This window comes from Polyodon spathula, chromosome 18 (assembly GCF_017654505.1).
Source record: "Polyodon spathula isolate WHYD16114869_AA chromosome 18, ASM1765450v1, whole genome shotgun sequence".
NCBI classification, from domain to species: Eukaryota; Metazoa; Chordata; class Actinopteri; order Acipenseriformes; family Polyodontidae; genus Polyodon; species Polyodon spathula.
Window position 1 is genome coordinate 2,394,912 of NC_054551.1, and position 142,755 is coordinate 2,537,666.

Genomic DNA, 142,755 nt, shown 5'->3' on the forward strand with positions numbered 1-142,755 from the left:
CAGTTTTTTTCTTCTTCTAATTTTACAGTGTGCCCCCCTTTTATGAATATGCAAGCTGTGGGTTAAACTCATTTCAAAGACACACCTGAATATTTCACAATCAGCAATGCTATTCAATCTCATTTCTGTTCCAAATGCAGGTTCAGTTTATTGCCATGGAAACCAGACACATCACTTGCAGCCCCTTCCACTGATCTTATGGTTTACTGCAGCAGAACCACCTGCGATCTGGTTACAAGGGGACACAGAATATTTTCATTTCATACAGGGTTTAATTGCTTCATTATATTGATTGTGAAACATAAGACTCCAAATGCTTCCATTTTTTATTGATCTATGTTTATAGAGCTCATGTATTCCCAAAAGCAGTACATCAGACAATACCATAGGAAGACAATGGTCCCATCACAGCTAGCAAATAAAAGCTTCTTGGTGACAAATGTTGCTCTAATTTATAAAGGTAGGTGTCCCTTGTTGTTTTGCCCTGAAGTACAGTGATAAGCAGATGTTTTCTAAATGGTAACAGTTTAAAAAAAATGGCTAGAGCCGGTTTACCGTTAGTGTTCAAACTTATCTTATTAAGCCTTTTTTTTTTAAATCAGCATTTTAGAATTCTTCCTAGGATGATTTGCAGCCATTTCTCTCCAGTAGCCCTGCTCTCTGAAGGCCTGCATAACTGCTGTCAGCAGGACGCTGTACCAAGCCCTTTGTTCAGAAGCTGAGGAGTCTCTGTTCCCCTGTCTGAAGAAAGGCCTTTAAGAGTAGATATTTGATAGAATGCCAGTACAAGCAGAGCGTTCAATTTGAATTCTCAAGAGGGCAGCATGAGTGATATAAAAAACTAAAGAATCCAAAGAAAATTTGATTAAACCAGGCTTGTTAGCAACCAATATGGGATAAAGCACTTAACCATGGCTGGCTATCTTACATTTTTTTGGTAAACGGATTTTAATCGTACATATGGGGCTGGAACCTAGAAGAATCTTTAGAGGAGGTTTGAGTGGTGGTTGTAACCTTGGTCCTGGAGCCATTTCACAGCAGGTTCAATTCATATAACACTAATGATACCCAAACTGATATTCTTTACGACCTTTTATAATCAATGCATTAACAACCGAGGGCTCAGTTGTACAGTGGTTTCTTTAACTATTGCCAAATATGCGTGCTTAACATGTTATGCCCAAATCTTTAAAATGCATCACGCTCAACAAGGAGTTTGTTTTCTTATTATTCTGCAGCACCCCCTGCTGGGAGACGGAGGCTGGTGCTGCAGTGTGCCAATGAGTAGAGTGTCACAAAGGGCTCTAAAAATGCAGGTTTTCTTGCACTCAATTCTGCTTAAAAGGACTAAATTACCAATTCACTGACCCCATGCAACTAACATTAAGTGATAATACAATCTCAGGAACGCTTGCTACAAAGGAGGAAGGCTCCAGGATACCAAGCCTCTTCCAAACCCAGGTCCACTTTGTAAAGCTTTCTTGGCATGTTAAAAGTTTTCATTTGTAATACATTGCAGATTTATTTAGAAGCTGTTCTAATAAAATGGGAATTGTTAGTAAATGTAAAACCATCTACTATTAAGTATTTCCATCATCCAATGAACAGATATTTCTCTTTACTTATCCAGAATACTTTAATGGTTACATCTGAAGCCGAGAGTAACGACAGGTAAGCAGGTTCATGACTGCTTGAATGTAGGAACATCCTGAGCAGTTAAGAGCAGCTGCATATCTCTCAGTGATGTCATGCAGCTAACGGATTTCTCCCGAGGGACTGAAATTAATAACTGGAATAGTTTTGGAAAGCATTTTTTTGTTTAACACAGCATTGTTTTATATGGTACATTGTTGTATTTATTTATTTATCCTAAACCATGCATTATTCCAACAATATAAAGAGCTCCAGTGTTCATAGTAAACGGCGCACAGAGCCAATGAATCAATCTTTAACTGTAAAACACGTAGTGTAAGGATATCGCAGAAATGTGTTTTCAATGTCTGCAGGTAATAAACGCTAAATGCAAAATCATTAAACTCCACTGAAGAACAGCCCAAGAGCGAGCAATGTTTTATGTCACCCAGACTCCATTAAAATACCTTTTCAAGATCACAGATCGAGGTATGATTTTGCTAAAGCAACACTCACACAGTCAGTCCCTGCGATCAGATAAGGTATGATTTACTGAAGCAACACTCAGTCAGTCCCTGCTATCTTCTAAGAAGCCCCCAGTGCTCATGAATACATTTATACTGGAGTAATGATCGATTACCAGGTATGGAGTACTTCGAATGCATTATTGTGTATTTTCAAACCAATTTGTAATCTCTGCTTGCTCTTCTGAAGCTTAAGCAGAGTAAACATTAGCCAAGGTAGCAGGTGTGAGGAAGGTACAGAAGTGTGGACATGCCTCCACCTCATGTATCCACTCTGCTGGGACAATCACACACAGTCAGTGACACACAATTAACAAAGTGACACACTATTTTATTATACACAACACATTTTTATCTAAACAGTATAACAGTAATCAGCCAGCACATGACATATTTCTGTCTCTATCCTGCAAAGATGTTATTGAAAGTCTACTATGTAGTTTCATTTTTAGTGTGCAAACAGTATTCTGTATTCTAGAAGGCAAATCTTGAAGAATTCCTTGCCAAGTGTTGTCTGTCCCTTAAAGTACAATGAACATAAACATAAATCCCCTTCACACATTTTTTTCTTAATACTTCAAAACTTACATTGCAATACAATTATCTTTCTGGAGCAAAGGCTGAGAAAAACAAACAACAAAAAAACCCAACAACTATTGACTGTCTTCTAATGCAATTAAAAGAGAACCATTTTTGTGTGGGTTTTCTTTTCAGTCAGGCAGGTCAAATCTTTAGTTGATCCTGGTCCTGTAGAAATTGACCGTCAAATCCAGTTCAAGTTTAATTAGGTATGTTCCTTGTAATCATCAAAACAGGCAGGTTTCAGTTGCTGAAAGTGTCCAATTATAAATATAATGTGTGTATATCAAATGTACCTTATATGGCAAGTATGTTAAGGGTTAAGCCTACCATCTCGTTGATCATCATATTGTTATGGTTTGATTGTTATATATATATTTTTATGGGGCAGTGGGGGTTGGCTCGATAGGTAAATTGGTTTTTCTGATTATTTCCCCCAAGATCAGCACCATTGCAAGATAAAAAAACGACCCCGGGGACAGCCGACAGCTACCGTACGTACACTATATATATATATATATATATATATATATATATATATATATATATATATATATATATATATATATATATATATATATATATAGCCAATGTAAACTCCATCAAAAGAGCAAATGCATTGAAAAAAAAAAAAGTTTGACAAATTTCGCAACTGTGATTCACCTAAAATAGTTTCCATTTGTTAATTCGTTTAAATTTTTTATAATTTAAACTTTTTTCAGCTCCTTTATACCTCAAACAGACACAAGGTAAACTCAAGCAACCACTCTTCTGTACAAACTGGACTTTCAACTCAAACACCAGTTATTCTTATTTTTATATGTTGGGATACATCTGCAAAATGAGAACGTCATTGAACGTTGAACTAAAAAAGTAAATACAGCCACTCAGGAAGGAGAGGCAAACCGAACTCGCTTCAGGTTTACAATATTGCAGTCTGGCAACGTTAAATGTAGTATGGAGAGGCTTGGGTGATCTCCACACAATAAAAGTCCAGAACATGACATTTCAATCCCCTTTCTCCATAAATGCCTTTGCGAGAACATCTTCGAAGGAGGCTTAATAACCCTGCATCAAATCCCTTGACTCTGGGGGAGGGGGCAAAGGGAATGTCGATTTCTACTTCTCTCTGCTTCTGATCGGAACGATGTCACTTAAAACCTTTACATTGGCCTGAAAAAAGGGGGATGGGGTCCGTAGTGCATCGGTAAATGAATGTCCAGATTCATGTTGGGGAGTTCATAGTTTACCTGCAGGTTTGGCAGGGGGGGAACGTAAGGTGCAGGCTGGATGTGAAGGGGCACGTTTAGGTGCGGATGGGGGATGTGCGGCAACATGATCTGTGGGTGTAGGAGGTGTGGAGGCGGTGGGTGCTGCTGGACGAGTCTCTGGACATTAAACCCAGGGACCGGATCCTGCCTCCGGGGGATTTTGGCAGGGGTCGTATCTGGAGGAGGGCCAACTCTTTTGACAGCATGATCTAGGAAAAAGAAAAACCATACAAAAAAAAAAAAAAAAAACAAAAAAAAAGACAAAATATTATTATTACTATTATTATTTTAATTTATTATTTTTCATAAATTGTATGACTTTATAAAATGCCCCTTTCGCCTCAAGGAAATCCCAAGCAATTTTCATCGTTCAGATCAGTGAAACACACCAAAAAAAAAAAAAAAAAAAAAAAAAAAAAAAAAATCAGTCCGAGCACGCTCTACTAGTCGCGTTCGGAAGACGTACCTGCATCTTTCTTTCTTAGTTCATTTTCTCCTTCCGTCTGAAGATCTTTAATTATTTGCTCGTCATCTTGCTGAATTAAAAAATAAACAACAAATAAATACAAAAACACAAGTTTCACATGAAGAACTCGCATTATCTGCAGTTTATCAATAAAAAGTAAAACAAGTAAAATCAGTAAAACTGAGGAAGCAAATTCTTTTTGCTGTGCAATTTGTATCAACCTGCTTTTAATTAATTATCAGCTAAACCCAGTAGGCAGGTGATTCACTGTGAAATTATTCACACCATAATGACACATATGTGACTAAGAGGTCCAGTACTGGCAGCAGTTCCTTGAGGCATATGAAGTGGGCATAGAACATTTAAAAAGCACAAAATGCCATGCCTTACTACAGCCTCCGATTACTAGTTTAGTTTGCCTTGATTCTTTACTTTAGTGCATCAAGAGGCACATGTACTTATTGTTACTAAAAGTAATTTTGACCTGTACTCTGACTACACTATACAAACACAGCTGAGATGCCCATTAAACGAAGGGAAACTTTAGATGGAGGAAACTATAGAAATATCACTAATGGAAATTAATAATGTTATTTGTTTGCTTAATAATGGCATACGGATGCACTGTAGTATAAACCCAACATGCTTTTATGGTTATGCAACAGTTTAAAGTCACACTGATACATTTAAAATCCTTCACAAGTGCATTGACCTTGTACAGGTAAATGTTACAGGAATCAATGTGTCTGGCATTGCAGCGGCTTGAACAAGCATTTGTATCTACAATCTACAATTGACGTCATGCCTAAATCACTGGTAACAAGAACATGAATCCACTGGTATCTCCATCCACTGGTACAGCCATGTCAGGACTTCATGGAAATTTCTCTAATCTACAGCGGTTTCACTGCGTACCCTGCAGCCTGTACAAATACACACACCTACATTCACATTACCCCTTTCAGTCCTCAACAGCACCATTTAGAGTTCAAGTACTGACAGGACTTTAAAGTCATGTTTACCAAAACTTATGTACAAAATGTTTTTGTCCCATTCTTTTGTATACTCAGTATACTTTTGTATATAACTTAAATTTAGCATTCTTCAGCTTGACAAAAATAAATTCAGGACTGACAGGGTTAAAGCAATAGTATTGCGCAATTGACGAGACTAAACAAAACACAGTGCAAGAGGCAGCACATATTGATTTGAGGTAGCCAGCAAACACTTCAAAATGCTTCTTTACATAGAATCTGTTGTGCGAGACCTACACTCAGTGAAATGATGTGTGGCAGCTGCTCATATGTATAATGAAATCTACGAAAGTGTAACAGACTCATGTTAAACAGCTCAGCACCTTCCCATAATAAGAGCAGGGGTGGAGGGCCAGACACGTGACTTACCGTGGGGTCTGTCCAAAGCGAACACTTCTGGCACTGTCGGCAGGCGGAGCCGGGCGTGCGGGCGTGCTGGCAGAAGTGGTTGTATCCGTTAATGGGGGCTCGACAGAGGTAGCACATGTGGGCTCCACAGCGACAAGACATTCGGTTGCAGCCTTCGGACTTGACCAGGCCTGTCCCACACTGGTGACACTTCCGCACGCGGGCCGCCGTCATTTTCTCCTCGCTGTTAAAACACGTAATAGGGTTATTCATATGAAGGCTTTCCTTTACAGGAACATTTGGGATTACTAATGCTACTGGCACAACCCTGAAAAAAACATGCAGTCCTGCAGCATACACAGGGTTAGGAAAAAAAAATAAAAATAAACCACCATTCAGAACTGCAGACCACTCTAGACATATAGTAAAGATAACTCAAAAACAGCAGACCAGTAAATCAATACACAATATTTATAAAGAGATGCCCATTTCTGTTTCTTTTACAGGTCTAGGGCAGTCTTTCTGCATTGCTCTGTGTTTAAGATGTCAACAAAACAGGTTAGAGAAGAGACACTGGGGTAGCAGACAAGCCAGTGACTAGTACAGGTGATGTTGGCTTTCAGAGCTGTGGCAAGCTTTCTTCCCATCAAGCAGACTTCCTGCTTGATTATTAAAGGATGCAGTGGATGTTCCCAGGATACAGGAAACTGTGTCTAAAACCCAGCTGCATCCGCCTATCCAGAACTTTATTATAGCTGCAGGAAAGTGCAGCAACTATACCAGCTTCCTAGCTACACAATCACATCTGTGCAAATCCCGATTATACCAAGAGAAGAAGTTTGATGCAGTTCAGTCACAATTCACACCCACAGCTTGGGGTTACATTATTTTAGACTTTGGCTGGAACACATTACCAATATGTCAAAGTATAAATGCTCACACACACACACACACACACACACACACACACAGAATAACCACTGTAGCTACACACTTAAGCCTCAGTCTGAGTTCTATTATCGGTACAATATATATTGAGAAATACTGTTTTAAAAAGCTAAAAACAACAAACAAAAATGTTTGTTAACATGGATGTTATTGCAATATGCAGCATGCAGTTACATTTAATAGCAAAGAAGGTGGTTCCATCATCTTCAGAACCAAAGGACTAATGGGACGCACAGCTTGTGTTTGTTATGCTGTGTTTGAATAGCAGATTGACGAAAACAATCATTTAACCCTTTTCTGTAATTGATATGTTGACCATATGGCATTTCCCAATAGACAATGCTTACAATATTAAAAAGAGTTTAAACAAATACTTACAAAGACACCCTTATGCGGATTTCATCTTTCTCGGCCACCTGGTCACAAGTCAGGTCAATGTGGTCCTTCCAAAGAATATGGCATTTCCTACAGCTTTCCTGAAAAAAAAAAAAAAAAGGAGGAATAAGTTTGGAGGGCGCTATAAATAAAACAGACATAAAAAATATATTGAGAACCTTATGGATTCTAGCAGACACTTTTCCAAAGACTTTTAAAATGAATTGTCCTTTTTCACTCTTCCAATAGTTGTTGTTCACATGCAGCAGTGAAAAGGCAGGAGTCTGCAGTGCACCTGCTGTTAGCCCACTTGACTGCAGTAGTCAGCCCACTGGCCACCCATAAATACTCCACTAAACCCTCAGGTAAAGAGCCAGAAACAAAGCCATTAGCTGCACTCTGGCTGCATCTGCTGCTGCCTTCTGGACTGTTGTTTGGTGGAGCCAATCACAAGCACGCTTCGATCCCAACCAGCTGCTATTTTGTGACTGCCAAGCACAAAACAAACAAAAAAAAGTAACACATGTGCTTCAGTACAAGAGGAGATGATGAATGGATGGATAGATGCATTCTCGGGACAGATTTGATTGATGGGGTGGGAGATGATAATGTTAATAAAAAGCCAGCGGGTGTCACTGCTATACATTCCAGTAAATCTGCTCAAGATTGCTACCGTGTACAATGCAACCAGTGTCGGTGAACTCCTTTTAAATTATACACTCTTTCGTTTTGTTTTTGTTTGCTTTTCTAATAGAAGGTTAGAAATGACTCCTAGAAACAGTATGTAAAGCTATGGTGTATTTCCAGCAAAAACATTTGTGAAACCTGTTGGCATGCAGTTCAGCTTGTAAATACATGTACCAGACTGAACACCTATAAGCAGTGAGACAGCAAACCCTAGTGGTGACAAGAGTCATGACAACATGTGCTTGGATCACAAGCACTGTACAAATACTTTCCAAAAGATAGTACTATCACCTGTTTGCCACATTACAATTACAAACATACAAAAACAAGGTAGGCTTTTTACCCAGGTTCTGATACCATATTGACTGGCTGCCTTGTGATATCTTCTACTTTTCTGTTTTCACAAATACAACCCCCACCACCACATATCCTTTTAAAGATGTGCCATTTAAAAAGGAGAAAACAAAAGGAGGCATAGCTTATAAACTTTTAAATAACTCAGAATAAGCAGTTTAATCCTGAGCTTTAAAGGTTTAGCAGTTCCAGAGCAACAGGAAACACAGCGTTTGCACACAGCCAAAGAGAGATGCAGGCTGTGTGACTGCACTGGCATTCTGGGCTCATAAGGCACACACACCTCTCCACTTATATACCTGATCTATAAATAACTTGTGACTTCACTGTGATGTAACCCAATGAAATCCACATGACTGAATTTTAATTTGGAACACATGGTCCCGCCCCCTGGGCAGGAAAACAAAGCTTCCTGGAACCGGCAGTGCTTCCTGGTTCTGTAAGCAAGCAGAACAGCAAGGCACCGATTGTGCAGAAAGCAGCAGGCAGTTTGCTCATACAGTACACATGCTGCTCGGCAAACCATTTCACAAGATCTGAAGGCAGTGGCTAGCACAAACCAATTTAAAATACTGATTTAAAAAAAAAGGTATGTTTTACTGTGCTCAGAACATATTAGAAAGGAAACCATGTAATTCTGAAACTCAGAGCAAGCGTTGAGGGGAAAATGACTCACATGTTGACTGACTAGCTGAACGACTTTACGAAACGCAACAAAAAAAGTCACTCATCAGACCTAAGTGTTAACCACAACCTACCTTGTGCACCTGTGCTTGTTGCAAAGTATGGTATACTTTTTTACACAGTTAGTTCACTGTTTTTTTTTTTGTTTGTTTTTTCACAGCCCAGTGGTTGAAGGTATTAAATGTTTGGTTTAAATGGAAATCTAACCACAACCCCATTTCCTGTGATATGCCTGCTCTGTGGACCAAGAGCATGAAAGGAAAGTCACAGCAGCTGCCTATGATTAACCAGGTAATCTCCTGGCTCCAGTCCCCTGCTCCAACCACTAGGCCACTCCGTCACTCTTGTCAATGAAAATAATGGATTCCCCCCTTCCACCTCCTTACAAACTGCTTGAGACATTCTTAATTCGTTTCAAATTGATACACAATGCAAAGATTATTAAAATAAACAGTAAAGAGATAACTACTGTAGGAACCACTTAGTGAAACAGCCGTTTCCTCCATATTTTCAGTTGCTACCTTCCTTTCCTTCTGCGATGACAAAAAAACACATTTAAAAAAAAAAAAAAAAAAAAAAAAAAAAAAAAAACACAAAGCATCAACTGTTGTATTGCCTAATTACCATAAATTTAAGTTAGCAATCAAATTAAAAAAAGGAAACAAACTCAAGTTGTTGGCTCAAAAATAAGGTGGTTTACCCTAAGCAAGGCTCAAATACAGTCAATGAGATATTGATATTATATATATATATATATATATATATATATATATATATATATATATATATATATATATATATATATATATATATATATATATATATATATAGACACACACACACACACACAATTATTTCCTGCTGAAAGCGAAGTCGTGGATGAATTCGCTCTCTTTTCATGAAGCCAGAACCACAGACTGCTTTGCTTACAGTAACTGTACCAGCGACAGCTGGTCTCCTCTCATTGGCTAGGCACTCAGGAGTCATGTGACTGAGGATGGACAAAGGGACCTAGCTTTGTGTGGTTTGAACTCCAACATTCAATACACGCAGAGTTAGAGACGCACCATACTTAAAAATACTTTGCGATTGCCTCCAGCACAGCAAGCCAATGTATCAAACTGAAAACAACCAGTACACTTTATTTCAACATTAGACATTGAACCACTTCGATATTTTGAGCGCTGTCTTTTTTTTTTTTTTTTTTTTTTTTTTTTTTTTTTAAAGCAAGCTAGACTGCACAAGAGCCCTGAAGATGACTGATATTGCTCTGTGAAATCCAGGAAATCCTCTTCCCTTCCCCAGCCTATGTCTCCGAGCTCCAGCACAACCCTACACCTGGCCATATATGGCAAAAGAAGCCTTTTTGCAGCGGCTCTGTAAAAGGGAGGAGACCAGCGCTGTGCATTCGCAGAGGCCTCCTTACTACACTCTCAGCAACTTCCTCCCGATAAAAGAATGCAAGCCCATGATTAACAGCAGCTGTGTCGATCTAAAAACTGCTGCATACCTGCCAAGCTTCATTCACTGTGAAGGAGGACTGTTCAGTTTTGCATCAATACAGTTAGCAGCTCTTACTGATGTAATTTTGATTTACGCATCTACTTCACATGTTACCGTTTAAATGTGCTAATTAATGTCTTGTAATACAGATTCCCATGCTGGGCTTATCTTGATTCACTCTTGGAGCTGAATTCTTAGTTTTTTTTTTTTCTTGTGCAGCTTCGCAAAGGTTAAGCAAGTTTTATATTGCATGCGGGCTACGTTTTCTTTATGGGTCTACAGCCACTCAGTGCCACATTAACAAGGTCACACCACTGTAAGAATCAAGAGGACTTCAGCTGATTCAATTTCAGTTGAATCCAGGGTTACTCGCTGCTATAGGGGCAAAAGACCACATAATAGAATCTACATAACAGCCTGTCAATGGAAGCCTTATATTGGTGCAGTTTGTGTAATGTGCCATCTTTAATAGAGTCCCATGACACACAGAACCCAGCTGGGGTCTGCTTACTGGAGGCACATCCAGCTCTGAAAGAAACTACGCCTATCGTAACAGCTAAAGGAAGAGTCACATCCATTGTTAAACTGGAAGGCACATCTGAAACCAAAAAACAGATGTGTGAGGTTATTAGACTCATTCCTGCTTGCGAGGACGAGTGAACCCTGCCAAGAGACTGGAAACATGATTAGAAGCTTACAAAAAACAAACAAATGCTAAATACAAACGGCTACAAATTGCATTGAATGGCCTGTACAGCAGATGAAAGACAACCGGTCGAGCCCTTCCAATATTTCTTCCTGCCAATAAACACCCTTTCGCAGCCAACTGGAACAGTACATGAGCTACCCAAACGCCTCCTGCCCTGCTTCCTGCAGTGATCACAAAGCCCCGGAGCGCACAACAAAGATGAAGCCGAGATGTATGCATTGCTGCAACACAAAGAAAAGAAAGGCCGACAGTCCCTGGCATTCAACCCCTAACCCTGATGTGCTCCAGGGCCACAAGGAATGTATTTTACTCAGCTTTCAAAGATTCATTCATCCCTCGCGAATCCCGAGATGCGGAGCTGAGCGCTGCAACAGAAGCCCAGTAGTTGCAATTGTGCTTACAGGCAGAGTTAGAGGCTGTGCACAGAATATTTTACAGAAACACAAGCAGCTCGCCGCACTGTTATTCCAAACACAGTCAGAGACATTCTGCATTTGTTCTGCAGGAGCTGTGTGCAGGCAATAAAAACAAATACATTTCATAACCACTTTCATATATTATTATAAAAAAAGCATGATAGAAGTACTATTTAAAAATACATCTTTTTTGTATTTTTATGCAAAAGATTACTAACCCAATTAGGTCCTACTCAGACTGGTTTAATGATAAACTTGAAAAGGTTATTCATTTTACTATCACTTCAAAGTACCAGAGAGACAGGCACATTTTAAACACACAATGGTAAGGAATAGGTATTAGGTTTCCTTTTGAAAAAGATACAGATTTAATCTTGCAGATTTCTGCATCCATGACATCCGATTAATCCAAATACAGACAAGACCGGAAAAATCAACAGGAGCTGCTGTGGTTCTCTCATGCGTATTACTAGCACCGCAAAGATCATTTCATTGTGCTGAATCGGGTTTCACATCGCAGCAGATTCCTAGGAAGCCCTGAAACCCAGTCCTTCACCGATTCAACCTGACAATGAGCATGCACTGGATTGCAAAGCCCTCACAGAAGGACATGGGGACAGTTTACCATATTTAAGTACTTTGCACTTCAGGGGAAAGGTGGTTACTAAGCAAGACTTTTTAACTAAAAGGATAGAGACATCTCGATTAAGTAACCAAAATTATACCTCCCTCCCTATATTCCTACCTATCAGGAGCTGCAACATACTGCAATATCCCCAGGTACACAGCACGGCAACTCTGTATTTCACAGTCTGGAGCTAGCCCAATACAGCACTCCATCACTGTTACTTATCATAATGCATAACATATGGGTAAAACACACACACTTTGCATCGGCCCCACCCATTAATGTAATCCAAGACAATGATATCCAAATTACTATTCCCCTCACAGCCAGATGTGAACAGTCTGTGTTGTTGCTGCAAGATGAAATCGACTTTGAGCATTAACAGCCCCATTTGAGTGGCTTGAAATGCACTGTATCACATGCAAAGTGTCAAACTAGCAGCATGACATGTGCTGTGCTGATGTCCTGTTGCAATTTACAGAGCTGGTGTTTGTGCATCACACAAAGAACACTGACTGAGCTCTGGGCTTTGATCTGTATTGAAAGTATTGCAGCCTCCCTAACAATGCATCCCCAAGTGCAGACTTTCAGTATTATCCATCACACACACATACACACTCACAGGAGGTGGGTGTGGTACCTTTCTGAATGTGAATTCTCTAAAAACACAGCACAGGCACCAGCATGTGGGATTTCAATTTAGGTCAAAGCACACACAAGTGCAAAGAAAGGTGCATTTAAGTTTTTATATTTTCCCTGATTTCACTGCAAATGCATGTATGGTTTTATATATTCTTTTCCTATTCCCCAGATGAGCATAGAGAAATGGAATCTATGAAATCCACGGCAGCTGCTTGAAATGGGATTCAGGCCAAGCTACTATGCTCAGATCTGCAAGGCAGCTCTCTACTGCCACTGTGTGGAGCTGAGCACACAGTGCAAGGAGATGGAGGACTTTAAAAAGGGGCTGCTCATACAATTGAGAGGGTTTTCTCTTGTGGTGTTTATAGAAGAGTTTTTTATCCCTGATTTCTGATAAAGCGATAGCACACACTACATGTACATTCAAGAATTCAACACTTTAATATAACAATTGCACTTATTGGAGTTTCAGTTGCAGAACTCTTACCAAGAGTCTAAGTGCTGCCATTTACCTTGGTCTTTAATTAGCCTTGAAAGAGGTACAAGAAACAAAATCATAATTTTACAAAACTAAGCACTCATTAACATGATGTTCTCCTTTAAAAAAAAAAAAAAAGAGTTAAAGAATGAAGTAAAAGCTTCTACCCATGTCAAGTTCAAACAGCTGAGAAACTGAACCTCCCCCACCCTCCGCCGCCAGGAACATCTAAAAACGCTCCAGTTTCCCTGAAAGGATCCTGATGTCCAGCTTCAGCTGAAATGAATGACTGGTGTAGGAAGTCTCCCACTGTGCCAGAGAGAATAAAAGGATCCAGGACACTCGCTCCACCCACACGACCCTGCTGTACCTGGAGGGGCAGGCAGAAAGGCACTGGCACCGAAATCGATCGAGATTAAGGTTAATGTATGAACTGCATGCCCACTGAATACTGGCATGTTATGTTACTATTCATAGATAGCAAACTATCCTTTTTATATATTAACTGACTAAACTTGCATATCTAATATTTTGTATTTGTGGATTAAATGCTTCAGAACTCATTTTGTCAAATAATCAAAACCAAATACAATAGCATAATATTGTAGGTAATGCAGATAACTACTGACAGCCAACAGAGCCTCGCTTATTTCCTCTCTAGCCTTGAGCAAAATGCAAACTGTATCACGCTTCTAAAAAAACGATCATTGTACATTGTACTAGCACACTGGAAACCGGAATGGAACTAGTTACGCCATTCGGAGAAGTGCGACCTCTCTCCCATGAGAAGAGGTCCCAATGAGAAGTGTCTCACACCTCTTAATCAGCCACTCCCAGCCATTTCAAACACAAATCCAGCTGGAATAAACTCCTTCACTTCCTGCTCGCACCACACTGTGCCCAAGTTCCTGTCTGTAGAGGCCCTCCAAAAATGTATTTGACAACTCTGCCGTAACAAGTGTTTTTAATTAAAACCCCGACGAGCATAATCTAGTTTTAAAACTGCGCAGAATACCCATCCTGCCTCTCTGCTTGTTGAGTAATGTTAAGGGAGCATAACCAATCTCCTTTGCTAAAACCATTACTGCACAGTGCTCCGTCCATAAAACTCTCTGAAAAGCAAATGCCATTCTTGACAGCTGCAGAAGGTCTCTCTTTCATTAAGAACCAGGGCCACCATTTGAATACACCGTAGAAAACAGTCAACCCTTCTAACTGGAACCAAAAAAAAAAACACTGAACAGGATGGCTTGAAAATGGAAATAGTCAAGATGCCAATCAAGGCACTAAAAGAAAAAAAAAAAAGGCTGACACTTTGTCAGGTATTGACTTCTCTGGAAATGTACACAGACCAAGCACCAGCCTAGCCTCATTTCCTTCACCACGGCACTACAGTGCAGAAATCACAGGAGAGAAACAGCTTATAGCCGACAGCTCCAACATAAACAAAAAACTGAAACCTCACCACAGCACTACCCTTTTGTAGCACCATCAAAATGTGCAGGTGGCTTAACAGGATTAATAGAGATGGGAAAATACAGCTATTAAAGTACATCAGCGGTTGACAGACAAGGGAAAAGTACAGACCCATTCCACTCAAAACGCATAGAAAGAGATACATCACTGCAGAAATATACAAAGGCAAACATCAACTACAAGACCAACAGAGACCTACAAACCGCTATGCGGACCTTGCATTGCAGTAGCAATGCCATCATTTTGATTTAATTTAGGAGCTTTAGATTCAATGCGGAGTGGTTATGGGGGTAAAATGTGGGGTTATAAAGAAATTTCTACAAAATTACTGTTTCTAAGTTTAGCCTGACAAACAGTGATTTCTCTGGAGCTATCATATAAAAAAAAAAAAAAAGTCACATTTGGATCATATGCCAGCCAGGATAAATAGCTTCCAGCTACAATCTGTCTCTACGGAAAGGGTCTAAGGCTCTTAATGGAACTGAGGAATGTTCTGTACATAAATTCAATTACAGCAGTGCGCTTCATTTAGACGTTTGCCTGCTTGCCTTTTACCCGAGATTCTACTTGCTGTTCACCAAAGGGGTTCCTAAAAAGAAGAAAAGTTTAGGATCTGAACAGAACAGAGTAAGGAAGCCTGGTAAAAGACTTCAACCTTTTTCAGGTTGAAAAGCATTAAAATACTGGATTGAAGAGCTGGATAAAGAAACTGCCACAGAATCTCTCATTCCTGACATTATATTTATGGAATAAATAAGTGTGCATCTACATTATATAGGAACACTTTGAACTTAGACTTGATTACACACACACGATAACACATTATGTGATAAGGATTAGCACCACTGCAGATGAGAATAGGGCTTATCAAGTATAACGTACAGCACACATGATAAACACAAACACTTTAAAAAAGGAGAAGTGTGTCTTTTAAAAGGTTTGCTCAAACAACTGCATTTCTTTTAAACCACTCTCAATGCAACAGCCTTTATGTGTCTGGTAATAAATAGGCACCAGCAGCCTACAATCTTTCAACACTATTTTTGTACTGACCACACATATTCGCGGTTTCCATTCAAGTAGAAAAGTATGCTACACATTCGGAGGCTGTAAATATCTAGCTAGCGGTTTGTATCAAACCAAACGGGTTTCTTGGTTCTCATGTGCTCATTTAAAAGTCGAAATGCACTTTTTATCTTTTGAATCAAAAAACAATTAAAGATTAAAATTAAGACTACAGTTAAAATAAAATAGTGTTAGTTTTGCAGCTTGAGATTGGCTACCTTGAAGTGACTGTATCCCATTAGAAAGGCAGGAGTACGATCGAGTACAGGGGGAGCACACTGTATCCCTCAGTGATTCACAGCCAAGGCACTGACAAGCTCTGCTATGAGGGAGCCTGCAGCCATTCACACCCGTCACACTGGGCCCTCACAGTAAATGAAAAACTAAATGGAATTACTGGGCACAGTCCACAAAAGTTAATTCAGTCAGTCAGTCAGTTATAAGGCTAACGACAGCTATAACTGCCATAGTGGGAAATATGTGGTCCCCCAGTTTTTTTTTTTGTATTTACACAGAATTGGTTTCTTTGCAAAGCAGTAGGCAGAATATCAATTCAAACCAGACTTTTCAGAACAATGTCTTTTGGAACATTACAGTGGTTAAAGAAAATGTGAAACAGGCATAACTTTTTGCTAAACAACACCGACACTTGCATGAAAACAAAAAGTACCATGACCGATTGTCAAAGATGGTGGGAGTGGAGGACGTCAGACCAGAAACAGGAACCAGGAAATAAACAACAGAGAGGTGGAGTTGGGTGGAGCTGGGCGCTTGCTTGCGCTCAGCATTTAATGAATAAACAGAACAGTAAATAAAAAGGTTGTAACAAACAAACACAGGACACAGCACATTCGCCAAAGCAAAAGAGACAAACAAAACAGACTACACAGACAAACACGGCGAGCTTCTATTTTACTTTAAGTTACTTGTATTATTACCTCCGTCTCCACTCACCGAACACACAACCCCGAGTGAATGAAAACATGCAGCTTTTATGCAGCTGTACCGAGACTCTATTGCTAATCAATCATTCAACTCGAGTCGCGGTACAACTGCACTTGAATTAATAAAGCGCAATTCCCAGAGCTCATATAAATGTTTACTTGCACGTGAAGTGATGTGAAATCCTCGTGCCTAAATACAAATATACACTTTAAACACTTGTGTTAGACCCGTTTATATCCCGTGTACCAATGACTATACACCAAAATTAACACACAACATACAACACAAAATACACACAGGGGCGGGCACTTTGCCACACCGATGTGTCACGCTTTCTCTTGAAACAGGAAGTGAGAGAAAAAACTGCAATGCCTTGGATAACCAAGAGCCATCACTTCCTCTTGCAGACACCATGAACACTGCATAGATCTGCCGATCTGTCACATCAGATCAAACTAGGAAACCATTTCGGGTCCAGAAAACAAAGACTACCCTTTCTGTTTAAGTTACTACCTTTGCCGTCAGTAGTTCTTGTTTTATTCCTTCAATACAATACAGGAACAAACCTTTCCAACAATAGTCTTTCTATTCCAGTTCACTAAGCTGTATGCACTAGTATGAAAACTGCAATAGCATGGAAGTGATCTAGTCACCCACACACCTAATAAGATAAGGCTCCTGCTGTGCTTCACTAAACTGCTTTCCAGTGTGCAGGGATGGAAATAAGACTCCCATTGCATAGTAGTTTGATCCATTCCTGCTTTTACTAAGAGTTTAATAAGACACACCCAAGCTTGTTACCTATACACTGTGGCCAATCAAGCACATATTAAAATCTGGAATGGATGAAACTGCAATGCAATAGTCTTACTTCATCCCAAATGGGACAAATGACCTGGAAGGGCTGGTTACAAAATGAAATCCGAGAATACTACCAATACACATTTTAGAAAACACTATCAATTGTGCAGGATGGATGTAGCACACCTCTTCAAACGTATAGTAATAGACACATGGGATTAGGCCAAGACTGATGTAACATCAACAAATCTGCCAAATCACTAGATCACAAATCTTTCAGCGGCTTTTACTACAGAAGGACAGCTCCTCCAGACAGCCTGGAGGGATGAATCGCCAAGCTCTCATCTGCATGCATAGCTATACCATTGGCGCTCATTATTCTGAAAGAAGAGCAAATCAAGTTTTTACCAGCACTTCATTCGAAACATTTGCATATGCATAAAAACACACACATGGAACCAAAAGACAAGTACATTAAAATGGGATCAGTAATAATGTTAAGAGGCAAGAATGTGGATATTAAACATCGGTTAGCTCCTTTGAAGCAACAAAATGCACAAGAGGTTTTTCTGAGATAGCCAAACAGACTGCCTTATTGCTACTACAAATAATTTTAGATTGAGATAAAAGTTTTGAGCTGCTGTCTTAAGGGTCATTGAAATCTCAAGTGCTAAGACCAAATCTGCAGTTTAAGCTGAAAGTCAGTTTTACAGACTATGCTGCAGTGAAAGGAAATAATCAAATAAAAAGACAGCCCTTAGCCCAGCTACCATTCTCAGCACGAACTCCAAAACCACAGAAATGTAAACGACTGTTGATAACATCTTGAAGTCTGGCTGCGGATATGAGGGCGCAGGGTTTTCAGCTACTGATCTGTCATAGTTTTACTTTCCTGCCATAAAAGGACAACAAAACACAAGGCAGTGGGTTGGAGTAGAATACAAAAAACAACCCTGCGCATTCAAATAGTCTTCAAGACAGGATGTTACAATAAAAACATATTTGTGAAATAGTCTCTCACTAAAGCGAGGAAGGACAAGAACCAACGATTTCCAATTCTATCAAAGCAGTATCTTCCCGTTTTACGGTCTTCAACTTTACAGTGTTTTTTGCTCGGCCAAATGACAATTTTACCACTATTTCAAAACAGTAAATACTGCCCTAATCATCATCATCTCATCTATAGGTGTTGATGCCACTTTAGCTGTTTCTAGTTTATTTAAAAAGTAGGGAAAGAAAAAAGTGCACAAATAGGAGGACTAAAGCAACAAAGGCACTAGATTGCACATTTGTACAACTTCCCCTTCTCATCTGGTTTCCTTCATTCTTGAGGTTTAGAAAAAAGAGAATTGAAGAATGCAACCCAGTTTTTTTTTGTTGAATTATTAATGTACTTTCACTTGCGCTCACAAGTCATGAAGCACTTAAGTCCATTTCAGACTCATATAGCCCTGCTTTGATTTATTGATGCATAGAGGGGGAAATATGCAATACAAACATGTGGGAAAAATCCTATGAGATGTTCACATTCCTAAATTTACAACCCGACAAAAGCGATAAACATCACAAATCGCAACTGTTGCCAAATGCATTAAAAATCACTGAAACCGTTTTCCAAGAAACTGCAAAAAAAACTAAACACTTGAAAGCTTCCTCCTCAAGTTCTTTACATTCCACAGACTGGACACCGTCCTGCTCCTGTTACTATGGTAACACTGTCCCTATGAGTTAGCGCTATTAAAAGGCACCGAGACAGCAGAGCGATGGCATATTGTACCGGCCAGCTAGCAAAACGATGTTGCTGTGACCATTTTATTGTTTTTCAAATTCAACATGAGTCAGAAGGAAATGAAACAATACAGCTCAAACCACTTGCATTCCAGTGTGACAACATGTAGCCACAAAGCATTGGAAGGTGATCGTACTGTTATAGCTGGGCTCTAGAATGAGTACAGCTGTAAAGGCAGATAGTCAATCTCAAGTCCCCTGGGAGGGAGCAGCATGGAAGGTATTTTAACCCTTTCTGTCCTGAAGGGACTTCAATGTCCCAACTTACCTTAGCGCCGTATGTTAACACATGCTATCACAACTGAACCTCACGTGACTCCTGGGTCCTAGTCTGAGGTAGTGTGTATAATTTATATTATATATCCATCCTGTTCTCATGTATACTTCATAAAATAGTTTGTTCTTCAGCCTGACAAAAATAATTTAGGACTGAAAGGGTTGAGTCATTCTACTGTATTAATGGAATCAATAGCTGTTCAAGAATCAGAAGCTTTGGGTCGCAAAAGGATGTTGAAGCACATGCTTGAAAGGCATTTCCTAAAAAACGTAACGTCACATTTCTTTAAAACATTGTACAGTATATAGTTTGTAAGCAGAACTTCCATTTAAAAGAAGCTGTCAGAACTAAAGAATTTTTGGATTCTGAATTTAATGGTACTTTTCCAGGCTTTGCTTATAACCTCTTACCGCTGCAAGCATAGCAGTATTCGCAGTAGCAGTGTACTAATTAGATGCTGTGCATACCTTTTTATAAGCAGATAAAGCATTTACTATTTTAAAATTAAAAGGGAAAGATATATATTTCTTCCTTACCACCCATCCAAAGCCAAAACCAGTTTAACCTCTCCTCCCCACCCAAGAAAAACTAAATTTATTTTTGCAATGTAATAAAAGTCATTGTCCAACTGCAGTCTCTGAGCACCATCTAGTGGCCAAGCAGAAAGTAAGCTAAATTCTCTACTCAGTGTAGTCCTGCATTCTGGGAGCAAGGATGCATCTGTACTTGGGTGTATATGTGATCATAGGGAGGTGGCCAAAACAGTTCTTGATTGCTCAACTTCACAAGTGCGGTTTAAAGAGGAACGCTGAACAAGTCAAATAATGACCTCATGCTTAAACAAGTTGAATTCCAGCCTATTGTAACAGCAACAGGACACACAGTACATTTAAAAGTGGTTGAAATACAAAAGGGTTATTGGGGACTGTACTTACCTTTCTGCAGCGTGCGTTCGGACAGCTGAAAAGAAACACTTCTTTATCCAAGAGAGCTGGGAAATTACAGAAGGGGCATCTGCAACAGAGGAAGCGACAACAAAAACTTTATTGCTCAGTGTTTACATTTCTCAATATGTCCATGTGTGAGTATAATTTACCTGGTGCAACGTGTCCGTTACATTTTAGTAATTTCCCATCCTATATGGACAGTGCACAGACAGTTTAGAAGTGAGAGGAAATAGGCAAAGCTGCATATAGTAACTGCTGCAGTAAAAATGGCACAGGTGCAGAAAGACGGGCCATGCTCTTCACCTGGTGCAGAACAGGCCAGCGTAAAACTGCACTACATTCTTTCGATCACACTTGAGGTTAGGCTGATTTAACTATTAAGCTCAGTATTCAAATTCTCTCAGCTCGTATGACGCTGAAAAGCCTGGCCCGTCTTTCTGCATCTACGTCGTAAAAATGTATATAATCCAAGTAGGATAGACAAATGTTACTTTCCTGCCAAACTGACAAATAAAAAAGCACTTGCTTGAACAAAAGAGCTGCCTAATCTCAGAAAGCACACTGATTTCAGACAACGGGCTTTGAAAAGCGGTTCACACCCAGCTGTTGAAATGAGGAGGTAGGACGAGAAATCTGACCTAACAAGTTCGTCTGCGCAGGTGGCAGCCACAGCCTCTTCTGCGAGTCGCTCGTAGTATTTACACAGAATGTTCTCTGGTAACACCTTCTCCAGCTCGCTCGTTGGGAAGGAGCACTGGCAGGTCCCATCCATGCAGCTCAGCTCCGACTACAAAGGAAGGAAGATCTCGATTGATGCTTCTCCAGATTTAGACAAACACTTCCCTTCTAAACACTTGTCTAATTTTTTTCTCAGTAACTCACGCAAATAGGCAGGACCTGAACTATGGACTGCCTTTTAAGTGAGGCGCAATGTTTTAAAACCAATATTATTCTTTACTGGTAGTCAATGCAGTGACTTCAAAGCTGGAGAAATGTGACAAGAAGTTAGGTGTGTCTAAATCTAGATGAAAATCAGGGGAGTTAATAAGGAGTATTGTTTGGGTTCAATAAATGAAATACTAATAAATGCTACCATAAGGGCCGCTTATAGACTACTGCTCCAATATTAGGGGCAAACGCAAATGAAAGAGCATTTAAAAGAAATTGCATTTGTTGCCAGCTTACCCTTCCTGCACCAAAGACAGCCTCTTGCGCGTACTTCACCAGGCACTCCTTGCAGAAGAGATGCCCGTCTGCACACTGCGTGAGCTCTTCAAAGGCAAACTCGCCATAACAGCAGAGGCACTCAATCAGCTGTCCGTCCTGCGAACACAGCGGGTACAACCCAGCGAGACAGGCAGCACGCCCCCAATTATATCGCAAGGTGATGCTCTACAGTTAGAAATTATTCAGCAACTATAAAAAAAATGTAATTTTTTTTTTTGGACATGCCATTTCCTCAAAGAACCACTAACCCCTGAAAATGTATCTTTCCACTAACCGATTATCTACTGCAAACTTTAATAGCAACAGCAGTGCGCTCTATCCCTGCATCCCTCCAATAGCTTACCATCTGATACTGCTCCTCATTCATCTGCAGAGCCAACAAGAAGTCTTCATGCTGAGAACAGGAAAGATTTATCAAATGTAAAACAGATCCACTGTGGATTTCAACTGACCTCTATATTTGATATGCAGTTCAGTTCTAATAACTGGTTTCACAGACCCAGACCTGCGCTAGTGTTGCACTACCTTACCTAAGATAACATTAGGTAGGCCAATATTAGTAATAATCAGGGGTTGTGAAAACAGACCATAATGTTTAACGTTTGGAAAAACTCAGCTTGGTTTCTCTTGATCTGTTGCAAATGGAAACAGGCCTGGTTTCAAATCACTTTTAACTCAGTCCCGAGGGAGACAGAAAGGTGGTATAAAACTCAGGGGCTTCCTAGCAAACCTGATGTTACAGTTCAGCACCAAAATGCAAACTAGCACTGCACTAAAGCGATTACTCAATCGCTCGAGCTCTCCACAGAAATCAGATGCTGAAAATCAGGCAAGGGGCATTGGTATCGACTGGGCTAATGTATTAATCATCAATTTACCTCAGCCATTTCCTTCGCTTTCTGTTCATAGAAGTTTATTTCTTTAAGCAATGGTGGAACGATGCTTTTTCTGTCATACATTCTCCAGTGCCGCCTCTTGTTTTCCAGAAAATGCAAGCGCCTCTCTAACTTAAGATCACCTACAATAGGGAAAACGCATCTGCAACATTAGCGCTCAAGGGAAACTCCAAATTAAAAAACAGTTACACCAGGGGCCAGCCACTTCAGGGTTAATTCTACTGCCTGGATCTCCATTAGTCTATGAAGCTTGGGCTGTGCCACCTGGAGTCAAGAATAAGTCTCTAGACGTACACATATATCAAAAGCATGGTGCGTGTATATAACAGATCTCAACACAAGGTAATTAATAATTAATTCTTCTAGTGTTTTCAAAGGCTCATAATACAGAATTATGTCATCCTAATAGCTAGTCAAACACTTTTGTTTTTCTGAAATCTTTCAATAGCGTCATTTGGCCCCAAGAATTAAGCCTAAACAGAAGGCATACAAAATAATGTTTGTCCACTTTCTCCGTACCATGTTCAAACTTGAAATCTATATATATCTGGCTTGTTTCTTTTTGCCTTTTCTGCTTTTTTGTAGCTTCAGGGAATGTCTCTCGCCACTTCTTAACAGCATCCGTTAAGGCCTGCGATACAACGAAAACAGTGCAAGAGACAAAATAAACACACTCCGATCACGTTAATCAGTGCATCATTCAGATTCTAGCTGCTCTTCACTTTGAACTAATAGCTTGTATACTTTGAAATCTAGGAAATGATATTGATATCTAAGAATGAATGTCCACATGCAAACAGCAGACAGAACAATTCAACCTGGGTCTATCCTTTGTTTCTTCATCTCCAGCTACGATCACTATAAACCAAAAGTAGAACTTTACCAAAATAGAACTAGAAAAAATAAGCTCTTAAGTTTTATTTGGGTGGATTTGCTTTGTTCTTCCACCCAAGTGGTAATATAGTTTAACAGAACCAAGCTCCTGTTCCAAAGGGGGTCTTTCAATCGCTTAACGTAATCTTGGATAACACATTTAATAAGTGAGGACCAGGTTGAAACAATGTCCTGGATCTAGACAGCTTTACTTTTCAATGTCCCCCCCACAAGGCATGCAGTGGGGTGCGCTGACCTTGCGTGTGATTGCATAGTGTCCTTTGAGGGAATGGAGAGCCCATTTGATGTCTTGACTGCTTAACATTTTAAAATCAGCCATGAGGAGATCAGCAGCTTGCATGACAGTGCGGTGGTGTGCAGGCTGCAGCTTGGCGAAGTCAAAATAATCTTCTTTATTCTAGCAAAAAACGAGTTTGAGATATGAAGGTTAGGCCCCCCCTACTAACTCGCCACACCACACAATCACTGTTACATCACCTGAAGGACTGGTAACCGTTACTTCAACATCCACATCTAAATCAATCAAGATTTAAATAAATGTACACTTCTATACATAAATTTCTGCTGCCTTCCTTTGCTGTAGGTCACACTGTTTTGGATTGCAGCCAGATCACTTGAGTAATGTTGAACTACAGCACAAGTACCCGCAACTTTTCAGCAATAGCATTGTCTCCAGGGTTAGAGTAAATTCCAATTCCTACAAAGAAATTGGGAGTTTATATTTTAGAGACATAATTGCTGTGATTGTTCAACTGCTTTCATTTGAAGCCAGTTTAATTGACTAACAGTGACTTCAATTAATGTGTTGCAACTGTGAGACGCTCACTTTAGCACAGCACTAATTGATTGTTGGAACCGATTAAAATGGAATGAGAAACTGAACTGGAATTGAAAAACAGGAACTGATCCCAACCCTGTATATCTCAGCATATTACATATGAAGATCAGTGCTAACACTGTGAGTGTCTATGAACAGATAATCCGTCCTTACAGGCGTGTCTTCACTGGCTTCAAGAAGAATGCTTGCTCTGTGGGCAGGTGGCTCCTTCGTCTTTGGATAGTCAGGGTTTTCTAACAAGTAGTTACCAATTCTGCAAAATAAATAAAAAAAATACAACACACAGAAAGCAATGCAATATAAATAAAAACAAACACAGACAACTTTTTTTTTTTTTTTTGCTAAGGACAGGTTAACCAAGAGGTAAACATCCTGGATATCATATTGTGGTTATGAAACCCCCTTTCATTGTAAAGACATACTTACGCATTTAAATCAGCCAAATTGTGGGTCCTAATAAGGCTTTCCACAAACGCTTTCTCTATATCAGGAAAGAGATTGGCCTGCAGAAAAAGGCGATTATAGGGGGTTAACACTTACTGATGGATGGCACACTCACTCCCAGAGCACAGCGACAGACAGAAATAAAAAATAACACACAAGTTTCACTTTCTACATTACTTCCCTAAATAAACACCTTGTGTAATTGTGAAGTGTAAACTGTAGTAAAATTCCCAGTTGAATCTAACAGAAAATGGGCATTGAATTTTGGGAGGTCCCTTCCCACATTTCACATTACCGTTTCATTCGCCAATGAGGTGATCAGATCTTTGTCGTACCCCACGGCATAACCTGCATCTGGATCCAGAGGTTCCTGTACTGGGAAAGCAGGCCCAGGTCTCTCGTTGTCGAGCTCCACTGCCTGGCCATATCCACTTCCCATCTGCCGGGCCTCTGGGCCTGGGTTAACCTCTAGGACAGGTTCAAACCTTGGTTGCTGCAATACGGGACCAGGAGCGCCCACATGACCCACTTCTCCAGCTGCCACAGCCCCGTTTGGCACCGCAGCAGCCAATGTCAATATTTGCCGATCTTTTTTCCCTCTGTTATTGTTACTGTCCTCTGAGAGTCGGCGGCGTGCCACGACGATTCTCCTTTCGTAAGGACCTAAAGGGCCTCCTTTGTGAGCTTCCTGTGGCACGCCCCGGGTTCTGTGTGGAACGGGAGTCCCCCACTGTGCTGGTGGAGGTACAACATTTGGAAGCAACAATTCCTGCTGTCTTTGCTAAGAGAACGAAAACAGCAAAAAGGATAAAAAAGCCACGCTCCAAGGGTCAGTATCGTGAAGTAGTGACAATGTCAGGCACATCGACTTCAGCATTCAATAGATTTACAGCGATGGATACATTGCTTTCAAGATACCATTTTTTGGCTTAGTAAGAAAATACTGTCGTACATATATTTACCTGTCTCTCCGCATACGTTTCACAGAGATTATTTAACTGATTCAGCACAGGAGGTCTCCCGTTCTTTGGATAATCAGGATTTTCTAACAAGTAATAAGTGATTCTGAAAAAAATAAATAAATAAAAAATTATAATTACACATTTGTTTTTTCTGAATTCAATCCATAACCATTTTTATATATAAAAAAATATAATACAACAGCAGTCTAGAATATTATATATTTTTATTAAAATGTTTTGAAGCTTCTCCCTTAAGACATGAAGGCATACTTACGCATTTAAATCTGTCAAATGCCGTCTCTGTATAAGGTTTTCCACAAATACCTTATCTATACCTGGGAAGAGATCAGCCTGCAGAATAAAATAAATAAAAAGGAGATGAAGCAGTTTCGTATCTGTGCATTTACACAACGGAACAAATATATTCATTCAATTAACAGTAGAAATAAAAGTAACGTGGGAAGCTTTCTTAAATATCCCCTCTGTATTTACTATTATTCCTTTGTTTACCAGACCTGTGTTCTTCAATTTTCTAGGAGGAGTGAACAGCAGTCTTGTGTTTTCAAGTTAAGCCAGACTTCGACAGGGATCCATCAGGCGTCTTACCGTTTCATCTGCCAGTGACTTCACGAGATCCTTGTCGTACTCCACGGCATAAGCTGCATTCAGAGGGTTCTGAATGGGGAATGCTGGCCCGGGTCTCTCATCGTCCACCTCCTCTGCCTGTCCGTTTCTATTGGCTGGCTGGCGGATTGCTGGGACTGGTTGAAACCTAAGCTGCGGCCGGTGATGCTGGAGCAAAATTGGACCAAAGGCACCTGCATCTTTATCCACTTTGGGCACTGCACCCCCCTGTCCAGCACCTCTTAAAGGTGGAACCAATGGCTCAGGTGCTGCAGCAACCAACACTTCTGCATTATACGCAGCTGGAGGTCCAGCGGGTCCTGGGCCTTCTAGTTTAACTGCTCCCCAGCGAGCCGCTGGACGGATCACATTTGGACGCAGCAGCTGATGCTTCTGTGGCTACAAGAGAACAAAGACAGACATAAGCAGAATAGTGTCTATACAGTTTCAGCGGCTTACCCGAATCACCATGAACCTAACTGACAATGAATGGTGGAACTTCTCGTAACAAGCTCATTCTCAGACTATAGCCAACTCAAGTGTAATGTATTTAGTGAAATTGTACACTTATTAGAATAATAATAATAATAATAATAATAATAATAATAAATAATAATAATAATAATAATAATAATCTGTATAAATGCATAACAGACTCCAAGTACAAAAGGTTAATTGGTTTGCACCGATAGAGAATCGTTTGGAAATTTTACCTCCAAAATAACCACGTCATCGTCATCATCTTCCTCCTCTTGCTCCTCCTCTTTCACGTACGACAGCTCAACATCAGAGTCATCTGATGTGGCATTAATAAAGTCCCGAGCGTTCCCATCTGCCAAGAGGAAAAAAATCATTTTCAGAACAAACTGTCATTTACAGTCTCCACTGCTTTAGCTGAAGGTGTTATGCATGTCCACAGCAAGGAATAAACAGTTATGCATAGGGGGATACTTAATCAGTGCCCTTTGCTGGTAGTTTTACTTGGTTGGTGGTACCTAAAGTTCTCTCAAACTTTTACTCGCCTTCTCCCCGATGACGATGGAAAGTGCCCAAGTGAATCACTTCTTCATCAGCTTCTCCATCTGCCATTTTCAGTCTTTCACACCCCAATCCTGCACTCACACTGCACCCCCACTCAGTTACTGGATAGGATCATGCCTCCATACCACCTGGGAAAGAGATGCATTTACCTGGGCATAAGCACATGGAAATCTCCACCTTTAAAATGACAGAATCCCTGGAGGACACATGCCATACAAGACAGTACACACTAAACACCAAATCAAACAAAGAAAGATCAGTTCAATGTATTAATTTATTACTGAAACTGCATTTTTGTGGTATACGGTCTTAATTTCAATTTCAGAGTTTTTTTATTTTCCTAAATGTTATCTGTTCTACTGCAATTTCAACTGATTAATGAGCAGTTCAGAAGCTCTGATGAACTAATTTAAAAGCTCTATTGCAACACTTCTGGGAGGAGAGAACGTTTGGGAAGTCCCTTCATTCTATAGCGGTAAGCCTGTAGTGCTGTGAGATACATAACAATATGACTACTTAGCTTAGTCACAGTTCCTAGTACACATGGACACCCCTTTTCCATTTACTGCAAAATAAATCTAGAGGAGGGTGCGACATCCCCATGAAAATTTGGAAGAGGTCCATTAAGCATTCTGCTTGGACGTCGCGTTTAATTAGGTAGTTACACACCGAGAATTCAGAGGATGTGAATTGAATTCTGATTTAATTGTAGACGCTAAATACATGTTATATATCCTGCAGTGTGGCCAGGTAAAGTAACTGGCAGTCGAGCAGAGTATAGCACTGTCCGGCTCAATGGATGCAGGTCTGCAAGCTAGCTATATATATATATATATATAAACGCTCCTGCAGAATTATAAAGCTTTGTCGTACTACAAGATTAAATAGCGCCGTAAACTATCATCGTCATCATCTTGTGAGTTAAACATTTCGATAAAAACAACCACAAATAAATCTCCAGTGTGACAACAAAGCTCTCGTTTCAGCTGTCGTCAAAAGCACAGACCTAGTGGAACGGGGCAAATATACCGTATACATTTCAAAATAAAAAATAAAGAGACATTTACAAAGTAGTCTCTAGTGTGAAGGCAGTGCGTCACGCGTGCTTTAAACTGCTGCCAAAAAATGAATCTTAAATAAATAGCACGGTCCAATTCTATCCCCCGATTAACCTCTTTAAAAATGAATGGAATCGATTATCTGTGAAACTGTGTTAGTGCCATAATCCTGTTTTGAGTTTCACTTTTTTTTTTGTTTTGTTGCTCGCACTGACCTACTATATTCGTCCCTCCAGCTAAAAATAAGCAAACACCGATCAAGGTAGGTTAGGTTATGTATTACACTACAACGCAGGCTTTCACTTGAGAACTGTTAACAAAACGATCTGCGATAATGTAATTCAGCGAGAAATATTCACATACCCTCGTCTCCCTGCTCTCTTCCTGTATGTTCGCAATAACACACGGCCAGCAAATTGCCAGTTACATACCGGAAACTGGAGCGCAGAATACAGGCATCGTCACACGCACACTGACATGTAGGAATTCTGGGAGTTGTAGTTCTTTGTGAGCTTAAACAGGTAACGTATACCTCACAGTAGTTACTTCAGTTTTGGGGTACATCGTGGAAAGTTGTCGATTCTGATGTAGCCAGAGTTGATTATGATGTATTTCAATGATGTCATATTGCTTTTGATTACCTGGCAGCCAGGAGTGTCCAATCACGGTCCTGGAAGGCAATTGCCTAACTCATGTAATTAACTACTTATGTCCAGATTAACCCGTCACGGGGCCCTAGACAAACATACACTAAGGGTCCCCTACCTTCTTATATTAATAACAACAAATAGACGACATGCATAGCTTCTATAACTCCACTGTTACCTTTACGCCAGGTTAACACTAAGAAATGCACCTCTAGAGTGTAGTAAACACATTTAAAGGAAAAAAAATAACAAATACTGAAATCGTTTTATTTTGATGCAGTCAGCCACTGTGTTTAAACTCTGTCTCTCCATACGGATCATTCCTATAGATATATCATGCATTAGGGCCCACAAGTGGTAAGTCATACACCAATAGGCAAACACAGGCAAACCTTAGAAGGAATTGTAGTTGGAATTGGTATTTTAAAGACATAATATCTGGTGTGGTTGTTCAACTGCCTTTATTTGAAGCCAGTTTAACTGAGTAACGATGACTTCAATTGAATTAGTTTGTTGCCACCGTGAGAAGCTTATTTTAACACAATGCTGCTAATTACAATGTTGATCAATGCCCTGTTGAAACTGATTAAAAAGGAATTGTAATTGAAAATCAGGAATTGACCCCCCCCCCCCCCCCCTCCACCCTGCAAGTGAATGAAAGGAGAAGTCCATGAAAGATGGGCCAGGGTGAATGAGAGTGGTTCGCTGCACCTTGACCGGATTTGTGAACCTTTGGTTTAGGTGGGAAAGCAATCAGCCAAGGGTATAGGCAATGCAATGCCAACAAGAGCATGAGAAAGGTTACAAACGAGAGGAGGCTGTTCGGCCCATTTGCTTGTTTGGTTGTTAGTAGCATATTGATTCCAGAATCTCATCAAGCAGCTTCTTGAAGGATCCCAGGGAGTCAGCTTCAACAACATTACAGGAGAGTTGGTTCCAGACCTTCACAATTCTCTGTGTAAAAAAGTGCCACCTATTTTCTGTTCTGAACGCCCCTTTATCTAATCTCCATTTGTGATCCGTGGTCCTTGTTTCTTTTTTCAGGTCAAAAAAGTCCTTTGGGTCGACATTGTCAATACCTTTTAGGATTCTGAATGCTTGAATCAGGGAGCTGCGTAGTCTTCTTTGTTCAAGACTGAATAGATTCAATTATTTAAGCCTGTCTGTATATGACATACCTTTTAAACCCAGAATAATTCTGGTCGCTCTTCTTTGCACTCTTTCTAGAGCAGCAATATCGTTTTTGTAGCGAGATGATCAGAGCTGAACACAGTATTCTAGATGAGGTCTTACTAATGCATTGTACAGTTTTAACATTACTTCCTTTGATTTAAATTCAACACTTTTCATTATATATCTGACCATCTTGTTGGCCTTTTAGATAGCTTCCCCACATTGTCTGGAATGAAGACATTTCTGAGTCAATGTAGACTCCTAGGTCTTTTTCATCGATTTCTTCAATTTGAGTATCTCCCATATGGTATTTATAATGCACATTTTTATTGCCTGCGTGCAGTACCTTACACTTTTCTCTATTAAATGTCATTTGCCATGTGTCTGCCCAGTTCTGAATGCTGTCCAGATCATATTGAATGACCTTTGCTGCTGCAACACTGTTTGCCACTCCTCCTATTTTTGTGTTGTCATTTTTTCAGTTTTGGATCCAGTGACATTCACTATGATATATTTGAAAAACAACATTTCATACAGCCTGCATAGAATAAATAAGCAGGCTTCCTCACGTAATATTAACATAATTCATAGGAACAAAAGTCACAGCGCCAGGGAAATGGTTCAAGTTGCTGTTTCAATTCAATCATCAGTTTTCTAGGGTCTTCCATTCGAAATCTGTGTCAGATTGCAGGGACCCTAAACATATGAACACATGCAACATTTAGGATTAATGTTGCCTGGCAACACTGTTATACCCAGTACAGCCTTCCCTTTTCTCCTGCTGGAGCCACACAGTGTACGAAAGGTCCACAAAAGGTCACTGTTGGACATCCCTCTTCATATTTCTGAGCATCCTGGCAAAAGAGAAGCCCCAAACTAACTATATTACGAAACCAATATCCTGAAAGCATGATCATCACCCAGTGTTGACAAGCAAATATTTATGTCAAAAGCATTTTCTAATAACACATTTAAAAAAAAAAATGGGCTCGGGAGCAACGAGTTCCCCCTACAGGTGTAGTCAGGTGGAACTCCTGCCATCAGGGTTCAGTAGTTTAGTGTCATCTGCTGCTTAAGAAAAGTCAATCAGCTGCTGTCCATAGCAGGACTAGCCACGGAGCCTGGGGATTTTCTGTAAAAAAAAAAAAAAAGAACAATTGAACAAGACCTTATGTTTGTAAAGTGTACAATCCACAGGAGTGTTTTATTATGACCTCTTCGTGCTTTTGTTTGCAAGCACCTGGGAGGCTGTTTCCTGTGTACCTGTGATTAGCATTATGTGAGCTAGGCCCGAGGCAAGGCAGGAAATGACAGAAGCATTCCCCCCCACAGCCAATAACACTGAAATAGCACCATGAGGCTCTCTCACAGACTAGACCCCTGCAGCAAATAAATACCATCTTGTGCAATTTTACTATTTATTACAAAAATATATATTGCATTTGCGGTCAGTAAATTGCTTGATATATTGTCTCCTTCCTGAATCCCACAGAAAATAATTACTGGTCCTGGAGTATAAATGGACTAAGCTTTTTAATTACAGGTAATTCACACGTTTTACAATGAAATACTCTGAAACAATGCATGGTAATAACACAAGGGGGAGGAAGAGTTGCTGTCAACAGTGAACAAAGACAAAAAAGAGGTCATATTAGACTGAATGCTACGCTTCAACACCTAGAGCTATTCTGTGTTTTAATGTATTATGCAAAACAGTTCAGTTGCTTTATTTAAGCATTTACTAAAAGTATTACAGAGCTGGTTCCCCAACAGAGGATCCCCAGTGGACTCAATGCAACATGAAGTGCAGCTGGAGCGAAGAGAAGAGGTAAATTAACCAGAGATTACATTACAGTTGAATGAAATGTGCTCAATAGTTACGTTAAACTATTGAATTACATACCACTGTAGTTTTCCACATGCTTAATGAAAAACTGACACATTTCAAAATCTAACATGAAATATGGTACTACTATTATGGCTTCCAGTATATTTTTGCGATATCATTTTTATGGTTTCTTTGAGAAAGATCTAAAATATATATATTTTTTTTAATTCATTATTATGTCTCAAAAGTGGCACAGTCGCGTGTTGGTTAGAGCTGCTGCCTCACAGCACCAGGGTCCTGGGTTTGATTCCGGTCTAGGGGTCTGTCTGTGTAGAGTTTGCATGTTCTCCCCGTGTCTGCATGGGTTTCCTCCCACAGTCCAAAGACATACTGTTCAGGTTGATTGGCCATTCTAAATTGCCCTCTGTGTGCGTGTGGTGCCCTGTGATGGACTGGCATCCTGTCCAGGGTGTAGTCCTGCCTTGCGCCCTGTGTCTGCCAGGTTAAGCTCCAGCTTACCACAACCCTGTAAAGAATTAAGCAGTTAATGATAAGCGATGGAAGGATTATGTCTCAATCCTAAAATTCTAGGTGATGCAAACTTTTGGCCATAGCTGTAGAAAACAGAAGTGCATTAACACAAAGGCAAATTGTGTTTCTAAATAGGAAATGGGAACTGTTTAGATATTTTAATATAGCCGAGTGTTTGCAATGTTTCTTTAGATCGGACGACTTTCATTGTCAAAGGAAAATTGTTGCTTTGGCAACAGAAAGGGAGCGAGACCCGTTGTCTTCGTGCATCTGTTTGGGCTTATTTTACACGTCAACCCTTTTAGGCTAAACAAGCAAGAATGCGGTCGATGCTCAGTGTTCTTGTGCTAAAAGCATCCTCTTACTCCCGCCTAACAGCAGAAAAGCTATCAGAACCACACAAGCACTGTTGATGCGTGAAAACAGCATTACACATCTTATTACACAGGTGCACAGGTGTAAAGATCTGCCAGGATAAATCCACTGCATGACCATACTGTATCAGAACACATGTAACTTGATCATGTCGTCTCTCCACATTACCCAAACTACACTAAAGAACTCCCTGATCACATTCCCCTCTTTACCTCCTTTACAACATTCAAGTATCAGCATGCTACCTTGCCCAAAATGGCAAGATTCCACCAACAACGGGACGCCTTCATAAAGTCCTCAATGACGGCATGAACCACTTTGCTGACCGCATTAAAAAAACAAAAAAAAAGCATTACTTAGCAGTGGCAAAGGGATACGCTGTGGGAAGTGATTATGAGCAGTATACCCTGTTTTTAGAAAACATTTCAAAACTTGCTAAAAAGCGTTTTCCTGACTTTTAGTTTGAGTGAATTTGAAATAGAGTGGCATATTTTCAGTTTTTCCAGTTGTCCAATCGCATTAAATCACTTCATTGACCATGCTATATGTGTATACCTCATTCCCAGAACCACAATCCTGCTCTACTACCTAGAAACGGAGTCTCTCACTCTTCAAACAAATCACGTTCCCCAATTCACACACTGTCATTCACTACAAAACAGGAGCTCGCTGCCTCCTCCCGGCTGACAGTGAGAATGCTCCTATCAAGGGTAGTGGATGTGTATAATACATACTTGACAGCTCCTCAGCATGCTGGTACTGCAGTGGATTGAGACTGAGATATGCTGGGCAGGAGGAGAGGAGAGGAGACAGGCACTCACTCACATGATCTGCTGCAGATGCTTTCTGAATAATACTGCAAATGAGGTTTAACTGAATCAGATAGCATTAACATTTGCATTCTTCTAGATCCATTTTCTGGCATGGGACAATATTGCGAATGTCTTTTTTGACCCTGTTGAACTCTCAGTACCTCTAACCTATTGGTGCCACCAGAATTACATGAATCAGAGGTTGAGCGCCACTATTGGCCAGAAACATGCTAATCTGCTCTTTGCTACTTACTGTATGGGACACTGAGGATGCGACAGTGACTGTGAGCTGTCTTGCCACATAAGAGTAATAGGGTGCCAGGCAACATGACCCTGGTGAACACGCCTAGTGCATTGTAGATTTTTGTCTACCATAGCGTATAGTATACCACAATAAACTTGCATAACCTAACTATGTAAGTATATCTTACTTCTAGTATAATTTCACTGAATTTGGTGCACTAAAAAAGACCATCTGTACAATTACATTTTCACTGCAGTCTAATGGGGTTCATTTACAAACCTGGGCTCCATTCCAAACGTACTTGAGAAATGAATTACTAGAATTTTCTATGTTTACCGAGGAGAGACAAAAAGGTAATAATATTTTATTGCTTTAACTTTGACTCGTAATTTGTTTGTGTGTAATTAAAATAGAGAACAACAGAAGACCCCGTGTCCTCTGTGCGGGGTGTCCAAAAAACCCGGCTTCAAGAACGCTATGGATCTAGAGCAGCCAGGAAGCTACTGAAACTGGAATGTAATTTAGTTAAGATTTGTAAGTGGGAGATTTAGTCACGTATTGCCATTAACTATACATACTGTTTGTTTAAAGTACAAAGATTTGTGTTTGCTTCTCATTTGGACCCGGCTAAAAGATCTGTAGCAAGTGACACACTTCAGTGGGAGCTTTTAAAGCAGAAGCATGCTCTGTTTGGTGGGATGTGTGGATTAGTATGGTTTGTTAATCTTACACAGTCAGTTTTTTTTTTTTTTTAGCAAGGTATGTGTTTTGTAACAGCAAACATTTTGTTCCTGTACAAATGCATGTGTAATCTTTAAAGACACAGCTCCCTGAAGACAAAAACCTAACTGAGAAGTAACTGTATTAACCCTTTAGCATCCAGGTACCACTCTTCTGCTCCAGTTATTCTATAAAGAAACTTTAAGACCCATGTTTCCTCCAAATAGGTTTGAATATCATTCTTTTTAAATAAACTAAGCAAGCAAAGGATATTTGTTGACTGGTGTTTAAGGACTTCGTTATAAAACAGTGTTTGTAACAGGGTAAAATACAACAATTTTTTCAGTCTTTTTGGAAACATTATAGCTCATCTTTATTGGTAAAAAGAAATGAGAGTCAGCAACAGGCAATGCTAAAACTGTTCTTTTACTCTTGATTTTGTTACATTATTATGTAATCAGACTCTCTGAATTTCAAACCAGAATCCCTGCTTAGTGCTGGAGTGGTTATATACACAATATATTAGCATGAAGTCACAGTGACCTTCAATCAATAGCCTGTATGCTGCCATTCCCTTGATGAGATGATTAGAAATGTGTTTGCTTTGCTTAAAAAAAGCACTCAATACGATGGGCACATACAGTTTAGTGAGTTTCCATCACAAATATAAACCATTACCCAGAACTTGCTCTGCCTCACCTCAAACAGTAAAGCAGCATAGAATTCATGTCACCTTCAATTTGGGACCAGAGATCAAATCCTGTTACAGAACCTTATTGATATCAGGCAATATTCTTTAAAATCCTGTTTCTTTTGACAATGACCTTTCGGATTATATTTTAAAAAGTAACATTGTAAAGTTTGGTTTTTGTTTCTGAATGTGGTTGGTCAAAGACTCATTTCTTCTCATGCTCTGGACAGCTTAGAGCTGGGTGATAAAGACTTTTTAACATCGCATCTCATGTGCTGGTTCCTGTAAATGAACATGGGCGTGTCTGAATTGTCTCTGAACGCACATTACCAAATTAGAATTACTCCAATTTGTTTGGTTTAATTATTTTTGATTCTCTTCCTCGAATTTACATTGCTCAATTGTAATTATCTTCAGAAAATGTAAATGTGTTCATTATAAGAATGACAAGCTCCAGTTCTTTTAATACCCCCTGCGGGAAAAATTGCATTGTAAATTTGCAGTTTTCACATGCTTTTCCCATGGTTATACTACACGTTTACTTTGTACCATGTTTCAGCATGCTTTTTTAACGTGCTTTACCATATAATATCCGGACTTTACATTGCTTGCCTGTGGTTTATCATGCTGCAGAATGGGTATTTAGTGACTACACTCTTCTGAGATTGCAGCAATTGGATTCCTGTGTGCTTCAGTTACTGATGCTTCAATTTCAAATACACTTTGCTTTTGCACTTCTGGAGAAATACACTTTCATCAATGCCTGGTCTTCACAGTTGCTGTAACACATGCAGAAGCAAATCTGGAGTGAAGGGAATATTTTCAGCAGCACAATAAAAAGAAACCAGAACCCGATATCATTTCCCACAATCTCACTGTGGTGACAGACTGCAGAAACATCCTGTAAACAAACAGCAGTTATGCTTGTTTCTATGGCAACCTACATAAATAATATTAGAGCAGAAACTATAATAATAATAATCCCAGACATACACAACCTTTCAGATCCAATCTTATCTGTTAAATTCATCACTTGAAAAACATCAGTTATGGAGACTGAAAGCTTTTTTTATACCATATGGGAAAAATCTCACTGGACTAGTAACATTGTTCACATGCCACAATAGCTTTTGTTTTGATGGAGCACTATTGTAATAATGGCCTACTTGGTGGTGTTACTTTCTAGGCAATGAAGGGAATGGTACCTATGGAAGAGAATAGGGACACACCCAATATTGCATGTTCCATTCATGCCTAATTCAGTAAACATGTGCTTACAAAGGAAAAAAATAACACCTTAAAGTGGGGTTATAAAAAGTCAGTTTGCACAGTGTCCCTGTGGAGATAATCAGTGTGAATAAACAATGAAGAGGAATGAGCAACAGTGAAGGAGCGTTGCAGAAGAAAGGAGAGAAGCAGAGTGGTGCTATTCTGCAGAAGTGGCAGTTTGATGTACTGTATTTGAACTCCAAACAGGGGAACTTCTATGAAAAACTCAATAACAATTCTCGTGATGTTTTGGAGAGTGGCAAAACCTTAAACTCTTTCTGTACCAGATGCTGTGATTTCAGCAGCAAAACAATGAAAGTGGAGGAATGGCTTATAATCCCAGTCCCACATGAGTTTGGCGGTCGATTCAAAGCAATCAAGACTGAATGGAAAGGGGGTGTCAAAAAGGACTTAACCCGCAAACAGGCAATCGGTTTGGAATTAAATTTGTACTGCGAGATTGTGTTTTCAGGAAATAATTGACGTGACACCCCCAATATGAACAATCTTCTCAATAAAACCCTACATATGATTACTGTATACTGTATTCCAAAACTGCAGTTCCATTTTGCATTTTTCATGTCAAATAAGCGTAAGTTTCATTATAACGGATTATTCCATTGGAATATTAATCGAAACTGGTTTTGCAGAGAAAAAAGAAATTGCTTAAGAAACACCTGTGCAAAATGAAAGCAAGAGAAGAAATGATTTGCAAAGCTCAAATTGTTTTGCATTCAAAAGGTCAATTGTGACTTGGGAAAGCCATGGGGCTTTTCCAATTGTCATTCTAGTCCAGGGTATCCACTGTTTTTTAGTAGCAGCCTCATCTACTACAGTCATGCATTTTCTGCATTAATAAATTAGTTTTGGGTCAATTATCATTCAGGACAGAAAATCAACAGGCAGCATCTATTCTGGCTGGGAAGACAATTGCCTGTGGCGCAGTTGTTCCTTTACCGCCACAATTATTTATTTCTTAGCAGATCATTTTTAGCACAATAATTTATAGGGGATGCTGTAAACGGTTATAAGTGTAGTCCCCGATACTGCCCAGCTTATTGACTCTGATGCGTTTCAGACTGTCACGGCCCTGTTACATCACTCTTCAATGAGTCCCTTGGACTATTGGAGGCACTGTGTAGGATGCCAAATAATGCAAAGCCTGAGTATAGTTATGTGACTGAAGCATTCACAATCTTCTAAGAACCCAGATGCAGCTACTTCACTTACTTTAATTCAAGGTCTTTTTTATTTCACCACCTTTGTTCGGCCTGAAGCATACTAACAGTCGCAAGAATTTCTTAGCAAAATCAATCTAAAATCAGACCCCCTAGCAGCTAAAAACTGGGCATTTTAACTTTTACTTTAAGGTCGTTTCCTGCTTTTGTTTTAGAAAACACATAACGCCAACAAATCTCATGAAATATTCCACTGTAAATGTTGTTTATTATGATCAGCCATGTTACTCTAGTCCTGCATAATTACAAATTGAAATTGGAGAAGGAATCTATGAAAAAGACCTAGGAGTTTTTGTTGACTCAGAAATGTCTTCATCTAGACAATGTGGGAAAGCTATAAAAAAGGCTAACAAGATGCTCGGATACATTGTGAAAAGTGTTGAATTTAAATCAAGGGAAGTAATGTTAAAACTGTACAATGCACTAGTAAGACCTCATCTTGAATATTGTGTTCAGTTCTGGTCACCTCGCTATAAAAAAGATATTGCTGCTCTAGAAAGAGTGCAAAGAAGAGCGACCAGAATTATTCCGGGCTTAAAAGGCATGTCATATGCAGACAGGCTAAAAGAATTGAATCTGTTCAGTCTTGAACAAAGAAGACTACGTGGCGACCTAATTCAAGCATTCAAAATTCTAAAAGGTATTGACAGTGTCGACCCAAGGGACTTTTTCAGCCTGAAAAAAGAAACAAGGACCAGGGGTCACAAATGGAGTTTAGAAAAAGGGGCATTCAGAACAGAAAATAGGAGACACTTTTTTACACAGAGAATTGTGAGGGTCTGGAATCAACTCCCCAGTAATGTTGTTGAAGCTGACACCCTGGGATCCTTCAAGAAGCTGCTTGATGAGATTTTGGGATCAATAAGCTACTAACAACCAAACGAGCAAGATGGGCCGAATGGCCTCCTCTCATTTGTAAACTTTCTTATGTTCTTATGTTCAAACACCAGGGTACCCGTGCTACAGCAGCACGCCAACAGACTTCTCATCATTCCTTCTCCAAGTAAGATTCTTATCCTGTGTGGAGACCTGACTAATGCTGGAGAAAAACCTCTGGTCTTTAAAGTGGCCTTTAGGTGGTCACCATCAGATGTCAGTGGCCTTATCGGTCCCTTCTTTTATGTCAGCGGCGTTATCAGTCTTTTCTTAAGCATTACTAGTAGTGCTTAAGAGCTACTGTCAGCAATCCAGGTTTCAGGTTTTTCAGGCAGTGTGTTGTCAACCAAGACGGCAGGCCTTAAAACACCTGATTAGCTTGCTAAATTTTCAGCACTACTGCATTTACCATCTTACGCTGCTGGTGGCATCCATCGTTTCCCCAAATGGGACCTGGGAGAATGAAGGTCTTACTCTGCTAGCCTTAGCAATTACCCAAACTGTCCCTGAAGAGAAGACAAGCCCCAGACTGCTGACTTCAGGCTTCTGCCAAGACTGAGCACACATTGCTGTAGGCATCGTGCCAGAGCCATTTGTATGTCGTAAACCAGTGTTTATCACTTAACCACTAGATGGGGCTCAAAACACAAATTAACAAACAAATACTTATTTTTAACTTGCACCTAAAACTGAAATGCATTATAGGCTACACAAAGACACGTAAATAAAAAAAAAATAAAAAGGATGTCCTTGAGTACATTTAGCATACTGAAAAACATCCATACCATTCCTGGTAATTCAAAAGTTCATCAGCTATTTGTAGCATTGAATTCAACTTTGCTCCGAAATCATTACATAACCATTTAACCACATATGGGCGATACCTGCGCCGAAAAGCACTTACTGGATAGAAATGCAGAGAGGCTTTTTGAATTTCTTTGCTGCTCGCTGCTGTGGAAGGAAGCCATTGGAATACCATTAAATCCTAATAGCGAGAGGACCGTGATTAGATGCTACTTAAAATAATTAAATTGATTGAAAGTGCTGTTGACAAATGGTAAAGGTGTTTGAGAATTGTAAATCTTTGTAAAACATACTGCCCAGGGCAGAATGCACATGCTTTAAATATACTATGATGGCCTGTCACAAACTGAAAAATGTGCCAGTTTGAAAGGGGTGTACAGCAAATGGGTATAAAATATTACTTTTTTTTTTTTTTTTAAAAAAGGTGAATATGGATTAAGTGTTAATGTACAGAACATATCAAAGGTAACACGGTCCTTAAGTTTATAGATTCAGAACCAACACAATCCAAAACTAAAAAAAAAATCGCACGTAAACAAAAACCGAAGTATATAAAGTTGTCAGTTTTTATTGCATATATCACAAACATGAATGTGACCTCCGGGGTCTAGCCTCAATCACTGCTAATTCCAACCATCATCTCAATAAAGTTCTATCATTACCTAGTTTAATAGCAGCATTTTTTAAATACTTTCATTTATACATAAAATAAAGAGATTAGTGTACAGCTTTCACAAATAATAAAATCAGCTTTCAAATAAGATGGGAACAATAATAGCAGCAATACAATAAAAAAAAAGGACATTACATAGTAATAAATATATATATATTTTTTAAAATACATCAAGTGGTTGAGGAAAACTTAACGAAAAGTTGGCTCATTTTTTATATCTGAAAAGAGGATAACATGGTGCCATGCAATTCAAGCACTGTATTGAAAACTTAGACCTCCTTTAGTACGTTCTCCCTATCCCATTAGATTGAAATACCAAATTGACGGAAGACTTTCTATATATTTAAAATATTAATCATATTTGGGAGGGTGGTGTAGTAATTAAAGTTACCGTACTAACAAATACTTACATCATCTTACATCAAGATGGACAATTAAACAAAAATGATGTGCACTGCATTCACAAGACAAACCTCATCAAAACCTTTGCTTAATTTTATTGCTACGTTTCTTGTATAGTAACGTGTATGGATGTAATTAAATTATAATTATTGCAGCATCAATTATGCTACACCGAGCAGACATATAAAAAGATAATGAAAGTGACGCATAAACGTTTAATCTTTTAAAAGTGGGTGATGTGTGCTTCATGCATTTCAGGGATTTAACACAATGGCATGCATCTTACAAGGAAAAGTAGGAGACCTGTGCCCAGTATTAATCACTTCTACAGTCACACCCACAGCATAAACACCATAGGAATTTGTTTTGAACCAAAACTTAAGGTAATATATTCATCAGAGCTGTAGCGAAATGGTTTAGAGATGATTTGTAGAAAATGCTACAAAACCCATCTAAGTGGAAATGTAAGATCTGTTTGTTATATTGTATGTAATCATGTCTGTCTCCCAGCAACGTAGTAAACAAATCAGGCACACAGTTGATGATGACACTTAAGACTACACACCAAAAGTTTTTAAATACTGCCGACTTTTTCTTTCTTGTGCAAATAGAAAATACAAAAATAAACACCTACATTATCAACAAATGTAACCAAGGTACTGCTATTCATCTCCTTTATCGATCTTCACTTCAGGTCAGACAGCCGACCAAGCACAAAGGTCTTTTGTTACTATATATTGTGTAGAAACATTACTTAACAACTACCATTTAAATGCTTGGATTAGAGTTAGTAGCGGCCACTTTAATTCTTATATAAATAAACATACACTCAGTCCATCAGTCAGTACTCTCGTCCTCAAAACTGCTAAAACATAAATGGTTGATTATCTCTATAAAATATTGTAAGGCCAGACATCTTTTAAAATGTGTATATTCAGTAGCTCCACTTTTACACAACTGCTTCAACCTCTTCTTTCAAATGAATTAACTTTATAGTTATGGATCTGTATTCATTCATATCTCCCGCATAAGTTATCTGTCATAACATTCCAATCGTGCATTCTCTCTCTTATGGTACAACTTACTGAAAAAGTATATAATGTATTAAAAAAAAGTGGGGACTAGGACTGTTCCTATGTGCAAATCATCATATAAAGTTTCAAGCATAAAATCTTGGGAAACAAAAAAATATTTACAAAATTAAAAAAAAGCTTCCTACTTGACTTAAAACTGTGAGATTCCTGCAAAGGTGCACATTGCTTCTGACGAAAAACACAAGGAGTAGTTTAGTGTGCGATTTTCTCTCCCCCACCGTAAGTACTAAAGTTAGCCACAATACAATTTGGGCTGCCAAAACTTTCATAAAAGTAGGCCAGTAAGGAGGTCCCAGGCAGGCCTGTACTATCATGTACCAGATTATTGTATATTCATTGTTTCATTTGATTTTCTTCCGGCTTTAATATTGTATTTTATTTATTTTAAAAATATAGGAGTTCATGGAACCAATCAATGCATGTCACCGTGGTAACCAGAAGAAACAGATAAGACAAGAAATGGATATCTGTTCATCAGCCCAAAATGATCCAATCATTTATGATTAAAAAATAAAACAGTAATAAAGTGTTAATAATAAATATCGAGATTAACAAGGGCATTACCTCTAGATCGGATCCATATTCAGACAGTTAAATCAAAAGTTTTTTTTTTTTTTAGGACCTACATTTGATTTTATAAAATAGATTTATGCGGGTGGTTCTGTTATGCAATGAATGCAGTTTAGCAGCCCAAACTAGTATAGATGCTTAAGGATAAGAAACCAAGCCTTCCATAACCTAATCCACACTGATCAGCTTTCAGAACCGAAGCGCATTAGTTAAACCTTCCATCTTAAAAGCAGCCTCAAACTACACCAAGAAAAAAATAAATAATAATAAATCTCTTCTTAGAAAGGGTTTCAATTTGTAGCCATCCACAGCGATTACTTTATCCCTCAGGAGAGCTGCTCTGTGTCATTGGGTGCTGGTTTCTATCCCAGGCGTAACTTCCACTGTCGTCTCACTACAGTGCTCGGCAGGAAGCTCACAGGCCATTCCTCTTCTAGTTTTGGTTACTGCTCAAGCAGCACGTGCTGGCCTCCTCTTCACTCTACGGCAAAGCCGCAGGTCTCCTCCACGGCAGTCAGAAGTTTCTCGTACAGCTTTTCATAAGTTTCATACGGCGGAATGTCAATCCGATTAAAGCTGACGACAAAGTAAATAATTTCATAAAAACAAAAAAGGTACATACTTTAAATTTCATTTTTGCAACTGAAACAAATCAGGTTTGCAAAGACAAAATGCATGTGTTGTTATAAAAAAAATAAAACTTTTACCTAAAATCACACCCAATACTGTTTAAATGCAAATTATGTGTTTAAATAAACATTTATTCAATTATGTCGATAAGACACTATAGGAAAGAGGGAGGTTTGTAAAATCTACAACACATTTATAAGTATTCCTATTGATAAAGCTTACAAATAACTGTATGATAACAGTTTAGTCTTACCAAGTGTGGGCTTTAGGCAGGTTGTCTGTGTTGGCATCGATCAGATGGATAGTGAAGAGTCTGGGTCCTGCGGAACCTGTAGAACCTTACAAACATACATTCTAGTTAACAGTTACCACAATAAAAAGTCCAACATCTTAGCCAATTCTGTTTGAAGTAAAAAAGTAAGTGCTATTTTATACCAAGTATTTAGACTGCAGTCTGGAAGTAGCTTAGTGGTTTTTCGAAAGGTCTCATTTAAAAATAAAATCATATAAGTGTTACCTCTGTTATTGTAAGCAAACACAAGCTTACAAAGCTGAGCCTAACACAATAATGGCATTAAACATGTACAGGCTTCACATTAGAAAGGTTACGCTAAACTGAAGGTAGCAGGAGGTGGCCAATTTATAATCTGTAACTGTGAATAACTTCAAAAAGATGTCAAAATAAATGTATCCAATATAGAATATGATTTGAAGAAATCACATTTACTAAAACAGTTATACAGCATAAACTCAATGTTTTTTGAAATTTTTGTTATATAAAAAAAGCCATTTACAGGCAAAACAGCAGTTATACCCAAGTGTTATGTACACTATCAAACCAAATTCTCTTTGCCCAAAATATGACGGCTGTGAGACCATTTCTAAGCATGGTTGAATTTAAAATAAATAACATATATATGTGTGTGTGTAACACATATGAGATATACTTTGCCATTATACAGTGCACTTCATTTCTTTGACAATTTAAAATATAAATTAGGCTACTATGTATCGATATGATAAAGAGGGGGTCTAACATGTTTGAACCCCTTCCTTATCCAGCTTCACTTGGGCTACACAAGGAAACAAGTAGCTCAGTTTATTCGACAGCCACCTTGCAGTGCTTTGAACCCCTGCAGCGGGACGCGGGTGGAGCCTGTAACGAACTGCAGCAGCCTCCCTCTCCTCTCCTCATCAAACGACTCCACTGCCTGCCAGAACCACTTGACCATGTTGCTGTCAGCCACACAGTGCTTCAGCCGGGTATTGGCCTTCCAGTCGTTGAGATCTAGCTTACCCAGGCCTCCGATGATTAGCTGTAAAACAAACACAAATTAGTATCAAGCTTTGAAAAGAGCACACCACCACCAGGGACATTACCACCATATTAGATGAAACAGAAAAGTAAACCTGATGGAATCAGATTTGACCTAGGCTATGTTGCTCTTGTTGCCACAAATCAACGTTAAGAGCAATGCATAGAAGTTACTATTATTAGTTCGTAAATCGGTGTGATTACAAGGTTTCACAATGAAATATATAAAACTCTTTATATATTTGTATTCACTGCATCTATTTTAGATGCAAGGTAATACGTGCATTACCTCTAGTTCCTTGTGTTCAAAGGGCTTTAACAAATGCTGTGGAATCAACTCGTTAAATCCTTTTTGCAAGGCTAGAAACTGAGCCTCAATCCCTCTCATAAACCTCCAGTTCACGTATAATCTGAAACAAAAGAAAAATGTCATTTTCAAGGACCATATTGAACAGGGACTTACAATGCAGTTTCCAATGTAGAAAAATCCAATCAATATGCACCAAACGATTAGGTAAAAGACATTTTTTGAAAAGACTAGATCTTTGCAATTGAGTTTACTTTGAATACAAAAAAAAATGTTTTATTAAATTGGGAATGCACAAAATTACTAGAATCAATAAGTTTTTGATAAATGTGCTCAAAAAGACAAAGTGGCATTTCGTTGGAACATTACAACTCTGCCTCACCTTACATATTCCTTCTTGTTCTCCTCAGTTACCGGAATGTTTCTTCCGTTTGGTTTGAGTTCATGTTGGAGAAATTTACCAAATGCATTATGCTCTACACAAAAAGTATGATCCAGTACTGGGGTGATGTCATTCTCACTTGAAATAAAAGGAATAAAGTCATTTACAGGTTGTACAGTGAGAAGAGTAGAAAATAACTTGGAATTCAGCAATGAACCATAGAATACAACTACTGTTACATTAAATAGAAGTCTGAAAGGAAATGTTGACCTTTTCAATACTGAATACTGCTAAAAGGCACTTAGAAAAACACAACACAGCACATATGATTTAATTTTCTGGAAGTTACTTAATATTGCACGGTTACAGTACAGAAGAGTTGATTGTTCACTAACTAAAAAGTGTCTGTTGAAAAGAAAAAATGACATCTGCTTTGGTATGGAACAAAGTGGACACATTCTGATCACATTCTTGCAATTTCTCTCCCAGTATGGGAGCACATGGTGCTCTCAGAGAATTATCATCTTCACTAGCAAAAAGGAGGAAGTTTAAATGATATCCTTAAGAAAACGGCCTTCATTTTCAATAGCATTATAATAAGCCATATTTGTTTTTCCTCCATTCGTATTCTATTTGAACAAGGAGGCATGCCAGCAGTTTGACTTACAGAATCCACACTAAGCTTTTGTGTAACTCCGGATCCACAGTTTCCAGGTCAGACAGCTGTATGGGTTTACCCAGCAGCTGCTTATAGAAAGGCAGTGTAAAACCTCCATTAATGTAGTGTCCGTGGAAAACAGCCAGGCCCATTATCCGCCCAACAAAGTGGAAATATGACAAATGATCCTGCAAGAGAAAAACAAGGGAGGGGAACAAAGAAATTACTTAAAGGGTTAACATTGCCATCCAGGGGACTTATTGCAACATTACAGTATTTGGAAGTCTTAAGTTGATAACACAGAGTGGTTTTATCTTATAGGTACTGTATACAAACACCCCAAAATATTTTGTATTCTAGTACAGCATGATCATTTTTCTATGGCAACTCAGACTTTGAATTCATTTAATTACTGTTCAACTAAAGGAATAACTACTTAATTGGGGGGGGGGGACAACAATCTTACCGGATTAATAGAGGAGTCCGGATTTATTTGCAGCGTGTAAATGTTATCCGTGGAATACTGGAACAGTCCATAATACGGATTTAGCATTTCATGACACAGGAGATACAACCACTCCCTTAAAGAAGAAAGGAGACAATAAAATAAAGACATCCGATTCATTCTGAAACAAAAAGCCTGATGCTTTGATCAAGAACATTTTTTTTTTTAATTAAATAAAGTATGGTACCTTGCCACCCCACCATAGTCCAGTCCTTCTTCTCCCCGGAACTTCACCATCAGTCTTTTCTTCAGGTCTTTGTGCCGCATCTTCATGATCTGTCTATAAGACTCCTATGGGCCAATAAAACACAAATTGCTCAAATATACAATACATACTATGGATTCTTAACCAAAGGAAAAAAAAAAAAAAAAAAAAACACACATCCTTCGGATCCCTTACCTCAAAAATTTCCTCCCTGGATACCTCAATGCGACAGTGACCGGCTTGTGGCTGCTGCAATGAGAGCTCATGCCTTAGCAATTTCAGTTTCTGCACCAAGTCCCTCTCATAGCGTACAGGGAGCTCTCCTTCTCCATCCTCTGGAGGAACCTCAGTCTGCACAGGCAGCTGCTGGCCGGATTCCTTTACCTGAGAATGCTGACTGTCATGGTAAATCAGAGAACAAATAGTAATACAAATAAAAAGGTTATTCCAGAACAGGGAGAAATGCATGGTCCTTGTCAATTATATTATATGCAAAAAACTAAAGAAAAAAGGTTTTAAAAGAATGAACACAGAATTTTTTTACATATTTTTATTTTTAATACTTGCCAACTGGGAGTCCTACCTCATTATGTGGTGTAATCTTGGGTCTGTGAATTGTGTTGTTCTGTTATTGTGGTCCACAAAATATATCCTTCCCGAAACTGTACTTCTGACCTCCCACCCTGGAGGCAGAGGACCTAAATCTTCGCAGCTGACACTGTTGAGGTCCCTGCGGAAATACCATTGCAAACCGTTATTAACCCTAAAGACAAAAAAAAAAAAAAAATATCACTTATTATCGATAAGCTCAAGAATAGGCAAAATGTACAGCAAGTCAACTTCAGTCTAAAACATTTAGAGAGACATTACAGAACAACGATGGGGCATTATGCATTGTTCAACACGGATCAGGCAACTCCCCACCTTGGTATTCTTGGGTCGTGCCAGGTACTGACTCCAGTCTGTGTATGTAGAAAGTAAACCTGGCCCTGTACTGTCGTCCTTTGTTCTGGTGGAAATACGAAAATAAAACACATACATTTTACTATAGATAATAAATACACAACCCCACACAATTTAAACATTAAAATAAAAACAGCATAATTTATACTGTAAAACCAACAGAAAGCCTGAAAGCTAACCTCCTGTGAGGTGGCTTGTTTAAAAAAAGGCTGAAACAGCAGGAACACAGATTCCAAAAAGAAGTTCCTTAAATATTTTATCCATTAGCACCTTCCACATATACAGGGATGACCTCTGTCACATCAAAATGTATTTATAAGGGTTGAACCTACCGTAACCCTCAGGCAGGTCGGGGGATTGGCTCCCGTGTGGCCGGTTCTGAGGGGTGTGTGCGTGACCTCTGGTGTCTTGATTTCGGAGGCGTTGTGCCTGAAGCCTCTGCTCCTGATTGGGCGATTCCAGGAAGCGGCAGTTCCCTCCCCCTGCGGCTCCAGTGCTGTCTGTGTATGGTAACGGCTCCTCCATGAAACAGCTAAGCGGTCTTCCGGGCCCCGAGTCTTCAAAAACTGGGCTAGAAATGTTTCAAAAACAGCAAAGTACCCGTCATTGAAACTGTAGTCTTTTTTCAGGTACACATCATAAAAGTTCATGTTGAGCAGTTAAGTAGACAAACTAAAACGGAAATATTGCTTTTGGATTAAAATTCTTGAAGACATAATGGCTGTTTTACAGAGATGTTTTTTCTCATATTAGCCTAGTGTTCTCCTAAATGAATTAAAACTTAATCTTATTTTTGCCTCTGTGTGGTGTCAAAACAATATAAAAAAAAAAGGCCATACAGAACATTTCACAGCACGTTTAGTATCCATAATGATTTGGTAGGTGACAATATTAGACAAATGCTTTACAAACACTTTTTAAAGTTTCTTTAGTACTCAGCACGTTAACAGTGGCCCAAGAATTTCCATCACTCACCCTTCATTTTCTAGAAGTCCTCTACAGTCTACAACAGCTCCTCCAGTGCCTATCCTGTCCCGAGTCTGTAAACTTACTATAATAAAACATAACAACCTTTAACATTTAACAATGTTCTTGATTTAAAAAAAGATTTCACATGCAAGAAATTAAACTGTTGCCAATTTTTAAAAAACTTTAAAACGATCAGCTGCCACCAAAACTCCTGCCAGTGTGCAGAAAGCTTTCAGTTAGTACTAAAGATTATAGCCAGACGTACCTCTTTGTAATCCACACATTAAACCACAGTCCTTACCTACTATTTGGCCACGTACTGCATCGCTGTCAGTGGGGTTTAATTTGCATAGATCCAAACGCTGGTCTGTTCGGGGACGACACAAAAATAAAATTGTTTTACTTTAAGAACTGTCCTTACCCTACAATTAACCTTCCTGGGGACTAAAAGGGCAGTGGTACAAGCTTAACAAAAAACATGACAGACACCACTAAATATATACACCTAATAGACTGCTTTTTACTAATCCTACTTATTTTCTAGCTATTTATCAAGCCGTTTCTATGCACGTCGCACTTCAAACCCTTGTCTAGAAAGGTACACTGAACGCTATGGCAAGGCAATGTTGATAGGGCAACACATTAATGCAGCAAATGAAAAGGTACATACAGCCAGTGTCCTTTAGCCTGCTGATCGCATTGGATAAGAGTCTCACACAGCCCAGGAAGCCAGCTCCCTGTTTCTTGTGGATTTTCTTGTGATTCCATACACTGATGGTGATCGAGTCTGTTTTTCCAATATATCTGGTAGAGTAGGGAACAATTAAAACAGAGAGAGAAGCCTTACAAAACACACCAAGGCATCTGTAAGCAGGTAATCAGTGAACACACACAATAAGCATATAAACTTAGATGATAATTTACAAACAATTTAAAGTAAACATTAAAAAACAAACAAGAAAAATCTATCTATATCTACAGCTCTATCTATACACACACACACATTATATATATACACACACAATGTTTTAAGTCACTTAACTAATTCATAGATTGCTGCAGAACGAGAAAAGTAACTTGTCAGACTGCAAAAGATGATAAGGTTGGCACCCTGAGCCATACAGGAGCAGTCATTTCTAAAAAGGTACACACTTGCCTTAACAGCTCTCATCACTTGGATGATATTACCAGTAGCGAAACCCTACCAGTTTGCAGCGTATCACTGTGACAATGTCACTTAGACTATGCATTTTCCTGGAATATTGTTAAACTGAGTGTGCAAGATTCTTCTAAACTATTCATGTGGGTGAAGGCAACAAGCTGGATAGGAAAACTAAACATGTTGCTAAGGCCCAGGCAGACAGACTTCACAAGAGTGTATTGACGATTATCTTAGCAAATTACTGAGCAGAGTAATTGATTAATCCATTCTTTCCATAAAACAGGCCCAAAAGGATCAATTGAACAAAATTCTTTCCCTGAATGAACTTCCGGTCAGAGTGATCTTTATAAAACAGTCTAATGTTCTTACAATAAAATGGGTGGAAAGCTTCAAATGACTAGTCAAGCTTTCGATAGTCACATATTTTATAAACATTAAACTGCAAAGCTCAGACCCCAAAAAATGTCCCTTTTCAGTTAACTGAGAAAATTGTTAAAAATGGATACTGTTTAAAATTAAAGTAACTGTGACATATAAATGCCAGCTTTCAAGACCTCAAGTGTCTTCTTCAGATAAGGTGTAAAATATTCATAGATGATGCAATAAAGTATCGCTCGTGGCAGATTTCCATGTACCTAAAAGTACAAGATGATAATAATAAGAAGAAGTCACTCACAGATCATAGTGCTGGTTCCACTTTGGGTCCAGTGTGCTCTTCACTGTGTCTGTTGAATGGCACTGACCTGATCCATCTACTACTATTTTGGCAAAAGGGTCAGGTAACCCTGTGACAGACGGAAATACATGATGAGCCTGAATCATGTTACAAAAAGACAACAGCGTGAGCTACAGTATCTGAAACTGTCCACATACTGTCATACTGTGCCAAATCAGGATTCAAGAGCAAGACTGTATTAACATTAATTTTAGTGTTTACAGTACCTTCCACTTAAACTGCAAAATGCTTGTGCGTCTGCATGTTTTCCATTACTATTCAAAATATTGTAATATACTGTTGCACCAGTGTAAGTGGTGGACGTTACCAGCAACAGCAAAAGGAGAAAAACATATTAGGGGAAAAAGTATAAAACGTCCCAAAGATTTGGAGTTTACTTACTGAAGAAATCCTTTTTTGCCAGGTTCTTGGCACATAATACTGCAAGACAGAAAAAAAATAAAATAAACAAAAAAACAGGGTAATCAGTTTGTGTGTTTTTCAGCTTTTTACCAGCCTCCATTTTCACTTAGTTTCTGGACTCGTGTACAGATCTCAGCGATGCTCACATTTTAGAAATAAACTAACTTTGAGCTTATTTATTTATACAGTAAATGAAATGGAGATTGAAAACATATAGCAAACCAAGTTGCACCACTCACACTTAAACTGTTCAAGTTAAAGAAAATGAATAACCTACCAAATGCATTTAGTAGCAGGTGTCTTGCACCACTTGACACACAAATGCCGCTATAAACACTTACTTGTATTTGTTAAATATGTCTGTCCAGTCAAAGAATTTACAATTGATTTACAGTAATTGTCAATTTAACAGTTTAGGAAATTCACCTCACTAGTTTAAAACAGAACATCTTACTGAATATTTACAACATACTTTGCTGTATAAAAGTGTATTGTAAAGGATTGCCAAGGAAGTTCACCTCTAAAGCGTCAGATAACACAAATTAAAAGTCTGAATTGAGCAAATTCCTATTACTGTGTTGTAACTGCTCGCAACAATAGCGCTGTATTTGGAAACGTTATTCGCCTACTGATTTACAGTGGCACCTTTGCCTTTGTTTCATTGAGAAATTATTTCTGCTTCTTTAGTTGCATGCTTTGTGTACTGTACCTCTGAAACGTGTAAGCGGAATCTGAATAGCAGCTCTGCACAGTCAGCAAAACAAACTGCTGGGAAGCGCAAAGAAAACAGGTACAGCAGGTTATGTAGACTAGACGGTTCTCAGCGACTGGTATTCTAGGAAGCGAGATCTGGAACTATTTCAGTGTTACCGGAAAAAAGGCTCCAAAGAACAAGAGCACTCTACATTATTCTTATGGGTAGCCAGAGACAGTGTGATCCCTTTACAAAAAGGCATCTCTACTCAGTACAGCTAGCTCAGCCAATCAAATTACAAATTTTGAAGTAGATTTACCTAACATTAACAATAAAATGTATTGTTTCTTTTGAGTAGCTTTTCTTACCAATATGCCAATGCTTGATAATTCCACCACAGCTCGACGAAGGCCATCTCACTGAAACGTTGCTCAGTTTTTTTTGTTCTTTTTTAAATAATAAAAGAAGCGAAATTTGATCTATGCTCTATTATGGCGTTGCACCTCTACTTGCATCAATTGTGAACAATTTTGGGATACTTGGGAGACTGATCCCGGAGGTAGCACCCAGGAATGGAAAGAGTGGTAATTATATCAAATAGTCGGTGTGCGATAGTGTCTACATGTTTTGGACTTTACTGACAATTAATAGTTAAAATGTAATTTAATCATTGAAAGACAGAAACAGATACAGATGGGCATAGGAATGTTGAGTAAATTCCCCCAATTTCCAGAAACTTCAAGCATTTCCTGCTGGTGTGTTCAGTTAGATTGTAATCAGTCTGTTGCTGGTAAGAAATGGAATTTCTCTCAATGACTAACAAGAAACAATACATGTCCCTTATTTACAGCTAGGGTGACATGTTCATTTATAACCACTCACAATAACACAGCAACATACACCCCTCAAACGGCTGCAATTAAAACATTTCTGAATCCCAAATTTCACAGGGCACACTTGCTGCAGAGGTCTTTAAAACTGTGCAACTTGCAATTCATTATTGTTGCACAAACGCCTTAATGGAAGACACCAAATCCACTTACAGTAACTAACAGTTTGATATTTACTGGAATATAAGCCATCATTTCACTTTTCAGATCCCGCTGGTTTCTAATTAGTTTATTTCACTCTTGTTCAGAACGTGGGAGCAATTTAAACAGCTCTAGAATATGTAAACTCACTTCCACGTTGGCACTGACCGAGTGACTCCATACTATTGGTGGTTTAAAAACTTATACCATGTGCACAATCATAATCTATTGGTTCAGCCGCAGTATACCTTTATTAATATTGACAGGGGAATGACATACAGTCACCCTCATATATTAGAAGCCACTGTGAGCCAACTAAAGGTCATTATGTGCCTTCAATAATAGATCCAGCTGGCTGGAATGCAGTTCCTGTCTCATCCTAGTGTAGTTTATGAAGAGATTAAAGAGATAAACAATGAGAATATAGAATACTTAGGTAGGTGCAACTATTTGTTTGCTTCAGTTTACAAGATGGTCCTGGTGCTGCATTTCAGTCGTGTTGTTTTTTTGTTAAGTTCAACGAATTAGGATGTGAAAATGCTGACTGATTGTTAAGCAGACTGCTGCATTTTGTCAATACCATCAGAATAAGGTTGTGTGGTCTGGTGTCTTTTTTTGAGGACAACTAAACAAAATGGACTACTGTAACTAGGAGCAGAACAAGCAAACACAGTAGCCTTCATTTGGAGCCTCTGGGCTTGGCAAACATTCCTGCTGTACACACAGTATACATATTGTCCTGAATAGCATACTTCAGGAAGTTAAGGAAGAAAGCATTTGGTGCAAAGCACCGAGCAAATCAACATTAAAAAAGAAAAACCTGCGTCTATCAACCTGTACCCGTGTAGAGTACGTGAACTGGATATCCTGGCGCAGATGACTAGTTTCGACACTTCCTAAAGCACAGGCACAGTAGGTCAATATGCATGCATCCTCCTACTGTGCTAAATGCAGTCCCCAAGGAACAGCATCCACTGTGTCTGAGTCAGGGACAACAAAACTGTCTGCCGAGAGTCTTGGTGGGAGGGGGGCAGGAAAACAAGCCTTTCCAAGCCATGAGTCACTGGGACCTGACCAACCTCTCAGACAAATTACAAGTGAGAAGCTTTGAAAATGTACCTTAGTACAGTATTCACTGTCTGTTTACAGTACAATGGCTTAGAAGATTGTTTGTGAACAACTTGTGGGCTAAAAAGCACTGGTAATCGGCACCTGTGCTGTAAGGTGCAATGAAAGGCATTGAACCAGGATGCAATTATACTATACAGACTTGGCAAAGGATACAAGTCACAGACATATTTGTCAGCAGTGTTTAGCAAATCTTCCAACGATAACTTAATATAGAATACTCTGTTGTGGAAATGAATCAATAAAAGCAAAAAAGGGCAAAACAGGCCAGCAAGTAACCTTTGCTTGTTTAATGCTTATATTAATAAATAATAATAAAAAGCACGCTATTTACAGCAAGGGATTAATGCATACAATCTCAAGGGGCTTGTTTGACGTCACAACTGCTGCTTGCACTGGATTACATTTCATCAAGGGGGTCTAGTTTTAGAGACCGGCTAAACTAATCTGTTACCCACATTGAACCAGACTGATTTATGATGTAAACGCACCAACACAGACGCATCAAGTGATGAATAGGAGTGTTGCACTTATTTTACAAGCCGGAGGGGGGGGGGGGTTAAAAAAAAAGTTAGAATATCTAAGTCTAAACCGATTATGTTTGCTGGATACGTGTGGCTACTGCCTCCACAATGGAAGTATAAGCTTAGCAAGTCAGAGTTTTGCATTTAACCCAGCAAGTCAATCTCTCCCATTAAACTGAATCGAACACATGTCACTGCATCCTTCTGGCTATAACAATTCAGCACACACAAAAAAGTCTGACAAATTTACAAAGCAGGCTGTACAATACAGCACATTGTCCAAGAATGAATGTACAGCAGTGATGGCCTGTATAGGGTTATAGTGGTTTCTTACACTGTGCCTTACTGTACACGCTTGACTAAAAAAATCTGTTCTTAATTCAACGAACATATTTTTAGAAAGACCAGACAAAGAATATTTTCTTGTCTTTAGAAGCCCCTTCCCAACACAGAATACCCCTATAGGAATTATTAAAAGGTCTTATTAGTTCTGATGCTATTGCTAGCGCTGCTTCCCTTTAAATTTGTATGGCTGTTTTAACAGACTTACTTGCCATCTTCACATTTAAAATTAAATTTCTCTGCTTGTATTTCTCTTTTGCTTTGTAAGAATCTCCATGGAAACACCCACTGTGTTGGGAATATCACCCTGAGTATTTTCAAAATATCCTGACAGAACAGGTTTACACTTGGGCAGTAAATAGCTGTGTTTTAGTTCCTTTGCTTTTGAGCCTAGTACGATAAATAAAGAGAGGTCCTCAGGAGTATATTACTTGCATCCTGAAAAAGCGGAAAAACGCAAATGGTAAAACCCTTTTTTTTTTTTTTTTTTTTTTTTTTAATTAATATGCAATTTAGTGGGTTATTTAGCAGACATCTAAAAGCAATTTCAGACAAGCAGTTACATGACTGAGTAACAGGCTTAAACCACAAATAGTGGGGTTGAGGAGTGTGTTGTCTGGTCGACAGATTTCATCAGATGCCATCTAATTAAAGGGATTTAAAAAAAATTAAATCACCCACCACTTCACTTTCATTTCTGTTAACATGTTAAAGTTTGCCCCAGTATCTTTGGAAGGCAATTACATTCCAGTCCTTGTCTAACTGAACTAAAAAGGTCACTGACCTTGTGCACTTTACAATCGGCCCTATATGGGTGCTCTGCCCTTTTAATAACCCAGCCTGCTATCAGAACTGTCTGGATTGCTAGGTGCTCCCCAGTTTACTGGGTTCAGTGTCCAGCTCAGACATGCAACAATTAAATGGTCCTAGCAATGGAACCCATCCTTGTAAGAAGATGCTTTTAAATTATATTTTAACTGATTCATGTTTTCAAATAGAACTTCACAAAGAAGTCACCCCAAACCAATATACAATGATGCATGCACAAATCAATCACAAAAAATAAATTAAAAATGCTGAAACTATTCTTACATCTTGCAGTAAATGAAATAGCCTTGTCACACTCTTGGGCAACAAGCACATTTACTGTAAGTTGAACAGAAACAAACATTATAAAATATCTACTGTTGTTTACACGTCTCCCAAAATCCTGACAAACAAAGGGTTGTACATTATCAGCACTTGGTATCTCTAAACTTAAGATACAGCAGTATCAGTCTACCTGCCACACTCCTTGTGTACCCTTTATACAAAGCAGGATCTATTTACACAGTTGGGTTAATGATTTCAGTCGAATCAGTAGTCTCAGTTTACAAAGGATAGTGCAGCAGACAGTCACCAGGGACTGCATAATAAACCACAAATATCCTCCAGCTAAGCTTTACAATACAGATAGGAATGTCAGAGGACCCACACGTTACATGCCTATATTATTGCAAGTCAAATACTGACAGTACAACTGCATGCAAATAGGTTCTATTAAAAACAAAACATCCTCTTATTGAACACAATAACACAGATCTATAGGTTCTGGATTTACGAATCCCTGAGGATTGCAATCTCTTCATGGGAATGAATCATCAATTAAATGCAAACCCTAATTAAACAATTAGTAATTACAAAGTGGGCTTTGAGTCTTAATTCACAGGGCCCGTTTGCAGAAAACTGTCTTGAAATAACCAATACAGTACAGTACCATGGCAAAGTTATTAGTTGCATACTACACAAATAGAGTATGCTTGATAACAATTGGTGTAAACTGCTGCCTTAGGTAATAGTTTATTTATTCTAAAAAAGTTAAAAAAAAAAAAAAAAAAAAAATGTTTGTTTTTCTTCATTATATGCACTGGAGTCAGAACTGGGGCATCCAGTCCCTTGAAAATAAGTCCCTTATTGTTTTTCTGCGGTTCACAAACACCATTTTAGTGCATCATGTGGTCATATGACCCACTTTTAAACTATCCAACAAAAGGCTGAAGGCATCCTGAATAGGAGTGGCCTTGTCTTGACTGATTCTGCTCATAAAATAGACATGTCTTAAAACCAGTGTTTAAGATTAAAGGTGATGTCTTAAGACTCAGTTGCTATCTTAAAGCCTCAGTAGAGGCTTTGGCGGGATTATAAAAGACTTAAAATTAAAAGCACAATGTATACTGCTTGATGTAGAAGAAACAAAATATCAGAAAATTAAGCTTTACAGTTTAAACACCTCCACGAACTTTGAGTACATGCATCCCCCTTATTCAAACATACAAGCATCTTAACACAAGTAGTAGGAAAATTGTGTCTTCATATTTGGATTAGTGTGACCACTTAGTTTAGACTGCTTCACCTTAAAATATTTTGAACAATAGAAAAACAGAAGATTGAGTAGTTCTTGTAATGGCTTCCTTCCTCTCAACTGCTGGATCACAGCAGTTAGAAAAGCAGCAATCTGCAAATCCCTGGATAACAAAACAGCACAGTTAGATAACCAAATGTCACAAAAGGTCCACAAGACGAGCAGCTTGTCACCAAAGCAGAAAGACTGAATCCAGGACCACTAGTTATATAATAAGTAGAGGCTGCATCTAATGAGCTTGGAGTCTCAGATTTAACCCACAAAGAAGACTTCTGCAAGTTGGAGATAGCTCAAGTTTTTTGGTATGATCCTTTCAATTCCTCAATGAAAACAGCACTTGTTGTGTGGGAGGCTTAAACCTTCCTTTAGAATAAACTGTGACTAACATAGAAAATATTCGATTATTTTGTGTGTGTCATAAAACAAATGATGCAACCAACTCTGGTGGTACACAGGCAACAGTAATGACTGAGTCACAACACGCCCTGCCTTTCTCCATACATACACATACATTATACATACATACCCTGATGTATAAAAAAATACAAAAGGACTTACGTTTAACAACTGAAAATATGCGTGCATCAGGATCAGATTAACATTGTAATAAAAAATACTATAAAGTAATTTCTGAACTATGGTTGTTCAATACTCTTTACATTGTGTCCTAAACTAAAGCATTTGAATTAATCTCACAAACTGCTATTGCTAATGCATTCATTGCCTCAAACTACCACAAATACTGTTTTGAAAAAGATTAACCCTGTCGATTTTATGAAGTTCCGCTTTGCAGAAAAGCAGTGACTGTACCTTTTTATTCCCACAAGCACAATCGACGCTATGTGAAAAGGTGTTAAGTCATAACATTAGAGTCCACAGAAAAGTAATAACAGGTGAGAAATAACTGCTAAGATTTAGGAGGGATTAAAGGAACACAATGATGAGACACCCTGCTAATGGCAAAGCTGTAGATAAAGGGTGTCTGACAGAGGCGGAATGTGCAAAGAGTGGCTGCAGATGGGATAAGAACAGAAGGATAAACTACATTAATGAATGGTGGGTTTTACATATAAAAAGACAAAAAAAAAAAGAAGAATCACACCAGACTTAATTTTGTTTTTTACAAATACCACTAAAGAGTTGGTGGTGCTGTTTTCTATCCTGTTAACATTATAAGAACATAAGAACATAAGAAAGTTTACAAACGAGAGGAGGCCATTCGGCCCATCTTGCTCGTTTGGTTGTTAGTAGCTTATTGATCCCATTCTTACATCATATTTTACTCTACAATTATAGGGCCTTGATACAACACACACAGCACATACACCATTAGCAGTTTAGGTGTCTTTCAAATGCATTATTAAATACCAGATCCAATTTGGTCAACAACCCTGGCGCCAAAAAGGGTTAACGCTAGTTACAAAATTGGTTGGGGCTATATGGACAATCGTGTATCCTGCAATTACTGTATGAGATCTTCCATTTAAAACTACAGCTACAACTGTTACAGTGGATTACAATAACACAGATGTCGACAAGGTCATATACAATTAACATATCAGCATTTTTATACCTAAACAAAAAATTCAACGCTGAAAACCAACTGTTGATGATAAAATGCTGACATCCATTAACCTAATGCACATACACTAATACCCCTTCACTACTATGTTTAAGGTTAGTACCCTGGATTATGCAGGATGTCTTAATTCAAGAATGGACAGTAAAAACCGGTGAACATTATTAAATAATATTGCAGGCCTATATACTCTGTCCCTCAACAAAGCTCTAATTTAATCTCAGTTCAATATCAATATTCCAAGCTTCATTACAATGTTATAAGCGGTTCCCTAGATACATTAAACTTAATGTGCAATGCAAATACCACAGAAACGTACTATGAATCTCAAGAGTTTGCTTGCAAAAAGTGAGATTCAGCTGCATGGTTACATTATATATAATATACTGCAACAGTACTTTCAGAATGACACATACCTTCCATTTCAATAACCTCAATAAACAGCACATTTTCAATCCACGAAAGTAAAAATATAACAACTGCAAAATGTAGTCAGCGCAAAAGGGATTAAAGTTGCTTAAATCTAAGCAATATCTAAAAGAAATGTCTAGGAATGTTAAGAAAGAAATGCATGTGCAGACAGGGTTTGTTAAACAGATTGCAAGATCTTCCATTTTAACTTAAAAGTACAGTTTAAGAGTGAAGACCAACAATACGAAATCGACTGCAGTTCCAGACTAAACCAACCTTCAACGGCAACATTTCCCAAGAAAGAACAAGGTCTGGATTGATGATTTAAAGTGAAAGACTAAACATTGCAGCAGCCAGTGTAATGGCTTCATGCTCATTGTTACATGACACTCCAGACATTCCACTGCCAATTAGAATTCCTTTCATCTGCACAGGGGGGTGGGCACAGCTGGAACTGATGGATTAGTCTACATCGCTACACCACTATTATCAAGTAAGCAGGGATCCTTTGGAGCATCCAGATCTAACATATTGGATACAAATGTTACATTCAAACACTGACACACAAAATGTTACACTTTTCTTACTGAGCGTTTTGTAGGCTTTTTGACAGACCTAGAACATTCCGGATATTTGGATGCAAAGTGAAAATAAAAAAAAAATTAAAAAAATTATAAAAACACAAGCCTAACAACCTAACCTGACACCTCAAATTCCTATTTACAAACAAACATACAATCACGCATGCCAAGCGGAAGAAAGTGTTCAGTTCAGTTAACAATGCATTTTAAATAAAATCTGTATAAAAAACAGACAGTCAAATGCATTTAAAACACATTTTGTAGCCTAGTAACGCAATTACAGAGCAGACACTACAAAACTACAAGAGGCATCAGTTGTGAAATACGAGCGTGTCTCTCTAAACCGGTCTAGAGGGGGGGTTTGCTTCCTTGCTACAGTGGCTAATACAACTGAATTTCACAATTTATATGAAGTACATGAATTATAAACAATGAGCCTGATATGTAGGTCACTAGTACTAAATTACACTAATATCTGCTGAAAGAACGTAATAAGTTAAAGTAGAAGCATGAAAAGTCGAGAGAGAAATATTACTGACATCTATGCCTTACTCCTATAAGCAAATATTTTTACTAAAAGTGAACCGCTCATAGTCGAACTCGTTCTCAATGTAACTTACTGGAGTCTTTAATTTGCTCTTATTTGAATTTGATCTTACTTGCTACTGATTTTACTGTACTGCTCCAATCTGTAATATGATACTCTAATGTGATATTCTGTAACGTGATACTTTGCAACAATTGTAAAACCCTCTGGATAAGGGCGTCTGCTAAGAAATAAATAATAAATACTGTATTCACCACAAGTGTCCGTTTCTAAAACTGGTTATGATGAAGCATGCAGTAGTACATTTCCAATCATTTGTAAACTGCTACTTTATTTTCGGTGTGCACCTGGAAGATTAAAAAAAAACAACATACACCATCTGTGCAGGGTCAATATAAATGAGCGTATTACAGAGACTGTTGAAGGTAATAACAATAAATTAATTATCTAAAGTATACTTAACTATAAACACATGTATTTCACAAAGACCAAACGTTATATCCTGCCTAACAACTTACTACTGAGTTGTATCTAAAATTGAGTTAATAAATCTGGACAGCTTAATCAGCTTTATGCTTTTATATATATATAATATATATATATATATATATAATAATATATTCTATATATATATTATATATACACACACACACACACACACACACCAGTTGATGCTAGTAGGTTGTGGCTGCAGTTCTTGGTGCACATACATGCATGAATGCATGTACTGTTGGCTATTAATTGGAGGCTACAAAACACATAATACGTAATACAGCAGACTGCAAAAATTCAGCAAACACACAAATCCTTCTCTAGGAACATATATAAGCAGGTTATAAATTAGAAGGATTGCTGGGTAAAACAGGCTCCTAATTTGGCAGGAAGCTACAACTGGACTCACTGTGCATGCGCGAACCATGTTTCTTACAGTTATTTACATAGGCAGCAAAATCTGGCAACAGCCAAGGAGCCCCTCCGAATAGTCGTACACATATTGTAAAAGTTTTCACTGTTAAACAAACAATACCGCTGCACGGGTGATTTAATGCATGGTCAACAAAGCAAAACATTACTCACAGCCCGATCTGCATTTCCTGTGTATCACGCCTTATATCAAACACAGACGCCAACGTCCCAGCATATTATTGTATACAGTCCGTGAAATATAAATATTTATAGCGAAATGTAACAACATTATAATGCAGCAAACATTCGTGGTTTGGCTTTTACGCCAGTGCTGTGAACGGCATTTTAAATTTCGGCTGTTTTCCAGACAGACGTGGGGACTAGTGGTCAACATACATTTAACTCGGACTACTTCCCTTTCCAGTGAACCGACAAGACGTCGTGCATAACTAGTTACACGCCCAAATAGTTCGGGTATCAAATTAAAAACAGTTTATGCTATGCTCAACAGTACTTAATCTGGGTGTATATATATATATATTTTTGCTTACCTGTCAGACGGATTTTGATGCTCGACCCGTTCCTTCGTGTGCCAGGATTCGACATCACTCCGGGAAAATAATAACCACCAAACTTTCCCTCAGGACTGAACCTTAGATTCAAACTTCGACACCAAACACAAGTGTTGGGAAACACAATCAACGGGGTTTGTTCTTTCTTGTTTTTCGCAAGAGTTTATCACGGGTATGTTTTTATTTTTTCCTCCTCAGAAAATACCCCGAAGCGCCGAGCTCGCTCAACACTCCTAAACATTTTCGAGCTCGATTGGCGTAGAGGGCGTACGCGCACACGATGGCGGCGTCAGCGTCTCCGGCACGAGTGTGAGTGGGATGCTAATGTAAACAGTCTCTGGGAGCATTCCTGTCTTACTGCCCTGGCAAAGTGGACTTTAACCTCTGTGTTTCAGACTGGGGGATTGTCCATTTGTTTTGTTATTGTTTTATTTTTTTATGAATGGCACCATGGTAGCAGTTAGCAGCATATCATTTCTCAGTTGTTAACAAAACCATAGCGCGCTATCGCAATTTAATAATAATGAAAACATGACATGAAACCAAGCTTGGTTACAAATTCATACAATTCCACGATGATTTCATTAAATTATACATCTTTAGATTATTTTATCGTTAAAGTAACTTATTTTAAACTATCAATTATTCAATTATATAATGATAGCAGGTAGCGCCAATAGCATCTTTCTCACAGGAACCATTGAAACGTCATACCGTTTTTTTTTTTTTTTTTTAATGTTCCAATAAAAAAAAGTGTATTGACAAAATATTATAAATATATCTCATTACGTAGTTAGAATGTTCACACCTCAAAATTGCATTCTATCCCTTGATGCATGTAGGGTGTTGCAGATTTTTTTCCTATCTGAAACATGATAAATTATCTTCAGCCAGGGTGTAGGTGTAATGCTGCTGAGCTAAATCCATCCTATTTGTAATATATTGATGTTACACAAGGAATTTACCATGTGTTCCCTCAAAAGCATACCTGTTTGAAATCCAATAAGCTTCAATCCCTCTGAGACTTTGAAACAGCAGTTCTGTAACTGACCAACCTCAGTGGAAGTCCACTGCTTTGTGTCCTAGCTTCCTTCCAGCACAACTGCAACACAAGGGCACCTCCCAACCTACAGCCAGGTATAGCAAGAGTGCTGGAACTTGGACTAAAGCATGCGAGCATAGGAGAATTTAGAATTGTATGGTTGTTCCAATACAACTACCACCCCTGGGCTTGGTTAGCAACAGAATGGGACACTTTGAGCCATCACAGGCACCAGAGTGTATTGAAAGGGATGAAGTTTAGCAGGGCTAAGGAATTCCCAGAGAAAAATAAAGTATGCACTTTGATAGCATCTTATTGATAAATTCACTTTTATACAAGGGTGTATTTTCAGCTTAAACCCAATTTTAGCAAGACCATGTACTGTCCTTCCTATTGTACTCATAACAGCCTTAGGTGTGGGTTGAAAGAAACATACTTGGCGACTGCAAAAATAAATTTTATTCCCATCAAATCAACATCCACAAATATTTCACAAGAGGTCCTATATACATATTAGATTTTTAAATATGCAATTTAATAGAGCATTGTTACCAATACACAAAAAACACACGACTTCAGAAGATATGAACTGCCGATAGACGAGAGGAAAGCAATGCAATTCACAGCATCTCCGTCAGAAAGTGAATTTTTGCTGCACTTCTGGGGCCTGGAAAACATAATCTGTCGCTGTAGCCCCCATCTTCAGGGCTTCTGTATCAGTCTCCTTGAGTGGGGGGGGGGAAAAAAAAAAAAAAAAATTCTTTAGAGTTATGTAAAGAACATACAGAACAGCAGTAAACATGCCTTCCACCAGTTCAAGTTGATTTACACTGTATAGTAAAAAAATGTTGATAGCTTTTGGGGGGGGGGGGGGGGGGGGGGGGGGGGGGGAAAGAAAAAAAAAAAAAAAAACTATTCAAAAAAGGAGTCTCGCACAGAGACAAATTTGAAGACCAAGGAAATAGCAAGTTGCTAAATAAGGGGGTCCATGTAGTTATGCCACACCTGACAATGTAGGCATTCCCCACATCCACTAGCACCAGTCCAATAACACCCTCAGGAAAAGAGCAGCACATGCTTTCGTTACTCCATCAATACGCATCTATCACCAAAATGTACCAATTGGGTCAGACAAGTATTTATAAAATCAGCAACATTAATAGCTAGTTAACTGATCTACAAGTACTGGCCTTATGCAACTGGCAGCCAAAGCCACCAACAGGGTTTCCCCAGGCAAGAGTACATTAAAGAGCCCAGACAGCAGTTTGTTTACAGTTTAAAATTTTATTTAAGACTGGTTTAAGAATTTAGGCAAAGTGCAGAAATGTTTGGATTTAGGGTTTACATCATTACATTCAAAACAGGCATATTTGGTTAATTCAAAAATCAAAGTCCATCTCAAGATAACTGTCTTGCAATTGGTAAATCCTCAAAATCAAGACACAAGTTAACATTGCATTATATAAAATGAGATTAGTTTAATATGGGCAGTTGTAGAACACATGCTCCATCACGCCAATGCCCTCTCAAATGCATGAGCTCCCAGATTGATAATTTGACCTGGTTAATCTCAGAGTCCTTTACTCATACTGCTGCAAGTTAACTGTGGATAATGCAGAACTGTGAAATGTCTTCAGTGTTCACAGTTGACTTAATACCAGATCGCTTTTGCTAGAAAATGTAACCCAATGTCCCCATTTCTTAAAATGGGCAAGTAATGAAACTTTTTTTTTTTTTTTAAATGACTAATCTTAGATTTCTTACACGCCAGTACTTTTTGCAAGACTTGTTTCCATACAAACAATGAAACTATTAGTTAATAGAAGGGTTTTGCAAACTTACTTGGCAATTAAGCTAAACATACCTATACAGGACTACGGCCCTATTAAAGGGATGCACATTCACACTTACCTCTTCAAAATACTTCTCTATGAGAGCCTGTGCTGCTCGGTACACAGACTCATTGTCATGGCTCTGCAGGGCCTCAATCTTGTCCAGTCCCCCCAGCTCTTCTACCAGCAGGCACAGCTTCTCAATCTCACCCAGCTTATCTGCTGCCTACAAATGCACAACACATTGCACAGCATGGCACTTTAGTGCAGAGCATTATAAAATTGGATCACGTCACTAGAATACTGCATTTGCAAGGGAGGGCATTGTCCCCAGCATGGAAATTCAAAAAAAGGGTTAAAGCAAGGCATTTCAGGATTTGTATTTTTAGTGTATATAAAATTTCTATTAGTGCATCATTAAATATTAGAAACTCTTGAACACAGCTCACCATAAAGATGTTGGTGATAGCATCCATGACTACCAGGATGGTCTTGCTGTCCTTGACCGCAAGAAGGGCTAGCAGGGGCTCCAGCCCCCCACACTGGACTAGCTGCACCACCTGGTCCACAGTCCCACCACTGGTGTAGTTGGTCACAGCCCAAACAGCCTCCCTCTGAGACTTGAAGTCTCCCTGAGGATACAGAATAGCATCAAGACTCATGCACACAAAGAAAGCCCTTGGGAAGACCATCTACGTGCCAATTGCAGAAATTTGACTCTGTGCTGCCCAATACTGGCAAGCAATTCACATGGTACATCTGCCTCTCCAAGAAGACTGAAAAGAAACCTGCTTAGGTATTGTATTTAACAGTCAGCAGCTAGAAAGGGTTAACATGTAATGCATGTCAGTTTAATATAGTGAACAAGGGCCCCACCCTCAGGATTTGCATTAGGTAAATGGTAGAACAAACCAAGACTTCAGTGCTTACATTCCCCCAGTCACCATTCAAGTGCTATTCAGTTTAAAATAGCAACCAATTCATCAGATTTAAAATTAACACGTTGCATGTTCCAGCACTTCGGGTTTAAAGGTAAACCTCAATGCTGTATTCCTAGTCCAAATAACCAAGTAGTGATCAATTTAAAAGTATTCAATATACGACAGTTTCACACAGAGTCATAGAAATATTTTTAAATTAGGGAATGGATACATTTACTGTACATGGGAGGTTCAATCTACTCCTTTCAAACAGTCCAACTGCCTCAGCAAGAGCAATGGACACTGACTGTGCTTTGACACCATGATAGTAAAATCACTTGACATGTTCTGATACTTTGGATCAGCCATTCAAACGAGGCACAGCTGGCAGCCTCTGAACTGAATGCCTTTAACAGACAGTGCAGTTATTGACCAAGGTGCTGAAAGCGGTTTGGAAAGTGCATTGTTAAACTTCAAGAATACTGGCGAGAAGAGCAGACAGTCCGAACACAAGACACGTCTCACATTTTTCAGCAGGTCTACTAATGGAGGGAGGAGGCCACAGGTAATGAGCTGCTGGATCTGTGGGGACGGTCCAGCTGCAATGTTGGACACGGTCCAGGCAGCCTCCTTCTGCACACTGGACTTGGGGTGGCGCAGAAGCGAAGGCAGGACTGACAGCACGCCAGCATCAATGGCCATCTGCGTCTGGTTGTCTGTTCCAGTCACAATATTCCCAATGGCCCGAAGAGCTGGGGTCTGCAGAGTGGAAACGGAGGCTTGAATACAAGAGATTTGCAAACAGTCTTTCAATCTGGATCCAGACCAAGCCAGCACAGTCCAAGCAGTGCTAAATAGGGAAGGCAAACAGGTCCTGCATTTCAAAGTGGTAGGGCAACATCTGCCAACAGTATTACAGTTCATTGTAACCATTGCAGAATGACAGTGGCACTGCGAGAATGACTGAACATGCACCAACACAAGCACAGCGTACAGGACACAAGCGATCAATTTGGTGGCCTCCGATTCGCACACAGAATCCACACAATTTATCTACAAAACAGTACAAGAGGATCGCAACTGCCTGTGTGCTGCTGTTACTCACCAGAACAGCCAGCTCTGGGTATGCCATGAGCTGGACGAGTCGGTTAACAATGCCCGTTTTCAACACGACATCAATGCGGTCATTGGAGCCATCGGTCAGGTAGGAGACAGCCCAGCACGTGTCAGACAGGATGTCCTTGTCCTCGTGGTGCAGCAGCTGGATGAGCGTTGGCAGGATCTGCTGCACTGCAGTCAGGGGAGGGTAAGGGTTCTTATTGCGGCACAGGTTGGACATGGTCCAGGTGATGTTTCGGAGGAAGCCAACCTGCAAGAGGCACCAGAACAGGTAGCACTGCGGGGTCAACTCCAATCCATTTTAAAATCAATTCAGAAGGGATTGGTTTGAGACAATTGAGATTGGCTTCAAATGAAAGCAGTTGAACAATTGACCAACAGGGAATTTGTTGCTCATTAAAAAGGGCATTAGGAATAGTACATTTACACCAACCCTGCACCCTGTATATTTTATGAATGACCAACCAGCGAGTCGGTTACTGAGAATGGATTGCATTAACTTACAGGTGTATCTGGAGTGACCAGCGTCAACAGTGCAGGAACAATATTGCAGTCAATAAGGCCATCTCTATATACTGGACCATCACCTATCAAACAAAATGAGTTTTTTTTCAATATGTAATTAATCAAACACATAGCCCATCCCTTTAACAATTAATGGGAAACTAATTGGCATATCACCATCCAGGTAGTGAATAGAGTACAGGCCTTGGTGTCTAGTTGTAGGTAGAACAAGTTTTTATTTTTGTATTCTCCAAATTTGTCAATTGCTTGAGCATTTTGCATTTGGTGATCAACAGCTTAATTTAACAGTGACGATTACACCTTGTATACAGTTAAACATGTGGCAACAAATTGAAAAGCAACCAAGCTAAAACTTAAATATAGCAAGAGTATTAAGCTACCTGCAATGTTCCCCAAGGCCCACACAGCTTGCTCGCTGATGTGCATGTGGGGAGAGGATAGCAGTGCGATGAACGCTGGGACAGCCCCCCCCTCCACCACCTTCTGTGTGTGCCAGGACGTCCCGGAAGCGATGTTGGTGAGAGCCCAGGCTGCCTCAAACTGCAGGATGTGCTCGTCATCCCTGCCCAGGAACTCTACAAACTTGAGGATCAGCCCTGCCTCAATGATCTCCTTCAGGGGCGGGTTCCTCTCACGGGACAGCAGCTTTCTGTTGGGCAGTGGGGGGGGAGGAGAGCACAAGGAGGATGGGAAGACTTCCCCAGTTGCATAGCAGTTTAATCTCAGGCTTTGGCTTGCTTCCTATACACTGGCTAATTAAGCTTGTATTAATGGCTCCAGCCCTGCATACCACACCTCAAGGATGGAAACAAGACTCAGATTGCATAGCAGTTTTACCCATTCCAGGTTTGCCTACAAGCTTGATTAGCCACAGTGTCTATGCAACAAGCTCAGATGTCAAACTCATAGTAAAAGCAGGACTGGATCAAACTTATGCAATGGGAGTCTTATTTACATCCTTGCACCTGCAAGTGAACAGATGCAATATACAATAAGTATAACGGTAATAGAAGACTTAACATTGTGCAAAGTGCTCACACATGGTATCCCAGTATACTGTACCTTGCTGCCTGGGTTCCTCTGGTCTGCTGCTCTATGCTGCTGCTGCTCACACAGGCAACGATTTCCTCAATGGTGGCAGCAGAAACCTACCAACACAGCAGTGTCACACATTAGATTTAAAAGCAACCCAATACCTGAAGATTTTGGCATTCCACATAGAAGCAAAGCAAATTGTGCAGGGTAAATGCATGTTACTGGAAGTTTACGGAGTGTAACTGGGCACTTGCGCATAACGTTAACTAGTATGTCATCATGGCACGCATCACTGTCACCTTTTCGTTGGCCTGTTTCTGCTGATCTGGAGAGAGCGGTTCATCATCAGGGAGAGAGCCTACATTCCTCCTCTTGAGAATCTGCTCTTCCCTCTGGGTCTTGCGCAGTTCAATGTTCACCTCTATCCTCTGTCGTCTCAGCTCCTGCAAAAATAGGGTTAAGGGGGGGGGGGGGGGGGAGGTCAAGACTAAAATATTGCGCTGTGCACGTGAAACCAGGCATGACCCAGCACACCACAACATAGGAGAGCCAGGCTCCTCTGCATTCATGTTTATAGGGCTTTAATACCATCTCAGACAGGTGTCAGCTCAGGATCCAGTGCCTCTCACAACACCACCTATTAAACACAGATAAATGAATCTACAATATATACACAAAATCATTTGCCAAGCTAAATGTATTCATTACTTTTTGATCCAGCATTAATTCAACATTAATTTGCAAAGTTTGAAAAAGCAAGTTAATCATTTATGTGCAATCATTTTACTCCAAGAAAAAAAAAATAATGTTACACTTATTTACTTGATTGAATCCATTATGCCTATATTCAATTCGAGCAACTATGTAATCAGGCATGCCCCAATGTACACTGAAATACCCACGTCACCCTTTCCTTAAACTTACCACTGGGTCTTTGCCTTTGTTCTTGAACTTTTTCATTCGTTCACCTGCTTCGTTTGTGGTAGGCATGATGACGGCTGAAATAAATACGAGTCACTTTAAACGTGTACCATTTAAGTTAATATCTAATTAAACTACAGGTTTTCGTTTACAACAACACATTTGAAGGACTATTGATAATTATGATCATCGACAATCCAGTTACCAGTTTCTCAATAACGCATGCTGTAGGGCAAGATCGAAATTGAAATCATAAGGGGTAGTACTGAAAATACGCTGCATTCTAGTAATGATCTATTCTAGCAACACAGCGCCATCTACCAAGCATCTCGAAATTTAATAGTGTGTACACACCCACAGGTGACAATCCAATCAAGTTTGCAGGCCAGAATTCCCGCTTAATGCGTGGAACATCTATATTATTGTTTATCACTTGGCTATCTCGAGAATGGGCAAAATGTACAGCACTGTATGTCGCATATGATATATATATATATATATATATCATATATATATATATATATATATATATATATATATGTGTATCTATAGACACGGTGTGTGTAAAGTAACAATTGTAGACTCAATCATTGTAACAAATATCAATTATTTAAAAACCCCAAAGCACCCTATAACTTACCCTCTGCTCTCCCCTGTACTAGTTCGCCGAGATCTCTGCGTGAACTCTCTGCACATGGTTTAAATAATTAAAGGCAGTGAGGATTAAGGCGTGAAGGTGCGCTTCTCACGTGCGGATAGGTTCGAATGTAATTGGGGAAAATTGGAAGTGATGATAACGAGGTCACCAAAAACCACATAATGGTATCTTCCTCCTTGTCTTCTTCTTCTTCTTCTTCTTCTTCTTCTTCTTCTTCTTCTTCTTCTTCTTCTTCTTCTTCTTCTTCTTCTTCTTCTTCTGTTGGGAGGGGGTATTGGTAACACACCCCCTTGCCACGAAAGTGTAATTTTACACTCACGTAAATGTGATTTTACACTGCAATAAAATAAATTACAATTTGTGCATGTAAAAAAAAAAAAAAAATCTAATTTCTAATTAAATTGAGTGTTCGTAAAATCCACATTAGGAATCCCCGTGTTGACAGAAAGCATGGGTAGTGCTAACTGTTGCACAGCCCTGCTAACACCTCTGGCCTGGAAACAGCACCCCTAGGGGCGACCGAAGGGGGGGGGGGGGGGGGGGGGGGTAGGTCTGTTCATCTCGCAGATCAATCATATTGGTTCTTTCAGGTTCTGCAGCTCGGAAAAAAAAATATCGGATTCATTTGACGATGTCTGTTTACACTGACACTCGCTGTCTTGTTGCTGTACTACGTGGAGCGTTATGTATGTTATCAGGTTACCAGACAATGGGCAGCTGTCTTATTCATTATAAGTGTCACTCTTTCATTGTTATGTCTATACCTCGCATTGTATGTGTATACGGTACTTTCACTTTTCACCACTAAGCCGTGCACCCACCCGGCAAGTCTCCGAGCAGCACTGACGCTCAGCAGCTGTGCGTTGGGTGACGGCCACGCCTGCGTATCCTGGAGTCCTCTGCCGCAGAGCGCATGCGCCTTCCCGTTTCCTGTATTTTGGTCCTTGACAGTCCCGAGTCTCTCCCGGGGTGAGTTCGTGTCGACTGCCCAGAGTCCGCGAATTCAGGTCCGCTACCCTTGTCGAAACCCAGCCCACCGCCTGACACAACAACAACAGCGCAGAAACTGTTACCCGAGCACCGAATATACAGGTAAATGAGAAAAGTGCTGGATAATAAAGGCCTGCAGGGAGACCGGCTCACTCCACTTGTGCTATGCCGAGTCCAGTCAGCAGGGAGCGGGCATCTGCTAATGAAAAAGCCCGGTGGTTTGAAACGACAACGGTGCCAGGGAGGCCTAATATGTGCAAACCGGTCTCGCGTTCTGTTTTTTTAAATAATAAGGGACAGTTCAGTATTAATGACCGTTTTCAACATGTCTTCCATCTCTGACAGTATGCAAACAGGTATATGGCTGCGTGTATGATGTGCTTGATCTCCTTTTGAATGAAAATTGAAACACCAGTTCAGTGTTATTGACGTACCGTGACAACACACGAAAAATCTTTACGCGACGGACAGAAGAAAACACCTCTACTGTAAATCTTTGATTGAAGATTGGGGAACAGTCATAGTTGTGAATCTCTAAATATAACTGTCACACGTAACTTTAAAACAAATATATACCTAATTTGCATCTCGGAATGTTATTTTCACAGTGCACAGTTGTATTTCCTTTACGTCGTTTTGTAATAACAAATCGTATTGATTTTGTACATTAAGACTATCAGCCTTTCTATCCGTCACAGTGAGTAATTGTAGTTTATTGGAATGTCGTTACAAAACCCCTGGCAAATTCCAGTGCACAAGTGTTTGTCACACTCATGCATTTTATTGTCTTGGACCTCCACCCTGTGCTGGCTCAAAGCTAATGTTTACAATGCATTGTTTAAAGTGTTGTATGAATGCTGAGTTAAAATTTGCCTCAGTGTTTAGGTTTATATAGTGAATATATATATATATATAATATATATCATATATATATATAATATATATATTATATATATATATATATGTGACACATGTGGTGTATGTGTCATCGTGATGCGGTGTGTGATGGTAGGTACACCATCCATTGTAAAAGAGAATAGTAACAAAATTTAATATATGTTCACGAACATATTTTAGGTGCATTATCATGCACATTTTATGGGCAATCAAGTTAAACTTAATTTTCCCTTTCTGCAGGTTTTATTAATTTGACTGAGACATCCCTGCGATCAGAATGTCCCTGCATCAGTTTCTGTTGGAACCAATCACCTGCCATGCATGGAACTGCGACCGAACTCGTAAGTGACTGTTTTTGGAATTGACAGAGAATCGGAGAATCCATGCCAGACTTCTGCTTTGGCCCCACCCGTTCATAAACCTAAACATCAGTACACTTTGTAAGCTTTTAAATTTTAAACATATGTTGAAAGTTTTTTTGTTGTTGTTTTATTTCTTCTCCAGAGGTTGCCATTAGCCCCAACAACCATGAGGTCCATATCTATAAGAAGAGTGGGAGCCAGTGGGTCAAAGCTCATGAGCTTAAGGAGCACAACGGGCACATTACAGGTACTGCAATAACAGACAAACTGCATTACTGATTATCTCCCGCTGACCAAGCCCAGAGCCACACAGAGACCTCCATGCTATAATACCTGCCACAGACTGAATTGTTCAGTTTATGATTTGCATATATTCTAACATTGACGTCATCTCATTCACCATTCTCTACTTAGATAACACATTTGAAAATGAATTTATGATTCTGAAAAACAAAAACAAAAGCTTAGAGATCAAATACTGAGGTTGTCTTTGTGTGTGTGTCTTCAGGCATTGACTGGGCCCCAAAAAGTGACCGCATTGTAACTTGCGGCGCAGACCGCAACGCTTATGTCTGGAGCCAAAAGGACGGGGTCTGGAAACCCACTCTGGTGATCCTGAGGATTAACCGTGCCGCCACTTTTGTAAAATGGTCACCCTCTGAGAATAAGTTTGCAGTGGGCAGTGGAGCTCGACTTATCTCTGTCTGCTACTTTGAGTCTGAAAATGACTGGTAAGAGCTACAAGAAAAATAAAAACATGTACGGTTACAGAGAATAGTCTTTGCAACCATGTTTGACAGTATTTCAAGTTAATAAACACAGCCCCAGTGTAGTAATAGATTGCTCTATTGATGATTATCAATGTTTTATAGATCTGTGATTTATTGTGACATGAAAGAGAAAGTTATAAATTGCTTTGTGGCTCTTAAACTCTTAAACAGTACACAACCTAAATTCCTATAGGATTGGTGATGTTCATTATGTTACTGGAATGTTGTTTCTGTTTAGGTGGGTCAGCAAACACATCAAGAAGCCGATTCGCTCCACTGTCCTGAGCTTAGACTGGCATCCAAACAACGTCCTGCTAGCTGCAGGGTCATGTGACTTCAAATGCAGGTGAGAAAATCTGGATGCATCTGGCTGACTGCTTTTTTTTTTTTTTTTTGTTGTAATACTTTTTTTAAAAACAGTAAAATGTACCGATGAAAGATATCACATTCAAATAACTTGCTTTCTTTTTCTCCAAGAGTCTTTTCTGCATACATCAAGGAAGTGGACGAGAAACCAGCTGCCACTCCCTGGGGTTCTAAGATGCCCTTTGGTCAGGTGATGGCAGAGTTTGGTGGCGCTGGCAGTGGAGGATGGGTACACAGCGTCAGTTTCTCTGTCAGCGGAAACCGCCTTGCATGGGTCAGCCACGACAGTACTGTGTCGGTCGCAGACGCTTCTAAAAGCATGATGTAAGCAAACAAAGATGTTCAAATCTTTAGAAAGCAAGCTTTCAAATATATTAAAGGATCTATTATGAACTTCATTAAGGCAAACTTGGGAAGTGTTGCTGTTCAGTTGATGACAGATTTAAACCTGGTGAACCAAAATACTGTTCACTTTTTTTCTTCTAAAATATGTTTCAGGCTTATCTCAGATTTAAACAAAAGGTTGGAAACCTGTAAAAAGGCATCATTTAAAAATACAAGTTTAAGCTTATGAATATTATCAGTTGACAGTGGTTTTATGTCTTGGTGTTTGTGTTTTTTTTTTTTTAGGGTTTCCCAGCTAAAAACCGAATACCTTCCTCTTCTGAGTGTGATATTTGTCTCGGAGAACAGTGTTGTAGCAGCTGTGAGTAATACTCCAAATTACAGAGTTGTCGGTGTAGAGTAAAATGTGCCATGAATGGTGAAACTGAAATGCTTCAGCCATTGCGCAACAGATACATTGGATATTTGTGTAATAGTGAATTATGCGCCTTATTATTATGATGAGAGCTCTAATTTAGTATTTATAGGCATGGCATTTATACAGTATAATTAACATATTTTAGATGCATTGAATTCTGTATGGGGAATCTGAGAACTCATTTGTTGCAGTTTGAGTCTAACAAATAATATTTCAGTAATTTCTGTCTTCCTCCCCCTGTCCTTATTCGTTACAGGGCCATGACTGCTGCCCAATGTTGTACAATTATGATGACCGTGGGACCCTGACCTTCATCTCTAAATTAGACATTCCGAAGCAGAGCATCCAGCGCAACATCTCTGCCATGGAGCGCTTCCGCAACATGGACAAGAGAGCCACTACTGAGGACCGCAACTCGAACCTGGAGACACTGCACCAAAACAGCATCACGTAAGGGTGGAGTGGTACCGTTAACGGGAGTCTTTATACTAGGGGGTACATTGTCAAGAACATAAAAATGCTGGTATCTTAAGATGGCTGCTAAGTGGCCATTGCTAAAATGGGATAAAGGGAAATCTGAACCCACTGAATTATTTTCAGAAGAAAGACCAGCATTAGAACTAAGATTAATTTATATCTTAACCCTCCTATTAGGTTTCGGGTCTATTTGACCCGACTCTAGTTTCCAATTAGCTTAAATGCTATTTTTCTTTTCATTTTCTGTATAATATTTTATGGCTTTTCCTAAGTTGGGGTCATGAACTTACACAGAAAACAGAACCTTTGAGATGTTTATTTTTTTTTAGAACAGGTCATGTGTACAAATAAGATGTTTCGGGTCACTGTGACCCATGGCGTTTATCTATGTAGATCTGTGTGCAGGAATAAAACAGACTTCTTCAATTTATTATTATTATTATTATTATTATATTATTATTATTTTATTTGTATTATTATCTCTGGAAATAGCTTCACCTATCTGGAGATATTTATAACAAAAAAAACAAACAACACATATATACAAGGCAGAGCATAATTTTCACTGTCAGTATTGCAACAGCATCTCACTGGTAAAGACACTCCAAAATGAGGAGCTCCCAGGTTGGCAGTCAAAGAAGTTTTATCACAGCTCCTGGACTAAACGAGCATAAAAGAGTACTACATTTGCAATTAAGAACAGTTAATCAATTTAAGGCTGTTTAAATTAGTTTGAAATTGCATCTGGTCAATATGACCCAAAACATAACAAATGTACCTAAATTCTGAAGGTAATAGGAGGGTTAAAGGAGATTAAATACTTGCCTAAAAGTGAGATTTTTTTTCTTTCTTAAATAAAAATAATTTTACATTAGTTACATATATAAGATAGAGAAATAAAGATTTAACTATTGTATAATTGTGAATATCATTACTTTACAGCCAAGTGTCTATATATGAGGGAGACAAAAGAGATTGTTGGAAATTCTGCACTACTGGAATTGATGGAGCCATGACCATATGGGACTTCAAGGTATTAAGCTTTTATATATTTTTAAGTGTATATTGATTGTTAGACACTGAGTGTTTTTTTAATGGGGGGGGGATAATATTTTAATTTGCAAAGAAGGTTAAAGTTGCGGGGTTCTGAAAAATCTAGCGTTACATGTCCTCACGTGTTGCTACAAGTGTTTAAATAACATACCTGTCATTTTTACTTTTCATTGTTAACGTCCTGACAACTTTTACACTTACCACTTTAAAGTCTGTTTCAAAGCTCTTTCCAAGATGGCAGCTCTAGTGCACTGATACAGTAAGGGCTTTTGCTCGCATTGTCAAACACTGCAATAACGATCCATAATGTGGTATGGAACAGAAAAGCCAGAGCACTTATGTTTTTTTTCTTTTTTTTTTTTTTTTTGAATTGCTTTTCCTGCAGTGATTTAGAGGACAGATCTCAAACACAGTGCACTAGAGCAGCCATTTTGAAAAGAGCTTTGAAACAGACTTTAAAGTTGTAAGTGTAAAAGTTAAAATTACAGGTATGTTATTTCAAGGGTTGTTAGCAGCACATGGGGATGTGTAACGCTATATTTTTTGGAACCCCCGCTACTTACTCTTTAAAAGCTGCAGTAGACGATTGTGTTTTGCAGTTATTTTTCCCAGGGTTGTAAGTTTTAAAATTAACTGGGTGTGAACTTTTAACATCTGATTTAATTATTTTTATAGACTCTGGAGTCTTCTATCCAAGGACTTAGGATCATGTAAAGGAAAACAACTTCTATCTAGCAAGAAGAGAGAACACCAACAACTAACGGCAAGGCATTTCCTCGGAAATAAACTCTCAATATTGCAGCAGGAAGCACTGAGGAAACTACAAACCACAGAAAAAAAATATATATTTGGAATAATTGTTTTTTTGTTTTTTTTAATTTAGCTGTGATTTTCTTTAATCTATACTGAGGCTGCTGCTGCAGCAGTTTGATAAGATCTGTCCCTCCAGAGGCATTGTATAACACTAACTTAAAGGGGAATTTTATGTAAATGGTTTGCTAGAAATAAAATAAATACATTTATTGTACTGTATTAAATGTGTTTTTATTTTATGACTAACATTGTAATAATCCCCCCCCCCCCTCCCATGTAGTCTTTAAAAACAACCATTGTAAGTGTCCCCTAAAGGTGGCGCGGAGTCTGATTGCAACATCTGTCACCTAAAATTGATGACTAGAGGAAAAGTTCATTGTTAGATACAGGTTTAGAATTACTTGGATTAACTTCCCAGATTTGTTGTATTTACTAACTTACTAAACAAATTAAAGCGATGGGCCGATTTAAGGTTTACAAAGTTAGTATTAGTGGTTTCAAAACCATTCACTTGTACTTTTTTTTTTCTGAATCCCTTTTACTTAAAGTTCTCATGCATATACACAGAGAATGCTTTATAGGTGCTATTTAGCTTAGATATTGTGCATGTGTATAATTTAGTGTGCCTTAAATTTTGATTTAAATGTTTTCATTTCGCAAAAATCTAATACGAAGTTAAGGGTTGGTTTGTGAGGTTGAATGGTTACTGAAGTGCACCAAGCTGGGAAAAAAAGCAAACTAAACTGCAAATGTGTTCACAAAAAGGTAAGTTTTACTGAATCAACTGCATCAATTTTAACTATAGAGACTATATTGACATGGCCCAATTGAAATACAGTCATTTATTTTTGGAATATTACTACTATTTTTTTTAACGATTAAAGTATTACATCAGTATATGTTAGTTTCACACAGTCGTAAGTCTTTGTTAGAGGCCTCATTCTAAAATGTGGACTCTTGGGCATGAATCCCGAGTGTCACTCAATAACTAAAATGTATCCAAGCCTTCTATTACCCTTTCAGCATGCGTTGGGTATGATCTGATAAACCATTCATTTCATTCATATTTCACATGTGTGCGCACTGGTTTTCATATTGGTGTTGCTGATCTGAGAACCAGTTTCACAAGTTAGATCTTTGAATTTTAACAGGGATAAAGACAGTAAGCTACAATCATGTTGGATGATAAATTATTCCACAGCATTTGTTTGTCTGCAGCATACTTGTCCAATTTTAAATGCACCCTTTGATTTTAAATAGCGAATATCAAAAAAATCAAAATAAATCCACACCTTTTGTTACAGAAATGGATGATAGTATTCTTGTATTTGGATTATTATAAAATGATAAAGGAATCCTACTGAAAAGATGGAATGTTTGCTGCTGTTCTCATGGGTTTGGTTCATACGTTTTAAACAGCAGTTTTTTTTTTGTCTGGCATTCTTAGGAGCATGTGGTTCTATTTTCTGTTTATACATGTGTTTAGTCTATTTTGGTTTATGCCTCTGGCCAGATAGTCAGGTACATACTTTTCCAGATAGACTTTACACAGGTCAGACCACTTAAACTAAAACATGACAGCCCCACTCACAATTTGCAGCGATTTAAGATTCAGAACAAGCTTGGGTTTTACATTAGGAACAGAGCGTCTAACAGTCTGTTGGCACCAGTGAAGTTCAGCTATAGTTATTGCATTTCTTTGTTCTGGCTGTTGTGCTACTGAAATGGAAAGCAAAAGGTTGCATATTTGCTGACAAAAGGCATCTGCAATTCAACTGGGGATGTTTCATGTGAGCTGACAAACGCCCACACGAGGAAGTGGTTATGTTTTTGGGGCAGGAAAAAGGAAGTGGAACAGTTTTTCTTGAGAAATTAGTTGATTTTTGTTCATTCAGAGCTCAGCCAGCGTTTGTGTTGACTGCTCAGAGTCCACGAACAGAGGCGGTCTTTGTTATTTTACACTGCTTTTAATTTCTTTTAGCTTTCTTCAGTTGAACAAGAGGTGAGTTGTAATATTTCTATTTTACAGTTTTAGTTTTTCAGCCAGTACAGCATGTCTACTTCCTCAGTATAACCTTTTCGTTAACTGGTCCAGTTTCCTTCTTTATGCTTAATCTTTTCCACTATTGCTGCTTTAAAAAAATCAAGAATAAGAAAACACAGAAATTTTTATAAAAAAAAAAACAGAGTTTGCTATATGAAGTGGTCTAGAGCAGTGTTTGCAGACTTGTCTTTTGTAGCACTGACATGTACTATTGTAAAAATGCAGTTTGCACACATGCAAACATTGTCCATTCAGAATGGATTTCTTTCTTCTTACCTTTCCTACTGTGCTGTAAAAGAAAAAGATGTGTTTTACCAAACATGTTTCTGCACTTAATTGAAAACTTGGCTTCTTCCTAAGGATTACTTACTGGGGTAATACAACTTGCAGCAGGATACTGTCAAACATCTTGTTGTAGGGGACCCCATACCACTGTGGTCTGGGTTTAGTTATTCAGACACTTTATATATATATATATATATATATATATATATATATATATATATATATATATAAAAAACTTTTCTGTGTGCGTGTGTTTTATTTTCTTTTTTAATATTAAATATTAACAGAACTAGATTGTTTCAACGGTTGATACTTCTGCTTTTAAGCTTGGGTAGTGTTTAAAAGAGGAATGATTTAGCTGTACCAGTTGCAGGTTACAAGTGGATTTCTGCTCTGTTAAATCAGATGTGAGTGCTGAGAGAGAGAGAGAGAGAGAGAGAGAGAGAGAGAGAGAGAGAGAGAGTGAGAGAGAGTGTGTGTGTGAGTGTCGGCCTTTTCATGTGCTGTTAGACAATTTTCAGTTCTTGAAGACAGCTATCTCAATACACACCATTCGTATGAATATGATATCTCCTAATGGAGGAACAACACTTGTTCCACTGTGTTAGGGAAGTCACGCACAATCAAAGTTCCTCATCGAATGCTCCAACAACAGCTCTTTTATTAAAGTGTAGTGAAGCAGACAGAAGGTTAACTACAGTGCAATTTTATTTTAACTGATCTTTTTATTCATTTTAAGGCTTCATAAACCATGTCCTACTACAACTTTCTGCTGGAACCAATCAGCTGTCATGCCTGGAACAAAGAAAGGACCCGTAAGTATTCTGGGTTAGTAAAAATGTGAGATGTGATACATGTCTTTTCCAAAGGTTACCACAGCAACAACAACAACAAATACCATGGAAAAGCGAGTAAAACCTGCCTGTTGTGAATGCAAGGTTACTGTCCTTTGCTGCTGCTAGTTAATGTTGTCATACTCTCCCCCATCGCTCTGCAACACCCTCATTTGCACGACTGCTATGTTTACTGCTGGCAGCATCTACTCTTCATTAAGAGCTACAGCACTGAATCAAGAGCTATAGTACCTACAAAACCCAGCAGGCAGTTCTGTACCACTTTTATGCTTTTGCATGGTCTGCTGTATCAAGAAATACCAGCGCAGCTCAATTTGATCCTCAAATGCACTTGATCATATTTTCAAATGCAGTTAGATAATGTCTTTTCTGGCACTTATCCCTCATAAATTTCTGTTAAAAAAATACAGTATTTAAAGGGGTATTTTATTTATTTATGTATTGATAGAATTTTTTTTATTAATTGTTGTTGATTGTTTTGTACAGCAGTGCTTTGAGATGTATAAAAAGTTATTATAAGTCCTATATTTTTATTTTTTATATGGGAGGGATATGCTGAACAATGTGCAGTAATCTGAGTATTGAGTCATTTCTGTCCACCATTATTTCCAGCACATCACAAAGGCTGCGTTTAGGGAGCTGACTGTTGTGCAGATTTTGTAACGTTGAAATGCGTTACCAAAGACACATTGGAACTTGACTGAAACTGAGCTTTAGCTCATCTCAGTAATATGAACATTGTACTTGTTTTGACCGAAGCAGAATGGGCCTGCTCTATAGATTACCTTATGATGAGAGAAACAGCAGTGACTAATTCAACCATACTTCCTGTTTTACCATGAATGGTTTGCTGTTGGAGGGAGGATGTGACTCAAAAAAACCTGAATCTGTAATTAACCACAGGCTGGGTGTGTTTGTATAAGAGCAAAGAAAATGTGAGGCCTCTAGCATAAAAAAAAAAACAACTGATCTATTTTTAGAGGGAAATGCTGCAGTACATTGCTGTTCCAAAAAACCACATACCTTCATTTCGTTTGCCAGTCAGAGGTTGTAGCTTATTGAATTAGCCAAATGCAGCACGGCCCCGAAATCCTATTTCATCAAATATATTATAGGAACATATATACTGTGGAAGTAATAAGTGTTGCACAGGATTCGGTGCACAATGCTCCCCCAACGGGCATATGTTTCAAGCCCAGCTTGTAAATGCAGTGCATGTTACTCTGAAACGGTTTTAAGAGAGGAACTCTGACTGAATTAGCAGTGTGGGAAACAAGGGCATGACAGCTTTACAGCCCAATTACTCATTCTAATCTGATGCCAGCAGTGTGTCCAGTTTTCCATTATACCTCTTTTTTTTCTTTCTTTGCCTGTTTTAGAAATTGCAATATGCCCCAATAACCACGAAGTCCACATCTACAAGAAAGAGGGAGGAGACAAGTGGAGCAAGATCCACGAACTGAAGGAGCACAACGGGCAGGTGACAGGTGAGCATGAGCAGAACTCATCCCTGTGAACTCAGACCTGGGCAGTCAGCCCTGCAAAGCTTTTCAGCATGTAGGCCTGCGCAAGATATTTCATTATATGCCATTGTTATATATAGGCGATTTAACTTGAGACCTAGACATGACAAAGATTGCTTTTCTTCCTTGATAACGATATCTTCCCTGACAGGCATTGACTGGGCACCCGAGAGTAACCGCATTGTGACCTGTGGCACAGACCGCAATGCCTACGTCTGGACCCTGAAAGGCAATGTGTGGAGACCCACCCTGGTCATCCTGAGGATCAACCGGGCTGCCCGATGTGTCAAGTGGTCCCCCAAGGAAAACAAGTTTGCTGTGGGCAGCGGATCCAGACTCATTTCAATCTGTTACTTCGAACAGGAAAATGACTGGTAAAGGGGTTGCTTTCGTTTTCCACTAATACCTCCAGCTGTCGTACAATCTGTGTAAAACCCATGACTATACTTAATGCAAACTAGCCTTCAAATGACAAGTGCTCTGCAGCTTTGTTTAGCCCTGTTTAAAAACCAGAAAAGAGGGGGCAGTGAAAAGTAAAACCAATCTGATTGAGGGTACGAAGTTAAATTTCACAACATTGTTTTTTTTTAAATCCTGAATCTTCAGTTGCAATCACAGCGTATCTTGACACAAGCTTCCTCCCACTGATTAGGCTGCATTTTGTTTTTTCAGGTGGGTTTGCAAACACATCAAGAAGCCGATTCGCTCCACTGTCCTGAGTTTGGACTGGCACCCTAACAACATCCTGCTAGCTGCAGGGTCATGTGATTTCAAGTGCAGGTAAAATAAGCAAGGGCCAGCGAACAGGTGTTTTTAGTTAAAGGTTTTTACCTGTAAGCACTAAAGAAATCGTATCAATTAGCTTGTTGGCTTACTGTGTCTTCCAAACAATTTCTGTCAGAAGAATCCCAAGCATCTCTCCCTATAAAGGAGTGCAATTATCACGGTGTCTTTCCCAGGATTTTCTCAGCTTATATCAAAGAGGTGGAAGAGAAGCCGTCCCCGACTCCCTGGGGCTCCAAGATGCCGTTTGGAGAGCTGATGTTTGAGTCGAGTGGCACGGACGGCTGGGTCCACTCCATCTGCTTCTCCGGCAGCGGGGGGCGCGTGGCCTGGGTCAGCCACGACAGCACTGTGGCTGTGGCCACTGGCAGCAAGAACACAGTGTGAGTAGAGACAGGGTTAAAGAGGACCAGCCCTCCATGGGGCATATGAGTACCGACAGGGTTAAAGGGGACCAGCCCTCCCCAGGGAGGAGTTGTGTGTGTGTCCATTAAGGATTTAAAAAAGCAAACAGTGGCCATAGGGGTATAGGCACATCCTTAGAAAAGATTATAAACGTGGTGAAGGACTTGAATGGTATGCACAGTAAAAAAAGCTACTATGAGCATGGAAAGGTACAAGGGGTACTGCAGAATTACAATGGAAATGTAGCTTTGTAAGACATCATTCTGTAAGCAGTTCTGCTTTTGTTTCTATCTCTCACCACAGAATTTCTTCTCTGAGCTCCGAGACCCTCCCTCTTCTGGCCGTCACCTTCATCACAGAGAACAGCTTGGTTGCAGCGGTAGGTCCCGCCGCTCCTCTGCGCCCCTTTCCAGCATTTCCAGGGGCAAATGATCTGTTCTGCAAAAACATTTTCTATAGTTTCTCACGGAGCTTCGTAATGCTTTGATATCTTTTTTCTTTCAGGGCCATGACTGCTACCCCATGCTGTACGTTTACGATGAGGGTAAAGGGACCATTACTTTTGGAGGGAAGCTGGACATCCCAAAGCAGAGCACCCAGCGGGGGATGACTGCCCGAGAGCGCTTCCAAAACCTGGACAAGAAGGCTTCCTCCGAGACCGAAAAGGCCACCCTTGATTCTGTCCACAAAAACAGCATCAGGTATCTTTACTGTTCATTGCTTTCTATTTTACCTCCTCTGCTCTAGTAGTGCTGACCCAAGCAGTGCTAATTCTAAGACAAAATTGTTTCTGCTCAGGACTCAACTGGCCTGAAATATTTCCTAGTGTGAAACTTTCTGGAGTGTCAGACTGAAGGAAAGGTTCCCAAACATGCTGCACAGAACACATGTTGCAATCAGTGTAAAACAGAGCTGATATTGAAACACTCACTTATATTTATAACCATGCAATGCCTTTCATTCTGTTCCATGAATTTACAGCCAAATCTCAATACTGGAAGGGGACAAGTCTAAATGCAACAAATTCTGTACCACCGGAATGGATGGAGGAATGACTATTTGGGACGTCAAGGTAAAGATTGTGTTTGTAAACTTGTTTACCCCCACCCTCGACAGTAATCATTTTATTTATGTGTGCATATTTTTTTCTCCCAAAATATTTCAGACTCTCGAGTCATCGATGAAAGACCTGAAGATCGTCTAAGGCACAGAAGCAATCTTTTAAACTGCAAGGCTAAAAGCAAAATCAAGTATCATGCCAAGTGCTCATGCCGCATTGCCAATTACTTTGAGCTTTTTTATATATAAATTCAGCGCAGTGGTACTGTTCCCATGTATTGTTAAAATTATTTTTCCATATGCTGTTTTTTTTATTATTATTATTTTGTAAGGGCTAGTTCCTAGATCGGACAAGTCTGTATTACCCGAGGTGTATTTTTATACAAATGGGAAGTGATTTTGTTTTTTTTTTAATTTTTTTCAGTTAATCAAGTGAAACCTATATGCTGGTCATAAGTTGCTTTTAATAAATGCACTAAAAATACATTAGTATTAGTGTTTTATATTCTTGTATTCTAAGATCTACTGTATTGGACATTCAGTGAAATCAGAAGACAGCTTCTTTAATGTTAACAGATACTCAAAGCAGTATATCGGAATACAAAATTCTCAATTTAATACAAAACCTTATACTAGTTAAAGATGGGCTGCAGTGGAGTTGTTTGGTATTTCTGTGGAAATGTACTTGCCTATGCAAAGATTTATCAATGATCATGTGTAGTCTCCACAAATCCTTACTGTACCACACATACCAATGATCAGAATACCATTCCACAACAATTGAGTCACAAGTATTTTAGATTTGATAACCCTATTCATTGTATAATTTAGTTTACGGTATATGTATTAAAAAAAGACAATCCCTCCAGTATCACTCTCAACTTTCTTTTATTTACATAAAAAAAAAAAAAAAATCCATCCAGTGCTGTACTCTCATTTTGACAGTTCAATCTGTGGAATGTGTTATGCTTTATGAACAGTCGTTTAATGTCATTTCACAAACACTGCAGAGAAAACATGTTAAATACAGCTGGTTTCATCTGGTCTCCAACGAACACACGGCAAGGCACAGCACCCCCTCCAGAAACAGCTTCAATCAGACAATTCAATTTCTAAGGTTTTGAACAGAACGCTGTTTAAGAAAACATGTTACACATAGTTATGTGTATCTATCCCATTTCTTACATCTTGCAATACAATTGTTTGATTTTAATAAGATTAACTCCCACCTTATGACATTAAAAATAAAAGGGCAGCTTCGAGCCTTTAAAATTTTTTTTTTTTCCCCCCAGCCAGAAACATGCACCTGCCAAAAAAAAAGGTTGTACTCTTGTTTTATATAAAATACACACACCTTCAACACACTGACAGAATGTCTGCCTTGGGAAGTCAGAAATGCAATTGTAAACTGCTCTTAAGGGAAAGCGTATTCTTACACTTACCAATCTTGCAGCTGCTTTAAACTTGTTAAAACTTGAGCTGCAAACGTGTCCCTGGTTCTGTGCTTTTGCGAAACATTTTGTTGCACATTCTTAAATGATAAACTTCTTTGTAAAGAAAAGTCAGTTATAAAAACAAGGATTTCTTTTTGTTGTCAAACTGCTACAAAATGGTAGGGCTATACATTTGTATACCATATGCTATTTCATTCAACAACTGATCCACCCAATGAACCAGATGACATGGCAATTTAGAGGAAAGAAGTTTAAAGGAACAAATGCAAGTGAAAGCAAGATTTCTTTTTCAGCACACCTTAGTATTTGATCCTGGTCCAATGCCAAAACGCATATCCGTTATCTGTGTGAGCCAGCACGGACATAGACATTCATTTTAAAAGTAGGACTAGCATCTTACCAGCTTTCCACAAGGTCTACCCAGCAGGGATAATGGCCAACGTGTAGGCCTAACATAGTGAAACAGCTGCTCAGCAGCACCAACCATCGTCTATTTCTGCTTTTTCAACAGCTTTGGAACAAAAAAAAAAGTCAACATGCGTCTATCACAATGTTTCCAAGCAAATATGACCTCAAAAATAGGGATACAGCATTTCTTATTATAGCGTACCTCAAATCTTAGATCCCAATCTGAGAGGCGGCTCCGACAGTCATCTTGGAAACCATCAAAGAACGCAAATAAATATGTCTATCAATGCTATAATTGGCACATGTGTGCATGCAAAGCTAAGAGGTTTAGAATCTGCATGGGGCAGCTTCAGTCTTTTTGGTTTTGTTTTGATGAAAGAAAAATCAAGTACAGCTAGCATAGATGTGCAAGATTTAAAAGCCACTGGGAAAGAAAAAAAAACAATATATATTTATCGATACAGAATGAGGCTACATCTAGTTTTTTTTTTTTTTTTCCTCTCCTTTTAATCTCTCTTCCACTCAGTTACATGTTCGTAGCAGCACAAGAGAGTCCAATGTCACAGTTCTACAACCCAAGAGGCGAGTTCACAGGTAAGAAGGTACGTCAGTCAGTCTGAAGGATCATGGGAGGCTGCTCGTTTTCTTCATCCAAACGCAGGGATGTCATGTCATCATCCAGGCCAACCCCACCAACTGCTCCCTGATCCTCGGAGTATCCTACAAATACAATGATAATTAATTTAGAAATTAATTTAGCAAGTCAAAATGTCAGAGTCACTCAAACAGCGGGTACCTTTTGCCACAGCAGCATTATATGTCTGTGCCACCAATGGACGGTCATGCGTTGTTGGCTCCAGAATTTCATTAGCTGGCTCAACACTTCCGTCTAACCTGAGGCCAAAGAGAACGAATGTAAGCTACAAAGCAACCTCAAGTTCAGTTTTAGACTGAAACAACTAAGATGCATACACGAGAAGCAAAAGTGACTAAAAAAGATGTTCACATACACACAGCTATTTTCTTCAGTTCCCAGGCTTTTATTTATTGTTTAATTTTGGGGGAAAAAAAAAATAAAACACTCTCCACCCGATGTTTCTTACTTGTGCTGTTTCATTAGTGTGCACTCTCCTCCCTCCTGTGGGTCCAGGTTGTACATGTAGAGGTAACCGTCAGCTGCTGCCACCAACAAACGAGGGATCTTCTGGAGTCTAGAGGAACACATCAAACGAAATAACATGCACAGACTCTGGGAGTGACAAGCTTTTACAGCATCTGCACCGTGTCTGAAAACACAGTAGGGTCGAACCCTTGAATCCAAACTGAACCTCTACGCATTACCTCTCCGACACCTGTTTATATGAAAGATTCGTTTTTTCAGAGACAGGTTTGTTCTGGTATAAAATCGGGGGTACAGTCTAGTCCAGAAACAATCAGGCAGCAACTTTGAACATAAAAGTCAAAAATGTGACTCGGCAATGACTAAATCACCTCACTTCAAGAGAACGTCAAACTGGTTTGGACCTGGATGATTTTTACATTCTTTAATTGTCAGGTAAGACAAACAAGTGGATTTGAAGCCTGTGCATTTTCCTCTATACTCACGTAGCAAGTGCGCAGATGTTCTTGTGCCCAGAAAAAGGCAGTCTGACTGTAGCGAAGGCCCTGCCCTGGTTAAACATCTCTGTGACCTGGGCTGGCAAGTAACTGGTGGAGGCCATCAGCACCTTTCCAAAGTAGCCAGACCAAGTTGTGGGTTCCTCCTGCGGCCTGAAATAAAATAAACATGCAGACAGGGTTTAAACTCAAAATCTTCTATACTGAACCCAGGTCGAGCTGAGCATCTATTCAGCAGTGATTAGTTGAATAGATGATTATAGTGACCAGATGCATACAGACATCTACTTCACCCAAGTAATGGTGATGCGTCCATTTCCTTCTCCGTTTTACCAAGACCTAAACATTACAGACTTACTTTTCCTTCTGTGTCTCCAGTTTGAAGATATGAACTGTTTCAGTATTACTGGATGCAGACAAGAAGAGTCCTTCCATACTAAATGCAAGAGAGCAGATAGTGACACACCTTCAAAAAAAAATAAAGAGATCAGTCTTCAAAAAAGGGCTGGTTGGCTCAATGGACTGTCAAGGGAAATGCTCATTACAATCTATTTTGGAATACCATGATATTTTTGATAAACTGTCTCGAGCTGTTGTTATAAGGCTTAACCCTTTGCAATCCATTTATTCAGCGCTTGTCAGGCGCATCAGATCCAATTTATTTTCACACGCGCTGTTTATTTTTTCAGAGTAAAACAGGTTTCAAATCGCAAAAGGACACTCAATACTGTATCTCCAGCCAAGCCCCACCCCTTGTTCACTATATTTTTCACATACTGATAAATCCTCTCCTGATCACTCGTTTTATCACCAAACTCTTCAATAATGCAATCCAAGTCATTATTTTATTACTATAACATCTCCAAAAAGCTCTACAAATGTTAGTGATATTCTCTGAGTGCTGAATGCAGAAGCAGCTACTTCTCAAACTGAACGCAGTTGGGATTCAAGGAAACGCATGTACATGGATTAGGGAGTGGTTAACATGTAGAAAACAGAAAGTACTGATTAGAGGAAAAACCTCAGAATGGAGTGTGGTAACCAGCGGTGTACCACAGGGATCAGTATTAGGTCCTCTGCTATTCCTAATCTACATTAATGATTTAGATTCTGGTATAGTAAGCAAACTTGTTAAATTTGCAGACGACACAAAAGTAGGAGGAGTGGCAAACACTGTTGCAGCAGCAAAGGTCATTCAAAATGATCTAGACAAGATTCAGAACTGGGCAGACACATGGCAAATGACATTTAATAGAGAAAAGTGTAAGGTACTGCACGCAGGAAATAAAAATGTACATTATAAATATCATATGGGAGATATTGAAATTGGAGAAGGAATCTATGAAAAAGACCTAGGAGTTTTTGTTGACTCAGAAATGTCTTCATCTAGGCAATGTGGTTAAATGCCACAGTTGTGCATACATTGACCATTCCTCACCTCTTCACTCCCCGCCTGAACTCAAAGAGCTTCTGTCCCTCTGGAATGGAGAACACTCGGATCACAGTCCCCTGGGAAGAACAGAGACACGAGACAGTAAGCGCATTTGATCTGAAATATTCATGCTAATATAAACAATTCAGTTCTTGGGTAGATTGCAGTGGAAGATTCTGTACTGATCAGACACTGACTTTTTTATATCCACAACTATAAGTGGCCCTCAAGTAAACAAATTACATTTAATCTTCCTGAAGATTAAAAATATAAAACAGTTGCACATGGTAATGCATACCTTTTCAGAGGCTGTAGCGAGCTTGGTGCCGCTTGAGTCAAAAGCCAAAGCTGCCAGAGGGCTATCATGGGCTGGGATCATATTAGCGGCTCTCTGGAATACAAAAAAGTGTTTTACTGGTGAAGACTGAAAAGTACCAAACCTGCACTTTGTAACAGTTTGGGCCACTGCCTTAAAAATACTCAAACCCTTACCAGATTGATAGTGTCGAAGACCTGTACCTCTCCTATTGTCGCACTCCCAGGGTATGCCAAGTAGCAATTATCATTATTAATCGACAGCGCACACAGACCTGCAGTGACAATAAAAAAAAGGATTAGTGTATATTGATTTTGGAAAAAAAAAATTACAATCTTCTGAGGATTACATTTTCTTGCAAATCACTTTCCAAGCATTCAACATGCTCAAAAAATTATTCCTATGAAGACACTCCGTAGTGAAGTTTCAGACCTACTTTTTAAATGTAGGCTATAAAATAGCACTTTCCTGAGGAAGGGATTTAAAAATACTGTACAGGAGCAGACACAGGAAGTGAAACCAGGGTGTGCTTATACGAGAGCAGAAGTTAGCCCACTTTAAAACTGAACTGGCAACTGGCAATTTTACCTTAAAGCAAGGGCGTTTCGCTTCTGTCAGATCTTCTTGAAATCCTTACTGTACATTTCCAGTAGAGTGGCAGGAATCCTGCAGTCTACAAATTGAGTAACGACTTTCTCCATCACCTTATACACGGTCAGTAATGTATTTACTCATATTTATTGTTTATTCATGCATTGACTGCTGCACTCACACGTCCTACTGTTTAAAATCAGCATTGCATTCTATATATATATATATATATATATATATATATATATATATATATATATATATATATATATATATAAACAAACATGTACCTGCAGGGTTTGGAGGGGTCTCTCTGATGGTGTGCAGTACTTTCATATCTCGGATATTGTGGATGTACAGAGATTCTTCCAGACATACTATTAGCCTCTGCCAAACAAAAACAGAAGGAAGCTCAAAAATGTTTAATCAGGTTTTTTTAAATTTGGATTGGTTTACTGTCGCTTACTGCTCTGAATGTGAATTTGAATCTTAAGGCAAATTAAATGTGTGTTACCCTGACAGAGTTGAGAGAGGTGCATTAAAAGCATGCAGACTGTAGTTAAATATCGTACCTGTCTGTTGAGCTTGACAGCCAGGATGGTATTGGAATAGCTGTAGTTACAAATTTCAGTCCCTTTCTTAAAGTGACACACCTTCAGCTTCCGAGGCGCTTTAAGGCTAACGATAGCAACCAAGCTGCTGGAGAACAGCCTTTCCACGATGCTTACATCTTCTGTGTCCACTGAAATAAAAAGTTAAAAACAGACAGCGGTGCACGACTTGAAAGCCTGTTGAGTTTGATCACTTTGGCAACAAAATGTAACCAAATTTAAACTAATTGTGACAACGATACATACAGTAAACGCTGAACAATTTCTACACTGCATCTACTACATTTTTTACAGACATAATCTATCAACTCCTAACAATACCTTGACCCTCTGCAAGTGACACACACATACAATTTACCACTACCAGATCCTTCAGTCCCAGTTACTGAAGGTTGTAAGCTTATCCTGCAGAAACAGACAGAATGAAAATGGCAAAAGTAATACAATAGTACTTACAGCATTCATATATCTGTTCTAGTTTATCCACTGATGACAGAGAGAAGAACTTATAGCCAGATTTGGTGCCAACAGCCAAGGACCTGCAAGATGGGAACACAAATGTAAGCAATCCCTCAGAGGTGTTGGGATGTAAAGCTCAGCTCAGTTGTTTATTCATGCATGGACTGCTGCACTCACATTTCTTACTATTTAAAAACAGCATTGCATGTCCACACTTAGCATTGATGCAGCCAGAGTAGCTCCAGTGTTAAGAAGCCCTGGATCCTCTCCAACAGTTGCACATAGCCTAAAACAATTTAAACTCTTTCCTTTTGGCAAACAGGCCATTGGTTGGCACTGACTATGTGGGAAGAATGTACCTTACACCTATTGTCATTTATTACCTTTGTACAGATATTCTGGGAGAATATTTAGTGTGGTGCATGATCCAGTTTTGCACTACAGATTTACCTAAAACCATATTGCCCAAGGGAGCAAATTTGCAATATAGCACCTGTATACATGTTTATTTATTTATTGATTTATTAGCACCAGTAGGCTCTTTGGTGCTAAACTTTTAAAACAGTTTACAACCATTAAAAAAAAAAAAATTGCATAAAACTGTGTGCCATAATCCCCAATAGTAATCTATTAAGCAAATGTCAAAGAACAGAGTGGTTTCTGCTTTTATGCAGATAGTAAATGAATGGACTAGCAGGGAAGCAGTACTTTAACACTGACTTAATTACAAAATGTGACGGTGAGGTTTTTCTTCTTTTTTTTTTTAATTGTTGTTACAAGATGGTACGATCACCTGACTGTGGGTTTACATATTCTCTTATTTGAGAGAATAGGCGCACTGTTCCAGACCCAGGGGTGGTCCTTAATTAAACCGACTTCCCGAAAAAAGGCAGACCTGTTCTTGAACGTGTCCCCAATTGTTGCTCAAACAAAGAAGTTTCGGTTTGAATCATGTAAATCCGGAAGCACCGTATTTATTATAAAATCATTGAAATACAATTGTCTTTACCAAGAGAACACATCCTTCCTAAACTATATATAAGAAATAGGTTAGTCTTACTATTAAAGAAAAAAAAATACAACAACACAGCGAGCAACACAATTAATTAGACATGCTTTGTCATTTCGCACACCGGGTTTTTGTCAACCGGTTACTCTCCTTCCCCCTCTTCACAAACACCACCCAAAAAATAAAAAATAATAATCCAAAAGCTCAAGATTTTAAATTCACAGTGCCCGTCACATGGTTCGCTTTATTTGATGCAATATATCGACTGACACATTTTCCACTAATTTCTATGGCGGCAGGAATCGTCTTGTTTATGCAAAAATGCAATACAATAATTAGCACGTAGTTTCGTTCTGACATGTGGATTAACCGTGGCGTAGTACCATTAGTTCACAATACATGCGTGACAGCCTCTTGACACCCGCTAGGCCGCCTGATCCCCTGGTTCTCCTTACGTGTTGTCCTGGTTGAAGTTGGCGAAGAGGAGCTGGCTGGAGCCGGCCTCCCCGCTCTGACTGGCCAAGTTCATGGGTTCGACAACATTTACAAAAGAAGCATCGGCAATAATCTCAGCTGTAATCAGATTCTGGTACTGATTACCGACATTCAGCCTCTCCGCATCCTCTCCCCTTGTTCCCGACTGTTGTTGTTTTGCTCAGAAACGTTGCTCTCTTTCCGAGCTTGCGCACTAGGGCCGGTGGAACTAAACAACACAGCTGCGAGGTTGCAGGAGAGGACACTGCTACAATATGGCGATATATTTGTTATTAATAACTGTTTTCGTGTATAACTGTTTTCATATTTCGTGGTCAATATCTTGCTCATTCTTTTATTATTTCTATTATTTCTATTATCTGCACACTCCGTTCCACCCCCTTCGGCGGCATTGGTTCTCCTTCAGTTCTCTGGTGTGAGGGGAGCTGGTTCAAGGAGCTCCACCATATTCTATGGCATATCCAATATCCAAGCTGTGGGCTGATGGTGCAATATTGCCCATTGGAATGCAGGGTCGAGCTCTTGTGAAATGTTACTATAGGTTAACTGTTATGAAAAACAAACAGTACTGGATTAAGCTAATTAAGATACAGTCAGTAGTCCACAAAATTCACGTCCAAAACCTTCATCCCGTTATAACAATGTTGCTGTCAGCTCCCTACAAAAAAAAAAAAACAAACAAACAAACAAAAAAAAAAAAAAAAAAACACGATTGCAAATTATATGACAACTGTGTAAGGATTGGGTCAATAAAATAAGGCAATTACACTTGTGCTTGCTTACAGGCATGTGATTTGGAAATACCCACACTTATTTATCAAAACTCCTTGGCAACGTTTATTACGGGTGCATAGTCCAACAAATTAGTTCGTTATTACAAAGTCAAATGTAAACTAAGTTAGTGTAATGCCTTCCGCACTGCAGGCACCCAGAATATTTCTTAAATGGTAACCCGAATTCAAGGCTTGCTAGACTGCAGTACGCTCTTTAATCAGTGGATGGTAGCAGTTGATAACTTTTAATAGTAAACATCAGTCCCCCTAATTGAAGAAATCTGCACACGTATATCTTTTAGGGACAGTCAGAATTTATAGTTGAAAAAAAATGAAATGCGTGAGTAGAACATGAAATAACGGTTCTTGGAAGAAGAACTCAAACTTAATTTTAGGTCCCAGTTGCTACGCTTCGTAACACCTGTGACCGCAGGTGATTTCACGTCACAAGCTCAGGTGTGTGCAATGAAGCTCGCATTAATGGCTCGATTGTATCGGAGTCTCGTCTATCCGTTGAGACAGGTAGGGTTTAAAATTGAAAGGTTGTGGCGGTTATCTTGATACATCAAATATACAAAAATGATAATGACAGATACTAGGGGTACTGCACTTTATTCAATGGGTTTGAACTGTGACTGGCATTACACATCACCTGCAAGTTTATGTCACGATTGACTTCAGCTGTCACTGAGGGCGTTCAACGATGCTCTTAAACAAAGACGGGCTCAGTGCACCCTATTCTAGAACTTAAGAGCTTTTGAATTATATTTGATATGCGGCCAATTATTATAGATTTTTTTAAAAAACGTTGTTGACGTTTTTAAGAACTGTCTGGAAAGTTCCATGGCGGGATACATCTACAAAAAAAAAAAAAAAAAAACAACGATAATTAATGTCGCAATGATTGCTTCAAATGCCAGAGTTTATTTGTACTTTCTATAGAATTGTTTCAGCTACTGTATATGCTATCATGTCAAGTGTCATTGGTTGCATGCAGATAAGGGTCATTGGGTAGCTGTAATGGCAGTGCTAAAAGCACTGCGGTCATTTCCATGTACAAACCAATGGTGAAACATTTATGAACTTGGTTACCGACCCTTTAATTATACTTAGACTCTCTTTGGTTCTTTGCTTGCTTTTTACAGGTAAATATTTCAAATACAACATTACAAAAAATTGCTGTACCCTGGGAAAATACTACTACGACAGCTACTAATAATAATAATAATAATAATAATAATGTTGTAGTAATATTACTAATGCTAATATGAAAATAGAGTATATAACCTTTACTGTATTGTGGGCATTGTGAACCACTAACACAACTTCTGGTTTTCTTAATGTCATCCTTTCAAGCATCAAGAAGACTCGACCCAGCCAGTTCTGATCAAGAGCTATCCACGCACCAAACCGCATGGTTTTGCAAACGGAGCTGATACAAACAAATCGTACACAGCGCTAACTCCAAGCAGTAACCTGCATTGTAATAGATACATTAATGATTATATAGTGAATACTTTAAACTCACAGTTTTTTTTTTTTTTTTTTTTTTTAAAGGATTATTGTGCATCCGTTTTGACTTACCAAAACAACCAGGCTACAACAACAGAGCGCTGCTATTCAATGTATCCGAGGTTGTGTAATACTCAGACACATAGTACAGTGGGTAGCTGGTATTGCAAGAGGGCTGCGTGTAATTCGGTACACAAAGCGGATACAACAGCGTGCTTCTAATTCATTTACATTTCCCAACTAATAAAGAATTTCAATGTTAGACATTTTATAGGAATGCGATATTAGCAGGTAGTGATCACGTTTCCGGACGATTGTTCACTTTTTTTTTTTTTTTTAAAAGAAGAAAGGGCTTTATTATTTGATCTCCGACTATTGATTCCAGCTTTCTTTAGGCGCTCTCTGGTGTCAGTCAGCCCGGCAGACAGCACGGGCAGAGACGGAGGGAGACTAGATGTGGGGCGAAAGCCGAAAGGAGAGCATAGATAACATCAATTCTCTGAAAACGTCCTCTATACTCCACACCAAAATACATCTTACATTTTTATTGCTCGTCCTAAATGCATCTGGTAAGGTAAGTGTCAAAATCAAAAAAATCTAATGGAAATGGGGAATGTGTTACCGTTTCTAGAGCAAGATGGACAAAAAAAAAATGAAACAGCTATTGAATTAGCCTTGCTCCCTATTTGATACCGTTCTGTTGTTGCTGTTTAAGAAGTGTACAATAGAATACATTAGGTTAGACCGTTTCAATGTCCAAACAGCCGCTCGGAGAGAACGTTTATTTTACAGCACGTTGTTTTTGTAGGTGCAAAACATAATCGCCGAAGCCTTTCAATTCAAATACTGGTTGATTTTTGATCCCACTGTATTCATAAGCTTTACTTTGCCATAGATTAAGACGGTGAGGTGGTGCCCATCTGTAGCTCTCTTACTCTCTTCAAATGCTGTCGTTCAAGTGGACAGATCCATTTTTGGGCGAATTAACTCAACGCGGTTTTGTTCGAGGATTATACAGGACAAGCCTTTGCAATGCAACGTTGTTTCAATAGCCGATCGGTAGGAAATTGAAATCACCCCCGACTACCACCACCTTTAGTCGGGCAGATGAATAACACACCGGAATTTTGCTTTGTGGATTGGAATGTAAAAATGTCCATCTCCAAGATAATTGGGTTTAGAAGACCAGGTATGTTTATAATGTTTCATGCCCCTTTTTACACACACACGGTGCGAAAAAACAAACCTGTAGGATTCAGAGCGCGAAGCAAAGATGTGTAAATCACAATATTGAACGCCCTATATCTTTACTTGGAAAAACAAATAATAATAATAACTAGAACTGCCAGGCAGTTTTACGGCTCCCAAGCCCCAGTATCAGTACCCGTCTAAGCGTGTTTAGTTCTCAATGCGCCAAGTTTAAAATCAGCAACTTCAACTGTTCCACAGAAGAAGATTTCGAAAGTTTTTTTTTTTTCAAAAATGCGCCAGACAGCCATCTTGTTTAACGCAAGTTTCCTAAAAGTCTGTTGTATTGCTACAGTGTCAAGATGATGTTTGTGAAGCTTAGAGTTAGTCAAGTTTGTCAATTGAGGCAGTTTTAAATTTCAGACGTAAACATACACCTGGTGGTCATCTTGTTTTATAAAACATAACCATTTTGACATATTGGTATTCCTTTGTTACTGGGACAATAACTACCATGTTTGGAGTTTGTTGGTGAAACGGTGTTCAATATCTGCAGTTTGCTGTTAAGGGCGCGTTTCGATAACATTTATTAAAATGTACCGCAGGAACTTCTGTTTCGCAAACTTGATGCGGGTTTCGATGCTGATGATATATGGCAAGTGTCAGATCAGTCGCTTCACCGCTTCCCAAGAAGATTTCGAAAGGTTTCTAAAACATGCGTCAAACGGCCATTTTCGTTTCTGGTCAACACCATTTTTTTAAAAGTCAGTTGTATTGATACAGTATCAGGGAAGATGCTTGTGAAGTTTGATGTTAGTCAAGTAAATCGTTTGTCAACTGACGCAGTTTTAAAATTCAAATGTAAACGTTAAGTGGCGGCCATTTTGTTTTATGAAACATAACCGTTTTCACTTATTTGTATCCCATCGTTACTGGGACGGTAACTACCAAGTTTGGAGTTTGTTGGATAAACGCTTTTCAAACAGCAGCAGTTTGTTTTTTGGGGCGCGTTTAGATAAGATTTGTGGCAGCCATTTTGACATTAAAATTTATCACAGCAACTTTTGCTTCGCAAACGTGATGCTGGTAATATACCAAGTTTCAGATCAATCACTTCACCGGTTCCCAAGAAGATGATTTCGAAAGGTTTTATCGGAAAATGCGTCACGGCGCCAATTGCAAGGACGCAGCAGCAGCAGCAACATTTTTTCAGCACCTGACAGCCAATGAATCCAGTTTGTTACCAGCCAAGTCAGAACAGCCTCGAAGCAGCAGCGGTTTAAAGTTTTGGGAAGAAATAATAATAAATCGAGAACCAAAAAAGTGAAAATAATGATGACTCCACATGAAATTGTTAGTTTTGTATGTGCGACCCATCAAATATTATCTATGATGGTCTAACATAAATAAATAAAATAAAACTAAATAAACATGTGGTTGTTGTTGTAATAATAATACACACATTAAAAATAGAAAAAATATTACTTCTGCAGAAAAAACGAGGGAGAAAGAGGGAGGCATTATCCCCCAGGTTCACTGTCATATTCATACAACGCTGTTATTCTCAATATGTGTTACATAAGTGCTTAGTGGTTGGCAGGCAGTAACTGCAGATGTTAGGACTGTCTTATATGAAACATTATCAGGAAGTGTGATTCCATCAAAAGAAGACTGAGAGTTCCAAACTTGTCAGTGCAGTTCCAAACATGCCTGGTAGTGCAGGTCTAATTTCAGCAACTTGCAGCAGGATGAGCCAGAGTAAGCTGATGCTAATCGTGTGTGATAGGCATGGCACTTTGGGTTAGTGGGGGGAAAAAAGTTGATCTACTTGATTAGTTTTACCAGTATGGACCAAAATGTTGAAAAAAAGGAGTTTATACAACAGAAATAAATGTCTGCTATCTGTAACACATTTTTTAATTCAGCCCCCTACAGTTGATTCAAGGACAATTCGTGCATCAGTATCCTGGCACGGAGTCTCTTGGTTTACCTGTCTCTGAAATACAGTCTGGGCAGGCATCCAGAAGCAGTAAGTAACTGTCTGTGTTTCAATGTGAAACTGTCCTGCACTTTCACTTGAAATCAGATCTCTTGTTGATCTGTATAAAAGCAGTTGAGTCTTGTTAAAGACTGGTTTCATCCTCCCACTATAAAGCTGGGGCCAATGCCCGTGTTGCAGTTGTACTATTGTTTGTTGGAGACAGGCTTTTTCTGATAATGTTAAGTGTGATCTGTTGTTAACGGTAAAGGTCATGCAAACTCAAGGATATTGCTCCTTCCTGAGTACTGCAAATCAGTTTCCACTGTACCGTTGTTCCATTGCGTGTCATGCCTGTGGGTTGGATGCGCCATGACCTGCTTGTTGATGTAGTTGTACTTTCTGGTGGTGGTTTTCAGTATACATTTCCATTCCAGGGACATCCAGTGACTCAGTGTATACAGCGTTGAGGGGATGAGCCAGTTGCTCCTGCCCGTTGTGAAGAAATCCTTCTACTTTTCCATGATTGTTTCTGAATAGCTGCACGTGATCCCCACATACGGCTGGTGCATCTGCCAGTGTGCAGTATTGTTAATAAATAAATAAATACATTGCTGGAGAAAAATGTTTTTGAAAGCATTTACTTTTTTTTGGTAAGCAGTCATGGCATGTCTTCCCACACAGATATTTTTAGCACGGGTGAATGAGCTTTGTGAATAAAAGAAGGAACCTAATTATAAACTGGGGAACAAAGATCCAGGATCAGCTTTCTCAAGCTATTGGGTTTCATGTTGTAGGGTTAAAGTGCAGGTGAATTATTAAAGCTACAGTGTACCTTTTTATCAAACAAAATGGGTAACAGTATACAGCACACACTCATGGACAGGACAAAGATGCGTGTCCTGAACTTAGTTGTATTTTTAAGCAAAACTGTGCCTTGAGATTGTTACAAACAGGGCCGTGCTCTGTCTGCTCTGAACTGCTATCATAAGCATGGCATTCTCAGCAAGGTAGTTAAAACTTGAGGTTAGGGTTAGAGGGTGATTGGGTTAGCCCAGCTTTGCATGGGGACAGTAAGGGATACACAATTATAGAGGATTCTCCATAATGAATGTATATGGGGTTTTACTTGACACATATTTTCTAAATAGTTTTGGTATCTCATACCATGTTCAAAAATGTGTTTCTCAGTGCAGATATTTATAGGTTTCCATTACCATGGAAACTTTTTTTCTGTTTGGTAACATTTTTGCACAGCAGAGCTTTTTGCTTTGGAATTGGAAAAATATGACTGCAGAGGAAAGCAGTTTTCTATGGTAGACCCCACTATCACCAGAGATACGGGGAAGAGTGAGTACCTCTAAGGAAAATTAAAAACCTTAATTTGCAAGTTGATGGATTTGGTATGGTAGGGTAGGGTTTGAGGTGATAATTAACCGTACTGTAGCTCATTGGCTGATTCTCTGTACAAACACGGCAATAATGATAATAACCACAGAAAAGCAAACCGACTATAACAATTAATCCAAACGTTTAACCAAAATGTACTGTTGGTTCTTTTATAGTTACGCGTGAAATACAGTGAAATTCGAAATGAAGTTCTGGTGTGTGTAAACATCTGCACTGCCCCTAACTTTTTTGGTAATACAAGCTGCTTTGAAGGTAACTTTCTGCATTCCGTGTGAAGGTCATAATACAAGCGGCCTTACAGAATGAACTGTGTGGGTCTGAACAGTAAGAAAATTTCACACAAGTAGGCTACAGCCCGCAGCAGCCTCACACATGCTTTCATACTTCAGTTGTCATGCTTTGTAGTAAATGCTGATAACGATTTTCCGTGTTGACGCCTCTCTGAAAACTTGTTATCAGTCAATGTGCAGAAACTATTAAAATAAACTGCTGTCGTGACTGTAGAAATTAGCATAAATAACCATTAACAGCTTTTGCTCAGAGCAAGAGTGAAAGATATTAGATATTTAGATATTAGGAGCGCATCTCGCTGCTTTGCAGACAAACCAGGCCTTGTTTTTGTAACCAGAGGTGCAGCCTGACAATAGGGTTAGCATGTGAAGTATAACATAGAGCCCAGTGAAACTGTGCTGGAAACTTTCTCAGGATCACTAGACTCGGTCTCCTTCTAGTATGTTATTGCCTTTGCTCCTGAACATAGACGTTTTGCTTTTTTTTTTTTCTATTTCACTGACACAATTTGTTACCCACGTAGCTTGAAAAATAACGATGCTTAATGAGAAATCATGGGGAAAAAAAAAATGAAATAAAAAGTAAAAACAAACCTTGATTTTATCTGTTATGACCTTTGAGGATTGAGTAGCACAGATTAGTTATCGGTCAAGTGCACAAGAAAGTGGATCCATGGTGCTCCACCTGTTTATATGACTTAACCGTTTATCAAGATAATATTTAACATTCAATTTAGTTTTATTTCGCTTTAAAATATCCTCGCTCACCAACAACTATTTCTTCAACATGCTTTTTTTTTACTGTGTTTTTTTTTTTTTTTAAGTAATTCTGCTGTGCTACATTCCATGACCTGTAATTGCAAAAGCATTGACTGCAGCTATAAATAAACCACCTTTGAGAATACATCGCTGTTATCCTCATTCATATGAATGAACCTGTAGCAGGGCGGTAGGAAAGCCCTGCTGTTTAATGGTATTGTTTGTTTATTTTTAGAACGGGGTCTCCCCCTCCACCCCTGTGTTATTTTGTATTTGTTTATTGTATTGTGTTTTGTTTATAGATGACAGCGAACTGCCGTGTGTTTTGTTTATTATTTTATGACGGCGTAGCTGTGTTTTAGTTTTGTTACTGTTTTGCAGCGTGGATGGGAAGCCCCATCCACATTATAAAACCCGTGCAGAAGGTGGTCAGCTCTGGAATTAATTAAGTGATTAATTTGTTGCTAATTGGGAGATGGTCACCTGTATAAATACCTGAAGCTCTCTGCACTCCGGGTGGGTGTTCGGAAGTGGGGAGTGGGGGGTGGGAGTGGGAGTGGGAGTGGTTCATTTAAAAACGAAACCAGAAAACAGTGAAGGCGATCGCCCAGCCGGACCTATTGGGTATTTTGTGTTCGTGATTTTTTTTGTTTAAATCTTTTATTTTCGCTCTGTGAGCAGTGTTTATTTTTGTTTAAATATTTTATTTAAATTTGTGTTATTTAATAAACGGTGCACGCCCCGCCTGTAAACTGCAGTTACCTGACCTGTGTGTGCTTCCTTCTTCTGGTCTGACATCACCGCAAAGCCATTTCCTTCCACAGAACCTCACAGAGGAATCCCTACCCATGTGAAAGTAAGAATAAAACGAATTCCAATATTTGATTCAGAACTATACATTTTGAGTCAGGAAAAACATCCCAGTCCCAACAGACCTTTATTGCGTTGGATATTCATATCACAGGCAGCACTTGAGTCCACCCTTAGAGGAGATATAGGGCAGTACAGAGCTGGAGTATTCAGGTCACAGAGAGACATGCACATTCAGAAAGCAGCTTGTGTGTTTGCTGTGGAACAGGAGTGAAAGTGCTAATGCTGTGAGGATCAATCTGCGTCTTCTGTGAAATTATAGCAGTTCCCTTTAACCCTGAAAACAATGCATTTATGCAATGAACCGAATAATAAATCCATCTGTTTGGAATGAATTAAAACATGGCCATTACTGCCAGCACACACACTGATTAATTATTGTCTGGCTGGCTTAATAAAATCAAAATCGAAATTCCATAATCGCTAAATTGAACATGAATTAATATTTTCTCAGCAGAAAGGTCTGTTATATTAGCAGGGGTGGCCAATCCTGGTCCTGGAGAGCCCCAATCAGCAGGTTTTATAACCCTTAATCATCCATTTCCAAAGACTTGAGGTTTAATTTTGACTAGTTAAGCAGTGGCTATTTCAATTTAAATAGTAACCTATTCAATTAAGTAATTTAGGGATAATTTGGAACAAAAACCTGACGACCCTGCAGCTCTCCTGGGCCAGAGCAGATCCTGATTTAATTGAACACATTGACTTACTAAATTGATCAATAACTTACATTCTTCTGAAACTGATGATTTAAAGGGCTACCCATAAAACCTGCTGGATTGGGGCTCTCCAGGACCAGGGTTGACCGCTACTGAAAGGATCTACAATGCAGCATATTGTACAAGAAGAGTCCAGTAAAGGCTCCTAGGAGGAAAGCACATGTCTGTCTAGCAGACTGACAACAGCAATGCTGTCTTTTTGAATGTGTGGCAGGGCAGAAGCTCTGCTGCTGTAAATAATGTATGGGGGAGAGTAAGGTTGGCAAGGTTAAATCAGGCGTGGCCGTTCTCAAATTGGTGCTAACGATGCGGTTCAGTAAAGGTGAATGCCCAGCCCAACAGCAGTGTTTGTGGTCAGTGTGGTTTTGTCTAAACTTTTTATTTTAGCTCCAGTGAACATTAAACCCCCATGGTCAAAATAAACCTGGATTTTTATTTTTCTTGTTGATTCATTTATTTTTTTCTTTTTAATTTTAAGCATCATGAAGATAAAAAAGCACACCTACATGATATTTGTGTGTGTGTGCGTGCGTATGTGCTTGTGTGTGTTTTTTTGTCTGTATTTGAAAATTATCTCAGCCTGGCTGCCATGGCTACAGTGACATCATCACCCAAGCCTAAATGCCTCTGAATAAAGAAAAATCAGCTTTCAAGCTGGATTGGGTTTGCGACCAGTTGCCGGGCAACGATAAAAACGTGAAGGCAACAACGTGATATGGATTAGAATTATAAGGTACAGTCAGAGAAAGGTAAACCTCTTTGTTCGAATAAAATATTAAAAATAATAATAGGGGCCTCCAATCTCTGAACTGGATGTAGGCAAGGAAGTTGGTATGGCCGAGCAATATGGACACTTTCTACCAGACAAGGTGTCACAACTAATGTATTGGTAATTACACTATTTAGTCAATCTGTAAACTAAAACTACTGTGCAAATTTAACAGTATGGAAGTACCCTACTCCTACATGTCGTTATTTTCAGCGTTTTATCTTGACAGTTTGACTGACTGTAATTAACGGCTGGAAGACAAATACAGGAGGTGCAATTTATGTTGTGTGAGGGAGAGATTTGATGCTGTACGTTTTAAAATCAATACAAGTAACCCACAAGGCAATGCATCCTTGCCATTATAAATGTTAACAGAGCACCTAATTGTTCTGCTTGCTAGAGTCTGAGTGATTAACAATTAGCTTGTTAAGATGTCATGGCAAGAAGGCAAGCGTTGTTGGTTTTTTGTTCACTTCGTCTTAGGAACACATTTGAATTTCTTGCCAAATTTACAAAGCTGAGAAAGAACAGACTGCAAGCAGCAGAAACTAATGAGCGTTAATTGGAAATCTTTGCTTGTGATGGTCTGGCTTTTGAGTCAGTGGCCATCAGCAACATTTCATTCATTTGAGTCTTTACATCGTTAAAAAAATACAATATCCAGAGTTAATATATTTATTTAACCAAAAAGCAACACATAATATAATCCCTTTAATCCTTTGTGTGAGTGCTCAAGGAGCTGGGCAGCATGACTGTATTATACGTTCTTAGAGATTTCTAGAGAAAGCATGTTTTCTGTCCAGACAGAAGTGCCGTTGTGCTTCTTTCTACTTTTGCTACCATAGTAAACAACCATTATGAAAGTAGTCATGTTTGGGAGTCACGCAGGATTCCTTTATTAAAACATGTTACAAGAGCAAATTACACAAACGCCTCGTTTCTTATCTAGTAAACCTCTGTAGGCTATAGATAGCCTTGGGTGTTATTAACCTCTGAAAGTTAGCAAGATGTAGCATGCATTGCTGACTGGACAGGAAAACCAGAGAATTAAAAATGCTTGTTTGTTTTTCAGATTCATGAACACCCGAGTTCCCTCCAATAAGAGATACCAGCCGACGGACTATGAGCACGCGGCAAACTGTGCGACCCACGCGGTGAGTAACGTGAGCGGTGAGCGGCGAGATCTCACAATTGGTGGACAGCTTATGGGGAGGAGGTTTCCAAAATAAATCATGGCCCTACCAATGCAGTTAAACTGGCTACACATTAAGGACTGGAGTTCCAGTGATAATGAGACGGGAGATGAAGAATTTCAAACTCAATTGTAAGCCATTTAGCAGTGTAAGTCCAGTATATGCAGTTCATTTATTAAAGAAACTAGAGGAATTGTGTTGTGCAACAGTATGTTTCCCATCATCTCAACGCTACCTTGTCATTCATTTACATCATTGAAATGTAGGCCTACTTGTATTGCTTCACTCTGTGGTTGAGATTTCTTAGTTACATAAATGGCATTGAAAGAGGTATCAATTTACTAGGGCAACCCTTCATTATGCTTTAAAAAAAAATCGGCATATGTTTTTGAAAGCTTCATTTTTTTATGCACAGCAAAATGCTGCTTTTCCCACGCGATGCTGTGCAGCTGATGTGTGTCCTGGCAGACACAGACCCCCCAACTTATTGGCATTATATACAGGAGTGTGACATCAGACTGAGCACCTGTGATTGGACCCCTTTAACATCTGCCTGCCTAAATGCTTTAAAAGGTCACATAGGCATTATGCATAAGGAAAAATGTTTTAGTTGTATTTATTGTACATACAGATCACAAATGAATTTCACATATTTCACTTTTTTTTAAACATATGTTCATTTTTACAAAAGTCATTAATTGTCTCCTCCAGTGCACATTGCCCTAAAACGCATCCCAGCTCAAATTCTGTAAATTTCATATATTTTAAAAAAAAGATATTTAAATAAGAAATCTAAAATAAACATTTCATTTGTTTTTGCTTTTAGACCTCCTACATAGCCTTCTTAGTTTTAAAATAACCCTTTTTTTTTTTACTTTTTTACTTTTGAGATCAGTCTATTTTTATTATTAACATCATCAACACTTTCAATTTGTAATTCAAAATGCATCAATATAATTTTACAATTTTAATGTAAGTGGAAGTTTCTGAAGCAGTTATGTGGCTTGGTACCAGTTGAAATGCACAGCCACACATGGCATTTTTCACACCAGACTGTGGTTTTCCTGTTGGTGCGCTGTATCCCTCGAGATACGTACAATTAAACTTGATGTAAACTAAATAAATAAGCATATTTTTTTTTTATTGGCTTTACTATGACCCTGTCTACCGATTGCTTAAAAGTAGTATCTGAAATGTATTACACTTTTATCATGTGAAAAAATAAACGTATCACTCTGCTGTCTCCACATGGACCGGAAGCAGCCATGACATTTGTCAATCAGGCCTGATGAGTAGACAACTGAGAAGCAGATGCTAGAGATTTTGCATGGGTGCTAGAATTTATCATATTGTACTAAGGAGGGTGTATGCTGTGGTGCACAATATCACTTTAAGAGTTAAAGGAATCTCTTCTACTACTGTCTAGTTACCCTTATGTAACGAAGATCTATTTAAATATATTGGCGTATAACACATGGGATACTTTGCCTGTCGGTATTAAAATCATAAGGAGTACATTAAGTTTAACATATTAAGTGTTTACATATTTTGTGGATACAGTCGAATCATTTACATGTATTCACATTTTAATGAAAAGATGTAGACCTGATGTATTTATAGTCATCTTGGATTTCATTATTTCAAATATACATTTTACATTCATTTTCACGTGAAATGTTCAATTTTTGCATATGAAACTATAAAGGATTTAACCTGTGTGATAAAATGTGCTGATAAAACAGGAGAGTTTAGACAATTAACCCTTCAGTCTTCAAGTAATAGGAATGAGAATACACGCTGTGCTCAGTATCCCATGTTCCCTTGTTTGTTTAATATCCACTGCACTTTTATATGTTTTTCAATGGTGTTTGGTAACCACAGCACATTTTCTAACAACTACTGCATTGGATCATTCCACTTGAGATAACTCAGGAGCTTCATGAATCACAGCCTGCTTTATTTGGTGGAATGTTTTCCACATGCTATTCTGTTGATGCAGAGAAAAAAAAAAAAGAAAAAAAAACAGGGCAAAGGTTTTAGCAACTAGAGATTTAATATGCTTTACCATACTCTGTTGGTCTTACAGTGCTTTACCATGCTTTCACTAATAGTGCCATGTTAAGTTTCCAATATATGGATCTATATTGTAATGCATACAGTTTTGGCAGGGCAACAATAAAAAAAAAACATGACTGAAGAGGATATCATATTTCATTTTGTTTTATTCAGCTCTGGATAATTCCCAGCATCTTTGGCAGCTCCATCCTATACTTCCTGTCTGACGACCAATGGGAGACGATCTCTGCGTGGATCTATGGTTTGGGATTATGTGGTCTCTTCATTGTCTCGACTGTGTTTCACATCATCTCTTGGAAGAAGAGCCACCTCCGGTACATGGGATGAGTCATTTCCTGGCCTTATTTACTTTAATTGCAGGCACAGCTCTTGAACTGCTTTAGTTAACTTTGTAATGTTTATACAAACTTTATTAATTAATTAATTAATTTATTTATTTATTTATACTGGAAATGCTGCGTGGGCTATATGACTTGTTATATATCATTTGAGGATTTTACTGCCAGTAACCCAAATAAATACTTTTCTTTGTGCATATTTGTGACAGAAAAATGTGAACAAGTTGAGGCTTGATAACAGCACACAAGATACACTAAGGACCCATACAATGTCACACATATTCATCCTGTTAAGTGTAGTTCCACTCTACATAAAATACAAAATCTGTGCAAATGTTATATTGATTCTGTAAAGGCTTTGTTCTTAAACCCAATGGCTTCTGTTGAATAAGAAACCATTGATAATCAAAGGTGAAAATATTTCAATATTCATATTTAGTGCTATTATATTTAGTGGGTCATTGGTGTTGATTGAATTTACTATTCAATGTGAAACAAGCGAAGTGCCAGCTGCATGGATGTGATGACTGTTGCAATCCATCAAAGCTGTAGCAGCTATTTCTTCAGCTGTCCCAATCAGCAACAATGCCCCTCGCTTGCGGAGATCGGAATAATCGGTTCATGCAGCTCTGATCGTATTTGTCTGTGTTTCTAATACCATCAAGGTAGCCTGCTTAAGGTAATACGAGAAGCCCCACAGGATGTTGTAACTGGCGTCTCTGGTATAGCCTCTGTTTATTACTTAAGAGAGTGTTTATTGTTGGGCTCTGTTGCAGATCCAGGAAGGAGTGATGGATCATGCTGTCACTTCTAATTGTGAAAGTGATTATCAGTTGAGGTTTGTTGGGAAAGGCCATTAGATTCTCCCCTCGCAACTAAGAAAACATTTGTCAAGCAAAACAACACATAGCCGTTCTGGTAACGCTCACGCTTACTGGGGAAGGGTGAAGGGAATTAACCTGTTCATGTACTGAAACCTGCCACACGGGTAGAAGAGAAGCACGCTGCCCTTGAACAATAAAACAGGGCTGTCCAGCAGATGGCCCTTAAGCTGTGCAAACATGTAAACATGCAGTCTGTTTAATGAGCACATACACGCTGGCTAAGTGTAAGTTATGTGTAAAAATACACATAATTCCTTAAATTCTTCATATGATCAAGGAGCTGGACAGCATGACTGCATTACATGCATTCTGTCTACTGTTAAAATTTTACAAAAGTTTAGAAAGTAGTCCTGGAAATTTATACATTAAGGCATGAGCAGAGTTCATGGATGTCTTCATGGATGTGTATAGTGTGTTTCCATGACGCATGCTATTACAATTCAGTGGCATTTTCTTTTTTTAAATGCACAGTACACGCTTAGTTAGAGTGCATTAGAATTTGCACCTTGTCATTGATTAGAGGGGTATCTTTTTATTTTTGGTCGCAGTGGCTGAGGAACAAGTTTAAGCATTTGCTAATTTGAAAGTGCGCTCAACCACCTACCCTAGACGGATAGAGAGATATGTGTGTAACGTGGCCCCCTTCTCTCCTTCTCTCAGAGGGGTGGAGCACTGCTTCCACATGTGCGATAGGATGGTGATCTACTTCTTTATAGCTGCATCTTACGCTCCCTGGTGAGTAGAATCTGCATGTGCAAGCAGCCCTGAGTGATCATTTAAATTTTGTTGATTTTGTGTGCAGAATCTTATTTTATCCTTGCTAACCTCCTCTGCTTCTTCTTTTTTTTTTTTTTTTTTTTTACTTTCTTAGGCTGAATTTACGAGAGCTGGGGCCCTGGGCTTCTCACATGCGCTGGATCATCTGGATAATGGCTTGTGTAGGAACAGCTTACGTGTTTTTCTTCCACGAAAGGTGAGTGCAGGCAAGCGGACACAGCTGTGACGGGCCACTGCACAACACTTGCACTGTGCAGTACAACCTCAGAGTTACACACCCCTTAAGAATAGAGGTTGTTCGAGGGTCTGAAATGCCCGCAACGCTGAACATTAGATTTCAGTGGTTTAAATAAATGTGTACACTTGCTATCTACACCCTCACTCTGAATAATAATACAAGGATACAGCACAGTAATGCAATACTCATAATGTTATGGTTCTAAAGTCTTTAAAACAGTACTATAAATGGGAAAAAGCCCATACCTCCTTTAAAATCTGCCTCACTTTTCTGAATACACACGGAAATGCACTTAGGTTATTAAGAACTTTTTACAATGCAGTGCTGTCTTCTAGAACTACTGTGTTTATTTTTGTTCTGCTGAAAGAGTGTGTTCCCCCCCCCCCTATACTACTAGAGTGGTCTGCAGAATACACGTTGTGTTCAAAGAGCTGATCCATTTTCAGGGATTTTTTCACATGGTTTGTCTCTTCATTCTCAACCCTTTTGTTTGTTACAGGTACAAGATCGTAGAGTTACTATGCTACCTGGTCATGGGTGTCTTTCCTGCCCTTGTCATACTTTCTATGGTAAGAACCTCATATGATCAGATTGACTGAGAAGCTATTCTAAAGTTGGAGCCCTGCACTATGCAAATACGAAAGACAAATTAGGTTAGCTACTAGCAGCTGTCCTCACTTAAAAGTGAGTGGTGGTGTTCCCCTTTGGTTCAGGTCATTGCAGCCCATACTCAGAGTCACAGACAGAATGATGGAGAGAATGGTCCAGTATTATTAGAGTTCCCGTTGAGGAATGTGACTAAACCACAGAATCGTGACAACAGGAAAGGGAGCATTGATCAAAGAGATCTTGTCCTGTTGGTAGTTGTTCAATGTAATATCAAAACAACAGTGTCATTGGGAAGGGGATTGTGACAGTGGGGAGATCAGATAGATGTTGTTGGCAGCTGCTGGTAGAGGACCCCCAGTTTCGACCGCCCAAAAACCCAGGCACTAGAACCAATGCAGCTTTGTTGCACAATCTGGGGTGACTTGCCATTGGTCTTGAGAGCTTGTCTGTGTGTTTTGCAGGCTGAGAGAGACGGCTTGTTTGAGCTGATCCTGGGGGGCATGTTCTATTGCCTGGGTACGGTGTTCTTCAAGAGCGACGGCCGCATCCCCTTCGCCCACGCCATCTGGCACCTCTTCGTGGCAACTGGTGCCGGGATCCATTACTACGCCATCTGGAAGTACCTGTACACACAGGCCAGCGGTGAAGTGAAGACTTTGAGATAGCAGCAGTGTGACTGCGCCACACACAGGGATTGTTATACGCTCAGCGTGTTGCGTGAGGTTCCTTTCCATTGAGATCTCATCACATGTTTTTAAAGATTTTTCTACTGGACAACAACTTTCCTAACTGGGTTCCCTGCAAAAAAATAAATAAACTGCACACAGGTGTCTGTTTATTGGACACACGCGTTACCTCTTCAAAACTGAACTGAGCTCTTAAAACATAAATCTTCATTCCAGTCTGGTACACAGATAGTTTGTAAGAGTTCTTAAGCTTATTGGTAGTGGACAGCCCCTTGTGGCATCGCTGCTGTCCTCAAGTCCTGGGAGTACAACCACAAGAAGCCTTTTTAAATGTTGAACTCCACTCTGGATGAATGCTTGGACTGATTTCAAAGTACATGAAGGTGCTGTTGGCGATGGGAACAAACAAAAGTAGACAAAAAAGCAATACTATCTGCAAGAGTGGCTGATATTCACCAGGACTTATTCAGAGGATATATGGTGTTTGTTTTCTAATTTGACCCTGTATACAATGTAATAGCTGTATGCCCTATAAGAGAGTATGTTATCATTTGTTTATGCCCAGTTTAATATGGACCAGTAAGTCAGACACCTTCAAGTTTATTCTGGTAATTAAAATCTACCAAAATTATAGGGTAATTTTTTATACATGAGAAATATATTTCTGTTTTCATAGTATTTCTTGTGAAACAGGTCAAACCAATCGCAAAGAGTTTTGTTTTCCTATTTTGACTAGCTTGATGGGATTCGAATGGATGGTGTTAATGAGAAACATAACCTTTTCTCCATGCTAACTGAAAGAAGTTTCAATTCTGTGTCCCTGCACCTTTGGAGAAGGGTTAATGTGTCTGAGAATAAAGGAACATATCTTTGTACTGTAAACAACAAACATGGTGCTGCTCAAGAGACATTGACGTGTTCTTGTGTGAAAAGATTTTTGTATCATAAGGCAGGTACAGTATGGTTATCTCTTTTCTGTTAGTATTCAGTTACGTTTGGAGTAACTGCTGACAATAATGTAATTGGCTATTTCCTGAACGTTTGCAGTTGGTTATACAATCTCGAAAATGACGAGATCCCCTTATAAAAGCTTACCACAGTATTTTTGCAGTTTCACAAAGCATTTCCCGTGGTTTTTACTATGCATTTACCATAGTAAACCCTGATTTGCCAAAATTTATTAGTAGACTTTACCATACCTGGCAGGTTTTTACGATGCTTACCTATGCTTTACCATGCTTTCAACATGCTTTATTTACACTTTGCAATGCTTTTACTGTTGTAATCTTTTACAAGGGGAGACGGGGCAGTATAAGAGAAGTAAAACCCTAGGAAAACTTGAATCCATTCCGACTTGAATCCATTAGGAGGTTGTGCGGTCCAGTGGTTAAAGAAACAGGCTTCTAACCAGGTACCCGGTTCAAATCCCAGCTCAGCCACTGACTCGTTGCATGACGTCACTTAACCTCTTTGGTGAGACGTTGTTGTAAGTGACTCTGCAGCTGATGCATAGTTCACACACCCTAGCCTCGTATCTTGTAAAGTGGTTTGTGATGGAGGTCCACTGTGAAAGGCGCTATATTATTAAATGTTTCTAGGTTAATAGCACTGAACAAGCCTGTAATGCTAGTATTTTACTGCACTATATGCGCTCCCTGAGCTCCTAACATGGTGTAGGTTCAAGGGTACAACACGCTTCGCTGCTCATCGGATTATTAAAAGTACTTGTGTACAATGGTGTCACTTGACCCAGTTGCTGAATTTGTCTTGTTTTTAGTTGCTACAGAACTAGGTTAAAGTATTAACATATGTTTCCAAGTCCTGTGCGCAAGGTGGCTTTGTTAGAAGCTGGAACTGATGTGTGTGTGTGTGTGTGTGTGTGGGTCTGCGTCTCTGTAACTGTTTTCACCCCGAGAGTATTAAACTGATTTAAATCACTGACACATAGCAACAACGACGGAAAAAAAAAAGAACCTAACTGAAGATTTAACATGTAGTTACAGCATGGCCTTTGCCAGCAGTTCTTCTTAAAACCAGACTGAAGATAGTAGATCAGAAACACTGGCCTCTAAGGGAATGAAACGTTTCCTTTCACAGTTCAGGACTGCACTCTGTTACACACTGTTAGAAATGACAGAAGTCTTACTGGAAAGGAGCTATTTGTTTTTTGGCTGGACACATGGTAAATAAGAAAGTGGGACATAGGTGTCTTCGTGTGTTGTACCGATATGTACTTTTGTTACAAACTGTGCCTTATATGAAATCATCCTTTTCTTTTACATGTATGTAAGGCTTGTTTTGCTTGAAGCGTATATTACACGTGCATGTGCTTCTGACGTGTTAGAGACACAGTGTGTCTACTCCACGCAGGCTTGCTCACGCCTGATATTTTACGTGCTGTTCATTTTTATTCTTTTTTACATGCTACATGTTGTGTTAATATCATATTTGATAAACGTCTGTGTTTTACAGAAATGGTCGTTTGATCAAATGGCTTCTTTTCATTTTCAGATGAGGGCATTTACTGATTTTGTACAATTGTGGGTTTGATTGTAAATTACCTTTTTTTTGTGTTGTCTTAATATCCTTGCAATGCAAATGCATTCCACACACGTCCCATTGCTGTGTATTATTGTAATAGTTTAAATAAATAATAAGCCTTTATATCACTGTCCCCAGTTCTTATCTTGACATTTTCAATTCCAAATCCAATGTGTGATTCATCCAAATTGTAACCACTCTGCAGTTTATTTCTGAGTTCTGAAGTTAATGGATCTTAACCGTCCATTCCATTATATACAGATGCCATGGCACAGAACCTTGGCCCCTCTGATCACCTGATTTCAATCATTGGCATAAAACCTTGTGGGATAAACTTGGCCTTCAGGCAAGGCAATCTCAATGTATGCCCGTCAAAGTGGCCAATGCTGAAAAAAGTACTGGAATTTCATGCACCACAATGGGAAAGGAATACTAATGCATAGCCCTCCTCGGTATGTTCCCTGATGTAGAATTGCTTCTTTCACTCATAGTATTATATATGTTGAGCAATCTGTTTGAAAATTCTGCTCAAATACGGTATAGTTTTTAGCACTTGTGTACTTCTAAAACAAACCAGATTACAGTAGGTTATTGATCCATTTATAAAACATCTAGAAATGTCTAATTAGATTGGATTTTTTCAGGTTGTTCACAAGGAATAATAACTGTTCAGTACAATGAACGACAATGTCATGTTATAAAGTAGTTATAAGATTTCTTATAAATGCCTTGGTTCCATGTCTATAACTCTGCTAATGTGTGTTATTGTTAATAACTGCATCCTTTGTAACACAATGATGGGTGCATTAGTGTTAGTTTATAACTGATCCTTAAAGACAAGTGTTCCCAGTTTGGCATTATAAGCACTGTCGCATCCTGAATACCTTCTTCAGCTGTTTATAGCCACACTACCTATAACTTTTGGAACGGTTTTCTTTTTTTTATAAACATAACGTGTGTGTATCTGGATGGTTTTTAAAACATATTTGTCTCATGTGGATCAAACTGCTGTCATAACTCCTGGGTGCTGTTCTTTTACTTGAACTTCAAACTGTAGAGGTTTGTGAATGTTTTCCCCATGTTTTTAAAAAACAATGACTGTTTTTCTTCCTTTTTGTGATGCCTGTATTATGTTTAATAATAACTTTTTTGTAGTAATGATAATTTCTTGTGTTTTTTTTCTGTTAATATACAATATGTGCTATTACCTCCGTAGAGGTTTACTCGCACAGCACAATAAATTTCTGAGATACAGCACTGTCCCTAATTGTGCTACCATTGCATCGCACCCTTGCATTGCCATTTCCCTGCTTTCAATGCATCTCTGAACTATCCCACACTCTTTAGCCAAGGTTTAGAACAGCCTTGAACTATAGTAACTCCTGTGTTGTAGCTGGATTTGAATACAATGACTTGCAATTTGAGACACGCACCATTGTGTCTGATTTTATAAATTAGCCAAATGAGGGCCTTTCACCTCATTTAAATTAGAGTATTGAACCATATGGCACATTCATTATATTATGAAAATATACAAAGTATTGCTGCTGTTCAACAGTGATTTATGATACATGCAAAACTTCAGCTCAAAAATCTTCATACCTAGTTTGTAAGGCATGCATGTAGGAATTCATATACTGTGTTTAAGACTTTTCTCAGAGGACACATCAATCCCATGCACCTAGAATTAAAACTAATTTGCCAGATCGCTATTTACTGAGGCAATAGCTGTCTGAAATAATTGGAGACTGCAGAAGGAGTTAATAATAAATAATTAGGTTATGATTTTAAAATCAAACAAGGCGCTGTAGCTCTTTCATCCTAATGCATGTATCAACTCCAGGTGATATTAAAGACCCACTCTGCCCAAACCCGAATCCCACATTAGGAAAATCAGATTAGTCCATATTTTTAAAATATTTTTAATATGACTTCTTGTAGTATTGTTTCCATGCTGTTGCTTGAGATGGCTGACCATTAAAACCACTACAATATATCCCTAACTTTGTTGGAAGGTTAATTATTGTCTGTGGCTAGGGAGGTTGAGCCCAGCTAAATTCATAAGTTATACCAGTGTCTACCTAAAGGGGGAGACATCGTTACAAAGACGTATCTCCAAACAGTGGCTGCCTGAAGCTGTGGGGTGTGTGGAATACTATTACAACAGGTGCTGTACTCAATTGACTGTCGATAGAATTATAGTACCCTAACAAGCCAGTCATATTACTGGCTGCAGCTGAGTGCACAGCTTTGATACATTCAATAGTAAAGCCATTACTGGGCATACCATGTTTCATTCAACAGTGGAAGATAAACTGTATTCGTAAAGCATTCTAATACATGTATACCATATTTAACTATGACCTAAAGTATTAGAAGTATGTACTAAAATATATTTAGCTTTGCATTAGTAATCTTCAAAAAAAGAACAATGAAATGACCTGTTGAAAGATTCTATTAAGTAATTATCAGCAAAAAAAAAACCCCAAAAAACAAAAAATGTGTATATTTTCCACAACCCTAACCTTTGCTGTGTATGCTGTGCAGGGCTGTCTGTGTCAATGCTCTGTCTGTTCCTGGTTTTCATTTCCAGTCCAGACCAATCCCTGTGGTGTGGCACTGTAGAATCAATTTCACCCAGCTTCAGGGAGGTTTGCTCAGGTCAGAGAACACATCTCTACAAGAAATCTTTCAAATGCAAATGGAAAGCACTTACATTTTGTTCTGCAAAACATACCTTACAGTGAGGATTTATCTATTGTGCAACAGACAGTGTTGCCAACCAAGAGCCAGCCTCCAGCCATATGCATATAAGCAATCATTTGATTTTCATTTAAAAATGGTATTGCCTCTCAGTAAAGAACCATTTGCAATTGAATTCCAATGGCTACCATTACTCTACCCATATACCCACTAGTCATTTATGTAACAGGCTTTGCAATAATTCTAGGCAGCATACGAATAATCTGGAGAATTTCTCAAGGGCTTGAACAATATTAATTAAGAAATGAGGGCGTGTTTCTACTGCCTGAATGATTTCAACGGTACATACATCAGTCCTTATGAGTTTGTATAACACTGGCCATCAGCAAGTGCAATTTCATGCAAATTACAACCAATAAATAAATAAAGCTGTCTGTTGTCTGTACAGAATTAAGCAGCAGCGTCATGCCATTGGCCTGCAGTGTAGTATGGATTCATTCTAATTTGCAATCGTTATAGTTTTTTTTATGCTTGGGTAATGGGTTAATTACATTTAATCTCGTAACGAATTGTGAAATGAGAAACAAAACTCTTATTACCGGTACATTGCATCTGAGTAATTTCAATGGGGGGGGGGGGGGGGGGGGGGGGGGGGGTTCTTCTCATTTTTATCTGACTTCAATTACAGACTTAAGTATCTGGGATCCAAATGCTGCTCATTTGAAATGCCTGGTATGAATTTCAGTCATGGGGCACAGAGGAGTCTAAATGATATAGTCAAATCAAAGCCCTGATGCTAATATCTCTACTCTCTATAAATCACACACACCTGCAGAGAGACCTGCTCCCATTTGCACTAGTTTCAGCGTGTTTATGCAGAGGCAGCAGCCAAGTGCTAAAGCAGGAAATTGAGGAGGTAATCTAAGCATTTAATAACGTGCCAGGAGCCGCTCTACAAAAAGGTGTCATCTTAGAACTCCTGAATAATTTACGTCCATAATGTTTCTTTTTTTTCTCTCTCTCTCTTTTCTTTCTGGTAGCCCACAGCGTGTGCCTTCTGCAGCAAATCCTGCAACAAAATTAAAATACAAGCGAAGGAGAGAGGGCCTAAAGGAACACACCCCTTAAGGGTGTTCTTGGTTACCTTTGATGCTAACAGCATTAACAAACAAGGTTATTGGTTACAGTACCTTTCAAACGCTTTCTAAAAGCATAGACAAGAATAGCAATATTTAAAGTATGGTAAAGCAAGGTTAAAAAAAAAATCAATAAAGCAGAAGTCATTCTGTGATGTCCAGATACATACATAGATAACACACGTTTTTGATATCTTTTTAAAAGTAAAACACCTTTAAAACAGTCAATATGACTATATAAAACTTCCAAACATTAAGCAGTATGTTATTTTACAAGGCGCACCAGTCGGGTGAGCTGCGAATCTGCAGGCTGAAGGCTTGCACATGTGATCGCGTTACAGAAAGGGTTGAGACTCCCGGCAGATGGAGACGTTAAACTTGCCGGGTGTGCATCTTGTGCCAGCTGCTTGAGACAGCCAGCGCCAAAATACGATCGACAAAGCTTATGTGTAGTTCGCACATCTCCGGCGGAACTCGTACCCAGGGAATGCAGACGTAGCAGTCGGTGGCTTGAAACGGTAATCAGAAGAGAGAAGCGTGAGTCGAACAGTTCGAGGCAGAGGGATCACACAGCGGCCAGAGGGAGGCGAGACTGGCGGCGGCTAGACTGAGAAAAGGATAGATATCAAGTTAATAAAAAAAAAGGCAAACCGCAATAATAGAAGTAAATAAACAAACATGGATGTTGGGATTGCAGAAGAGGTTAGTATGAATTAATTACCTTGTCATGTGAGAAGAGAGAATTTAAAACATTTGAAAATAATATATGCATTGTACAAAACGTTACAAAAGTTAAAAAAAAAAAAAAAAAAAACTTGCTGAAATACTACGAATAATAATGAATAATAATAATAATAATAATAATAATAATAATAATAATAATAATAATAATAATAAACATTTACAATGATTTAAAAATGAACAATGTAAAACTAAATGTAAATGTAACATATAGAAATGTGTTATTTAAAGTAATCTTTAAAACTGCAAAGATATACAAACTCTTTAGGAAGACGCCTGCCTGCCTAGAAACAAATCTGGAATTTAGGATATTAAATGGCCAGCTCACGCCCTCACCCCCTCACCCCCTCACCCCCTCACCCACCAAACTTTGTATGAAGTCAGAATACAATAGCAATACTCATTACATCACATTAGACAGCCGAATGCACACAAGCAATATTATCATTAATGCAGCGAGGCGGGCGAGCTGTTAATCATACCGGGTCTTGCAATCTCACCGGTGTGTTTATTCATTAGTTTCGGGGTTCGAGCTACCAGAAGAATATATAATGGGATTTGTTTCGTTTCAGCAAATATTTGTTTGAATTAGTGTGGCAACAGCTGGTTGATGGTTCGGCTTAGAAGCAAATGCCCTTGTTTACAACATTACTGCACGTACTGCATTAAAAATAGTTAAAAATCTATGCTCATCTGCGACGGAGTGCAATAAAAAGCGCTGGCAAAAATGCGCAACAATGTAAACAGACCAATGATTGTGTTGAAGCACGTGGCTGGTAACATAGGAATTTCTACCTTGTGTGAGGCTTATGAAAAATGTGGATTTCCTACACATATATATGACGATGTAGAGAATGACTTGGTGGAGGAGAAACTATAGCCTTCAGTGCTGATGTCAAGTGGTTCTTCTGTAAACTCTGCTCTGTGTATAATGACACTTCCTGTTCAGTCTGAAAGGTCTAATGAATTCATGGTCTCTTTAAAGACCCTTAATGCTGGCGTGTTATCAAGTGTACAATACTTCTTAATGGTCCCAATAAGAGGGATGTGAGTGTGCTGATTATCCCATATATACACCCCCCCCCCCCCATCCAAACACACTGGAGGTCAGTTGTGTTCTCCTTCCTCAGTCGAGACAGACATACATCCCTTTTGTATTCCTCTGCAGTTCTTGTGGCATACTCCTGAAATGAAGCAGGGCTGTGAGGAGAGACCGCTTTACCTCTGGGATTCGGCTCTTGCGCAGCATGGCCTGGGTGCACGGCAGAGGACACTCTGTGGCTGCAAGGTGAGCAGAAAGGACCCGCTTGGGTTTTACAGCACAGGGCTAGAGTGTCTGCAGGGAAACTCAGTGACACCGATACCCTGCTGTTGAATGATTTTGGAAAGACTGTGATGCTGGCAGCTGATCAAATGTTATTCAATTTAAAACTAAAAATCACTGAATCAAAAGTTTCAGCTCTTTTTTTTTTATTAGTTATTAAAATACATTTGGTCTTCATTAAACTTTAGTAGAAGATGACAACATTCTAGAACAGTCTCTTGAATATCAAACTGTGTTTGTCTGGCACTGTGATGTAGAGAGCACCACTAGAGCTCCTATTTAAAAAAGACCTAAAGCCATTAAGTGTCTGTAACTGGATAAACTCATTAAGGTCTTTTCCCTCTTTAAAGGTCTAGATCCCCCGCTGGCCTAGAGAAAGCTCCAGCGTCATGTTCTACACGTCTTCTACAAGCATGTCCCTGCCCTCCAAGAAAAAACTGAAGAGACAGAGCCGGACCTTCACGCAGGTCCTGTACCGGACTTTGAGTTACCGGGACCACCGCTCTGTCACCGACATCAGCGACCAGGTGGCCGACGACCCTGCCGAGCTGTCCACCCAGACCTCGGTCCCTGGAGTGCTCAAGATCTTTGGGGACAAGATCTGCATGGGGGCCAACTACAAGAGCGTGCTGGCCACGCCACGCTCCAGTGCCAAGGAGCTGGTGAAGGAGGCCCTGGAGCGCTACTGCCTAAATAAGGCTGCTGCCTGCAAGTACCTTCTCTGTGACGTCATCGGGAGGTTCGAGGGGGTAGACAAGCGCTGGCGGACTGAATGCATCAGGGCCCTGGGAGACAACGAGAAGCCCCTCCTGCTGCAGGACTTGTGGAAGCCAAAGGAAGGGTTCTCCCGTAGGTTCGAGCTGCGCAGACGGGCTGAAGTGGAGGAGATGGCTGCCAGAGAGAAAGACACTGTCACAGCAGGTACTGTAGATGCTCGTTGTGGCTCTGTGTGCTTGCATGAAGATGTGGTTGTGCACAAACAGCTTTTGCCTTGTAGTTATGCCATACAAGACTCAGAAGGCTATTGTAGGCTCTCAAAACTTTTTGCTTAAAAATTTGCACAATCCTAAAACCAATAAAAAACTCCTCAAGAATACTTCATCATCCCTAAGTGTCTGAACACCACCTTGGTTCTTTACTCAGCAAGAAAACTGCATATAGAAACTGCTGTATCATTCCATTTACTCCATCAAGTTTGTGAGTTCTAAGCATTGATTAAAAATATCCAAGCATTATTTTTTAAATGCCATTAATAGGTAAACCTGGACACATTTTTAATTAAGACAGATTATTAATTGATTGTTAATAAATCAGATCTCTTTGAGAGGGGCACCAGGATAGAGTACATGTGGGCAGCATTAATGATATTACAAAAAACCGCTACGTTGTAGAACACCAGTATTGCACTGTAGAATATTGTAGTACAGTATACTGCAATGTAGGATAGCACAGAACAGTAGATGGTAAAGGAGTTCCTGCAATCCTGAGATCCAAATTCTTAGAGTTTGGTTGATTGGATTTGGGTGATGAGGATGTTTTGAGCTAAGGTCCTGACCAGTATGAAGAAAATAACTAAACTAGTAACGGTTGTGACAGAAAACAAAGACTTCTGCATTAAACTCTTCATGTCAGCCAGTAATACCCTTGTTGTAAGAACTGTGTTGTGTAGAGCTTTATCTTTGCAATTCATGTATTATAGTAAGCCTGGTGGCATATTTTTTTAAAACATTTAAATTAGCATGTTTTTTTTTGTCCTTTTTAAGATAATGTACAGAAGTTTGAAATTAAATACTGCTAAAAATATACCCCCCTCCTTTTTTATCCTATTATACAAGTATAACCTACCTAATACAGTAACTTTTTCTTAGACTGGGCGGTCCTTTGTTTCACTGTGTGGCTTTATCTAAGCTCCAGCTCCCACAGCAAGGGCAAAGAGAGGTTGATTATTTTTTTTGTACAGGGATTTACAATTGTGAAAATAACTCAAGTGGCAATTTATTTAGAGGCTTATACTGTACTTGTAATCCCCACTTGAATTTTGAAGGAGTTTTTTTTTTTTGCCGGTGTATGCTTTCATTGAAAGTTTCCACTAAAACAGTATTCTGGTAAACATCTTATTTGTAATATAACACTAACTATTCAACTGGACTCTGCTAGACACACTGTGTTATAAAAGGGGAAAGCTTACATCTAGATTCAACGCCTTTTATGATGCAGCAGTCTGACTGCTGCTCAGACTCAGTCACTTGGCACAGTGTTTGAGCAATAAATCTATTGGCCATTTGTTTCTGACGAGACAACGACAGAAAGGGAGGGTTAAAAAAAACCTCTGATTGCAGCTTGTGCAAGATTTCTTCCGCACAGATGTGTAAAAAATATGAATGTTGTGTATTCATGGGTCTGTCGCTGTGATCGAATTAGTTGCTTTGCTATTTGATGCCAAAGTGAACAGTTACTGTCAGAGCCCATGTTGCTTGTTTGCCACCACATGCAGCTGGCATAGACTTCTGCCATGTGATGAGTATTTTCAGCAATTTAGTTTCTGGTACAGAACTATAGCACCAATTGATGTACTGATGTTCATTTAGAGGAAATTATCATTATTCTTGTTGAAGATTGGTAAATTTCCCAACACTGAAGCTGAAGATGGAACTAAACAAGCAAATCACGTTTTGCATATTTCGGCAGACGGCGTAACTTCACCGGGCAAACCTTTTGAAATCGCTAAAAGGGAAAACCGTGACCCTTGGACCTTTCCTTTTGCTTTCTGTTTTAAGAACACCCCACCCTCCCATCCTGTACATAGAAAAGTGAGTCAGAATAACCTCTCTGAAGCAGCGGAAAAGCCATTCACCTGTTAGCTTTAATCTCCAAGATTAATATCGAGCCAACACTTGACATTTCAAAGCATCTTATGTTTTATTGCTGTGACCATCAATGCTGTAGTGCTGAATAAGTGCCAATGGTTGCACACAGGCAGCTACTATGGTGTTGACCATTGATAACACTATGTAACACAATTTTTGTTCCTGGGTAGTAAGTGTTATTTCCTAATTGCTTATGCCTCAAAAGTATAGAAAAAGGCTATTATTCCCCACAAACTTTGCTTTTGTGACCAGGACAGTGATATTTCAAATATATAGTATCAAATTTCAAATATCAGTATAATCGTAAATACAGTATAATCGTAAATCTCGAAAAACTACTCACTTCTAAATCTTTTGTAATCATTTTGTATTACTTTAGTATAAATACATGTTAATTTGGATGTTGTTTTTTTCTGACTTTATGTGAATGAAAAGACACACATTTGCCCGTTTTCCCATTGGAAATAGTGATATTTTGAAATATCACTGTCCTGGTCACACATTTGCTATACTTTTGAGGCATAAGCAATTAGGAAATAACACTTACTATCCAGGAACAAAAAGAAAAAAAAATTGTTTTTTATATTTTTTATATTTTGATGCACTGGTAATTAATTCATTGCAATATCATGGTACAATCACCAGTATACCATTACCACTGGTATTGCTATGGTTCTTCAGGGGAAAAACACTGTCACAAAACTTTTCTGCAGCTGGTATCCTTGCACTAATTCAATTTCAGTGCAATTTCAATTGAAACTACAGCCTATAGCATCAGATTGCAATCTGTAATTTTCAAGACACATTATAGCAAAAAAAAGTGATGCTTTTATACTTTGTTATGCACAGCTGACCACGACAATGAAGTCAGCTGCTATCAGGCAAAACTATAAGCAGTGTGTATTAAAAATGTTGGTATCAGGACAAGAGTGGTAGGAAGGGGAATAAACGAAGAATCGGCACCTTTGCCCTCGCAAACGGCATTGCAGAGGAAGATGTAAAGGTCAGGGGAGGAGAGCCAGGTTACAGAATTTTTCATTAGAAAACAACATCTTGTGTGGCATGCTAATAATGGCGGACTGTCAATGTTCCGCTCCCTCTGTGCTCGAGAGCACAGACAAGAATAGTGAACATCTGTGATGGATTGGGGAGGGATGGTGCACAGGCTCTCTCGTCATCACTTATAGCAACAGCCATGCTGGACTCATTACAATACCTAAAGAGTTCAGTGCCAGTCTCACAACTTCCTCTCCCTCCTCGCCAAGTGCAGAGCACAAGACAAACATACTGTGCTGCACACGTTACTCTTTTTGGTTGATTCCTGGGCTGCTGCTTCACAAAGGTTGCCTACTAGGACCCTACAGCTGCTAGTTTTTCACAGGCAGTTTTTTTTTTGTTTCCCTGTAGGTTTAAGAGTAAGTGCTTTGTTATTAAGGGCTATTCATTAGCTGGCCTAGGTTGACTTCAATATTGTCTCATAAGCCATTATCCAAAATAGCAAGCATCCAAGGCCAGAGAAGGGTCAAATCTTGTAAATAAATTATTTAAGGACTGTAATTAGAAGAGCAACAATAGCCAGGTGACACAGAAGGGTGAGTTTACCAGTGTGGAATGAACAAGGATAATAACCCTTTAAGAAACCGTATATCCCTTACCGGTTATTCACAGGTCAAACTGACAGCTGCTCAGTGGGTTGATCGCAGCATTTAAATGAGCCAAGGTTAATTAAAACCCCACAATTTTAAATCTATCAGGTTAGCTATCATCAGCCAGGTGTATGGGTGTCGATCCAGCTTCAATAGAAATGTTATCAGTATCTGCGGGGTGGGGATCAATTTCTTCTAAAAATAAGGATTGGAAGCTTGGTGGTTATTTTTTTTGGTCTGTGTTTTTGGGATGCTTGCTAAAGGAATTTCAAGAATCCCAATAAGGTATTTAATACAATATCAATGCAGGATCTCAGATGACTATTCTCATTAGGTGTATTTTGGTGGAACCATATAGTATGAACTGTATATGTGCTGTCCATGAGGTGCACACAAGGACAAGCATTCATATGCTTTCTGTCAGTCGGAGGAACGTATGCAGGGCACAGGAACCAGTTAGGAAAATGTTTACAATGTAATTGAAAGGGTTACAAAGCAAGTCAGAGATTGGGTCATTAAATATACATGCAAAGAACAGTGATGGATATTAAGTAGGTGCACGGCTCCCTTCAGCTTGCAAAGCTGCCAGCATTTGTAGTTTATAATACAAGACTTTCCCTGGGCTGGTGCAGTGTTGCTTCTTCTGTATGCCCCAGGGCTCAGGTGTCTTTTTGATGTGTGGCTTTAGAAATAAAGGCTTCATGTGTTTCCAGGCTTTACTGCATTGCTGTCTGCAACGAGTGTATGTAGCCCTCTAGGAAATTGGAATATATATCCTGCTTGCAAATATCATGCAGCTTTTCAGAATTAAATATTATTATTATTATTATTATTATTATTATTATTATTATTATTGTTATTATTATCATTATTGTAGGTTACTGTCACATGTATGTCACAGTGATTTTTGGGCTGTTTTTTCAGAAGACAAAACATTCTCCCTAAACATTTAAAAACATACTTTGAGGAACAAAAATATTTTGCCTAATTTGTCTGCTTGACTTGCTTTCTTAAAGTTTCAGATGATATGGATGCGGTACAATCATGAGAAGCAGCAGCTGTGGTAATATTTAATATTTAATATTTTGCTCTTCCCTAAAAAATAAAAATGAAAAAACAATGACAGAGATTGAGACTGTTGCCATGGTAAAGTAACCCTTCGATTCCCTTCTTCACTGTCAGACACCTCAAACCCCCCCCCCCCCCCCCCCGCCTGATAGTGACACCTGCTGGTAGAGGTGGGAATCACAGCGATGGGCGGTCACCACACTTCCAGTGCCCGCTACTGCCCGAGCAGCGTGCTCTAGCAGAGGTTTGAACTGCCTCTCTTCTTTCTTCAGATTCCCCAGCCTTGGAGAAGGATTGTCATTTTTTTGCAATCAATTCAAATATGCATCCTGACAGTTTGACCTACTATAAATGATCAAAAATATAACTTTATCGCCTTAGTTTTTCATGCACTGTTAGTGCCCATTTTCTATTTTTTTTTTAATAGGTCTATGGATCTGAGACATAAGGAAATCAAGTTTCTTCCCAGAAGTTTCAGAGTTTGAGTGACTTTGGAATGGGGCTCTGAGCCCTTTGTTCTGTATGTGTGTGGTAGGAAGGACCTCAGCCTTGTAAGGAAAAGCACAAAGAAAAGCACATGTTTGTTCTTCTTAACTTAAGAGCCTGTTCACAGCTTAGAAAGGAGAAAAGCGTCTTCATTTTTTGTAGTTTAAAAATTTCTGTTCGTATTTTAATATCAATGTGTACTATTCTGTGTACAAATAGGAGAAAAAAATTAAACATTGCAGCAATCATCCTGCATGTGAAATAAGAGCTGCTCTGCTCTATTGCTGTCTAATTAACAATTATAATTCGCTGCCTTATCAATACAAAAATAAAAAAAAAGCCTAAGAAGCTTGTTTTGGCCCGCCTTGTTTTTCACCCTAGATATAAACGCCCAGGCGAGGAAGTTGCAGCGGAACCGAGCGAAGGGAACTACAACGCTGTCCCCGGGGGAGTCGCTCTGTCGCAGCCTGAGCGAGACCAGCCTCAACCTGGCGGGCGGGCCTGGGGACGAGCCCAAGAGATACTACTCCACGCTGCCAGAGCCACTGCTACGAGGGCGGGCAGGGAGGGAGGGCTCCAACAACAGTAGGAAGAGGAAGGAGGAGAGGGAGGGCGGGGGTGTGCGGCACTCCCTCTACCACTCACCCCACCTGCTGCTGCTCCAAGGATTCAACCAGCGCAGCGTAAGGGAGAGGCCCACGGCTTTATCAGGAACTCCCACAGTTTACTTACCAAGGACAAAAGAGGCGACCATAGTCATTGGCGTACTAGGACAGAGGTTTATTCCCCTTGGCAAGTCAAGACAAAAATAGGACAGCTAATTATAGGTGACCAGAATTTCCAGTGTGGCACAGTGTATTCAATCTAAACTCTTTAGTGCACTTATGTCTGTAAAAAAAAATAAAAAATAATGCCAGGACAAGTCCTATTTTAATGATTTAAATACTGTTTAGATGAAATTAGCAGATCTCATTCTACCTTGTGTGCCACTGGCATGGAAACTGGAAAGAAACCTCTCTTTAATTCTTTAGCAAGTAAACTGCATGAGGCGTCATTCAAAGAATAGAGCTACCCAACAACTGTAACGCTAAGAAGTAAACTTGTATGTGCATCAGATTAATACAAAGTAATGTCTGTAGATTATTTCATTCAATAAATATCAATATAGGTATTTTATATTGAGGCATAAAGGTACAATTGGGGATGGCAATACACACACACACAAAGAGAGGTCCAGAATAATGGAATTAATTGTAACGAGTGTACGACAATCTGCAGGCACAGTGGGGATGGTTTCTAGGCATAGTCGATGAAATCTATTTTATTTATAGAAGGAAAGGTTCAAGATAATCCAATCGATAAACTATTGCTCAAAGAGTAGACAGGCAACGTCTGGTGTGTTGAGGATGGGATTGTGCTCTGTTACCTGCGCTCTGTCTGGTGTGTTGAGGATGGGATTGTGCTCTGTTACCTGCGCTCTGTCTGGTGTGTTCAGGATGGGATTGTGCTCTGTTACCTGGACTCTGTCTGGTGTGTTCAGGATGGGATTGTGCTCTGTTACCTGCGCTCTGTCTGGTGTGTTGAGGATGGGATTGTGCTCTGTTACCTGCGCTCTGTCTGGTGTGTTCAGGATGGGATTGTGCTCTGTTACCTGCGCTGTGTCTGGTGTGTTCAGGATGGGATTGTGCTCTGTTACCTGCGCTCTGTCTGGTGTGTTGAGGATGGGATTGTGCTCTGTTACCTGCGCTCTGTCTGGTGTGTTCAGGATGGGATTGTGCTCTGTTACCTGGACTCTGTCTGGTGTGTTCAGGATGGGATTGTGCTCTGTTACCTGCGCTCTGTCTGGTGTGTTGAGGATGGGATTGTGCTCTGTTACCTGCGCTCTGTCTGGTGTGTTCAGGATGGGATTGTGCTCTGTTACCTGCGCTGTGTCTGGTGTGTTCAGGATGGGATTGTGCTCTGTTCCATGGGCTCTGCGTCTTGCATTCACTGGAGCCTCTACTGCAAGCGAATGGGCTCGGCAGGACAGAAGTGCAGGACAGAGGTGTCTATTCCCTGTCCCTGTTCCTTAGCTTAGAGCCATTTGCCAGGCTAAATGAGAACGGTTGACTTTTTTAAGGATGAGCAAAACTATTTTTTTTCCATTACCAAATGCAGTAGGTAGTTTGGCAACACAGGAAGTCTGGTAGTGCTTACACTACAATGTTCCTGTTCAGATATGATGATCTGCACAGATAGGTGCAGCATTCAGACAAAACTCCTGTCATTGACACTTTAAGCCCAAAAGCCCATTCTGAGTGCAGATTAAAGTTACTGTGCTGAAATCATGGGGTGGTATTCATTGTTAATTGGGCAGGAATAATTTTACAGCTTTATATACATTGTTATTTAAATTGTAGCTTAACTGCAAGTTCATTGTGACCACCAAAAGCTGTCTGATAACGAATGCTGAAACACATAAAATATGAGCTGTCCACACAAAATCATTTAATAATCTTTTACCCTAGAAAGAAAGGATTGTTTTATATTTTTTGTTTTAAAGTTATTGAAGAAAAATGATTCCCCCATTGTTCTTAATGGGAGTTAAACACAAAGGACAAACTTAGGGATACATTTCAGTTGGCCAACAGCACTGACAGGTGGACACCACAAGATACACCTTTTGGACTTGGTAAGTTTAGAACCTTAATTTAGGTTAGTAGTTTATTTTACTATATGTGATGAACCATTTACATCAAAAGATACCTTTGATGTTGCCTAAATCATAAAGCTTTTCTACAACAAGAAACTGATGCATGTAACTTTGCATGTAAAGTTTCCTGAAAAGTTTGTCAGCTGTTCTGTAGTAATGATAGGTAGAGCAGAGACATTGTATACAAAAATATAGTTTTCTAAAAGGCAGAATGCTATATATGATTAGTAAAACAGAAAAACATATAAACATATAAATATACCAGGCCAGAGGCATAACTACTTAAAGCAAGTGTTGTACTGAATCATTTTAAAAACTGCACCTGTCTTATTGTATGGCTTTAGGCAGCTACTTTCAATAGCTTACCAATCTCAAGCATTTGTTATCTACTATATGCAACTGCTTATAGGAACGAATTGAGGCAAGAAAGTGTGAAATGTGTAATTTTACACTCTGGAGGAATTAAATATTGTCCTGTGACCCCCCAAAATTTTATATTTACTAACGTTGGTCTCCACTAATTTCACAAGACCGCTATCAAAGAAGCGTGCTGGCATGTACCTCAACCCGTGCACGAGTACTCTGAGTAATCCTGTTGTGTTGTGTCCACAGGACTGCCTGGTGTACCTCCTGAACCGAGACCAGCATACCGTGGGTCAGGAGACGGCCTCAGCCCGGCCCAACATCTGCCTGTCTTCCCCAGACATCCTGCAGCTGCACTGCAAGATCAAGAAGGTCCAGGTGGTGAGGCGCTTCAGCCAGACTGTGCAGGAGAGGCTGGTGGTGGAGCCGCACCCTCAGGCCAAGGTCTTAATCAACTTCTCCAGAGCGGACCACACCACCCAGCTGCGCCACGGAGACCTGCTCTCCTTCGGTGCCCACTACATATTCCTCTACAAGGACCCCGTGAGTGCCAAGCCTCTTCCGACACAGACACTCGGCAGGCTTAAAATCCTCTTCCAGCTGCACGAGCCGGAGCTGGACCTAGTGACCCCACTGGCTTGCAAAATGTGTGGCAGCGTTATCAAGGAGAAGCAGCAGCAGCAGCAGCAGCAGCAGCCGGCCCACAGAAGTGTCAAACCCCACCTAATGAAAAGCAAAAGCCTGCAAAGAAGGAAGCTGCACCTGGACTTCGAGGAAGCCCAGGAGGACGAGTTGATCGGGAGAATAATGTCCCTCATCGAGCCAGGTGGGGATGACCACAAGCTGACTCCAGCATACCTGCTTTGCCTGTGCATCAAGCACTCAGCCGCAGCCTTTGAGGGAGGCAGCTTTGGGAAGCTCCTTCTAAAGATTGTGAAAAGGATACAGTCTGTAGCTTGGGTTAGTGTTTCTCTTTTGTAAGTGAGGCCGCCTTGTAATGGCTTTATTCTTTCTATTGATTTTTTCCCCCCCTAAAAGCATTCCCTGCGTTGTATTGCAAAGGGGGAAGATACAGGTCTTTGCTAATGGTCTTTATCATTGCACTTACAGTGCCAGATTTTACTGGTATTTACTGGAGTTTGTGTTAAAATAAATTAAAGATCTGTATTAAAACTTCTTATGAAACAAAAACAACATTACCAATATTTGCATTGTTTTTGTAACACAAGGTGTAGATCGTCTTAAAAGTCTGAAATATGACTTATTTTAGAGCAAGTTTAAATTTAAAGACTGTGCATATTTACTAAAACTAGGCTTTTGGTTACAAAGTCCAATGCACAGTAATTTTAGCCATCTCCTTTAAAGGTCAGTATTCTAATAAGGCTGAAGAATAATAATTTCGTCCTCAGAAAAAAAGACTACATTATGCTTTAAAATATGAATTTCTGTTATACCTGCAATATATTTTTAACCTTGGGTCAAATGAATTGTACAGCTTGCTTAATGTACATAGAATGCTGGCATTGTATTACAGAAACTCAGTAATAAGAATTAAACAAGAATGCTGGATGTAGGCTTTTAACATACATTTATATTTCATATTTCTAATTATATGTTGTGGCTCTTACAGGAGAAGACTAAAGAGCTGGCAGAGAAACAGGCTCGGCAGTAAGTATTTGATATGAATACTGCCAGGTGAGCAGTGTTCCACTTTTTTCAGCGAGATTACTAATAGAGAGTCGATTCTCTCCCTCCCGTGCAGCCAGGACGCAGCCTCACTGTCCCTGCTGAGTGTCACAGACCTAGTCCCAGACCTGCAGCTCATCCTGTTCTGGATGTCCAACTCCATCGAGATCCTCTACTACATCCAGCAGAAGACCCCAGGCTTCCTGCAGGACATGGAGCAGCTGGATGTGAAAGGTACTCCAGCAATACAGTGCACCTTATTGATGTTTCGATGGACTACAGAGATGGAAATAAGGCTCCCATTGCATGATCCATTCCTGATTGTACTATGAGTTTAGTAAGACACCCCTGAGCTTGTTATCTATAGAAAATGTGCATTTGCCTTTTGAATGTGTTTAGAAACTTTTGTTAAAAAAATATTTCAGAGCTAATTAGCTTTGACAGCTTTCAGCCTGGGGAATGCACTTATCCCCTTGCATCGTCCTTGCAACTGTTTTTTTTTTTTATACAAGGTAGACTGGAAGTCGGTGGTAGTCACTGTAGGTCATTAAAAATGTTCAAACATAATGCAGGTTTTCAGACTCAACTCTGTGCTGGCAGATAGTCTGAGAATCTGAAAAAGGCTTAAGACAAGTTCATGCGCAAGTGCTTAAGATTGCATGGGGTGCACACCCAGGTTAGCATCATACAAACAAATCTCTTCATTACAAGAGTAATCCCCTTTGTGAGGCTTCTGTTCTAACAGTTTATCCATACTGGTTACAGAATGCAGCAGTGCTTAAAACAGGCTTCATTTGTTACTTGCATAACACATTTTCCTATTTATGTATCTATTTTATAATGCAATTTTCTCTTCTGCATGTGGCAGTCCTGTAATTCAGATTGATGCTATGCATGTCAGGCTGGGGGACAAGGCAGTGATGAGTGTGTGGAAATATTGGTGTGGTGGTCCTGAGGCTGGGTTTCCTTTGTAAAAACGTCCTGTATCCTGTGGGAGGGAAGGGAAAATCAAACTGGCCTCCCCCAGGTTTATTTGTTTTATTAATACAGTGTTGCCGTTTATTTTGGTTTGTGTTTTAATGACAGCTGAAGAATCTCTAGCAGAATTTCCAATAAGTTCAGAGCAGCAGGGGCTACACAATATTTCCAGATTCAGCCAACAGCAGGAGAGTATAATATATGATATAACTAGCCTTCATGACAAAGCTAAAGGCCACTGCACACTAGACCGACCCGGTAAGACACTGACACGATTCTGATGGATTTTGCTTGTCGGTGCTCTACGAAATCGTGCCAGTCTCTTATTGGGTGGGTCTAGTGTGTGGTGCCCTTTAGTGCTATGATTTGAACACTGAATAAATTCTTTACTTTAAAAACTCCCGGAAAGCAGCTGAGCATGCATTTTAAACACACAGCATCTGAAGAATTCATTTTCTGTCTGAATAACTTTTTTTTTTTTCAGCTGTTTAAGATTTACAGTGTATTATTTTTAGAGAGATACAAGAATATTTGTATTCATAAACCCCAACAAACTGTTAGAGATTACCAGCATGTCTCTGAGCTGATAAAAAAAAAAGACATCTGATGGATTGATGGTGGTGGACTGTACACAGAGGCATTTGAAGGTTGTACAAGTTATCCACTGCATCCTGACAACTTATGGATATCTATATATATATATATATAATATATTTATATCTATATATAATATATAATATATATATATATAATATAATGTGTGTAAAACACTGATTTTGTTTTCCTTCTATAAATTTTCAGGTTCTAAAGTATCCCTGCTCTCCACCGCCATATCAGCCAATGAGGAAGCCATGACTATCTTAGAGGAAGTGATCATGTACACCTTCCAGCAGTGTGTGTATTATATCACCAAGGTATGTGAACAACTGCAGCCCAACAGCTATATGAAGCTTGCCAGTTTAACCTGGTGGCTATGTGGAATGCGTTCAGGTGTTAAGTATGCCATCATACAGAGTAGCAATAGGCAGGTTTGCCGGCTGTCTCTAAAAGAGGTCAAGGACTTAGGGGTGATCCCTTTCCAGGACAAGGTAGTTGAGGCATGTGTGAGATGCAGTGCGATGAGGCTTGTATCGGCGCTGCCCTAACAGCGCTGTTGCTACTGTCAAACCCCAATGCAACGCTTCCTTGTGGAATCCCCCAGCAAAGATCAGCAACTTTGCACAGACAGGGTGCCAACCTGCACACAGGCTACCCTAAACAGGCTACAAAATGGCAGAGAAACAGCAGGTTCTTCGTTTATTACTGCCTTGCCACTATTGTTTCAACCTGGAATGCCTCCATCCTGTCTCCTAGTCCTCGAAAACAAAAGGTTACTGTTAAATGAGTTAGCGCCCCCTCTTATCCTGGTAACAGAGCAGATGGTTGTGGGTCGGTTGGTACACAGAATCAGACTGTGCCACTTACTGATGCCAAATAACACCTCTAATCAGCTTTCTTATGTGTTTTCCAACCACCTGGTGTGAAGGATTAAATCAAGTGCTCAAATCTGCTTTTGTCTTTGTGGCCCGAGGTTTTTTGCAGCACCACTTCATGGCTTTATAAGGTAGAATGGTACCTCCAATTTGTTACTAGCCATCTGCCTGGCACCAAATTCACTTTTCCTGACTGCCAGTTTACTTCATATTAGAGTTCAGATAAGTCAACTACCCTAGCTGACACCAGGGGGCATGGCAGGGGTGCCAGTGTAATTGCCTTTGGGTGTGTACTCATTCAAAGCCAGGGATAAGCTGTGTTGTGATGAATTAAGCCAAGATAATTAAGAATGTCACATGTTCTAGGCATTGGAAATACTTAGCTGGGAGAACAGGAGTGTGTGTTCAATTCTCCCTTACCAACTCCTGATGGTGATATTCAGGACAAGCCATTCCTTTCCTATCGGGTATATATTTATTTTGTTTAAGTCTAAAGATTCATAACCACTGATATCCCAGTAGAAATGTAAATGTATCTCCTTCTTTGTATGGTATGAGTGAGTACTGGGTAGCTGCAGTTCCACAGTGCCACCTACTGCCCAAAATTCACTGTGCTGTTGTGTCTGTAATATAGACAGTCGTGTTACTACAAGAAAATTCCCAGTCCTTAACCCTAGACAGTGGGAGGTCTATCTAGACCACCAGTCCCTGGCCTTCAATCCATTTTCATTCCATCAACTCCTGCATGAGCTATCCAGTACCAAAGAAAGTGGGGGAGACCAGTAAAAGGCTGGCAGAAACAGAATGCCTCCCTATTGACAGAGGAGACATAAAGAGGAAAGTAGCCTTTATGAGGGCAGTACGGGTTCTGTAAACGACCCAGCGTCAGACTTCAAAGCCTACTTCCCGGTACTCCTTTACCTCCTCCTCTCCTGGGAGCAGATGGAAGCTGACTCCAAACCCATCTGTTCCTCTGCCAGAACTATAACTTCTGTTGTACAGCTTGCTTAATGTACATGTTGTGCATGCTTTTAGGCTGAAATCTAAGGAGTGTCATGGCCATGTGCATTGTGTCCTCTTGAGACAGCCATCAAAATAAATAAATGAACATTTTGCATGCCGTATGTTCCTACCTACCTGGAGAAGCTTTTGTAGAGATTTTTTATTTTATTTTATAACAGGTCAAACCTGTTCTTAAATCTATGTCTAGTTCCAGCAGATAAGCAGAGTCTTTCTTTTTTTTTTTTTCTCGCCGATAGTCATTGTACGTCTCCCTGCCTGGCTTGCTGGAATGTAACCCTTTTCAGGCTGAGAACAGTGACCCCTGCTGCCGAGGAGGCTCCCCTGCGCTCCCAGAGCCTGTCCGCAAGGTGGTTCTGATCTACCAGACCACACTGGACCTGCTGCAGCAGTACCAGGTGCACTCTGAGGTCCAGTCCCAGATGTTTGCTTACCTCTTCTTCTTCACCAACATCTCCCTCTTCAACCAACTCCTAGACAAAGGTCAGCCTCATGTTATTGCTTTACTATTATTATTATTATTATTATTATTATTATTATTATTATTATTATTATTATAGCAAAACTCTCAACGTGGCCTTGGTAATCCACCAGTCATGTAATATTAAATTGCAAAACCATAGCAAATCACACAATGTGTTGTACAATACACTCCTTAAAGTGTTCCATATGTTTTTTAACTTAACTTTAAAGTTGGTTACCTTAAGTTTTATACAGTAAGACCATGTTTAAACTCTAAGTAATTTCAGTCACATTTTATTTACTTTTCAGTAGTTTCAGGATGTTTTATCTGATAATTATAAACATCTCTGATTTTCTTTTTTTTTTTATTAATTTTTTTAACTATTATTTCCCCAAATGTCTCCCAGCTTGATTAGATTTGTTTTTTTTCTGGAGGGTAGCGTTGTTCAATTGATTTCTGCATAGCCAATGATGGGACTGCAACATCTTACAAAGCTCAGAAAATACACAGTTACAAAATAGTTTTCCATCCAGAACATCACTGAACACTTCCTGGTGTTCAGTGATATAAATCAGTTATAAATCGATGCAAAACCACTCATGCTGTGCAGCACAGTAGGTAAGGACGGCCCAGATAAGTCTCCCATTTCCCATTGCAGCTCATGTCTAATTTAGTACAGGTCCCTGTGGTGGGAATCAGTGAACACACAAATTTGAATCCGTTTTAAAATATCCAGCCTAGTTTGTGAAAATATACCACCAGTTAACTGTGTGTTAACCATGGTCAAACCTCAATAATCATTTAAAATACATGCATTTTAATTTAATAATACATTTCTTTTTCATGAAGCACATGCATCCGTGAATCGATGTGACCCAACTAGCATTTTCAATGGTTCTAAAACACACAACTTGCTTGCTAGCATTGCAAGCTTTCTGCAGGAAGTTGCCAGGACTGTCTCCTGTCTGGTCTCCTAGCTAGGTGCAACCAAAAATACAATCAAATAAATACAATTCAAGAGAGGTCATGTTATACACTAGAATCCAATGCAGATAAAGACTTTCTGTGTGTGTTTTACTTTTGAAAATACAAGACCTCAATGGTGATGCACTACCCTTAAAACTACATCGCTATTTATTGATATATTAAGTGGTGTTACTAAATAATCATTATATGGACCAGGCACCAAAAGCATCTGTGCAAAGCTTGTTTTTTTATTTTGTGCAATGAATTGGCTGGACATTCGTGAATCTTCTGTCTCTGGCAACCAGCCCACAACATGCTACAACTGCTGTGGGTTTAGCATGATCCCGATGTCCTGATAGTAACGTACAGCATTGGTGATGAGGCAATGCATCTTCGTTAAAAGGACAGGGATGAGCTGCCATGTGAGCAAGGGTCTTATTGTCAGTGATGCAAAGCAGTGTTTCTGTTTTCAGATATTTGCGCATGTTGGCTGTTTAATAATAAACGGCTCCTATCTGTGTCATTATCACTCACCCAGCAACAGCCAGGAGGCTTGTGGCACTGACAACGTACACTCTTTAAACCAAGACAGCCCTAACCTACGTTCATTTCTGTGGACATGCCTGTCTTTACAGTGGTATTGCTTTATGGAAATCGGCACCTCAAACTCTCAAAGTTGCCATTAAGAAAAAAGAAGAAAAAGTGAAAAGCAATACACACCTCGTATTGTTCCAGCTCGGCTCTCCTGCTTCATTATTCAAATGTTGCTGGTATAACTCCTGTCAATGCTGTGTCTGCCGCGCGGTACATAAGTGACTACTGCAACCATAGCAACCAGGCCAGGAGGGCACAGACAGGAAGGCTAATGAGACATTGTAGCAGATCAATTGGAAACGGGAAACCTTTCCAGAGCCACCCCACCTAATTATCCTATAAATTGCATCTTCCAGGCTGCTGCTTACTGGAAAAGCTACATTTGATCAATTTGAACAGACTTCAGTTTTAAATGTTTTTGTGTAAAGTTTTCCTCGGCTCAGCCACAGGGTTTGAATTTCTTCTGGCTGCTGTTTCTGTGGCAAAAGCTGTAGAACCATGGCACAATTTTGTCCCCATGGAAACCGATTTAAGATAAGTTCTTTAACAAAGGCTAGAACAGTGAACCGACTGTCTCTGGTACTTGTATCATAATGGTATACAGTATTGGTAGAATGTACAGATGCTAAAAGATGTTTTTTGTATTTGATCTTTGCACAAATCGTCATGAATGTCGTATGGTTTCTGAAAAATAAAACTGTGTCTAGTTTTTTTTTTTCACTTCAAAGCCTGTCATAGTTAATCTGGATTAGCAAACAATTCTCTTATTCAGTCTGGACTGGGCATGGCTTTAGATTTAGGTTGACAGTTTTGCGTAGATTAAGTTCCAAACTGTAAACAAATGGCTTTTTCGGCGATAAAAAGAGGTGGGACGAATTGTGACAGACATTGTCTCAAGTTGTCGCACAAGAAGGTTAAAGGCTACAGTATTTATAGTCATGTCTGTGACCATTTCTCTTACCCTTCATGGACATGTCTTGGCTCAGAGATTTATGAGAAAATTAAGATGTGCAGCACCTGCAGGAAAAATAAATCTTAATGTATTTTGTTAAGGGCTGTCAAGTTACTCTGTGTGGCTGGCAGGGTATCACACTGTATATGATTCTGAATATTTCTGCCCTGTTACTGGGTTGAGTTCCTGTCACACGTAGAATTTCAGATGCACTTGTAATGCTTACAAAATGCGGTATTCATTGTTTAAGCACCTCAAAACAGTAATAACTCTGCTAGGCATCAACAGTACTGGGTATCCAACAATTAAGATTAGAAAATTGGCTTTTTATTTCCTGGTGTCTCATTGGCTAGTACTCTTGGCAAGGGATGTACGTTAACTTTCAATAGATGACCAGGAAATAAAAAGTACCATCATAAGTGCCTCTTCATCTGGACAGATTCCTCTCATCAGGAGTGACCATCAGAGCTTGACACAGAACAGTTTCAACCCACAGCTGCCCATTTTCTAAGTGCAATAAGTCCCTCCAGGGTGGGCAGTATTAGGAAATTACCCAATACCGCCCACCCTTATTGCTTACTCAGACAACAGTATTATGAAGAGGGATTATTCAGAGGAGCGTGCTGCACAAGGAGCTTCATTCTCAATTGCCTGTTTAGTTCTGATGATGTCCCAAGGTACAAGCTTGTAGAAATAAATCCAGCACAGCATGTAAAAAGAGAAAGGAGTGGAAAACCAGCTAGCATTGGGGAGCTGTTCTTGCTCTTGAAAGCAGCAGCTACTTTTGAGAACAGGCAGATGTTGTGTTTTTTTTTTTTGTCCTCCCTTGTGGGGAGCTGAAGCGGAAGGCAGCTGTGAGTGTTACACAGAAGTCATGAGAAACAGAAATAGCAGTGCACTTGAGTCGGCAAAAAGAAAGTTTACCCAATGCAGTCTTGAAACTTTTCAAGAATTGTGCATACGCTAATTTTAGTCTAAACCACCCATTTTTGGTATTAACCACTGCAAAGGGCTGGTGTGGACAGATACTTTGAAACACATTTATTTTTATTGTATTAAATACAGGATCGATATCCTGGCTGGTCATGTCCAGACCACCCTACAGTTGACTGCCTAACTTCCATATGTATGTTGCACCCTCTTGTGTTCATGTACTGTTGTATTGTGTCTGTGAGCATATGTACAGCGCATGCAGTTAAATAAGGGAAATGTTTTACTCTCTAACTAATTCTGGCTCTGGTAAGTGGCAGACTATAGCCCAGATACTGTCATTGAAGACTTTATGAATAGGGTGCATTTTAGACTATGGGCATCAGAATAGCTGTAAAATATCACTTAGGTCAGGGGTGTCAAACATATGGCCCGCAGGCAGGATCCGGCCCGTGGAATATCATTTTTTTATTCACTAGAATACAGGTAAAAAAAAAAAAAAAAAAAATAGTGCTGGGACAAACATAGAGTAACTAATGTTTTCTCACATGTATTCAAAGGCAAAAAACAATTGTCTGTGTCCATCAGAATTTTTTTTTATCTATGTAAGATTTCATGTATATATTGTCGCGGAGGCCAGCAGCGAGAGCCGCTGCCCACATTCCCTCATTGCTTTCTTTGTTTTGTAGTTAATTCATAAGTAAGGCCCTTCTTAATTCTGGAATATTTTTCAACTTTAATACAGTGCTACATATACATACAAAAATGCAAAATATAAATAGATACTGAGCAATTTTTTATGTAGCACTCAGCAAAAAGATGAAGACAAAGAACATTAGTGACTGCTACTGCTGCTCCTGATACCTGGAACCTTTGCTTGAATCAGCGCAGCAACATCTGGATAAAATAACTGGGCTGAGGATATCTTGAGTATCGAGTTACGTTGAGAATAACATTTTGATTTGTTGATATTCATGACGGAGAAAGATTGCTGCTTCTCAAGACACTACTTCAGCAGCATTTCTTCAAAAACTCTCCATCAAAAATGGTTTTGAAGAAACAGCTATTTTGTGAGCAATTGCATGGCTTGCCTTAACAGTAGCATTGCTTATGCTACAAGCATTAGTAAACACAGATTGCTGCTTTTTCAATGACTGTGCTGATTTTTCTCTTCACGTCCAGTTCCTGTATATGTATCATATTTCTTGCCATGGTTTGCTTCAGTCTCTTTTAATGTTGGATTTTTTCACTAGAGACACGTTTCTTACAAATAAAGCACACTGGCTTTCCATTCATGCCCTCAAAGAAATACGAAATTCCTCATTTCTCTTGAAACACACAGCACTCTTGTTCCACCTTTCTCTTCACGGATAAAGACACAATGACACTTGCCACCACAGAACCTTGTTTTGGTATCGTCTACTCGAACCAGCTAACGTTCCCACTGTCTCACCCACGTGGTGAACGACTGACAGCAATCTCAGCAACATGACAATTTGTGTTGCTCATGCAAAGGTTTTGGGTTTTATTTGTTTTTATATTTTTATAACTGTCACCCGGCCCGCGCCAAACGCTAGGGAATCGGAACAGGCCCGCCAAACGAAACTAGTTTGACACCCCTGACTTAGGTGCATACCTTGATTTTTAGGATGGTAAGTTGAACAACACAGGACACACCTGACATTTTTTTTCCTTTAGATAGTTTTCCAACCTGCTACAAACTCTTGATTTTTTCTGTTTCCTGCTCAGGCCCACTGCGGGGGTGGTTCCACTGGTCTAGGGGCATGCAGATCCAGAGCAGTCTTCGTCTGGTTCTTGAGTGGGCCGGGAACGCTGGTCTCAGTCACCTGGCCGAGGAGTTCTTCTCCAAGTTTTCCAGCGCTGTGAGCCTGCTGGCCACACCGACCCTGCAGCTCGTGCAGGTATAACAGAGTGTCAAAACAGGAGCTCCTAGAGCAGACTTGTGAGCGGTATACGTAAACCCGACAATATATTTCAAAGCAGTCAGGAAAAGGGTTACAGGTTAAGCGATTAGCATGCAGTGCAGAGAAAGCTGACTGTTGTTTTGATTTGAATGTGATTTTAACATATACTGTGCACACCACAATCTGAACCAGAACCCTTTTCTCCCCAGATGACCTGGAAATCTCTCTGCAGTGATTACCCAGCTCTCAAACCAGCCCAGCTGCACCACCTCCTGACTAAGTACCAGCTGGCTCCAGATGCAGGGCCTGTCCTGGCCTGGCAGCCCAGCCCAGAGGAGGAGGCACAGATCTACAGGACAGGTCAGCCAGCAGCACTGCTCCACTGCGTTTGTTTTCTGCAATCGCTTTTCACATTATCCAACAGCCAAGCTCAGTGACCGGCGCCTGTCCGTTTGCTGCTGATTAAACAGACACGTGTTTAAACAAAGCAGGTGAGGCAAAGCAGACAAGAGACTATAGAAAACATGTTATTTAATATAAGCTTGTTGTTAAGTTCGCCTGGGTGGAATTATGCAGCTAGCAGCTTTTAAATGTGTTAGTTAAGTGGACGAATGAAACCCAGGGCTGTGCTATTTCAAAACACTTTGTGTATTTCAGTGGATCTTGTGGAGAGTTTTGAGAACCACCCCCCCATTGTCCTGCCCAGCAGTGGATTCCAGGTGGACACTGAGTCGGACACTGTGGATGACAACATCTACAGACAGCTGCTGTACGTGCGCCACTTTCTGTGGAGCCTGGGAGCAAAGTCCCCCTCCTCCAACGGCAGCATAGATTCCCAGGAGCTACAGGTAGCAGGACAATCCCTTAAACTGCATTGTAGTGCACATTGAAAAGCCATCACAATGAGTTGATTGCTCATTTAAGTATTAGATGTGTCGTAACAATGCTATTATAGTTTACATTATTTATTATTAATTCCAAACAAAATTCCAACCCCCACAAACCCTAGTTAGGAACTCTGAATCATTTAAACGGAGTTGATCTGCGGTAATCCCAGCCTCATGCTGGAAGCAGATGGAAAGGTTTAGCTGGAGTTATAATCCTGATAAAAGGAGCCTTCTACACTCAAGCCCAAGCAAATTGTTAAACATGAAAATCATTCTTAATCTTATTAGGAGTTTTAATTAGCCAGTACGGCTAATGGGATTGTTGTTACAGGCTCCTTTTTTCTTAATGCATAATTCAGATTGAACTAAAATACTGTTCGTTGTACCCAATAGCCAATGCTCAATAGATGTACGTACGTTGTTTAATTCATACTTGAACCTGACTGTGCCCTGGCAATAACTTTCATGGTTAACTTTTCACAGGTTATTTAGTCTTGGCTAATGTATTCATAATTAAGTAAAACCTTTGTCTCACTGTCATTTTCAGAGAGAGCCACCATTATCTCATAGTAGTCCAAGGCCGGCAGCTCCAAAAGGCCATGGCACCTCAACCAACCACCATCACACTGGCAGCCACCTGGAGACCCAGCTGGATGGGAGAGTCTCTGTCGTGTCCAGTCTCAGCAGCGGTCCTAGAGATGGTCAGTGTCATGAAGACAGGCTCAAAGAGAAGCTGAATCATGTCTTGCTGCAGGGTAGCCTGGGGAGGGACAGCTCCTTTCTGCACAGCAAGCAGCCCCTGGACCACTCCTGCCTGCTGACCCCTCCCAACACACCACTCTACACTGACTTCAGCCAGCAGGACAGCGTGCCGCTAAACAGGGGGGGCAGGACTATCCACAACGTCAGTAAAGGACTGAACGGCTTCAGCGTCAATGGAGTGGAAGGTACGTTTAATTTGCAGATCTTTACTTCGATGAATTAGGACAAATCTGTAGATAATTTCATGAGATCGTTTATTTATTTATTTTCAAATAAACACACTAGCAGGAGTTTGCCTTTTTGTGCACCATTGTCCTGGTTTTACAATATTTGTCAAACAATACAATGATGCACCAAACAATAATAAAAAAAGACATTTTGTTGTTCCAGCAATAGCTACAAAAGCTGTTTTTTTTTTTTTTTTTTAAGGTTTGCATTTTAACAAGCTGTACGTAAGTCAAAACTGTTTTGTTATCTGTGCAGTGTCACTGTAACTGAAAGGAAATTAAATATGGAGGGCTTTGGAGTACTAAATCACTGCTAAACATGCAATCACCTGGGGCCAGAATTTTTTTTTCTGTGGCCTCACTTGAGTCTGACCTCCTCTGAGTCCCCAAAGATAATGCTTCTACCCACTTGTTTGCACACAAAGTGCTTCTTTGCCTTAAACTCAGGAAGAGTAAGGCATGAAATCCTCAGGTGTAGTAAAAAGAGAAACAGAGCCTACTGTACATTTGTATCCTCTACAGGCAACAGCAATGGGGTTATTGCCTTCCCCACCTCCATCTCCTCCAGTCTCAGTTCAGCAGCTGATGATTTCTGTTACGTGTTTATAGTTGAGCTGGACAAGGGACCCTTCGGACTTGGAATGGGGCTGATTGATGGTCTGGTAAGTAGATTTTATTTCAAATCAAACTTAATATGACCCGCAGTTGGTGCAATTTTACCCAGGGTTTACCCGTGTGCATGTGTGTGTTGAGAGTTGAGAATATGGATCATGAGATACACTGCCTTTTTATTATACAAAAATATAGAGTACATGTAGTCATGTTTAAATGAAATGGGGAGCTTGGGTGGGTTTTGACCAAGGGAAGATAAAGCTCCAAATGGGCGTGGCAGTGAGAAGTTAGATGCTCCGTCCTGTACTACAGCCCAGTAGAGCTTGGCATATTACTTCCACCCCTCCCTCTAAATCTCTTCTATCCCGTTTAGCACACGCCCCTCACCGCCCCTGGGATCTATATCCGAACGCTGATCCCTGACGGGCCGGCTGCTTCAGACGGGAGGCTCAACATTGGAGACAGGATCTTAGCTGTGAATGGAACCAGCCTGATTGGAGCAGACTACCAGAGGTGATCCGAATTGATCTGTAACAAATCTGTTGACTGCTAATATAATCCAAGTATAGGTTTAGGACAAGGGAGGGCAAGCAGGAGCCTGTTAACATTCCTGCTCTTCTTCACAGCGCTGTGGATCTGATCCGTGTGGGAGGAGGGAGGCTCCGTTTCCTCGTTGCCAAGTCCAACATGGAAGTCTCAGACAAAATCAGTGCATCATCATGTTAAAAGGGTAAACCTACTCCAATATACCACTGCGCATTAAATGCAAGTGTCCTCTACAGCTAATCTGGGAGAGTGGCCACACCATTGCTCCTGCAGTATGCTGCTCACAAAAACAGCAGATTCATTAGATTAATAGGTCTGAAGTATAAATTGTTACTTAAGATTAAGTAATATATTGGCATATTAAACTTCTATAGCCTCACTGGGAACCTGGCCAGTTGTATTTCTTGGCCGATTTCCTGGTTTCAGGCTTGGCCGCATTAGGGTTTTAAAATTCCGCATCCCTTTACAGAAAAACTGGTGCTATGAAACTAAGAACTGATCCATTCAGTTTTATATTGGTGGCGAAACAGATTCAGTCACAAGCATTGTGATTACGAATCCGTGGTTCCTTACAAAGGGGTTGTTTTTAAATGCCAGTTTATTAACAAAACAACTTTTGCATTTTAAAACACATTACCTTTCAATTTATTATTTTTTTAAACCTGAATAAATTAACGTACTGAGTTTGTGTGTCTTTACCAACGTATGTTCTTTTACCAATTGCAAACATCGCTCAATATTAAACTACTTGTATTTGTTTCAATGACACTTCAGATGTTTCATTGTATTGTTGCTTTTTGTCTGTAGTGTTTACTGTTAGTTTGGACTGTATATGCATGAATGTAATTCATTTTTAGCCACTCAAATGTATTTATAACCAAAGGGAAAATTGTTATCTTTTAGAAAGACAGTTATCTTCTGATAACTGAATTGTTGCATCAAAAGTACCATACATGTGCATGTTTAGCACACTTTTGTACAAGCACCATCAGGTGGCTATCCACTGCTACTACACCAATAGAACACTAGGAATGTTCATTGTTTTTGTATTGCTGGAGAAGATTGAATATCTCAAAAGGACTTGTGTACACATACCCGGTTCTTTGTTTTAACCATTCATTGACAGAAATACTTGCATAGAGAAAAATTCACGCTTAACAGCAATGGAATTATTACTTCTGTTTTGGTAATTTGTTTATGATTCTTGTTAGAATGTGCAACAGTTCATGGAGTATCTATGACAGTAAAGTGTATGAACTAAACTCAAGCAACAAATTGCACTGTAATTTTGTTGAAATTTCTCAGCATTTCACTTTAAGTATTTGTATTGTTAACGTTGTCTCATGTGTTTTCCAGTCATTGGCGAGAAACGGTCTCAGTACTGACGGACTTCAGAGCTCTTTTCCTATACATATTAAAGAATGTAAACCAGTAAATGCTTTCCCTGTGCGTGTGAAAAATGAAGCATTGCGAGGCCTAATCACCAGTGCACGCTCTTACCGTTTCTACCAAGCTCAACTGGATTTTGTCCACAAACTCTTTTGTCAATCTACGAATGTGTTTTTAAGAAAGTGTGTAATTTGTATGTCGCAACCAAAAAATAAAACGTGGACATTTATTTATTTATTTATTTTTTTGTATCCTGACCTAGTATTTTGAATTGTAGATTTTATACGGGATTGCGTGCAGATTTTAAGGGAATGTGACGGGACTGTTTTTAAAAACAAGATACAACCGCAGAAGCGAAATGAAATATGTGGAACATTTCTGTTTGGGTAAGAACAGCATTAAGGGTTCCACAAAAAAAGAAAAAATCTTTAAACTGTACATTTCTTATGCTTTTCCTCAGAACAGAATGTAGTCACTCAAACTTGACTAACAGAGCAGGTTCTTTTCCCCTCAACTGTCCTTAAGTGCATATTCAGATCTGATTACCAGAAAGCAGGTGCTTTTGATTCTAACCTGGACAGAATCTGCAGTCTCTCTGCAGTACTTTACTGAAGGTCCTCATGGCCAGGGGCAGGGAGGTGTTGGTGTCACGGTGCCAGCATGGGCTAATAGCCTCCGTCAATGGGGCCAGTACAAACTGGGACATGCTCGCTGTACCAAGAGGACGCTGCGGGCGAAGGAACGCATCTTCAGGAGAAACAAGGAAACCCTTTGCAAGGAAAAAACAATGAAATGAACTGACAAGGAGGACCTGGCAGAGACCAAGCATGGGGTAAGGGCTTCAAAGACAGGCATCTGAAGAATCACACCAATCCTCCTTTACTGTATTTGTACCACACTGGATTCACTAGATTTTTAACCTGTCGTAATCACGAAACTTAAGCACAAAACAGAGCAATAATAACAAAGAGAGCATCAGTGAAAGCAATGGAATATTTGCTGCCATTTGCTTGATAACCATGCTTTCAAACTCAAACATTGTGCAGGGGGACTGATGTCTGTATTTGGAGATGTGAAAAAAACTGCCAATGTTTACACAGCTGCTGTTGGTGAAAGCAAAGTCAGCTTTGGAATATATTAGAAAGCAAACTTCCTGTTCAACCACTGCCTTTTGTTTATGTTACTTAATGCAACTGTGTCGACTTTAATACCCAAGAGCGTAATGCAGCATGACAACGAGAAAATCAACTTCAGACCCTGTTTTACAAAACAAAACAAAACAAGTTTAAGAGAAAAATTACATTATAAAAAAAAGAACCTGAGCTAACACATGTTCCTCATTTTGTCTAGAAGGGTGATGTTCT

The 142,755-nt window shown here is 39.4% G+C and overlaps 8 protein-coding genes and 1 long non-coding RNA gene across 17 annotated transcripts in view; 4 read left to right on the top strand and 5 right to left on the bottom strand.

Annotated features, from left to right (window-relative positions):
* Positions 1–3,288: 3,288 nt before the first annotated feature.
* On the bottom strand, positions 3,289–28,999 carry LOC121330921 (E3 ubiquitin-protein ligase RNF216-like). 2 transcript variants are annotated; one of them, XM_041277898.1, is made up of 20 exons: positions 28,925–28,999; positions 27,485–27,631; positions 27,176–27,294; positions 26,445–26,861; positions 26,113–26,189; positions 25,839–25,941; positions 25,172–25,657; positions 24,859–24,935; positions 24,586–24,685; positions 23,830–23,991; positions 23,220–23,331; positions 22,683–22,822; positions 22,148–22,198; positions 21,763–21,900; positions 21,216–21,364; positions 20,566–20,644; positions 7,181–7,278; positions 5,876–6,098; positions 4,473–4,542; positions 3,289–4,215 (listed from the first exon to the last, which is right to left on the bottom strand). In XM_041277898.1, the coding sequence occupies exons 2-20, from the start codon at positions 27,549–27,551 to the stop codon at positions 3,899–3,901; spliced, it is 2,985 nt and encodes a 994-aa protein (XP_041133832.1). In that variant the 5' UTR covers positions 27,552–27,631; positions 28,925–28,999; the 3' UTR covers positions 3,289–3,898. The 2 variants fall into 2 exon arrangements, with proteins under 2 accessions (XP_041133832.1, XP_041133831.1); XM_041277897.1 differs by having other exon boundaries at positions 21,763–21,969.
* Positions 29,000–40,321: 11,322 nt separating this feature from the next.
* LOC121330930 (E3 ubiquitin-protein ligase SMURF1) lies at positions 40,322–61,721 on the bottom strand. 4 transcript variants are annotated; one of them, XM_041277918.1, is made up of 18 exons: positions 61,438–61,721; positions 50,722–50,760; positions 50,281–50,389; positions 49,113–49,246; positions 48,744–48,809; positions 48,449–48,524; positions 47,806–48,044; positions 47,435–47,519; positions 47,094–47,240; positions 46,706–46,907; positions 46,493–46,596; positions 46,267–46,381; positions 45,810–45,988; positions 45,143–45,280; positions 44,743–44,863; positions 44,253–44,454; positions 43,392–43,467; positions 40,322–43,084 (listed from the first exon to the last, which is right to left on the bottom strand). In XM_041277918.1, exons 1-18 carry the CDS (start codon positions 61,490–61,492, stop codon positions 42,985–42,987), a joined length of 2,187 nt encoding a protein of 728 aa, XP_041133852.1. In that variant the 5' UTR covers positions 61,493–61,721; the 3' UTR covers positions 40,322–42,984. The 4 variants fall into 4 exon arrangements, with proteins under 4 accessions (XP_041133852.1, XP_041133850.1, XP_041133851.1 ...); XM_041277916.1 differs by having other exon boundaries at positions 47,094–47,273; XM_041277917.1 differs by having other exon boundaries at positions 43,392–43,476; positions 61,438–61,720.
* A 1,255-nt stretch (positions 61,722–62,976) lies between these two features.
* Positions 62,977–69,058, bottom strand: LOC121331148 (importin subunit alpha-5-like). Its single transcript, XM_041278360.1, has 10 exons — positions 68,856–69,058; positions 68,231–68,374; positions 67,959–68,044; positions 67,277–67,545; positions 66,876–66,958; positions 66,358–66,621; positions 65,778–66,011; positions 64,782–64,964; positions 64,412–64,558; positions 62,977–63,224 (listed from the first exon to the last, which is right to left on the bottom strand). Exons 1-10 carry the CDS (start codon positions 68,919–68,921, stop codon positions 63,135–63,137), a joined length of 1,566 nt encoding a protein of 521 aa, XP_041134294.1. The 5' UTR covers positions 68,922–69,058; the 3' UTR covers positions 62,977–63,134.
* A 1,352-nt stretch (positions 69,059–70,410) lies between these two features.
* LOC121331286 (actin-related protein 2/3 complex subunit 1A) lies at positions 70,411–76,210 on the top strand. The gene is made up of 10 exons (XM_041278574.1): positions 70,411–70,602; positions 71,638–71,738; positions 71,902–72,006; positions 72,268–72,490; positions 72,768–72,875; positions 73,007–73,219; positions 73,526–73,601; positions 73,915–74,108; positions 75,078–75,168; positions 75,864–76,210. The coding sequence occupies exons 2-10, from the start codon at positions 71,675–71,677 to the stop codon at positions 75,900–75,902; spliced, it is 1,113 nt and encodes a 370-aa protein (XP_041134508.1). The 5' UTR covers positions 70,411–70,602; positions 71,638–71,674; the 3' UTR covers positions 75,903–76,210.
* A 1,658-nt stretch (positions 76,211–77,868) lies between these two features.
* On the top strand, positions 77,869–83,438 carry arpc1b (actin related protein 2/3 complex, subunit 1B). Its single transcript, XM_041277707.1, has 10 exons — positions 77,869–78,003; positions 79,070–79,145; positions 80,564–80,671; positions 80,859–81,081; positions 81,380–81,487; positions 81,667–81,873; positions 82,199–82,274; positions 82,400–82,596; positions 82,877–82,967; positions 83,061–83,438. The coding sequence occupies exons 2-10, from the start codon at positions 79,082–79,084 to the stop codon at positions 83,097–83,099; spliced, it is 1,113 nt and encodes a 370-aa protein (XP_041133641.1). The 5' UTR covers positions 77,869–78,003; positions 79,070–79,081; the 3' UTR covers positions 83,100–83,438.
* Positions 83,439–83,825: 387 nt separating this feature from the next.
* Positions 83,826–91,810, bottom strand: LOC121330846 (WD repeat domain phosphoinositide-interacting protein 2-like). 2 transcript variants are annotated; one of them, XM_041277704.1, is made up of 12 exons: positions 91,307–91,807; positions 89,840–89,922; positions 89,345–89,514; positions 89,063–89,159; positions 88,358–88,455; positions 88,164–88,256; positions 87,872–87,942; positions 86,792–86,899; positions 86,422–86,586; positions 85,920–86,027; positions 85,613–85,710; positions 83,826–85,536 (listed from the first exon to the last, which is right to left on the bottom strand). In XM_041277704.1, the coding sequence occupies exons 1-12, from the start codon at positions 91,378–91,380 to the stop codon at positions 85,424–85,426; spliced, it is 1,278 nt and encodes a 425-aa protein (XP_041133638.1). In that variant the 5' UTR covers positions 91,381–91,807; the 3' UTR covers positions 83,826–85,423. The 2 variants fall into 2 exon arrangements, with proteins under 2 accessions (XP_041133638.1, XP_041133640.1); XM_041277706.1 differs by lacking the exon at positions 86,792–86,899 and having other exon boundaries at positions 91,307–91,810.
* A 1,964-nt stretch (positions 91,811–93,774) lies between these two features.
* Positions 93,775–109,862, top strand: LOC121330508 (monocyte to macrophage differentiation factor 2-like). 4 transcript variants are annotated; one of them, XM_041277069.1, is made up of 7 exons: positions 93,775–94,205; positions 102,687–102,768; positions 105,037–105,197; positions 106,766–106,840; positions 106,977–107,078; positions 107,620–107,689; positions 108,191–109,862. In XM_041277069.1, exons 1-7 carry the CDS (start codon positions 94,192–94,194, stop codon positions 108,392–108,394), a joined length of 708 nt encoding a protein of 235 aa, XP_041133003.1. In that variant the 5' UTR covers positions 93,775–94,191; the 3' UTR covers positions 108,395–109,862. The 4 variants fall into 4 exon arrangements, with proteins under 4 accessions (XP_041133003.1, XP_041133005.1, XP_041133004.1 ...); XM_041277071.1 differs by lacking the exon at positions 93,775–94,205 and adding an exon at positions 94,238–94,820; XM_041277070.1 differs by lacking the exon at positions 93,775–94,205 and adding an exon at positions 96,749–96,848.
* Positions 109,863–115,089: 5,227 nt separating this feature from the next.
* On the top strand, positions 115,090–140,200 carry radil (Ras association and DIL domains). Its single transcript, XM_041278400.1, has 16 exons — positions 115,090–115,497; positions 116,705–116,824; positions 117,211–117,781; positions 123,309–123,610; positions 126,232–126,942; positions 127,613–127,650; positions 127,745–127,902; positions 129,448–129,560; positions 131,378–131,621; positions 136,793–136,965; positions 137,178–137,328; positions 137,626–137,816; positions 138,403–138,802; positions 139,367–139,506; positions 139,830–139,969; positions 140,083–140,200. Exons 3-16 carry the CDS (start codon positions 117,250–117,252, stop codon positions 140,180–140,182), a joined length of 3,393 nt encoding a protein of 1,130 aa, XP_041134334.1. The 5' UTR covers positions 115,090–115,497; positions 116,705–116,824; positions 117,211–117,249; the 3' UTR covers positions 140,183–140,200.
* A 1,877-nt stretch (positions 140,201–142,077) lies between these two features.
* The window catches only part of LOC121331180, a 7,043-nt gene continuing 6,365 nt past the window's right edge, over positions 142,078–142,755 (bottom strand). The window contains exon 8 of the long non-coding RNA XR_005951942.1: positions 142,078–142,160. This is a non-coding gene — a long non-coding RNA (uncharacterized LOC121331180). The remainder of the gene's footprint in view (positions 142,161–142,755) is intronic.

Excerpts from the sequence above, each read along its gene's own strand:
- LOC121330846 (XM_041277704.1), bottom strand. The coding sequence starts at position 91,380 with ATGAACTTGGCCAGTCAGAGCGGGGAGGCCGGCTCCAGCCAGCTCCTC. Across the intron at positions 89,515-89,839 it reads AGAACAGATATATGAATGCT|TGGACACAGAAGATGTAAGC; the intron begins GTAAGTACTATT and ends TTTTTATTTCAG. Across the intron at positions 86,587-86,791 it reads CTGGAGACACAGAAGGAAAA|GCCGCAGGAGGAACCCACAA; the intron begins GTAAGTCTGTAA and ends ATTTTATTTCAG.
- LOC121330508 (XM_041277069.1), top strand. Across the intron at positions 107,079-107,619 it reads GTGTTTTTCTTCCACGAAAG|GTACAAGATCGTAGAGTTAC; the intron begins GTGAGTGCAGGC and ends TGTTTGTTACAG. Across the intron at positions 107,690-108,190 it reads CCCTTGTCATACTTTCTATG|GCTGAGAGAGACGGCTTGTT; the intron begins GTAAGAACCTCA and ends TGTGTTTTGCAG.
- LOC121330930 (XM_041277915.1), bottom strand. The coding sequence starts at position 61,492 with ATGTCGAATCCTGGCACACGAAGGAACGGGTCGAGCATCAAAATCCGT. Across the intron at positions 49,247-50,280 it reads TGGAACCAGCACTATGATCT|ATATATTGGAAAAACAGACT; the intron begins GTGAGTGACTTC and ends CTACTCTACCAG. Across the intron at positions 48,810-49,112 it reads CAGGCTAAAGGACACTGGCT|ACCAGCGTTTGGATCTATGC; the intron begins GTATGTACCTTT and ends GTCCCCGAACAG.
- arpc1b (XM_041277707.1), top strand. The coding sequence starts at position 79,082 with ATGTCCTACTACAACTTTCTGCTGGAACCAATCAGCTGTCATGCCTGG. Across the intron at positions 81,488-81,666 it reads TCATGTGATTTCAAGTGCAG|GATTTTCTCAGCTTATATCA; the intron begins GTAAAATAAGCA and ends TGTCTTTCCCAG. Across the intron at positions 82,275-82,399 it reads AGAACAGCTTGGTTGCAGCG|GGCCATGACTGCTACCCCAT; the intron begins GTAGGTCCCGCC and ends TTTTTCTTTCAG.
- LOC121331286 (XM_041278574.1), top strand. The coding sequence starts at position 71,675 with ATGTCCCTGCATCAGTTTCTGTTGGAACCAATCACCTGCCATGCATGG. Across the intron at positions 72,007-72,267 it reads GCACAACGGGCACATTACAG|GCATTGACTGGGCCCCAAAA; the intron begins GTACTGCAATAA and ends GTGTGTCTTCAG. Across the intron at positions 75,169-75,863 it reads TGACCATATGGGACTTCAAG|ACTCTGGAGTCTTCTATCCA; the intron begins GTATTAAGCTTT and ends TTATTTTTATAG.
- LOC121330921 (XM_041277897.1), bottom strand. The coding sequence starts at position 27,551 with ATGGCAGATGGAGAAGCTGATGAAGAAGTGATTCACTTGGGCACTTTC. Across the intron at positions 26,862-27,175 it reads ATGACGTGGTTATTTTGGAG|CCACAGAAGCATCAGCTGCT; the intron begins GTAAAATTTCCA and ends GTTCTCTTGTAG. Across the intron at positions 25,942-26,112 it reads CATTTGACAGATTTAAATGC|AATCACTTATTACTTGTTAG; the intron begins GTAAGTATGCCT and ends TATTTTTTTCAG.
- LOC121331148 (XM_041278360.1), bottom strand. The coding sequence starts at position 68,921 with ATGCCTACCACAAACGAAGCAGGTGAACGAATGAAAAAGTTCAAGAAC. Across the intron at positions 64,559-64,781 it reads CTATCACCAACATCTTTATG|GCAGCAGATAAGCTGGGTGA; the intron begins GTGAGCTGTGTT and ends GTGCATTTGTAG. Across the intron at positions 63,225-64,411 it reads TAGAGAAGTATTTTGAAGAG|GAGACTGATACAGAAGCCCT; the intron begins GTAAGTGTGAAT and ends CCCCCACTCAAG.
- radil (XM_041278400.1), top strand. The coding sequence starts at position 117,250 with ATGTTCTACACGTCTTCTACAAGCATGTCCCTGCCCTCCAAGAAAAAA. Across the intron at positions 137,329-137,625 it reads GGCACAGATCTACAGGACAG|TGGATCTTGTGGAGAGTTTT; the intron begins GTCAGCCAGCAG and ends TGTGTATTTCAG. Across the intron at positions 138,803-139,366 it reads CAGCGTCAATGGAGTGGAAG|GCAACAGCAATGGGGTTATT; the intron begins GTACGTTTAATT and ends TATCCTCTACAG.